This window comes from Mustelus asterias, unplaced genomic scaffold (genome assembly GCF_964213995.1).
Source record: "Mustelus asterias unplaced genomic scaffold, sMusAst1.hap1.1 HAP1_SCAFFOLD_971, whole genome shotgun sequence".
Taxonomy (NCBI): Eukaryota; Metazoa; Chordata; class Chondrichthyes; order Carcharhiniformes; family Triakidae; genus Mustelus; species Mustelus asterias.
The window spans coordinates 20,930-144,739 of record NW_027590917.1 but is presented as its reverse complement, the minus strand read 5'-3'; the positions used below and the strand labels follow the sequence as shown (position 1 = coordinate 144,739).

At 44.9% G+C, this 123,810-nt stretch overlaps 2 protein-coding genes across 2 annotated transcripts in view; one reads left to right on the top strand and one right to left on the bottom strand.

The window, feature by feature from the left end:
- Positions 1-5,064: 5,064 nt before the first annotated feature.
- On the bottom strand, positions 5,065-102,625 carry LOC144487676 (Na(+)/H(+) exchange regulatory cofactor NHE-RF1-like). The gene is made up of 6 exons (XM_078205757.1): positions 101,894-102,625; positions 35,832-36,011; positions 28,088-28,241; positions 18,792-18,835; positions 10,531-10,644; positions 5,065-6,930 (listed from the first exon to the last, which is right to left on the bottom strand). The coding sequence occupies exons 1-6, from the start codon at positions 102,326-102,328 to the stop codon at positions 6,778-6,780; spliced, it is 1,080 nt and encodes a 359-aa protein (XP_078061883.1). The 5' UTR covers positions 102,329-102,625; the 3' UTR covers positions 5,065-6,777.
- A 14,870-nt stretch (positions 102,626-117,495) lies between these two features.
- LOC144487677 (ADP-ribosylation factor-binding protein GGA3-like) overlaps positions 117,496-123,810 on the top strand; it is a gene marked incomplete at its 3' end in the record, with an annotated part of 27,132 nt that continues 20,817 nt past the window's right edge. The window contains 5 exon segments of the mRNA XM_078205759.1: positions 117,496-117,553; positions 120,342-120,426; positions 121,250-121,325; positions 121,834-121,932; positions 123,242-123,365. Coding sequence (XP_078061885.1) covers positions 117,520-117,553; positions 120,342-120,426; positions 121,250-121,325; positions 121,834-121,932; positions 123,242-123,365 — 418 coding nt within the window.

The window sequence follows — 123,810 nt, the reverse complement described above, 5'->3', positions numbered from 1 at the left end:
ATTCCCCTCCCCCCCCCCCCCCTCATCCCCTCCCATTCCCCTCCCCCCATCCCCCCCCCCATGGCTGTGGAAAGCATTGACAAAGGGTCATTGGACTCGAAACGTCAACTCTTTTCTCTCCTTACAGATGCTGCCAGACCTGCTGAGATTTTCCAACATTTTCTCTCTTAGTTTCAGATTCCAGCATCTGCAGTAATTTGCTTTTATCCATTATTTACCAGTTTTGCTGACTGGGTTGGCAAAGAATTTTGGTGCTGGAACCTGGGGCGGTGTTCCAAAGCCAGCTACATGTTGGCAAACAATGGAAATGGGGTTCTTTCCAAAGGAGAGTAATTTCCAGTGTGACCTGGAAGTGGATTTCTCTCTGGGCCGAGATTCCCCACTGCCGGCCAAGGAACTGAGTTTTGGGGTCTACTCAAGATTAGTTCATTCAATGGAGTCACTTTGTTCAGATGGCAACTTTTAAACTGAGTTCAAATTGGAAGACTGGGAGTTGGGACTCTTGATTACTTCGGAGTCCAGTAACATAAACACTCCACCACCCCCATTCACCGCTGATTCAGGCCGTGACCCTATTCCTGGATGGTTCCTCGGGGTGCAGTGATCCATATTCCTCTGGCACTAACACAGGTTTGATTTCTGGCCTGTGGGTTGAAGAGTGGCGAGAAAAGAACGAGAATTTTAAATTCAAGGTGTTGCTTAGCTGTGAGCCAAAGAGACAAATAACTTCTTCCTCAGAACTGAACAGCAGCAGATAATAAATCCACTTGTAGGGATTACTGAAGCAGTCTGCAAAGATTGACTGAGCGATAGGATGGCAGAGAGGGGAGGTAAGAACCTAAGTAATCCCCTTGAAAGAGGCACAGACACTTTTATGTTTGTCCAATCGTGTGAGGCACAGGATTGAGAGCAGGAAGATACTGAGGGGCCTGGACTTTAGGATAAAGATTAGCTGGGAAAATTAATTGCCGATTCTAATCCTGCAGGAAAAATGGACCTGTTGGGTGAAATTGTTCCAAAACGCAAAGCAGAATGGTAGCAGTAGTCCAGATGTCTTTGATATGATCGAAGTAGGGAACTCCCTAAAGGACTCCTCGAATGGGCCTCACCGGACTCCAGAATTATTCCTGGATCCTAATGCTGCATCCCTGGTGAATCTGGACTCATTGCTGTCTGCACCTTCTCACACCCTTAAGAGCAAGAATCCTTTCCACACTTCAGGTAACAGTCTGATGATGAAATGTATGTCTTTTGGTGAAACATCTTCAGGGCAAAGATTTGTAATGCCAGCATGACCAAAAGTGACTGACTGTAGTTAATGACTGACTGTACCTATTCGACTAAACTGAAGGGAGTGAGAGACTGAGCTGAACAAAGAGTCCCTGACTGATTGTGATCAAGTATTAACTCCTTTGAAAAACAAACTGGACCAATGTCAGGTGGGGAATAAAATTAGTGAGGAGGAGGATATATACAGACAAAGAATGAAATACTCCAAGAGGACAGGATGGATCAGATGGGGGTACAGTACAGCACTGAGCTGAACAGGGCTGTGAAAGGAGGTTAAATGGATGGTGTTTGGAGTGATAGGTGAGATGTCTCTGCCACCTTGGCGAGAGAGCAATAACAATGTTGCATTGTGATTCTGACAATGTCACAGCAGAGGGGAAATCGCTGTCGTTAGGATCATAACGTTTGCTTCTTTTAACATTGGGACCCAAAGCAAACCCAGTCCTTCTCTGTAAGAGTCCCATTGTGAGCTTTACTCTGTGTCTAGCCCCGTGCTGTACCTTTTCCTGGGAGTGTTTGATAGGGACAGTGTAGAGGGAGCTTTACCCTGTATCAAACCTCATGCTGTACCTGCCCTGGGAATGTTTGGGAGATTACAATCGAGCCTAGATGATAATTACCTTACCAGCACACGCTGCATTGTGACGAGATGTTGGGTCTGAAGGGGGTTGGACTTGATCTGCTGTCAAATTATGAACTTTCTTCTTTTCTTTGCAGGAGGTCTCAGTTCAATCTCGACATCCAACCCTTTTCAAGTCAGTGAGCAGAATAAACTGACATTGAAGCAGATTCAGGGCAATGCTGGCTTTGCCCAAGCCCCTGTTATGGGTAGTGGCACAGTAGGAATGGGCATGGCATCAATGCCCTTCATAGCACCTCTATCCATGACTGGCACCATGACTCATCCTTCGACATTCAGTGGTCTACCCCAGGGGGTAGGCATGATGCCAGCCACAAGAATGGCAGTAGACACAAGTCATCACTTTGGCCAGCCACTGGTACCAGTTTCTAAACCTACTGGAATGCCTCAGCCAACCACAAGCCTGAACCCTTTTCTCTGAGGTCAGTGACCTTTTAATTAGCCTATTGGAGCTGTGTTTATAGAGGGGCTCTATATCTTCTCTGGTCACCAGAAATGCCATCTCATTCTGCCTCAGTGGGATTAGCTGGAGTGACTTTGCACATATATATCAGAGCTGTGTAATACTTCAAAAAAATAAACATTTAATTTTATATCACTGGCTAATGTGTCATGAGTTCCATTTTCTAACCCTTAATACAAATGTTGGGGTTGTTGTCATGTCAGCCTGATTGGAGTCGCTGCACTTCCTGTGATGATGGTACAGGTCTAAAGGTCCTATTGAAAGCAAGAATCTCTCCCTGATCCAGGGTAATGGAATGTTGGCCTTTAACCAGAGATCCCCCTGCCCCCTTTGAGATAAACTCCATCTGGAAGACCCACCTTTGGTTTTGGGTATTGCACCTCAGAGGAAACAATGAAGGAGATTGCGAATGATTGAGATTAAAAGGGCTTCAGAGCCAGTTGTATTTCATTGCATATATTAGATCCGCCTTTGATCTTTAAGGTGACTAATTAAAAGAATGGAGAAACATCCAGAACAGAAGGACACATAGGGAAATCTCTTCCCCTGAGAAAGCGGAGGAGGTTCAGGTGAAAATTCTAAGACCACAATTGATTTTGTTAGGGTTCGGGGCAAAAAAACAATTACAGATGGAGCTGATCCAATCATTTATTAAAGCTGATTTGTAAGAGGCTTTATTCCTGTCTACTCCAGCAGGGGGAGTACAGGTCCACACATTCATTCACTCAGTTGAGAAGTAAGTAGTTAAGTTTTAAAACTACCCCAGTAAATCGAAGTTAACCTACCAAGGAAACACTATTTTTTAAAAATCAAGTGACACATTAGGAGTGGTACAGTGGTTAGCACTGCTGGCTCAGCACCAGGGTTCAATTCCAGCCTTGGGTGAGTGTGTGGAGTTTGCATGTTATCCCTGTGTCTGCATGGGTTTCCTCCCACAGTCCAAAGATGTGTAGGTTAGGTGGATTGGCCATGGTAAATGCGTGGGGTTATGGGGAGGTTAGGCAAGATGCTCTTACGGAGAGTCAGTGCAGACTCGATGAGCTGAATGGCCTCCTTCTGCACTGTAGAGATTCTATGGTTGACATAGACAATTGTAACATAATCTGGCAGACAAATTCAGCACAAGCTGAAAGACCCACCCACTCGATTTGATTTAATATTGTCACATGTATTAGCATAGTGAAAAGTATTGTTTCTTGCACACTATACAGACAAAGCATACCGTTCATAGAGAAAAGGAAAGAGTGCAGAATGTAGTGTTAGTCATAGCTAGGGTGTAGAGAAAGATTAACTTAATGTGAGGTAGGTCCATTCAAAAATCTGATGGCAGCAGGGAAAAAGCTGTTCTTGAATCAGTTGGTACGTGACCTCAGGCTTTTGTATGTTTTTCCCCCGACAGAAGATGATGGAAAAGAGAATGTCCGGGGTGCGTGGGGTCCTTAATTATGCTGGCTGCTTTGCCAAGACAGTGGGAAGTGTAGACAGAGTCACTGGATGGGAGACTGGTTTGTGTGATGGATTGGGTGACATGCATGATCTTTTGTAGTTTCTTGCGGTCTTGTGCCGAGCAGGAGCCATACCAAGCTGTGATACAACCAGAAAGAATACTTTCTATGATGCAACTGTGAAAGCTGTAGCAGGCATGTCAGCTCTGAGGTTCCCAGCCCTTGGTAATGATGCTGGATAATAAAACCCAAGCTCACTTTCCCCAAGCCTCTGATTCTCAGGATGATTCAGAGTGACTCTTTCCCCTCTGGTCTCAATGTTACTTGTGCAATGCATAGGAACAAACTCACCTCTTTGATTTTAACCTTTTATTGCTTAAAATTTACACACATTGATAAAAATATAGTTTCTAAAAATTACAATGTGTCTGGATTTGGGCAAACTTCCATTTTACAACTTGAAGCTACAGATTGAGAAACTTTGATCTCTGCTTATTATACACAGCAACAAACTCCTCTCTACAACTTGCAGTGTCTAATTCGGGACCTGTGCGAGCTAAATCAGACTACACTTTGCTCCTCTCCCATCAAACACTGACAAAATCAAAGCCAACAACAAACAGAAACATGTACACAGAGGATCAAACTCAGCTCAGGTTTCCTGGGGCTGTAAGTGGCATTTTACTTTCACAGAAACATTTCCACCTTACCATCAATCAGTCGAGATCATGTATTTTTTTTAAATATATAAGTTCTGATGAAAAAGCAACATCGCATTTGGACACAGACCATGACTGTACCCAGATTAACCCTCTGCACTGCCTGGGAACTGGGACTAAACCCAAAAATCAAAAGTTGGCGCAAAGGCACTGCTCCCCACGACAAAGCGTGAAACAAGATCATTGGAGAAATCATTTATGTTGGAAATCATACAGGACCTTGCCTTCACCGCAGCTCTCAGGCATCATCTCGACACGAGATCCTGAGGGTTAAACTACGAAAGCTGGGGTAATGCGATCTCTAATTTCATCCAATGTGTTAGAAGATCACAGTGCTACAATTAGAAATTCCAGTGACTCTATGTTCCTGATTGTCCCAGTAGAAGGAATGTTTCAACAGATCTACACAGATTACTGTGAACTCATTTGAGCCACTTTTTACAGAATTCCTTTTTTGATCTTGTCTGTGTGTGAAGGGCTCAGGACACCTGCCTGATCATTGTTACAACAACATTTCACTCTTCATTACTTTTACTTAACGAACTCGCTTTTGAACCACTGTCTCCATGGGAAGCAAATGAGCAGCCGGATAAATTTCCAGGTTCCAGAAGCATTTCAGGTCAGAACTCGCTTGTGGCAAAATAAAGCAGATTACAAACATTGTCGATGCTTATAAACTGCAGGAAAATGGCAACGATAGTTCAGAACTGATAAACCAGGAGTCCCTTTAATAACCCATCACCCACAGGATTGTCCTGAATAAAAAAAGGTGCAACCCAACAGCAGACATTAACTACTCTGCAAGATTCAGACATGGGGAAGAGGAAATCAAAGTATCAGTAACTAGACCAGCATTGACTAGACATTTTCCCAGCAGATTAATTGGGCTCAATGGCATTGATATACAGATCTGAGTGCTTTATATGCCACTGTCATCCAAATCAAAGTTTCATTCATGATCAGGGCAATAAGGAGGAGGAAGGTTGGTCTTTGAAAAGGAGACTCAAATCTTAAAAAAGAGCAGATTGCACATAAATGGGAGGGAGGACTGGCTGGGTTTGATGTTCTAGAATTATGCTCCAAATGATAACATCCTCGCACGGCAACACTTTCCAGTAACCAGAACTGTTTGGAGTGTTTGCAAACTGGTCCCACTCAAAAGAAATGCACATTCCCAGTCAGTTAGATAGAGCTCAGCTCGGCACCTTAACCATTGATAATGATGGACAGCTACCGGCCCAGGTCAACATAGGCCAATGATGGGGACAGCTCAGTCTATCAGCACTGACTGGTATTCTCACCAACTGGCTCAACATGTAAAACAGCCGTCATCTCTTACCAAAGCCTTGTCTAGTAATACAAACTAATTCAGTAATTTGCTGATGAATGTAGTCGATTGATTGCTGTTTGCAGATTTGACTCGATTTTAAAAAGAGAGAAACTAAAATTTAAAGAAAAAACACACCATAATTGCATAGGGCAGGTTAGAGAAAGTGTGATCCTAAATCTGATCCTGTTATTGGTAAAACTCTGGGGTTCTTCAGTGAAGTGTAATTGTGTCAGTGATTTCAAACCTTCGTCAGATTCACAACCCTCTTAATCAGGAGTGACAAACAATTTCTGCAAAAAGCTTTGTGAGTGAACAGTAAGTGGTTGACAGTGCGATACTCAGTATTTAAACAGAGATTTAAGATTTGTCCTGCTTTTAGTAATCAAAGGGTCAGGTTCAGGTAGTGACTGGACAGTGGGCAGAGGGGACAGTGACAGGGCAGCACAGACACTCCAAAAGTTCCCAAACCCTACAACACTGCCCCTGTCCATGTTACAACTGGGGTCAGTATCCAATGGTGACAGGCACCTCTCAGCTCCCCGCACTCCATCCAGAGCCACTAGGAGAGGGGCCCTAAACACAGAGCCTAGACTAAATCTCTGGTCAAAGTGGGGCAAGGGGAGGACATGTCACACTGCCACCCCCCCCTCCCCCCACCTTGCTCAAGGAGCATCAACCAGGCCAATGACAGCTACACACTGTGCTGGATCTGGTTTGGCACTGACCAGAGGGAAGAAAGGGTTTCATCAGCCAGTGAGGGAGGGAGGGACTCAACCCTCGGAATGCACCAGGTTAAGATTTGCTAGGTTCGAGAAAAAAATTACCAGAGAAATTACATTTTTCTGAGGTTATTAAAGCTGAAGCTGAGATTGCCGAAGGTTCCGTCTCCATTACAAATTGCTGAACAGTTCATTCTTCTTGCTCCAGTCCATCGGTGGGGCCCGCTTGCTTGAGCGTTTCGAATGAACCTTCTCCTTGGCCTCTGCTGCAGATGTACTGAGACTCAAACCCACCTCCACAGACTTGTTATCTTCCGACTGGAGCTGCCAAACAAGGAGAGAATGAGAGACACCGAGAGAGAGAGAGAGACCAAGAGTTAATTTTCTGTGACCATCACCCACCCACTTGAACTGGAGGATGACAGAATGGCTTGAATTTATAGAGCTACTTTAACCATCTCAAAACATCCCATAATTATACAACTAATGGTGACTGAAGCATAGTAACTGGTGTCAGAAACATGGCACCCAGTTTGTGCACAGCAAGATCCCACAGACATCTGCTGACCTGTTTTTCAATGTGGCTGAGGAAAATTTTGGCCAGGAGGCGAGGAAAAACTTTTTGCACGTTTCTCTGCTACACATTCTGTCCTGCTTTGCAATAGGATGGCACTACACAGCACCGACCTCCCCCTCCTCACCCCACCCCCTGGCAGTGTCGTGCTCCCTCAGCAATGACCCCGCCCCCACCACCAGCAGCACCACGCTCCCTCAGCACCGCATTGGGAATGTCAGCTTGGATTGTGAATGAGTCTCATTCTTGAACCCACGACCTTCTGACTCAGATAAGAATGCTCCGGAATGAGACAAGGCTGACAGAGCACTGGGCGAGGAGCGTAGGGGTGAGGCAACCCTTGTTCTCCATCAGGGTAACAATCCAAGAGAAATCACTCAGTGCTGCTGCTAAATTTAAAGATTCGTTCCGCAAGCCACCACCCCCACCCCAAACATTACTGGCCCATTCCTCTCCTTAAGACTCTGGTCCTTTCAAGTCACTAGAACCGCAATCATGTTGGTGGCCCTCATTGCCAGACAATGAACATCAATTGGCAAGTCGACTGAGGGACGTATTCAATTCAGCTATGCATTTTATTCATGCAATGTTCCCTTATATCACAATGAGCAGGAAAACAGGAAGGGTGGGAATTTCTTCAGCCCAGTGACCCTGAAGGTAAATCACAGCAGCTGTGCAGCAGACCTCAGCTAACACAGCACTGACCCGATTGAAGAAAATTAGGTTATCCCACTATGCACTTAAATGCAGACAATGGCATTATATAACAGACAGATTACACACAGGCCAGGAGAATGGTGCTTCTGCCCAAACCCGTACTGGGAAAGCTGATGCTTTGTGGGGCTGGAGAATCAGCTCAGTCATTGCAAAGAACAATACAGCACAGGAACAGGCCCTTCGGCTCTCCAAGCCTGCGCCGCTCATGTGCCCAACGAGACCATTCGTTTGTATCCCTCTATTCCCAGTCTGTTCATGTGGCTATCTAGATAAGTCTTAAACGATCCCAGCGTGTCCGCCTCAATCACCTTGCTTGGCAGTGCATTCCAGGCCCCACCACCCTGTGTAAAATACGTCTCCCTGACATGTGTGTTGAACCTTGCCCCCCTCACCTTGAACCCGTGACCCCTTGTGTTCGTCACCTCCGATCTGGGAAAAAGCTTCCCATTGTTCACCCTATCTATGCCCTTCATAATTTTATTCACCTCTATTAGGTCACCCCTCATCCTCCGTCTTTCCCAGGAGAACAAGGCCAGTTTACCCAATCTCTCCTCATAGCTAAGACCCTCCATACCAGCCAACATCCTGGTAAACCTTTTCTGTACTCTCTCCAAAGCCTCCACGTCCTTCTGGTAGTGCGGCGACCAGAACTGGACACAGTATTCCAAAAGTGGCCTGACCAACGTTCTATACAGGTGCAACATCACATGCCAACTTTTATATTCTATGCCACATCCAATAAAGGCAAGTATGCCATATGCCTTCTTGACCACCCTCTCCACCTGTGCTGCTACCTTTAAGGATCTGTGGGCTTGTACACCCAGGTCCCTGTGTGTGTCTATACTCCTGATGGTTGCGCCATTTATTGTATAGCTCCCCCTTACATTAGATCTACCGGAATGCATCACTTCGCATTTAACTGGATTAAATTCCATCTGCCATTTCTCTGCCCAATGTTCCAGCCTATCTATATCCTGCCGTATTCTCTGACAATGTTCATCACTATCCACAACTCCAGCAATCTTTGTGTCGTCCGCAAACTTACTGATCACACCAGCTACATCTTCCTCCAAATCACAAACAGCAGAGGTCCCAGTACAGAGCCCTGCGGAACACCACTAGTCACAGATCTCCAACCGGAAAAAGACCCCTCCACTGTTACCCTCTGTCTTCTATAGTTAAGCCAGATCTCTACCCATCTAGCTAGCTCACCTTTTATCCCGTGAGACTTAACCTTTTGCACCAGCCTGCCATGAGGGACCTTGTCAAACGCTTTACTAAAATCCATATAGACAACATCCATGGCCCTTCCCTCGTCAATCGTTTTTGTCGCCTCCTCAAAAAACTCAACCAAATTTGAGGCATGACCTCCCTCGTACAAAACCATGCTGTCTATCGCTAATGAGATTATTCAGTTCTAAATGCGCATATATCCTATCTCTAAGAATCTTCTCCAACAATTTCCCTACCACGGACGTCAAGCTCACCGGCCTGTAATTACCCAGGTTATCCTCGCTACCCTTCTTAAATAACGGGACCACATTTGCTATCCTCCAATCCTCTGGGACCTCACCTGTGTCCAGTGAAGAGACAAAGATTTCTGTTAGAGGCCCAGCAATTGCATCTCTTGCCTCCCTGAGGAGTCTAGGATAGATGCCATCCGGCCCTGGGGATTTGTCGGTCTTAATGTTTCCTAAAAAACCTAACACTTCCTCCCTTGTAATTGAGATTTTTTCTAATGGGTCAACACATCTCTCTGAGACACTCCCAGTCAACATGTCCCTTTCCTTTGTGAATACTGATGCAAAGTATTCGTTTAGGATCTCTCCTTCCTTTGGTTCTAAGCATAATTCCCCTCCTTTGTCCCTGGATTCTCAAGTTAGAAAACCCCCAGCTGGCAACCATCCCTGCTCCTCGCAGTGGTAACTAACCCTTAGCAAGGGTGCAGCATTTAGTGTGGGAAATATTAGGTTCACACTGACCCAGCCACATTTGCCAATGCTGCCAGGTTCATGGGAAAGATGGGGGCTCATCAGCACTCCCCACCTCAACACAAATCTCACATTACTTCACAGCCAATGAAGGACTTGTGAAGTTTAGTCACTGCTCTAACAGGAAATATGCAAGTCGTAAGCCCGTGCTCCCAGACTGTGGGTTGTGACCTCCACAGATCATGAGCTCTGAGGCAGCAATGGCAAAGTCTATTTATTAGTGTCACAAGTAGGCTTACATTAACACTGCAATGAAGTTACTGTAGAAATGGGAAATCCCTCCCCCATCCTACCCAATCCGGTTCAGCAATGGAGATGATTTTCACAGCCCTGATTGGCCATTCTCCTAGTGCCCTGGCTGACCACTCTGTTCATGCTCCAAATAGCTGGTCAGGGACCTCACTGGAAGCACCTGTAATGGAAGAGGAGTTGCTTTGAACATGTGCTGTGGTGAATGGCAGGAAAGCCCAGGGCTCCATTACACGTGTACCCCAGAGTCTTATTGTGACCATTTTCCCCCATTCCCCAACTACACCCCCACAACCCTGCTTTCACTCTGGGGTCACACTAATGTTCAAACACTAAACCGTGGTCACGGTGGGAACATGCTTGGGAAGCGACCTCATGGGCAATTGTAAATACCTCGACCATCTGGGCACTTTCAGCTCGTGCTGGAGTAGGAGTTGATGGGGACGATGAAGAATTTGAAGATGGTGCTGATGTGGAAGTCACCTCTGCCGATATGCTTCCGTTGGCCTGTGAATGGAGAGACGGTCAGTCATCACTAATTTAATAGAAAAGCAGCAAAAACACACACCCAGCCAGACAGAGGACTCTCCAAGACCACCAGAGCCCCTCTCCTCAACTCAGCTAGTTTCTGCTGACTCGAACTACAGGTTCAGGGATAAAGACGGGGGGAGATCTGGCTGGAGTGAGTATTTCATATTCAACATCCTCAATAACAAAAATCAAACTGCCAAAGTGGTGTGCACCAGGCCCAGCCTCCCTCTCCACCTCCTCCAGGCCTGGCCTCCCTTTGCCTCTCCATCTCCAGGCTCGGCCTCCCTCTCCACCTCCCCCAGCTCCAGCCTCCCTCCCCACCTCCTCTAGCTCATGCCCGTGAGCGGCTCACTGAGCTATATAACCCAGTGGGAGAATCTGCTGCAAGGTGCTGATTGATTGCAGTGAAACAGGCTCCTGGCTCGACTTGGGAGTGCTGGCTTCAACATCAATCACTGGCTGCGAGGGCAGATCAGATCAGCCTGATATCACACGACTGTCGGCACTACACAAATTCCTCAGGTCCAATATAGCATTGCTATATTCTTGGGGATAACTATACAACCTCCCCCCACCCCCTCTTCCCCCAAGACAAGGGGAGTGGGGAGGATTGAGGAGAGAAAGACAGATAAGAGAGAAGGGTCAAAGGGTGAAGAGAATTACATTGCAGGCAAGCCTGAGCTGGGAATAAATACTGAGAAAGTGTGTGGAGTTTCAGGATCATTCTGGGATATGGGAAAGGTCACATTTACTACCCATTCTGATGCCACATGGTGTGGGTCTGAAGCTCTGTCGGTCGATCCAGGTAAGAAGGGCAGATTTCCTTCTCTGAATCAACTGTGCTTTTAACACCAATCAACCTGCACTTCTGATATTAATCCACAAGGTTCACAACTTAACCTGGGGATGGGGAAAGAGGGGATCCAACTCTTAACCTCTGATGTCCTGTATGGAGGATGTGAGATACAAGTGGATCAGTAAATCCAATGGACTGCATCTGATGTGGGTGAGGATCAGACCTTCCCTGCTGAACTGTCTATATGTGGAGATGCCGGCGTTGGACTGGGGTAAACACAGTAAGAAGTTTAACAACACCAGGTTAAAGTCCAACAGGTTTATTTGGTAGCAAAAGCCACACAAGCTTTCGAGGCTCTAAGCCCCTTCTTCAGGTGAGTGGGAATTCTGTTCACACGTGAACAGAATTCCCACTCACCTGAAGAAGGGGCTTAGAGCCTCGAAAGCTTGTGTGGCTTTTGCTACCAAATAAACCTGTTGGACTTTAACCTGGTGTTGTTAAACTTCGAACTGTCTATAGCCAGCCTTCAATGAGCCAGTACCAACACGAGGGCCCAACATAGTGAGGGATTGAGAGATGATGCCCCTACAGCTACAGTTCAAGTTATCCAGGAAGGGTGGCACGGTGGCACAGTGGCTAGCACTGCTGCCTCAGCGCCAGGAACCCGGGTTCAATTCTGACCTTGGCTCACAGACACGGGGAGAGCATGCAAACTCCACCCAGACAGTGTGGGTTTCCTCCAGGTGCTCCAGTTTCCTCCCACAGTCCAAAGATCTGTGGGTTAGATTGATTGGCCATGCTAAATTGCCCCTCAGTGTCAGGGGGTTAGCAGGGTAAATGAGGGGTTACAGGGATAGGGCCTGGGTGGGATTGTGGTTGGTGCAGACTCAATGGGCTGAATGGCCTTGTTCTGCACTGTAGGGATTCTATGATTCCAAGAAACTGGAAGCTGATCCGGGGATTTAGTAACACACAAGAGGAAGCCAGCAACACATTCAAAAGAGCAGTCTAAGTTCCAAATAATTGCACAGCAGGAAGTGACTGTTTATTTTTTATTATAATGAGTTTGTATTTGGGATACATCAGCCACATCTCGGGTCACATTTCTGACACACCGTTTTTATAGACTCCCAAACAGAAGCGAGGATTAGCAGAATGAGCATGTACTCCACAGGTCACCTGACACTTGAGGGACTCTTGGTAAAACTAGATTAGTGAGGGATTGAGAATGACTGGGAGTGGGCCTACTGGACAGCCTTCTGCATCCATTGGCTTATTGAAGGTTGGATATAAACTGCTCAGCAGGGAGTGTCTGATACGCACCCACACACCAGGCACTGCCCACTGATGTATCACACATCCTCCCAAACAGGACAGGTCAAATCGGTAAATTCAGAGGTTGAGAGTTGGAACCCCCACACGCACCCCCCCCACCCCCAGGTTAATTTGTGAACCTTGTGGAATAGTATCAGAGGTGCAGGTTGGTTAGCGTTAAAAGCCTCCTCCTTTAGGATGTTACTCATCACATTGCCAGGCTTGTTACAAGCACAGCAACAATTATGAGGATTCAAATAGGAAGAGGGTCAGCCCCTTGAACCCACCATTCAATTCCATCAGACTGATCTGTATCTCAACTCCATTCACCAGTCTCAGTTCTGTAACTCTTAACTGTTGGTCTAAAAAAAATCCAGCAATCTAAGTTGAGGCTTTCCACTTGGCCTCACCAGTTTTTTTTGAGGGGGGACAGTTCCAGATCTCCACCCGCCTTTGTGTGAAGTGCTTTCTGACATCACCTCTGAACAGCCTAGCTCTAACATTAAGGTTCTGCTCCATTGCCCTGGTCTGCCACACCAGCTCCCCCCCCCCCTCCCCCCACAACACCAAGCAGAAAAAATAATTTCTCTATAGACCCATCAAATCCTTTAATCGTCTTGTAAACCTCAATTACATCACTCATTAATCTTCTACATTCAAGTCAGCAAGGGCCTTGCTCACGCAACCAGTCTTCATTCTGAAACTATCCAAACCCCAGTACCACCCAGGTGAATCTGTACCCCGAGACAGTACATCCTCACAGTGCCAGAACCCAACATGCAGGAACGGGAGGCCATTTAACCCCATGAGCCTGTTTGTTCTGCCAGTTAATGAGGTGGTAGCTGCTCTGTGACTAACTCCATAAAGCCACCTTTGCCCCATATATCCTCCAAAATCTCTGATTATAAATCTATTGATCTCAGGTTAAAATTTACTGTGGATTTAGCATCAATCGCCGTTTGCAAAAGAGAGTTGCAAGCTTCTGCCACACTTAAGAAATGTTTTCTCATTTCACTCCCGAAAAGGTCTGGTTCTAACTTCCCGGATTCCCCAGATAGCAGAAATAGTTTCTCCCTATCCACACTACCTGTTACCCAGAGCAACCTGAAAACCTTGATCAAGTCTTAACCTTATAAATTTCCAGGAATACAATCCCAGTTTGTGTATTCTGTCTTCATAATTTAGCCCTCAGTGTCTAGGTAAATTCTGCGCTCTACATGGGTCTAAAGCAGAGCTTTGTGTCACTGCAATACAGTTTCAATTATTGTAATAGTTATGGTTTCAGTTACTGTAAGTGCCAGAGTTACTGTAATAGTTATTTATTAATGTCACCAGTAGGCTTACATCACTGCAATGAAGTTACTGTGAAAATCCCCTAAAGTTTTCACCTCCAGCCATTTGTATTCGAGCCTTCCTGAGACAAAGACCAAGGTTCAATTTGTCTTTAAATTAGTTTCCTGACCTTTAGCTTTGAGTGATTTCCGTATTTGGATCCCCAAATCTGGGGCCCTGGTTAACTCAATTGACTAGACAGCTAGGATAGGGATCAAATTAATGCCAACAGCACAGGGTTCAATCTCAGTTCAGGCAGAGACTGAAGACCAATAAAGTTTAACTAAACAATGTTTATCCAAATACAAGATAATTTTTCAAAGGTCATTTGCAAAATGTATGAAAGGGTAGGTTAAAGTAATGTAGAAAGTAGGTACATATAATATACATCTCCTCTTCTCGAACATAAAAAAAATCACAGCACTTTGCTCTGGTTCAATGAATAATCATCAAGAGCTTGCCTTTGGGCAGAGAACTCTAGAAGAATTTCCTAAATCTCTCTGCTCCTTCATGTTTCTGCTTCCCAGCAGTCCGAAAACACTGAACGCCATCTCACATATTTGATAAAGGTGCCACCATACACGGCTAATGTATAAAGCAAGAGCTTATGGTGCTGGGGGTGATGTATTAAGCTGGACAGCGGATTCGCTAACTAACAGCAGAGTAGAGATAGATGGGTCATTTCAACTTGGGAAACTAATTAATGCAATACCACAGGGATCAATGCTGGAACCATTTATATTATGTCTCGGATGAGTGTATTGTTGCCAAATTTGCTGATAATACAAAGATAGGTAAGAAAATGAGTTGTGGGTGTCATAACGGGACTGTAAAAGGATTATAGATAACAGAAAATGGGCAAATGGTGTATAATGTGGGAAAACATGAGGTTGACAATTTTGGCAGGAAGAAAAACAGAAAATTTAAATGGAGGGAGATAGTAGAATGCTGCAGCACAGGAGGATCTGGATGTTCTTGTACATGAATCATAAAAGTTAGCATACAGGTATAGCAAGTAATTAGGAAAGCAACTAGGGTTATTGGTTTTTATGGGAAGTGCAATGGAATATAAAAACAGGGAAGTCTCGCTATATTTGTATAGTGCATCCGTCAGAGTGCACCCAGGAGTACTATGTATAGTTTTGGTCACCTTATACAAGGAAAGACATACTTGCATTGGAAACAATTCAGTGAATGTTCACTAGACTGAAGAGGTTGTCTTATCAGGAAAGGTTGAGCAGGTTGGGCCTATATGCATTGAAGTTCTGAAGAACAAGGAGTGATCTTAATGAAACAAGATTCTGAGCGGGCTTGATAGGGTAGATACTGAAAAGATGTTTCCCCTCATGGGAGAATCTAGAACCAGGGAACACAACTTAAAAATACAGGATCTTGAGACAGAGTTGAGGAGGAATTTCTTCTGAGGGACTTTGGGATTCTCTTCTACAGAGAGCAGTGGAGGCTGCATCATTGAAAATGATTAGAAAGGGAGTTACAGATTTTTAGTCGACAAGGGAGTCAAAGGTTATGGGGGACAGACAGGAGAGTGGAATTGAAGCCACAATGAGATCACTCATGATCTTACTGAATGGCAGAGCAGGCTTGATGGGCCAAGTGGCCTACTCCTGCTCCAATTTATGACCTTATGATCTTTCCCACAGTGAACTCCATCTGCCAAGTTTGCCCAATCGTTCACACAATGTAGGAATAACATTTAAAGAGATCAGGGTGGTGTTTAAACAGCTGTGATAAAGGTTGATTAAAATAGTTGTCTTATCAGTTTAACCTCTCCCACATCTTCACTGCATGGAATGAATGAATCAGAGACAAAGGTACTCCTGGTACAAATGATTGAATACATGTTCCTTTGCTGAAAGGAGGGAAAAGCTCTACCTAGACTTTGCTACAAAACTCTTAAATCCCACCTCCCACTGCCACTGTCTCTTGCCATGGCCAAACGAGAGTAAATATCTGATGGAATTAAACAGAAAAATCACCATTTCACAAATAACACATGGACCTAACAAGGTAGACCAATCCTCTAATTTATAAAATTCATAAATAGGATGCAAGTGATTGAGAATTTAATGAATTGAAATATATAATCTACAGAGGGTGCAGCAGACCTTTCATTTCTAATCTGTCAACCGAGACCGGCACTTTGCAACATACTGTAATTATTTGTGCGCTGAATGATTATCGTACAACTCTTTTTACAATTTTGCACAGTATTATTTCAATTATTGTCCATCTATTATGAATGATTACTTGTTTTATTTGTATCATCACCACAATTCAGCAGCTGTCTCCATGGGAATTAACCCAGGCCCCAAACAGCACAGAGAGTGCGAGTGATCTGTGGGAAGTGACTGAAACCCAAGTTCTCGTTTTGCAACTCCTGTAGCAGATTAAACATAACAATAACAGGAAGGAGTTGTACCAGCAGATCAAGGGAGCCCTATCATAGAAAGAGATCAAAAACACTTAACACAGAATTACATCAACTGTACAGCAGAGGGGGATTATTTAGCCCGAATCTGCCGTCACAGTCAGTCACACACTGCTGCTTATATTCCACCTCTATCAGGATATCTTTCTATTCCTTTCTCTCTCCCTTTGTTTATTTAGTTTCCCTCAAATACAACGCCGCTATTCACCTCAGCCGCTCTCTGTGGCAGCGAGTTCTATATTCTAATCACTTAGTCTAGGTAAAGACGTTTCTCCTGAACTCCTTCTAGAATATGCTCTCCCACAACCCGAAACATCTTCTCTACTCTGACCAGCAAGTTTCAACATCCATCTTTCAGACAGCTCTATCAGTTTCAGCTCAGGATATTAATCGGAATTGTAATGTTAATCTTCATTCTGCACACAGACCTATCTGATATTCACATCCTTCTGCATAGTTATTGATTAGAACCATAGGATCCCTACAGTGCCATATAGCCCATCGAGTCTTCACCGACTCTCCCAAAGAGCAGCATTCCCCCTTGCATCCACCACGGCCAATCCACCTAACCCGCACATCTTTGGAGTGTGGGGGGGAAACTGGAACACCCGGGAGGAAACCCACGCAGACACCGGGAGAACGTGCAAACTCCCCAGAGACAGTGACCCAAGGCCGGAATTGAACACGGGTCCCTGGCGCTGTGAGGCAGCAAAACAAGAGAGGTGATTTGATATTTATTATAAAGGAGGAATTAAAGTTATTGAGGATAGAACAGAGTGGATAGAAATATATTGTTTCCAATGAACAAAGATACAAAACTGAATGATTTAGAATAGCCAGCGGGAGAAGCTTCTTGCAGAGAGACTTTTCCGGCTGCGAAACTCTGTCAGAGTTAGTGTCAACATGTAAGAGTTAGTTCGATAGGTGTTGAAGAGACAAAAGGAGAAGGTATGGAATGAGGGTGTTGCCCCCGTGGAGGATAAACACCCACACGGGTCTGGACACGGTCGAATGCGCTGATTCTGTTATAATTTCTGTCAAAGTAACAGAATGCAAATGTCACACCTGGAACATTCCTTTTCAGCTTAATTTTAGTGATCATCTCAAAGAAATATATCTTTAGCACAAATATAACTGGGCTGAACAAAAAAAAAGTGGCAGAAGGAGCAGTTCTGAGAGCTGGAGGGTACATGGGACAGTTCAGTGTAGACCCAGCCAGCCCAACATTCGCGCCCAAAAGGCATATTCATAGAATCTACAGTGCAGAAAGAGACCATTCGGCCCATCGAGTCTGCAGCGACCACAATCCCATCCGGGCCCTATCCCCGTAACCCCATGTATTTACCCCATTAATCCCCTGCCACTAAAGGGGCAATTTAGCATGGCCAATCCACCCAACATCTTTGGACTATGGGAGGAAACCAGAGCACCCGGAGGAAACCCATGCACCACGGGGAGAACGTGCAAACTCCATACAGACAGTCGCCCGAGGCCGGAATTGAACCCAGGTCCCTGGTGTCATGACGCGGCAGTGCTAACCACTGTGCCACAGATTTCAGAGCCGGCGTGGATTGCACGTCAGGCACCAAAAAATAAAACAATTAGGAGAAAGTCTCCTGGAACAAAGCAAACCCGTCGAGTTCCGGTGGGAATAGGAACAGGACAAAAGTTGCCAGGTAGTTTGGAGCAAAATTGATCCACTCGACACCTCAGTATCCCATGTAGAGGAACGAGTGTATGGAAGAATGTACAGTGCCAATCAAGGGGCTGCCAACCTTCAAGGATTGCCCAGGAGTCTCCTGGAATTCTTTTGCGGACGTTGCAAAACCAGGAAGAAAAGTCACAGGCACTGTAAAAATATTTACTCTAATTTATTTTCTTTGGATACAATTTTCTAATTAGTTATAAAATCTGTGGGGATTGGAGGGGTTATTTGACTGAGCTGCTCGAGGCAGGAGCTCACGTGATTAAGATTCCAGCCAGATTTGGTATCTCTGGTGCCAAGGGAATTTAGGAATTGTGCCAGATGCCTTGGTCATTTGAAAAACAGACATCTTCATCGAGTGCGTAAACAGCACGATCATCAGGGAAAAGGAAATGGCCGGCAAAGGAACAGCCTCAAAAAACCATGGGGTGGAGGCACTTTGTTTAAATGATGATTTGCATTTGGACTCCGGAAAACAACATGTCACAGTCAAGTAAGACAGCAGTAAAATAAGAGGAGCTTTCTACCTTCTGTTCGAGATCCCCATTCACAAGCAAATGTGGGAGAGGTCCTGCAAAATAAAACAAAAGCATTGCTCATTAGTATGTAGGTCATTGTTCCCCGAGGCCGCCGGCCCCGTCAAAACAGACCCCGAGCGAAATACTCTTCCAACACCCCATAGTCGGAATTTGCTGTTTGGCTTCAACATTCTGTCCTGACCAGACATTACAGCAATTTCTCCGGCTTCTGTCAAGGAATGGTCCTGATCCCCGTCTCCTCTCCTGAATTCTCATTACACAGTAGCGGTACAGGAGCTATGACCTCAGCTGGAACACAATTAGAGCCTTACCCCAGAGAAATCCCATTGTCACACCGTACTGAAAGACATGGGCTGTTACATAGCAACCGCTGAAAGGAGCTCGTGCTCAAAAAAGACCACCCAATGTTTGAGATCTTTCTGAAGTCAGAATTTAATTATTTCAGGACTAGCAGCACATTGCTGGAACGGTGCAAGTTCCAAATCTACATTCATGCCAAGTTATTCGGGATTACTGTGGATACAGACACCAGGTTGAAAGGTTCTGGGAAAGTGTTCCCACTTATAAACCGTAAGACCGTCAAAATCTCAGGCAAGAAGCATCTGCTACGTTGTGAACAAGCGCGGTGGGACCAGTACATCAAATTGCCGGTGTAAAGTATTTCCGTCTCTATCTAAACCTGCACTGTACCTGCCCTGGGAGAGAGTTTAATAGATTAAATCCAGCCCTGATGCCAATTACCTTACCAAGCACGTGTCGCATTGTGAAGAGATGTTGGTCTGAAGGGAGCTGGGTTCAGTCTGTCAACAATTAATAATGAACTTCCTCGTCTGTTGAAGGGGTAGAAGAGGGCAGCGCCGAGGGAGCGCCTCACTGCCGGAGGGGCAGCGCTAACGCAGCTTTATCCCTTCACTCTTGTAGTTGCAGCCCAGAGAGCAATCTCCAGTTTTAGGAGAGACTGAGTGAAATGAATAAAACCACAACTCAATCACTTCATTATCATTTCACCAAAGCTGATCTCTGCCTGGCTTTCACCAGGTGAAACCTTAATGTGAGCAACTGCACTTCCGAATAATCTAATCAAAGGGTTGGGTTAGTCATGGTGAGGGCTCAGGACAAGTGGACATTAAAGCCAGCGAGATTGCATGGTGCAGATCGAACAGGACAATGCCAGCGGTCGGAGGCTGCTTTTGAGGAGAGATGGAAACACTGGAACCGTTTCCATGGCAGCAGGGATTTTATTACAGGTATTTACAACTGCAAAAGACTTTTGATCCAGTAAAGCAGCAAAAGAAAATGTCCTTTGATTTGGGAGATGGTAACTGAGGAATGTACAGAGTCCCTGAGTGAAGGGAGGGGTTCAGAGAAATCTCTGTCTGTAGGAAGGGGTGGTTGGGGGATGGTTTTATCACAAGGAGTGGCTCTGAGACCATGTCATCTTTTAAATCAAAAAATAAGGGATAGTTGTGTTATTCAGGGGCAGTCAAATTACACTAGTTTGTGATTGATGCAGGGCTAAAGGAGAGGTGGGGCAATGGGATTAGGTTTAGATTACACTAGCAAAGAGCCAACATACAGACTGAGGGTTGAATGACCTCCCGGCTGTTTAAAATTCTAAACTCACTAGTCTCAAAATAGTCCAACTGAATGCACTGAATAGGAGAGCGATGTACTGAACAGGTAATGTGAAAGCTCCACAGTTAACAGGAAAGGAGAGCTGCGGCTGTAAGTAAGCTGACATTACTGCTCTGCAAGGGGGTATTTCAATACAACTGTGACTGCAATAGGTCTTCAGACCCAAAACCACAACTGGCCTCACTGACAAATCAATGGTCAGAATGTAAACAGAGTGTGGGAACACTGCTGCCCTTCACTCACTCTTTAGCATTAGGGATTATTGGGAGATGCGGACTGTTAACTGGGTGGATGGTTTTGTGGGACATGGACCTCAGATCTCTCCGACAGCAGCCTGTTCTCAATCCAACATCTCTGACTCAGGGCAAGACAGATTCAGATGAAGCTCAGTTATCAGTTTCCATGTGTACGCTGGCGTTGAGCAGTATGCACTTAGTGCAGGAGGCCGCCATCTGGCCCCATCGAGTCTGCACTGACTCTCCAGAAGAGCATTTTACCTAGACCCACCTCCATCCTATCCCCTTAACACCATGCATTTACCGTAACTGATCCATCTAACCTACACATCTTTGGATAACGAGGGGCAGTTTACCATGACCAATTTACCTAATCTGCACATCTTTGGACTGTGGAAGGAAACGCACACAGTCACCCAAGGCTGGAATTGAACCCAGGTCCTTGGCGCTGAGGCAGCAGTGCTGACCACTGTGCCATCCACTTCTGTGGGGAACATGTCCCAGTTCAACTTGGACAGGAATGGAATACCTAGTGATCCTTGGACACAGCACCGTTACTGCAGGCAAAAAATGAATGACTGTAAATGACAACTGGATCTTACTCATCATCACATCCCATGACCCTGAACAGGAGAGACTGACTCCGCTTTTCAGAACGCCACAGGAATCAGAACAGGTTCAAAACCAGCCGGTCAGGAAGCTATGAGATATCAAATACCACATCAACATCCTCAACACAGACAGGTACAAGTATAACTCATGTCAAAACAGAGGAACTAACCAAAGCCTGTTCACTGCCCTCCCTATAAAGCCGATGAATCAGGATAGCCTTATAAAGAATCCTTTTGTTACAGAAACAGAGCCAGGACAAGTCTGCTCTAGATCCGTGAATACACATGAGCTGTAGAGACTTTGTCGTGAGGGTGGAGAAGCTCCCTTGTTAAATCCCTCACTCTGGCCAAACAGCAGTGGATGAAGTGAATTTCCTGGCTAAAAACAAGAGATTGCACAGACACAGCAGCCCGAATGGCCTCTTTCTGTGCTGTGTGGGTGTCCTGTTTGTTCCCCAGTCTTTGATAATTGTCTTTTTTGATGCAACTTCCCAATTTCCAGCTTGAAATTTTCATGGATTTGCGATTCACCAACAAGTCTTGACAAATGTTCTAACACCTCTTTGCGTTTAAAAATATTTTTCTTTCAATTCTCTTTGCAATTAGCTCCAAGTGTTTATTAATTCCCCCCAGTATTACAGACTCAGTTTACCAACAACTCGAGCAAGATTAATTGGCCAATTAGGGCCGTCTTGTCTTTATCTCCTTGGAGAAAGCACATTCACCTCCCTCCTACACAAGATTTTCAAATGTACAGTCATGTTCATTGCTATTTCATTCATCTTGTTTCTTAGGCTCCCGAGAGACAAGCCATCAGATCCTACAAACTGTTTACCTTAAATCAGACTAACACTTCAGTCAACTTCATACAATTACAAACAAATGTTGTAAGCAGAGCAAGAACCCAAAAATCCATGTCAGTGCTCATGCTGCACATGAGTACCTCACTGCCCCCTCTGCATCTCATTCTGTCTTCCTATCATTCCATTCATTCCTTCCTTCCTCAGGAGCGATTGTCCCATCCCAAAGCACGTGCATCTCCCAGTGATGGATATCCGGCCTGATCAGGGCCACAATGGAAACCAGCGGGACCAGCAGGGAAGTAATTTTAATCTTATTTGAATGTAATTTAAATGTGATCATCAGGCCCGGGACTGAATTCTCCAGGCTCAATAGCATCTCCCACCCTGCTAGTGCAATTTCACTCCGACAGGGTTTAGAGTAGCTCCCCCACTTTCAGGGAACTAGCGGGAGACCCTGCTGGAGCTTGGGGGGGGGGGGGGGGGGGGGGGTTTGCAATCGGGGCTCCCTGGGCAGTGTCAGCCTGTGCCCCCTGGCACTGCCCACCAGACATCAGGCAGTGACAAGGGGTGGGGCCTGCTGCCACTGGGATTGTTTGGGGCTGCAGGGAGGCCAGCGATCAGGGTGGTCCTAGACAATCATCACTGCCGGGGAGGGGGCCAGAGCTGGTCTGGGGATGCTTGTGGGGCAGCACTGAGGGTCCCAGGCTGGCCAGCAAACTGCAGGCTAACAATTTGGGGTCAGCATGCATGCGCAGAAGCCTGGAACTGTCAGACTCTAGTGTGAATAGGCCCCACCCCCCCGAGCTTTGAATGATATCCACAATTGTGAACTCTGCATTGGACAGAGTGTGGGAGATTAGAGTCTGAATGCCCACTGAAAAAAACAGCATGGTTTACACCAGTTTTCCTGCGAATTCAGCACTTGCAACTTTTTTTTTCCCCGGAGAATCACCCGCCCCCCCCCGCCCCCCCATGTTTCTCTCACTTCCTCTTCATTGCATCAGGACTATTTGCCTTAACCACTCACTGTTGTAATGAGTTCCACGTTCCAGCCTCTCTGGATGAAGAACCTTCTCCTGAACCCCTTATAGTGGCGGTCTTATATTTATGGCCCCCTAGTTCTCATTTCCACCGCAAATGGAAACATCTTCCCCGTGTCCAATCTTAGAGTCATAGAATGTCTACAGTGCAGGAGGAAGCCAATCAGCCCATCAACTCTGCACCAAATCTCTGATAGAGCATCTTACCCAGGCCTACCCCACATATTTACCCCGCTAATCCCCCTAACCTAGACCTCTTTGGATACAGAGGGGCAATTTCACATGGCTAATCCACCTAATCTACACACCTTTGGACATACAGAAATCCTGTCTTAATCTGAAAGACCTCTACAGGTCATCCTTCTATTTCTGGATATAATGAAGATTCCATAGCAACCTCCCTGTCATTCCTTCACTATTACACACCCTACTCCTCCATCTCTTACAGATTCTACTCCCACCCTAATGAACCTTTAAAGCAGCTTGATGGAGGGAGGGGGAGGACGGGGTGGGGGCGATGTGATGTGAGCACGGGAATGGCTGGAAAGGGAGAGATGGACTGGGTTTTGAGTATAGCTGAATATTAATCTAGTGCATGGAGGGACATTAAATATCAGCCAACATGCAAATCAACTAAAATTGCAGGCCTTAACATGCAACACAACAGGTGCAAAAACCACTGTGCAGGCTGCAGAGCATGGCCACTTCCTCTGAACTCACTGCTTTTATTTTCTGTCAGCTCTCCCACATTCTACACTCCAAAACTCAGCTGCCCACGTCTGAACATGTATTAAGTCTTGTTCCACTATCACCCGTGTTTGCTAAGCTACACTGGCTCCCAGTCAACCAATACCTCGATATTAAAATTCTCATTTGTGTTTTCAAATCCCTCCACGGTATGGGCCATCTCTTAACCAACATTACCAAAACAGGCAATCAGGCCATTATTACATCGGCTGCTTGTGGTTTGGCTGCTGTGTTTCCAAATCAATGACAACACCTCAAAATGGCTTTCATTGGCTGGAATCATAAAAGGCTCTAAATTCAAGACTTTCATTTCTTCCTTCTCCATCCTCTGTGCCCTCTTCAGTGTCTTGCATTTAATCTTTTCTTTCCACTGTCACAGGAGTACAGCGCACTGCAATCACGCAGCCAAGGTCCAGACCGAAGGTGCAGCCAAGGAGGCAGGATGTTTTGTCTCAGGGAGAGAAATCTTCAAGTCTAGGAAACCCACCACCTGCTACTTGATCTCCACCAGCTAGCTCCTGACCACTGAGTTCTCTGCTTGTGACAGCTGATATCATTGCTCATTATAATCACCCACACCGTATAAAGCCCACTCTCTCCTACTACTTTAGCATCTCAGGCTATCCTTATTTCATCAACATTTCTATGGGCAGCGCTAATTAAACCAGACTGAGTTGGTATTCCCGAGAATGGAAACTCAAATAATCTCAAGATGGTTCTTGAAGATTTTGAATGATGGAGCTGTGACTATTTCCTTTGATATCTTGTTCCATTGTGGCATTGTCCTTGTTGACACAGTCTCGGAAGCAAATAGCCTTTGTCGTTTGTGTGGATGGTGAGCTCACATTTCGTCATTGCCGGAGGACGCCAGGTACTTGTTTCTGTCAATATCCACCAGTCCACTCCATATTTTATAAAACATGGCCAGTCTATTTTTGTCCCTCCTTTGCTGTGGTGATTTCCATTGCAAATTTTTGATCCAGTGAGTGACACTGGTATATTTCCCATTCTGATTTGTGCAGCATGTTATTGGATCGCTTCAATTTTATTTGCATCTCTCACCACACACAACTTACATACTCAACCCCTTCGTCCTCTCAGGGCTACTCAAAAGGCAACACTGCCATCTATCCTGGGCCCATCTAATCCTTGTTCAAATCCCTTTCATTTGGTTTCTGTGCTACCCAAGAACAGAATACATTACTGAGCACTGTCACCTTTCATGTTCTCTCTGCAACTCTTCTACCCGACAACCACAACTCCATGCTACAATCCTCATCCAGCTACCACCCCCCACCACAACTATCCACCCTGAACTAGTCAGTCAATACCGTGGCTACCTGATGCTCCTCCCTAAACCCCTTATTCAATATACACTCTGCCTCTTGAGTGGCTCTTCAGCTGTTACTTAGGCAATGTCCCCAAACATTTTTCCAAACTCTGGCTCAATGTCCAAGTGTCCTCTGTGGGAAATGATATGTATTAAGAGACAATACCATTGAGTTCAGTGTGCAACCCTGGTGCGAACAAAACTGATCCATTCAATTTAAAAATCTGAACATCTTCAGCTCACTCTTGAATAAACAGGAAGAAATATTTGAAAAGTGAATGTGATGGGAATCTGAGTTGAGAATGTGAGAGTCATACAGGGGTGGAGGAGTGAGTGACTGTTGACAGAGCTGCTCCTTCGCATACTCAATTCCTGAACTGAGCCACTCACGAGAACTAACTTGTCCAAACTTTGAATAAAAATAATTTTAAAAGTGGAAGGGAATGCTACAACTTGACAACAGGAAAAAACCAAGAAATTCCCCAGCCCTCTCTCCCAAATGTTGAAGGCTGTTGCTGACGTGTTCAATGCACAGCAGTGAGCAGCCAGGATCAGTGTTCTACATAGTCTGTACAGACTGTACATGGCATTGCAGTGCTCGGAAAACTTGTTTGGAAAGTATTGAACAAGGAAACTAAAAAGCTTGCTTTATTTACCAACCTCCAATGTGTTATACAATTGTAAATTTACTGAACTTTGTGATGCAAGATCACCTCTGCCCAAAATATTGCCATTTCATTAGGGAGCTGGAAGAGGGACAATATAGGTCAAACATCCCAACTGTGCTGGCAATCTCGTTTGCGATGTTGGAGTGAGCGATTCCGAGTTTATGGAAAATAAAAGTGGGATCAGTATTTTATGTTTTAAACTGTTTTTCCGCGACACCTTCCTCGACAGGCTCTCCTAAAGATCAGGTAGAAATGCAACAGGTACTAAGCATCCTCTGGGGCACTTCAATTCATATGTCTAGACATCGTCCATTCACATTAAGGTAATGAAGGGATCATAGAATCCCTACAGTGCAGAAGGAGGCCATTCAGTCCATCAAGTCTGCACTGACTGACAGCATCCCACCCTATCCCCATAACCTCACATACTTAAGCTAACCTACACATCTTGGGACAATTTAGCATGGCCAATCCACCTAACCAACACATTTTTGGACTGTGGGAGGAATCCGGAGCACCCGGAGGAAACCCACAGACATGTGCAAACTCCAGTGACCCAAGGCTGGAATGAAACAGGCCTCAGGTACAGTCCGAGACAAGACGCCCTGGCCAGGCCAACCCTTAAACAAGAGCCACCAGATGCTCAGCAATTTCCAGTTCACGCAGTCATATTAAGCGCCAACATTTCACAGTAATGCTTTTGACACTCTGCATGCTAACTCCACTATCCCACCAATTCCTCCTCTGTGCCCCAAGGACTCACTGCATCGTGTTTACTCGGACAACCTCGAAAGAAACACATAAAACCATACAGGGCCCGAGCTGTTAACATAGAAGAGCTGGTGAAAGGCACAGGGCTAAAACCTCAAAACCACTTCAACAACGGAAGCAAGGGCCAAATGGGTCACATTTGAAAATTACCTCGTCCCTGGCCCTGGATCCTCCCTGTTCCCTAGATCCCTGACCAAGAGAGAACACCATCTCCTACATAGACTCCGATCCAGTCCATGCATTCATAAATTCTGAACAGTAACTTGGGAGGCACAAAGACCATCACAGTCTCTGGTAATTGCTGAGAATCCAGCTCAGGGTCTGGCAAAGTTAAGGCCACTCATTTAGATTGCCACCGCCTTTGGTTGCTATGGGATAGGATGAGGCAGCAGCTGGAAATGGAGATACATCACAAATCCAGGTCCAAGTCCCCTTATTCCCACTCCTCCAGAGGAAGAGAATACTGTTCAGGGGCAGTGATCTTGCCCACACTCCCACCAGAGAAAACAATCCGAACTAGCATGACCACTGGGCAATAGAGCATTCACCCTCCATCACATGGCCCTGATCTGAATACACCCAGAGACCAGGAACCAAGAGATTCAGCCCTCAAACTCAGCCAATCCCAGGACAACTCTATCCAAAAATCTTTATGTTCATCATTACCTCCCCCAGCATGCTATCAACCAAAACCGAGCTCAAAGCAAACTCTTAACATAAAAGCCACCAAAATGAAAAATAAGCAATTGTATTAAATTTCTAAACTAGCCCAGGAATTTGCAAAGCCTGGCACTGATACGTGTCCCAAGTACAGCAGGCAGTAAAGGCGGCAAATGGCAGATTGGCCTTCCTAGCGAGAGGATTGGAGTATAGGGATAGGGATGTTTTGCTGCAATTGTATAGGGCATTAGTGAGGCCACAAATGGAGTATTGTGTGCAGGTTTGCTGTCCTTATCCGAGGAAGGATGTCCTTGCTATAGAGGGAGTACAGCAAAGATTTACCAGGCTGATTTCTGGGATGGCAGGTCTGTCATATACAAAGAGACCAAGTCGGTTAGGATTATATCCATTGGAGTTTAGAAGAGTACGAGGGGATCTCATAGAAACTTATAAAATTCTAACAGGGTAGATTCAGAAAGAATGTTCCTAATGGTGGGGCTATCGAGAACTAGGGTGTCAGTTTGATAAGGGGTAAACCTTTTAGAACTGAGGGGAGGAGAAATTTCTTCACCCAGAGGATGGTGAATGTGTAGAATTCAGTACCACAGAATGTAGTTGAGGACAAAATGTTGTCAAATTTCAAGAAGAAATTAGATGTTGCTCTTGGGGCCAAAAGGATCAAGGGGTATGGTGGAGAGGGGCAGGGGGAAATCAGGATATTGAGTTTGATGATCAGCCATGATCAAAATGAGTGGCGGAGCAGGCTCTAGTTTCTATGTTTACCTGTAAGGTGGGCAACTGATGGCAAAACTTGGCATTTCTTGAAAAATTCGTCTGTTTCTGGATCAACGACCAATAGCGAGGTCTCCACACCGCCCGTCTTAATGATTGTCACCACATCAGAGTGCTGTTTCCCTTCAACATTCTCACCATTAACCTGTAACACACATACAGACAGTCTGTCAAACTTCAGGTAAGACACACGCACACAGTGGTACAGACAAAAAGAAAGAAACCAAGAGATAAGGGATAACTACAGCAGTACAACACTGGTGGGGAAAAGTCTGTTAAGGTGTAACAAGAAGTGTGATTTCTTTGACATCAAGGCAGCATTTGACTGAATGTGGAGTAAAAAAGCCTGAGCAAAACTGAAGTAAATGGGAATTAGGGAGAAAGCTCTCCACTGATTGGAGTCACACAAGTACAAAGGAAAATGGTTGTGGTTGTTAGAGATCAACTATCTCAGTCATGGGACATCACTGAAGGAGGTCCTCAGGGTAGTGTCCTAGGCCCAACCAACTTCAGTTGTTTTATCAATGACCTTCCATCTGTTATAAGGCCAGAAGTGGGGATGTTCACTGATGACTGCACAATGTTCAGCACCATGTGTTACTTCCCAGATACTAAAGCCGTCCATGTCCAAATGGAGCAAGACCTGGGTATTATCAAGGCTTGACAAGTGGTAAGTAACATTCGTGCCACACAAATGCCAGGAAATAACCATCTCCAACAGGAGAGAATCTAACCATAGTTCCTTGACATTCAATGGCATTATCACCACTGAATCCCCCATTAACAATGGCCTGGGGGTGTTACCAATAGCCAGAAACAGAACTGCAGGTCAAAGGCAAGGAATCCTACAGTGAGTAACACCTCCTGACTCCCGAAAGCCTGTCCACCATCAACAAGGCATAACTCAGGAGTGTGTTGGAATACTCTCCACTTGACTGGTTGACGGCAGCTCCACCAACACTTAACAGGCTTCACACACTGGGGTACAGTACTGGTGGGGTCAGGTCTGTCACTGGTAATAGGATCAATTTGAACTTAATAAAAAGCATCAGCCCAGGCTGACGTTGACAGACATTGATGCCCTAGTGGCCTCATCATTGCTCAGCACTCCCATGTGGCCGCTGATTGTTGCAACCTCAATCTGGGTGTTGCTGTATTGCAGTATCAGGGATGGACTTTGTTCTTGTGGGTGTTTCGCTTTATGCTGCCCTATAAAATATCAGGTGATGCAACCATGAGGAAAATGTGTCTCTCCCAGGACACAAATACCATCCGGCATTCTCACCCACAATGGAGTTCCAGATATTGTCCCCTCACTATTCACCAGAAAGCATTGCCTATTTCAGCAGCATTACACACCGCCAGAGTCACAAAGGTAAACATAATTTCTGACACAGAGCTCCAGGAAACTGAAATAAAAACAGAAACAGCTGCAAATACTCAAAAAAAAGACAACTCAGTGACAGATATTCCCAGATTGTACTTAGTTATTGGACAGGAGGTTGGAGTTTAAGTGGGGAACAGGACACAGTTGAAAAGGTAGAAGTGGCATATTGGTATGACAAGAAACCAGAAACATACAAGGGTCAGAGAGGTCAAAATTAGTGTCTTTCCTCCTGTAGATGTGACTGTTTAAATCTGCCAGCTCACAAACCATTCAGAAGCAGTAGCAGAATTATTCCCACAGAATTCATCCCTTTGAAAGCAGCATGAGATGCAGCTCTGTAAATACTCACTGTCTGAAAAGAATTTCTCACGTCCCATCCACGTTTTGTAAAATGTTACATTTTAAGGGAGACACTAACATTGTGAAAGGACATCGCACGGTTTGGCACCGGAGGGTCGTGGGATTTGAGACAACCAGACCACATAATTTAGACCAACACTCCGGTTCTGAGGCACTGCTCCCACCTTTTCCAACCCAGTGCAGAATTATCTAACATGTCTGATGGGGCACTAAAAAAAAAAAAAGCCCCAACAGCCTTCTCAGGGAGAGACCAGACCAGAACCAACCCCTCAACCCATTGGGCACAGGCTCAATATTGTTTCCTCAGCAAAGGACGAGCAACCAGTCAGTCATATCTCTACAATGTGTGGAATTTGGATGTGAAGATCGGTCAGAATTATCCACATAATAACCCAACATGCTCGATATAAACTGCTTTGAAAAATCCCCAATCCGGATGGGGTTTGATAAAGAAAAAAAAGCCAAGTTTCCCAAAATACCTCAGTGGACATGAAATTCTTCTAAACTGAAAATGCCCCAATAGTAAAGGCTCACAAAGGGTGGATTTTTATCTTTATTTGCACCATGCCAATAGCCACATTGTGTAGCAAGTGCTGAATCACATGCCAAGATTAAACTGCTTCAGTGGATATTGTTTATGTTTGACCAGCTTTATTCAATGAAATTAATACTTTTCCATCTTTCTTTTGCCTATTTGAATAAAGTGACAAAAGTTCCCTTAAAATATTTAAAGGATCAGTGAGCAGCAAGTTCAATGTGGGTGTTCTAGAGATTCATTATGAGGCACAGAGTAAGTTTCTTTGTCATTTATGGGATGTTGCTGACACTGGTTAGGCCAGCATTTATTGCCCACGTGAAGGTGGTAGTGAGCTGCCTTCTTGAATTGCTGCAGTTCATGGGGTGTAGGTACATCCAAAGTGCTGTGAGGAAGGAAATTCCAGGATCTAGACACAGCAACAGTGATATATTTCCAAGTCAAGCTGGTGAGTGACTTGGAGGGGAACTTGCAGATGGAGGTGTTTCCCATGCATCTGCTGCCCTTGTCCTTCGAGATGATAACGATCATGGGTTTGGATTCCAAACTTTGAAAAGGTACTGTGTAAGGTGCCTTGGTGAATTACTGCATGGTACACACTGCTGCCAGCGTGTCGGTGGTGGAGGGAGTGAACGTGATGCCAATCAAATGCACTGCTTTGTCCAGGATGATGTCAAGCTTCTTGAGTGTTGCTGGAACTGCAGCCATCCAGGCAAAGGAGGGGGCGGGGGGAGTATTCCATCGCACTCCTGACTTAAAAACATAACTAGGAGCAGGACTAGACCATCTGGCCCCTCGAGCCTTCTCCTCCATTCAATATCATGGCTGATCTTTTCGTGGGCTAAGCTCCACTTACCTGCCTGCTCACCATAATCCTTAATTCCTTGACTGTTCAAAAATCTATCTTTGCCTTAAAAATATTCAACGAGGTAGCCTTAACTGCTTCACTAGGCAGGGAATTCCACAGAATCACAACCCTTTGGGTGAAGAAGTTCCTCTTCAACTCTGTCCTAAATCTGCTCCCCCTTATTTTGAGTCTATGCCCCACTAGTGGAAACAACCTTCCTGCTCCTATCTTTTCTATTCCATCCATAATTTTATATGTTCCCCCCTCATTCTTCTGAATTCCAATGAGTATAGTCCCAGTCTACTCCATCTCTCCTCATAAGCCAACCCTCTCTCTCAACTCCAGAATCAACCTAGTGAATCTCCTCTGCACCCCCTGCAGTGCCAGTATATCCTTTCTCAAGTAAGGAGACCAAAACTGTACACAGTACTCCAGGTGTGGCCTCACCAGCACCTTATACAGCTGTAACATAACCTCCCTATTTTTAAACTCCATCCCTCTAGCAATGAAGGACAAAATTCCATTTGCCTTCTTAATTACCTGCTGCACCTGCAAACCAACTCCTTGAGATTCCTGCACAAGGACACCCAGGTCCCTCTGCACAGCAGCATGCTGCAATTTTTTTCCATTTAAATAATAGTCCATTTTGCTGTTTTTCCTACCAAAATGGATGACCTCACATTTACCAACATTGTACTCCATCTGCCAGACCCTCACCCACTCACTTAGACTATCTATATCCCTTTGCAGACTTTGTGTCCTCTGCACACTTTGCTCTTCCACCCATCTTAGTGTCATCTGCGAATTTTGATGCACTACACTTGGTCCCCAATTCCAAATCATCTACGTAAATTGTAACAACTGCAGTCCCAACACTGATCCTTGAGGCACGCCACTAGTCATTGATTAACCAGAAAGACACTCATTTACCCCCACTCTTTGCTCAGTTAACCAATCTTCTATCCATGCTACATTACTTGTAACGTCATGTACCTTTATCTTATGCAGCAGCCTTTTGTACGGCACCTTGTCAAATGCCTTCTGGAAATCTAGATACACCACATCCACTGGTTCCCTGTTGCCCACCAACAGGGAACCAGTGGTAATGTTTGTAATGTCCTCAAAGAATTCTAGTAAATTTGTTAAACATGACATGCCTTTCATGAACCCATGCTGCATCTTCCCAATTTTTATCTAGATATCTCACTATTTCTTCCTTGATGATAGATTCAAGCATTTTCCCCACTGCAGAAGTTACGCTAACCAGCCTATAATTACCCACTCATTGTCTTATTTTTTTAAAAAAAAACAGTGGCATCACATTTGCTGTTTTCCAATCTGCCAGAACCGCCCCAGTGTCTGGTGAATTTTGAAAAATTACCACGAGTGCATTTGCTATTTCCCCCGCCATCTCTTTTTAGTACCCTGGGATGCATTCCATCAGGGTCAGGAGACTTGTACCTTGTAGATAGTGGACAGGCTTTGGAGAGTCAGGAGATGAGTTACTCACCACACGGTTCCTCACCTGCTCTTGTAGCCACTGTAATTATGTGGCTAATCCACAATAGTTTCTGGTCAATGGCAACCCCCAGGACGTTGACAGTGGGGCAGTGATGGTAATACCATGGAATGTCAAAGGGCAATGGTTAAGATTCTATATTCTTGGACACGGTCATTGCCTGACACTCGTGTGGCACAAATGTTACTTGCCACTTGTCAGTCCAAGCCTAGATATTGTCCTGGTCTTGCTGCATTTGGACACAGACTGTTACAGTATCAGAGGAATCATGAATGGTACAGGACATTGTACAATCAGCAGCAAACATTCCCACTGCTGGTCTTATGATGGGAGGAAGGCTATTTATGAAGCAGTTGATGGTTGGGCCTAGGACACTACCCCGAGGACTCTGGCAGTGATGTCCTGGAACTGAGATAATTGACCTCCAACCGCCACAACCATCTTGCTTTGTGCCAGGTATAACTCCAATCAGCATAGAGTTTTCCCCTAATTCCCAGGCTCAGTCAAGGGCAGACACTCTCACCGCACCTCTGGGGTTCAGTTCTTTTGTCCATGCTTGAACCATGGCTGTAATGAGGGCAGGAGCAGAGTGGCCCTGGCAGAACCCAAACTGAGCAACAGCGAGTAGGTTATTGCTGAGTAAGTGCCGCTTGATAGGGTTATTGATAACCCTTCCATCACTTTACTGACAGGGAAATAACTGGCCGGGTTGGATTTGTCCTGTTTCTTGTGTATCGGACATACTCGGATAATTTTCCACTTTGCCAGGTAGATGCCAGTGTTGTAGCTGTACTGGAACACCTTGGCTAGGAGCGCAGCAAGTTCTGGAGAACAGGTCTTCAGTACTATTGGTGGAATATTGTCAGGGCCCATAGCCTTTGCAGTATCCAGTTCCTCAGCCTTTTCTTGATTATCTAATGGCGTGAATCGAATTGGCTGAAGACTGGCATCTGGGGCACTCAGCACTTCTGACTGTAGATTGTTGGGAATGCTCCAGCCTTATCTTTTGCACTGATGTGCTGGACTCCTCCATCATTGAGGATGGGGATATTTGTGAAGCCTCCTCCTCCAGTGAGTTGTTTAATTGTAAACCACCATTCACATGGCTGGATGTGGCAGGACTGCAGAGCTTAGGTCTGATCCTTGGGTTGTGGGATCGTTTAGCTCTGTCTATCATGTTTATGCTGTTTGGGATGCAGATAGTCCTGTGTTGTAGCTTCACCAGGTTGACACCTCATTTTTAGGTATGCCTGGCGTTGCACTTGACATGCCCTCCTGCACTGAACCTGGGCTGATCCCCTCGATTGGTGGTAATGATAGAGTTGGGGATATGCCAGGCCATGAGGATACAGATCGTGGTGGAGTATAATTTTGCTGCTACTAATGACGCACAGCGCTTCATGGATGCCCAATTTTGAGTTGCTAGATTTGTTCGAAGTCTCTTTCATTTAGCACAGTGGTAGTGCCACACAACACAATGGGGTATTCGCATTTGAAGACGGACTTTGTCTCAAGGACTGAGCTGTGGTCACTTCTCCCAATACGGTCACGGACGGATGCATCTGTGGCAAGCACTTCAGAGAGAATAAGGTCAAGTGTGTTTTTCCCCCTCACCACCTGCCACAGACCCAGCTATGTCCTTTAGAACTAGTCTTGCTTAGTCTGTGCTGCTGCTATCGAGTTGGACTTTGAAGTCCCTACCCAGAGTACATTGTGTGACCTTGCCACCTTCAGTGCTTCCTCCGAGTGATGTTCAACATGGAGCGGGGGGAAGCAACGTGGAAATCAGGAGGTTTCCAACCCCAGACTGTTCTTTTTGGAATCCATTTTCAAAAGACATTTTGTAAGCTTTCACACAAAAGATTACTGAGTAAAATGGAATCAGTGAAACTGAAAGAAATCTCTTGGCATAGGATGGGAAATTTGAGAGTTGGATTAAAAGGAACATTGTTGGATCATCAAGAGGAGATTGATGATCACCTGGTTCCTTTCCAGTTCCAACTTATAAAGAGTGACCATTTCTAATATTCCCGATCATTCTGACCTGTAAGGTGCAGCAAACCCTGCACTGGGCGGGTGGGTGGACTGACAACAGGCCATGATAGGAGGTCAGTACTGTAGTCCAGCCACAGGAATATGGAGGTCAGGGCTGAGGGTGGAATACTGGCTGAGACATAAGGAGCAGTCTTTGATTAATGGGGAAGGGGACCAAGCCCACTGAGAAAGTGGAATACACGGTCAGAAAACTGTGGATACCCTTTGACACTCCCATTATTTGATAATCGACAGATGGGAAGGAAGGAATAGAGAGGGGATATTGCATTGTGATTGATTGAGTGCGAGAGGGAGAGTGACAAATTTGAGACACTTCCCTTAGTCCAACATTTGTTTGGCAGTGCTGCTGACGACGAATAAGGTGCGAGGTGTAGCAGACTCCCAACCAATGAGATACAGGTTGGGTAAAGGGACACCAGTCACAAGGTTCTCATGTTTTCTGTTTCAAAGGAGCTGCAGAGTGAAGAGCAGATTCCAGCTCTACTGACTGCACACTCAGGAAAAGAGCCCCGTGCACAATCACACTAACCACCCTGTCTCAATCCAAAATATCAGTCAGCATATTGCTGTCTGTAGAGGGCCCTGACCTGGTCTGGCAGTTATCAGGTAAAATTCAGCCCGAGTTTGAAGGAGAAGGCTGTGGAGAGAGAGAGGGAGAGTGGAACTAATTGGTGAGCTCATTCAGAAAGTCCAACTGTGCTGGAAGGGTTCTACTCCTGATCATGATTTACTAACCCTTATTGGAAAAAGATCAGGACTGAGTCAAGCTCTGGTGTAAGGCTTCCCACTGACTGCCCCCACCCAGCATCCCACCCCAGGACATACAGATGGACAGAGAGACGGAGTGACACACACATGGACAGGAAGGGAGAGAGTGAGAATGAGAGCGCGAGACAGAAAGTGAAAGAGAGACCACACTAATATCAGAGATTACTGGGAGATGTGTCATCAATGCGCCTTTGAAATTACTGGAGTTGAATGATCCAGGACTCGAGATTCAAACTAGCTGAGCTTTCAAATTGAGTAAGGTACCTCAATGATGCGGTCCTGAGGCAGCAGTCCGGAATGTTCTGCGGGAGAATCCGGGTCCACGGCTCGGATATACTGGCCGACCTTTGACTTCTCACTGTGCAGGTTGAAGCCGTAACCATTGGAGCCTTTCTGCATGTGACAGAGACGAGGGCGCAGCTCCTTGGGGGCATCAGAAACTTCCTGAAATCACAAGAACAAATTTCATTACAGTCCATGTACCAGGAACAGAGGGCAAAGAACTCAGCAACAGCAGCAAAACACAGACAAACTGAAAAATCAAATGTTTTTAACGCCAGAATGGTGTATTCAGTAAGATTCCTGTTGCCAGCAAGGGGAGGATCAGCTGTGACCCAATCAAATGGCAGAAGCCTCCTCCTTCCTCTTCTGATGCCAAAAAGGAGAGTCTCAGTGGATGAGATTACAACTCTGTCATTATAACCTCCCACATTGGAGGGAGATTATATCATTCACATCAACAGGGACTGCATGAGATGTACAAGGGCTGGACTGATTTAATAGAATTAGCTGTGTAATATTAAAAAAAAACAAAATAGCATGATTGAGCAAAAGTCAACAAGAATGGAAGGATGTCAGTTATCTCAGGCACACAATCGTGATTTCCGACAGTACAGTACTCAGTACCAACCGGCTGACAGTGCTGCATTCCCTCAGTACTGATTTTCTAACAATGTTTGGTTTAGCTCAGTTGGCTGACAGCTGGTTTGTGATGCAGAGCAACGCCAACAGCGTGGGTTCAATTCTTGCACCAGCTGAGGTCATTCATGAAGGCCTCACCTTCTCAACCTTGCCACCTGTGGTGTTCCTCAGGTGGTCAGGTTAAGTCACAGCCTATCATCTGGAACTATGGTGACTTTACTTTTTATTGCCTTTGTACTGACCCTCCAACAATGCAGCCCTCAGTACTGCCTAGTGATTCAGATAGATAATGCACTTGAATTTCTGCATAGAACTCGACACATGGTTTTCAAACTCGTGGGTTTTCAGTGATTCCTAAGCCATGGCTGGCATAGTGCCTTTACTCATCTATCTGGCTACTGGGACATGTTCTTTGCACACCAGGCACAGACTACAGCTCATGGGATGCAATCTGTATGTCACCTCTCAGCGTGCAGCTCCCATCATTTCACCACGTTCCAGTACATTTCATTTCTATTCAATGACCCAAGCCCTGAATATTACTGAGAAGAGGAGGCTCAAGAGCTTCCAGCATCCCAAGAAATGTTCGTCACACAGCAACATGGAGGTTACAAATTAGTATCGGCCAATAAGAGTTTGATGGGGACAGAGTAAAGGGAACTTTACTCTGTATCTAACCCTGTGCTGTACCTGCATGCAAGTGTTTGATGGGGATAGTATAGAAGGACTTTTACTTTGTATCTAATAGCTTCTATATCACTGGCTAGCACCTAGATCCAGTTTGTAGCTACATTTAAAATAAAGCAAATGTCATTTGTTACATCCCTTGATACATCTGTGCTGCTGGAACCAATTGATCTCAAATCCACATTGACACATGCGCTGTTTAAGAAGCCAAACTCACCTGCATTCTATTTCTGATAGTGATAGACATTGACAGTCTAGTGAGCAAGAGCCGGAAATCCTACATTTAATCACATGATTAAATTCAAATCCTAGAATCATTGACAGGAAGTAGCTATTCAGCCAATACTGTCTCTTTAAAGAGCTACCCAATTTCTCTCACTCCCTACTGTTTCCTCAGTCCTTTATTCGTACAAAACTCATCTCCAAACTCCGTGCCCTGGGGCTTGGCTCCTCCTTCTGCGACTAGATCCTAGAACTTCCTAACCTACAGACCACCATCAGTAAGGATAGGCAATAACACCTCAACACCGGTGCCCCACACGGCTCTCCCCTCAGCCCTCTACTATACTCCTTATACACTTATGACTGTGGGGCCAAATTCCCTTCCAACTCAATTTTCAAGTTTGCTGATGATACTATCTTAGTGGGTCAAATCTCAAACAACGATGAGACGGAGTACAGGAAAGAGATAAGAACTGGTGCGATGACAATAATCTCTCCCTCAAATGTCAGTAAAATGAAGGAGATAGTCATCAACTTCAGGAAGCGTAGAGGAGGATATGCCGCTGTCTACATCAATGGGGACAAAGTAGAAATGGTTGAAGGTTCAAGTTTCTAGGTGTCCAGATCACCAACCTGTCCTGATCCCTCCATACCGACACTATAGTTAAGAAAGCCCAAAGTCTTCTGAGAAAGTAGAGGCAAAGGAAATTTGGCATGTCCATTACGGCTCTCACCAACCTTTACGGATGCACCATAGAAAGCATTCTTTCTGGTTGTATCACAGCTTGGTATGGCTCCTGCTCTGTCCAAGACTGCAAGAAACTACAAAGGGTCATGAACAAAGCCCAGTCCATCACACAACCAGCTTCCCATCCATTGACTCGGTCTATACTTCCCGCTGCCTCAGAAAAGCAGCCATCACAATCAAGAATCCCACACATCCCGGACATTCTCTCTTCCACCTTCTTCCATTGGGAAAAATATACAAGAGACTGAGGCCACGTACCAACCGACTCGAGAACAGCTTCTTCCCTGCTGCCATCAGACTTTTGAATGGACTTACCTAGCACTAAGTTGACCTTTCTCTACACCCTAGCTATGACTGTAGCACCCTCTCCTTTCCTTCTCTATAAATGGAAGCTTTGTCTGTATGGCACGCAAGAAACAATACTTTGCACTGTATACTAATACATGTGACAATAATAAATCAAACAGACCTTCAAATGTTTCCTTCCAAGTACTTATCCAATTCCCTTTGAAAGCTTTTATTGAATCCACCCCCACTGCCCTTTCAGGTAGGCATTTTCCCGATCACCGTTAGCAGAGAGTGACAAGTTACACCAGATTCAATGCCTCAAAGGGAGAAGGGTCAACCGGAGCTTCCAACTGAGCCATCAACTGACCACCACCCCCCACCTCACTTCCCCAGCAAACCCATCACCTACATACCCCATTGGAAAGAAAGAGTGGGTTCTTAGCCTACACAAAACAGGCCATGGCAAATGATCAATCAGCTGACTGGCTGAACTCCTATCAAAGCTAAGGAGCAAATGGAGACAAGTAGTGACAAGCCAGCAGCATTCGGTTTGTTTGACCATCATTAGCATTCAAACCATGTCACTCATTCCTCCCAACTCCACCTCACCTCCTCGCTCAGTGAACTCTTTTTTAAAGACGTTTTATGGCTTTAACAAAATTCCCTGTTGGAAAATAATATAGCTTCTGCTCTCAGTTGACATGTGCGCAGGAAGCAATTTTAAATGTTTAGGCTCCTTGATTTCAGAGGGAGGGACTGTGGCTGCCAAAGGATCAGATTGGCTCCATCTAGAGAAGAGTGCTTGGCCACATGGGAACTCTGCAGAAGCTGTTTTTGTGTCCTCCTCCCAGAATCCAGTCATAGATCATAGAAATCATAGAAACCCTACAGTGCAGAAGGAGGCCATTCGGCCCATCGAGTCTGCACCGACCACAATTCCACCCAGGCCCTACCCCCACACATTGTCCCCGCTAATCCCTCTAACCTACGCATCCCAGGACTCTAAGGGGCAATTTTTTTAACCTGGCCAATCAACCTAACCCGCACATCTTTCGATTGATTTCACACAATCAGGGGATTTAATCTACTTTGTGGAAACACATTACTTCAAAACCAGAACTCTTCCCTGTTAAAAAGATGGTTGTGGTATTGTGGTCCTGGCACATGCAGTACTCATATTACAGTGATTAAAAAAACTTAAATACAGAAAAGAGACAATGTTTTTCCTATACTCCAAGAGTTGGACTTGGGCTCAGTGACCATCCAATAACTATGTGACAACCTTTCACCTGGAAGCTGTACAGTAAATGTGTAATTTATTTGAAATGACTGAAATCTGTAATTGTTAAGAATTTTTTTTTAAAGATTCAAGTTTGTATGAATTGCAATTTTCATGGATAAGAATACTGGTCCATGTGACCCCTGGTGACCCTTGACCTAGAAGCAATAACAAAGTTAAGAATGAAGTCAGGTGTCTGTCTGAAACAAAGGAGAGCTATAAGCAGAGGAGCGGACGGGTGAAGGTGGTCAGCACACAGATACAGACACAAAGAGGAACAGAGATCTTAGAGAAGAAGCAAATCACTTCTCTTTTCCTCTTTGGCAGAAGAGGAGACAGAAGCTCTTGGAGGTGCCGTGTGAGCTGACTAAAAAGATCTAAAATTTGGACAGCAATGAGAGTAGTTCAGAGATGCTGAAGATCAAGGTGTTTTCTCATTAGTGGCTAAACTGGACCAGGACTGTTATGACTTGAGGGATTAGAACTGGAACAGACAGCAGGCCAAAAGGCCCCTTCTGTGAGTCGATGACTTAATGTACATTTACAAACATCTGTGAAGCAGAAAGCTGGTGTCAAATAGGATTCCCTGACCTACTCTGCGTGAATAAAGAACTCTATTATGGAACTGTAGTGCCACATGCCAATGGGGAGTGATGTGGGTGTTTGTGGCTGTGTGTGACACATCTTTGTTATCAACCATTTAAAGTGAAATTTACCTTTTTATTTGAAGCATCATTTGCCTGTCAATTCATGTTTAATGGGTGTTGGTTCTGATTCACGTTAAAGTTTAAAAACTACAATATGTAAAAAATTTTGTTGGTACTTTCTTCATTTGGAGGTCACTTTGATTTCCCCCACAGGGAATCGTAACAACTGTGACAGCATAGCTCATTAAAGCTGCTGATTGTCCTTGGTGACTGGACCACTCATTCACCAGCACAAAATCCTCCACAAATACACAAACCCCACAACCCAATGGCACGGCAGCAGTGGTTAACACTGCTGCCTCAGCGCCAGGGACCAAAGTTCGATTCCTGGCTTGGGTGACTGTGCGGAGTTTACATGTTCTCCCGTGTCTGCATGGGTTTCCTCCAGGTGCTCCAGTTTCCTCCTAGTGCTGGTTAGGTGCAATGGCCATGCTAAATTCTCCCTCAAGTGTACCCGAAGAGGCACCGAAGTGTGGTGACTAGCGGATTTTCACAGTAACTTCATTGCAGTGTTAATGTAAACCTACTTGTGACACGAATAAATAAACTTTAAACTATGATTGGCATCAGGTCGAATTTGAAATGATGATGATTCCAGCCCTTGCTGGTTTGAGCACCAAAATATAGGAGAACACAGAAGATGGACAATCACACCAATAACTTGGGGAGTGACTGAATTCAATGCAAGGCTCCTGACATAATCGGAACTGACAGGAATTGTGCAAGGTAATGCTGAGCCCCAGAGAGCGAGGGGGGTAGTTCTCCTTGGAGCAGGCATGAGGCGCTGAGTCTGTGCTTTTTTTCCCCCTTTGTGCTGTTGACACAGACTGAATTGTTAACCAAAGATCCAAAAATTCTCTGCATGTTAAACATGGGGCCAGTTCAAGGGTACCTCAGCAGGCGAGAGTTGGTGATGTTTCCGCAGACCACAGAGATACGCCCAGCAACAAATGTCAAGTACAGGCACTAGAGTTAGGACATAATCCAGGTTGTAGGCCTTTTTTGTTGTCCAATGAATTTAAGCTAAAGCACACACCTGGCTCTTTACAAAGGGAGAATCTTGGCTTTAGTTTAACAAGGATTAGGACAAAACATTCCAAAGGGCAGTCAGGCTTCGCAGCTCCGGAGGGACAACGGTCACTGTGACATTCTGGCACAAACTGCACACTTAAAACATGTGCCTCTGCCGGTCCCAATTAATCACCAGTCTGCTAAAGGGGCTAAGTTTGAAGCAGAATCTCAGATTGTTTACTTTAGGAAGCCCTGCTCAGCCACACCAGGGAAACTGACCCAGTTCACAACATCACAGAATCTTATAGCACAAAAGGCGGCCATTCAGTCCACTTGTCTGTACTAGCTCTTTCAAAGAGCTAGCCAGTAAATCCCACTGTCCTGCTCTCTCCCTGAAAATTTTGCCTTTTCAAGTATAGTTCCAGTTGCTACGGAATCTGCTTTCACCAATCTTTCAACCAGTACATTCCAGATCATAGCTCAAATAATGGCAATTAACCTTACACAACGATGGCCTGAGGGGGGGGGGGGGGGGGGTCCCAATCCAGCCACGTTATCACAGTTAGCAGTCTAGTGGTGAAACATCCACAACTATTCACAAGCTGATACAAACAAGGAATCAACTTTATAAAGATGGCAATAGTGTGGAATGTGACTGTTGAGCCAGAGTTAGCGTTTTATCAAGAGCTTAGCCCAGGAATCAGCAAACTGTGGCTCCGGAACCACAATTAGTTCATTAAGGACTCGTGTAGCTTCCAACTTTGATCAATCTCCATTTTCCCCTCATTACCAATTTTTGAAAATACAAAATGATCTAAAATGGTGTTTCTAATTTTGAAAGACAGCAAGATTTAATTTAACAAGATAGCAAGATCCCACAAACAAAATAATAATGACCAGACCATTTGTTTCAGTGATGCTGGGGAAGGGATAAAGATTAGTCCAGGACAATGCCCCTGCCCTTCTTCCAAAAGTCTCCTTGGCGATGAACATTCTTACAGATAAAACTAGAACTTGGTAAAGCACAAAAAGGTACAAAATTCTCAATACCTTGCTTGAATCAAAAGTCATTAGTTATGTTGCCAAGCAAAACGACACCACATGCTATCGCATTAATGGCTCACATATTTCCCACTTGCTGATTGCAGACGCCAATGGTAATTAAATGGCTTGTTTCATTTTTTCAACAACTTTAATCAACATTGTACCTGTGGGAAAATATCAATTAACACTCCTGTGTAAAAACCTTTAAAACAATGATATTATCAGTGAAAAATGGGATTTGATTACTAGATAGATTGGAGAAGTTGGGGCTGTTCTCCTTGGAGAAGGTCAAGAATAAGTTTGACCGAGGTATTCAAAATGATGTGGGCTCTGGACAGAGTAGGTGGGGAGAAACTGTTCCCATTGGTAGATGGATTGAGAATGAGAAGACACAGATTTAAGGTAATTGGACAAAGCAGCAATGGAAACAGGAGGAAAGGCTTCTTTATGTAGGAAGTGTTTAGGATCCAGAATGTTCTTCCGAAGCCTGTGGTGGAGGCAGATTCAATTGCGGCTTAAGAGAAATGGATCATTGTCTGAAGTGAACAAATTTGGAGGGCTATAAAGAAGGGGCAGATGAGTGCACTGTTGCAGAGAATTGAAACAGACAAAAATGGGCTGAATGGCCTCCTTTATGAGCACCTATACAAAGGTATTGCATACTAATCAAAAATGGTGTCTCCATCTAAGTTTTTCATGATTATTGGTATTTGAGTAACAGCACTGTGGCTCAAATTACGTTTTTGACCAAATTTTTAAAAAATGTTTCCTCTTGTTTTAAGGTTGCAGAACCCTGGTCTAGCCCACGTCAAAAACCTGAGCTGGAACTTTAGGTTGCCACCTCTTGGTTAACGTATTGCTAGAGGTTTCATTACATGATCTCTCGACTCCAAGCACCTTGACTACACAATCTCGCCGCCCATCCCACTTCCAGTAGTTTTCTAACAAAGAATGTTTGTTTTTTAAATACCCCAATGATTTTTCTTGCTCATATTGATCACAGTGATGTCCAGGAGGTCCATCTGCAGACAAGAGTACTGGCAAAGTCTAACAGAGTAAGAAGTCTCACAACACCAGGTTAAAGTCCAATAGGTTTATTTGGTAGCAAAATCCACCAGCTTTCGGAGCGCTGCTCCTTCGTCAGGTAAGTGGGAGTTCTGTTCACAAACAGGGCATATAAAGACAAACTCAATTTACAAAATAATGGTTGGAATGCGAATCTTTATAGGTAATCAAGTCTGAAGGGTACAGACAATATGAGTGGAGAGAGGGTTAAGCACAGGTTAAAGAGATGTGTATCGTCTCCAGACAGGACAGTTAGTGAGATTTTGCAAGCCCTGGCCAGTCACAGCTCACCCCTGGTCTTGCATAATCTCGATGTGGAGATGCCGGCGTTGGACTGGGGTAAACACACTTGCATAATCTCACCAGCTGTTCTGTCTGGAGACAATACACATAACGTTTACCTGTGTTTAATGTTCCCTCCAACCACATTATCTGTACCTTTTAAGACCTGGCTGGCTGTAGAGATTTGCATTCTAATTAGTATTCTGTAACTTGATTTCTGTGTCTGTGCACTGTTGGAGAACAGAGACCACTCCATCTGACGAAGGAGCAGCAAGCTCCGAAAGCTTATGGTATTTGCTACCAAATAAACCTGTTGGACTTTAACCTGGTGTTGTGAGACTTCTTACTGTGCTTACCCCAGTCCAACGCTGGCATCTCCACATCAGTCACGGGGGTTACAGATAGTGTGACATGAACCTAAGATCCCGGTTGAGGCCGTCCTCATGTGGAGGAACTTGGCTGTCAGTCCCTGCTCAGCGACGCTGCGCTGTCGTGTTTCGTGAAGGCCGGCTTGGAGAACGCTTACACGAAGATCAGAGCCCGAATGCACGTGACCGCTGAAATGTTCCCCAACAGGAAGAGAACACTCTTGTCGTAGCGTCTGCATGGTCTCCCCAATGTACCATGCCTCGGGACATCCTTTCTTGCAGCGTATCAGGTAGACAACGTTGGCCAAGTTGCAAGAGTAGGTACCATGTAACTGGTGGATGGTGTTCTCATGAGATGATGGCATCCGTGTCAATGATCTGACACGTCTTGCAGAGGTTGCTGTGGCAGGGTTGTGTGGTGTCATGGTCATTGTTCTCCTGTAGGCTGGGTAGTTTGCTGCGGACAATGGTCCGTTTGAGGTTGTGCGCTTGTTTGAAGGCAAGAAGTGGCGAGATGTTAGTCTTCAATGACATGTTGAAGGCTCCGGAGAAGAGTTCTCCGCTCCGGGGAAGTACTGGACGACGAAGGGTACTCTGTCCGCTGTGTCCCATATTCATCTTCTGAGGTCGCTGCAGTTTTTCGCTGGTGTGTCGGAGCGGTCGATGAGTCGAGCGCCATATCCTGTTCTTATGAGGGCATCTTTCAGCGTCTGGGAGGTGTCGGTTGCGATCCTCCTCATCCGAGCAGATCCTGTGTATACAGAGGGCTTGTCCATAGGGGGGCTTCTTTAACATGTTTAGGGTGGAAGCTGGAGAAGTGGAGCATCGTGAGGTTATCGTGGGCTTGCAGTAGTGAAGTGCTGAGGTGACCATCCTTAATGAAGATGCATGTGCCCAAGAATGCAACCGATTCCGGGGAGTAGTCCATGGTGAGTCTGATGGTGGGATGGAACTTGTTGATGTCATCATAGAGTTGTTTCAGTGATTGTTCACCATGAGTCCAAAAGGAAGAAAATGTCAATCGATGTATCTAGCATATAGCATCAGTTGAAGGTCCTGTGCAGTGAAGAGGTCTTGTTTGAACCTGTGCATGAAGATGTTGGCATATGGAGGTGAGAATTTGGTCCCCATGGCTGTTCAACCAGTTCTTCATCCAGATACACTGTTGAAGGTGAAGACAGTGTGGTCCAGGATGAAACGGATGAGTTGTAAAATTGCATCTGGAGACTGGCAGTTGTTAGCGTTGAATACTGAGGCAGTTGCAGCAATGCCATCGTCGTGGGGGATGCTGGTGTAGAGTGCCGAGACATCCATTGTGACAAGGAGTGCTCCTGGTTCAACTGCTCTATGTGTGTGCTGAGTTTCTGTGGGAAGTCCGTAGTGTCACAACAAAAGCTGGGGGTTCTTTGTACAACGGGTTTCAGGATGCCCTCGACATAGCCGGAGAGATTCTTGCACAGTATCCCATTGCCCGATACGATGGGATGGCTGGGTGTTTGCACCTTGTGTATCTTCGGGAGGCAGTAGACATCTCCAACACGGGGAGTACGTGGGATGAGAGCACGGAGGGTGCTCTGAAGGTCTGGATCAAAGGTCTTGATCTGTCTGTTGAGTTGACGGGTGTGTTCTTTGGTCAGATCTGCAGGTAACTGTAGTGTTCCTCATTGTTCAGTTGTCGGTACACTTCTTTGCAGTAATCCATTCTGTTCAGTATGACAATGGCCCCTCCTTTGTCTGTTGGTTTGATGACAATGTTGCAGTTGGTCTGGAGAGCGCGGATGGTGCTGCGTTGTGCTTGGGTGATGTTCGAGGCTGTCTTGTGAGTGCAGCTGATGAATCTGGTGTTGACACACCTTCTGACGGCTTGGGCATATGTGTCAAGTCGAGGGCAGCGGCCTTCCGGAGGAGTCCAATTCGACTCTTTCCTCTTCGGTTGCTGCACTGCAGGTCTCTGTTGGCTGTTCTGGTTCATTGGCTGTCTCACTGTGTTCGCTGTTGGCTTCTTGGGGTTTGTGGAAGAACTCCCGCAGCTTCATTCGCCTGATGACACACGACAACGCAGAGTCGCTGAGCAGAGACTGATAGCCAAGTTGTGCACACATGAGGACGGCCTCAACTGGGGTCTTGGGTTCATGTCACATTATCTGTAACCCTCGACTTGCCTGGACTTGCAAAATCTCTGTCCTGGCTGGAGACAATACACATCTCTTTAACCTGCACTTGACCCTCTCTCCACTCACACTGTCAGTACCTTTAAGACTGGATTACCTATAAAGATTTGCATTCCAACCATTATTCTGTAAATTGGGTTTGTCTCTTTATATACCCTGTTTGTGAACAGAACTCATTCACCTGACGAAGGAGCAGTGCTCCGAAAGCTAGTGGATTTTGCTACCAAATAAACCTATTGGACTTTAACCTGGTGTTGTGAGACTTCTTACTGTGTTTACCCCAGTCCAACGCCGGCATCTCCACATAAAGTTTAAAAGGACAGTGCATTTCTTGCTCAGTGTTCAATTCTTAAACGCAACGCAAAAAAGCAAGCAGTTACTCAATTTCTGCTGGACTGGCACAAGTGGCATCAAAGGTTAATATTTGAGTAACCGGTTAATATGCTGAAAGGTAAATGATTTTAAGTGGTGTGACCGAGTTAGGGATTTCTGGAATTCACACAGGAAGATGCTGCCAATTGTCTCAGAGAAGCTGAGAGAGGAATCTGCTCACATACAGCCATACAATGGAGCAGGAAATGGATTGGGATTGAATGGTGGAAATGGGGTGTTGCTCTTGGCTGGACCGAGCTCTCCTCAGTGCCTTTCCTTGTCATTGTTTGACTGGCCTTTATCTAGCCTGGAGGATAAACGGAGCTCAGCTCATATCCACATTGGTGGCTGCAGCCTTGCAAAAACTAACCTGTTGTAACATTAACCAGTTACCACTCATGTTGCCGACACTACAACTAATTTCAACAACTTATTTCTAAAGCAGCTTTTTAATGTTACGAAATGTCCCAAGGTGCTTCACAAGAGCGATATGGAACAATGACACCGAGACACACAACGAGATTTAAGGTCAGATGACCAAAAGCTTGGTCAAAGGAGTGCCTTGAAGGAGAAAAGTCAGGTAAAGTAGAGAAGGCTAGGGAGGGAATTCCAGAGCCTGGGGCCTCAGTAAGACACGCCCACCATGGGTGGAGCAACAGGAAATGCACAAGAGGCCAGGGTGAAATTCACTAGATTGAAAGTCATGGCTGTTGGAAGCAGAGCAGAATTGTGCTGGTTGTATTCTTACAGCATGTTCTAGTGCCTGTTGATAAATGTGGCCACAGATTCTATTATTAACCTCACACTAGTACCAGCATGGCTAAACACTTCCCCTCTCCCCTGGTGCCTTCAGCCAAAAAAGTAAATGACCTTGGCTGGTCTGTGTGCACTGGGCTTCCTGCAGGTATACACTCCGGAAAGAAATTTGCAATTATATAGCACTTTTACAACAAACGGACATTTAAAGTTTATTCATAAGTTTCGCAAATAGGCTTAACACTGCAATGAAGTTGCTGTGAAAAATCCCCTAGTCGCTACACTCTGGCGCCTGTTCGGGTACACGAAGGGAAAATTTAGCATGGCCAATGCACCCAACCAGCACATCTTTCAGGCTGTGGGAGGAAACCGGAGCACTGGGAGGAAACCCACACAGACACAAGGAAAACGTGCAGACTCTAGACAGACAGTGATGCAAGCTGAGAACCGAACCCAGGGCTCTGGCGCTGTGAGGCAGCAGTGCTAACCACTGAAGGACAGGTAGCATTGAAGAAACAGGGGGGCTGCAGAAGGACTTGGACAGGTTCCGAGAGTGGGCAAAGTGGCAGATGGAATACAATGTGGAAAAGTGTGAGGTTATGCACTTTGGAAGGAGGAATGGAGGCATAGACTATTTTCTAAATGGGGAAATGCTTAGGAAATCAGAAACACAAAAGGACTTGGGAGTCTTTGTTCAAGATTCTCTTAAGGTTAACGTTCAGGTTCAGTCGGCAGTAAGGAAGGGAAATGCAATGTTAGCATTCATGTTGAGAGGGCTATAATACAAGAGCAGGGATGTACTTCGGAGGCTGTATAAGGCTCTGGTCAGACCCCATTTGGAGTATTGAGAGCAGTTTTGGGCCCCATATCCAAGGAAAGCTGTGCTGGCCTTGGAAAGGATCCAGAGGAGGTTCACAAGAATGATCCCTGGAATGAAGAGCTTGTTGTATGAGGAACAGTTGAGGACTCGGTCTGTATTCGTCAGAGTTTAGAAGGATGAGGGGGGATCTTATTGAAACTTATAGGATACTGCGAGGCCTGGATAGAGTGGACGTGGAGAGGATGTTTCCACTAGTAGGAAAAACTAGAACCAGCGGGCACAACCCCAGGCTAAAGGGATGATCCTTGAAAACCGAGATGAGGAGGAATTTCTTTAGCCAGAGAGTGGTGAATCTGTGGAACTCTGCCGCAGAAGGCTGTGCAGGCCAGGTCATTGAGTGTCTTTAAGACAGAGATAGATAGGTTCTTGATTAATAATGGGATCAGGGGTTATGGAGAAAAGGCAGGAGAAAAAAAAAAATCAGCCACGATTGAATGGCGGAGCAGACTCGATGGGCTGAGTGGCCTAATTCTGCTCCTGTGTCTTATGATCTTATGTGCTGCAGTGCACTTCACAGCCAACCAAGCACTTCTGAAATGTGGTCACTGATGTGACATTGCTATGCAAATTGATTGCTAGATCCCACAAACAGTAATAATGACCAGGTAATCTGTTTTAGTGGTGCTGGGTGAAGGATAAGCCAGAGAACCAGAGAGAACTCCCCCTGCTCTTCTTCCAAAAGCCATGTGATCTGTGACAGACATCACCTGATAGAGTGGGGTGGTAATGTAACCAAACCTGGGCTTGGCTGCTCACTCCTCCCTCACTGCCTTTATTGTCGAGACCATGCAGTCAGAGGTGCTTTGTGAAGAAAAATAATAATTTTTCAGGGGGCAAACCTTTATACACGCTGCAGGATAGCTACAGCCCAAAACCAGAACTGCCTCTCCAATGTACCCTTAACGCAGGCACATTATTCCACCACACTAGGTAGCACAGCAGAACTGGGTCTCATCCTACTGTCCCACAAGAGCACTTTCCACAGCAAGGATGGTTGGGTGGTGATGCAGTCAGGATCACTCACTTTCAACCTATGCAGCACTGACACCTTACTAATCACCTAACCATGTGGATGGCCCAGAAATTGGGTTCATATCAATGGAAAGTTAATAAACAATCTAAGGAATGCTGACAATGCAGGACTAATTGCAGATATAAAAAAAAGATTGCAGCAGAGATTGAGACACAGGGTGATCAGGCTTGATGGTGTTACCTGTAGCAGAATGAGCCTGTGGTTCAGTGTTCACGCTGGCTGCACAGTATAGTGGCCGATTCAGAAAATACCAGCTGTCCTTGACAATAGTGACTGCGTGAGGTGTATATTCCAAACAATCCATAAATTCACATAGAAGAGCCATTCGGCCCATCATCCCTCTGCTGGCACTTTGAAAGAGCTATCCAGGCAAGTCCTTTTAGTCCCTGCAATTCTTCTTTTCAAGTATGCTTCCAATTCCCTTTGGAAAATTATTATTAAATCTGCTTCCACTGCCTTTCCCAGCAGCACCTTCACAACAACTCACGATTAACATCTCTCCACTATTACTAATTACCCCAAATTTATTTCCTCCAGTTCAAATCCTCCTCTCTCCTCATTTACCCATTTACAGGATGTGGGGTCACCGGCTGGGCCCAGCATTTATTGCCCGTTCCTAACTGCTCTCATTTCGGAGGGCAGTTGAGAGTCAACCACATTGTGGCTCTGGAGTCACATGTAGGCCAGACCGGGTAAGTATGACAGATTTCCTTCCCTAAAAAGGACATTCGTGAACCAGATGGGTTTTTATGACAATTGACAATGGTTTCATGGTCATTAGACTTTTAATTCCAGTTTTTTAAAATCTGCTTTGGTGGTATTTGAATCCAGGTCCCCAGATCTTGCTCTGGCAGGTCTATGGATTACTAATCCAGTGACAATACCACTACCTCCCCATTTATTTGACCAGAATCCCAAATTACACCTGGACTGAATCTCCTTCCAGCCCTCACTGCAAAGTAAACAGTAAAGTTGCCATGGTCCCAGAGGACAATAGGCTGCTCTTCTGAGGGGAGAGCTGATGGTCGTGACTTAACCTGAAGATCACCACATCTCAGGCAAGGGGCAAGGTTGAGAAGATGGCCCTCACAGCACTAAAGGGGAACAATCCCAGCTTCTCCAGCTAACGGAGGTCCTTCACTCCTGGTAAATCTCCTCCGCACCATCTCTATACTCTTGACATCCTTCCTTATGTATGATTCCCGAATTAAACAAAACCTGAAGCAGTAATTTATAAAGATTTAGTATCACTTCCTCACTTTTGTACTCTATTCTTATATCAATAAGGTAAAGATTTTTTTTTTGAACAGCATTCTCGGCAACATCTCTTCTTAACCACTCACCATCCTGACTTGGGAATATATCGTTGTTCCTTTACTGTCGCTGAATCAAAATCCTGGAATCCCTCCCTAACAGCACTGTGAGTGTACCTACACACAAGGACTGCAGCGGTTCAAGAATGCAGCTCATCCCCACTTTCTCAAGGGCCATTAAGGATGGGCAATAAATGCTGGCCTAGCCACATCCTGCAAATGAATAAAAATCAACTTGTACTGTCATCTTCAAAGATACACATACAGATACCCTGCATCTGCAGCCCCTTTAAAATTCTACCTTTTATTTTGCATTGCATCACCCTAATTGAGGGGTAGGATTAATAAGTTTGCAGATGACAAAGATTGGCCAGGTGATTAACAGTGAAGCTAAGTGTTTTGGGCTACAAGATGTAGACGGAATGGTCAAGTGGACAGATGGAACAGAACCCTGAAAAGTGAGAGGTGATACAATTTGGAAGGAGTAATTTGACAAGGAAGTACTCAATGAATGGTAGGACAGTAGGAAGGTCTGTGAAACAAAGAGACCATGGTGTGTTTGTCCACAGATCTCTGAAGGCTGAAGGGCATGTTAGTAGGATGGTAAAAAAGGCATATGGGACACTTGGCTTTATCAAGACATGGATTACTTGTTCTGATGTGGAGATGCCGGCGTTGGACTGGGGTAAACACAGTAACATTGGACTTTAACCTGGTGTTGTTAAACTTCTTACTGTGTTTACTTGTTCTGGACAGGGTGAAATAGCTCGTCATAAGTTCATAAGATTTAGGAGCAGAATTAGGCCATTTCAGCCCATTGCGTCCGCTCTGCCATTCGATCATGGCTGACATGCTTTCATCCCCATTTTCCAGCCTTCTCCCCATAACCAATTAAAAATCTAACTCCTCCTTAAATTTGCTCACTGTCCCAACATCCACTGCACTTTGGGGTAGCGAATTCCACAGATTCACAACCCTTTGGGAGAAATAGTTTCTCCTCAATTCTGTTTTCAATTTGCTACCCCTTATCCTAAGACTATGACCTCTTGTCCTAGAATGCCCCACAAGAGGAAGCATCTGCTCCATGTCTACTTTATCCATACCTTTTATACCTCAATTTGATCTCCCCTCATTCTTCTCAATTCCAGAGAGTATAGGGGCTGTACTATCTAGTTCTTCTAGAATGCTAAAGTGATAATCCTCAGGATTTGCATGGGGAAATCATTGATTGACCTCCCTGTAGCACTTGTAGAATACAAGCTCCCCAAGGATTGATAATTAACCAACCAGGTGGAGCTCATGTTCCGAGCCGTGTGTAAAGCAGGCCCGAGTGGGTCCATGTTGCATTGTCCCGGTTGGGACCCTGTTTGTGTTCACCACAGGCTTGTGGTTTTGCTTTATTTCATTTTGTGTAATAAAGCACTGTTCCTTCACAGCTGACTCCTGGAGTTATTTATTATACCTAAATCAGTTATCTTATCATGACTAATCCTCCTTACCCATTCTTTTTTTAGCCCATCTTGACACACACACGCACTAAAAGCAGATAAGTCATGTTGGAATTATATTGAACTTTGGTGACACCACAGCTGGAGTACTGTGTGCAGTTCTGGTCACCACATTATAGGAAGGATGTGATTGCACTGATAGGAGTGCAGAGGAGATTCACCAGAATGCTGCCTGGGATGGAACATTTAAGTTGAGAGGTTGGGTAGGCTTGGGTTGTTTTCATTGGAGCAGAGAAGACTGAGGGGGTGACCTGACCAAGGCGTACAAGATTATGAGGGGTATGGACAGAGTGGATAAGGAGCAGCTGTTCCCCTTAGTTGAAGTGTCAGTCATGTGGGGACAGGTTCTAGGTGAGGAGCAGGAGGTTTGGGGGGCGGGGGGGGCAGAGAGAGAAGATGTGAGGGAAAATGTTTTTACCCAGAGGGTGGTGACAGTCTGGAATGCGCAGCCTGGGTGGGTCATGTGGCGGGTTGCCTCACATCCTTTAAAAAGTATCTGGATGAGCACTTGACACATCCATAACATTCAGGGCTTTGGGTCAAGTACTGGCAGATGGGATTCAGTGGAGTTCAGGTGTTTCTAATGTGGGCCTCTTCTGCACTGTGTTGCTATGATTGTATGATAATTTTCTTACCAAAAGGGAACACTTCTCTGTTAAATTTCATCTTCCATGTGTCTACACATCTCAGTTTGTCTATGTATTGGTGAAGTCTGTTATCATCCTGCGAACTAACATTCCCAAGTTTTGCACTCTATAAATTTTGAAATTATGCCCCATACACCAAATTGCAGGTCATTAATCTATTGGTTCTTATACCAACCCCAGGAGAAGACCACTATATCCTGCCCTCCAGCATAAAAAATACTCACCATCACTGTTTCCACATAACCACTGTCCCTTTAATCCCAGGAGCTTCAATTTTGCTAAAGTCAATTATCTGCTACTTAATACATACTCTTCAAACGTCCATTAACCACACTGCCTTCATCCACTTTCTTCATTGATACATCAAACTGGAATGTGTGTACATATTGTGTGCTTTAACTGTTTAATAAAATTAGATGCGATGAATAAAAGATCAATAAATGAGATGAGACATGTTAACAGTCATTTTCACCATCAAGAGGTGAGGGGATCACCTGTACTCTGGTCAGCAAAACTCTGCAACAAATTTATTTTTGATACAAATTGCATTATTGTGATGAATGCTGACAAAAAGCATCAAAGCTTCATCTGGCAAGTTTTCAGAATATTGCAGCTCCACGAACTGATAATTTTTTTCCCCCAATTTGACAATGGTGGCATGAGAGATTAGACTGGGAGAGATATTGAAGGGTTGGGAGTGAGATGGTGTGAGAGATTAGACTGGGTGGTATATTGAAGACTGGGGATGAGAAGTGGAAAAGAGGATTAGACTGAGTGCAATATTCAAGGATAAGGGGTGCAAGGTGGTGAGCAGGATTAGGCTGGATAGAATGCTCAAGGGTGGAGGGAAGGAAGGTGGTGAGTGGGGTTACACTGATTTGGTTAAGTGGGGGATTATAATTTCATTATACAATATAATTGTATCACGTCAGAACTGAAAACTATATAGACCTGAAACATTAACTCGGTTTCTCCCTTCACAAATGCTGCCAAACCTGCACAATAGTGTGTTTTTGTTTCAGATTTCCATCGTTTGCAGTGTTCTGCTCTTAAAATTTTATCTAAACCTTTTCAGTAAATACCAAGTTTTTTTTTTAAACTTCAAAAGGCCAAGGAGGACCTAATTTTAAATCCTCCCCGAGTACTGATAATCTGACCTAAAGACAAAAGAGACATCTCAGTTTATAAATACTTCATTCAAGGCCATGATTCAGTCAGAGATTATTTCCTTCCCCTCACCCCAAGCACTGCCTTTGGAATCAAAGCAACAGTGTGACAATCCATCCTTTCTTTGCTGTTCCCATTTGTTAATGAGCATCATGAGCTTGTATCGCAATCCCAGATGCTCAGATTCTCATAACTGGACTGGATTCAGGATTTCACATTGGTTTCATGAACTGCAGATTCACAGGACAATCTGTAACGTGACTCTGTTATTCTCAACACTGGATTCATTTTGTTCTTTTTAATCATTTAGAGTAAACAAAATCCTGTGACGCTTACCAACTCACTCCGGCCCCCAATAAAGCATCTCACCCATTAACGGTCTTCAACAGAAGATGATTATTTTGCTGCCTCACACCTGGATTTTCCCCATCTTGCTGTTGTCAGAATCCTTTCCATAATCAGAGCAATTTCCAACTGCTCCCACTACAGGATTCTATCCCAATGGCCCCATATCAATCCCAGGCTAATCCCACTGTTATTCCTAAATATTTATCAAACTCTCCCATAAAGTTAGGCAGGGATTTTTTTCCCCCTTCTTTAGGATTATTTCCTCTACAGCCACAAGTTTCTCCATCGATCTCAGCCGTGGCCTCATTATACCAAGTCTCAAAGGACACGTTACACACTGGGTATTTCAAATTGCTCCAATCCCAGCCCCTCCTGCAATGCAAAAGTGCAACTTCCAGGACACCAAACAAGGTGTTAGGCTGACTCAGCTGGTTCAGGCCCCAAGCCAGGACATGAGTTTATGGTCTAGGTTGCTTCTTCAGGTGGTTATTGAGGGGCCGCTGCACTGTCTGAATGTGTCAATAAACCAAGAATCTGTCTGCCTGTTCAGGTTGAAGATTAGTTAGGGCGTCCTGGTACCATGGCCAACATTCTTCCTTTAACCAAATAGATTAACCAGTCAGTTATCTCATCACCATTCTTGGAAACTTTCTATTCACTGGCTAATTTGCATACAAATTAGTGACTACATATTCTGATGTTGTGAAGGCCTTTGGACTGTTGGGAGATACGAGAGGAAATAAATGTTTGTTCTTTCACCCCTCCGACCTGCATTAATTAGTGCAATCCTTACCCCATCCCATGACCAACCAAGTTAATTTGTGCTCCGAGATTAACAGAGTTGATCCCATTCCAATCTGGAATACAAATCCATTGATGGATTAGAAAGACTGATTCAGATTCTCATTTCTCCATGACCTGCCGACACTCGAAGGATCAATCAGAAAACATTGATCATAGGTGCAGTAATGCAGAGTTAGTAACAGTCACACACAAAGGCTTGGAGCCGAGTGCGTGTCAGACTTCCCAAGCTTTACTCCCTTTGGCAATGAGAGAACTGGAACAAGGGAAACTGTCCTACTTCACATTCCGGCTAAACTTGGAATCACATCAAAGCCATGAAGAGCCACTCATTAAACGCTTAGTCTTTAGTCTCCTGAACAAGCTGCAATTCCCACCAAGATAGTACCCACTCATTAAGTCACATGTAAAAGTGGGCTTGACCAAGACTGTCAGCTCAGCCAAGGTCAGTGTACAGAAAGAGGAAGTCGCAGCTTTGATTTCTAGTCAGCACAGAGCTCATGGAATGTTATCCAGGGGAGGAGAACTCCCCTGGGGTGGCACAGTGGTTAACACTGCTGCCTCACAGCGCCAGGGACCCAGTTTCAATTCCTGGCTTGGGTCACTGTCTGTGTGGAGTTTGCACATTCTCCCCATGTCTGCGTGGGTTTCCTCCAGGTGCTCTGGTTTCCTCCCACAGTCCGATGTGCAGGTTAGGTGGATTTTTCATGCTAAATTGCCCCTTAGTGTCAGGGGACTAGCTAGGGTAAATGCACGGGGTTCTGGGGAAAGGGCCCGAGTGGGATTGTGGTCAGTGTAGACTCGATGGGCCAAATGGCCTCCTTCTGCACTGTAGGATTCTATGTGCTATAACTAGCCTCAGTGACGTTTCCCACTTCCAACAATACAGCACATGTAGCTACCGGTGAATATCACATATCTACTGTAGTCTAACAGCTTGGAAAACTTTTCCCCATCCAGGCCCATGCATCTTCATACAATAACAGAAGTAGGTGACTGATACATGTAGTCTTTCCAGAATAGGAATCCATATCTCCTGAGTGGACAAGGGAAGGTTGATATAAAGATCCCCGTTAACAAACTCCCATCGAGGTACTAAGGAATAATAGGAGGCTATTCAGTCCCCAGGGCCTGTCCTGTCATTCAACTAGACCATGACAACTCTAATCTCAATTAGTTCCATATCCCCTAACTCCCTGATGAAGGGTCATCTAGACTCAAAACGTTGGCTCTACTCTCTCCACAGATGCTGTCAGACCTGCTGAGATTTTCCAGCATTTTTCTGTTTGTCCCCTAAACCCCTCTCCTCCTCCTCCTCTCCTCCTCCTACCCCTCCCGTTGCTGAACATCCATCAATCTCAGGCAGAATATTTTCAACTGATGCCCCCCAAAATCCATAGTTCACTGGGAGAGTGTGTTCCAGATTTTCTTGGCCCTTTGTGTGACATGTTTCCTGACATTACCCCTGAATGGACTGGCTCTCATTTTAAGGTTTTGCCCACTATCTACAACAGAGAGTCAACACGTAGCCACTGTCTGATTGCATGCATTTGGATTTTTATAGATGTATTGACCTTGTACCCATTGTTTAAATTCATCTCTTGGTGGGGATTGGGATGGATTCCAGCTCAAAGTTTTAAGTTGAAGGCCAAAGGCAGTGACTCAATCAAATGTCCCAGAAAAATAACATGTTAAAGATTTGACAGTGATTGGAATCTAATGGATTCCAATCACAATCAAATCTTAAACATGTTATTGCATGCAAGCAGGCCCAGCAAAGCAGGAGCCTAAAGCAGCACAATACAAACTCAGCATTTCTTGGTTCAATTATGAACCAATAATATGCTTACCAATTTTTGAATGGAGGTTAACAATTTAATTGTAGAATTCAGGACAGGAAAGGGGGAACGAAGATAAGGAATGGTGGACAATAATCACAGGATAGAAAAAAAAAGTACTGCTGGTGAGATGAAATGACACGAGTTAATCAGTCCCAGAAAAGGTATTCATATTAATCCCCCAACATGCTACATAACACATCACACACCTCATTCAATTATAGTTAGCAACTTGTACTTGGAATTAGTGTCTGTTAATTTTCTGGGAGGGGATTAGCTTTGTAGTATGGACCTCCAACATCCTGGCTTCAGCTCAGGAGATGCGGTGGTCCAAATGCAGCAAACCCCAATATTCAACCCAACCTCAAAACGACACACTGACCTAAAACATCAAAAAAATCGGCTTCAGAATGAACTCAACCAGTCACATCACTGGGCCAAGGAAACTGGCCAAATGGGCCACCTAAGATGGCAATTTACAAAGCACGCTGGGATTATTGGCAGAAACAGACAGGTTGCAGCTCCTGACTACAGAATACAAAAGGACTTAGGCCATCTCAAGGACACTGGACTCTTTCTGGTCAAACAGACTTGTTTACCAGACAAAGGGGAGCCTTAACCCCTTATTTGGGAGGGAGGTATGTGACCTACGTGTCTCCAGCACCTACAGGCATGGCCGTTGGGTACACACCAAGATCAGTGTGGCAATATCTGATTGGACTCTATCAGGGTGATCAAGCCCCAATCAATTGATTGGCAATAATCAAGAGACCGCCCAAAAGGACACGAAACCAATGAGGGATACAAGGTGCTGCACAACAGAAAAGTCTCTCTCATGAACGACACGACCACAAGGATGAAGAGACGACAGGAACAACAGTGACCACCACCACCACGAGGAGAGCAACCATACCAATGACAGAAGGAAGACCAGAGCATATCACACCAGACCAAAGGACCATACTACACCGAGGATTACAGAGACCAACACGCAGATAAAGGCCAATATCTGCCTGGGTGCTTGCCAGTTACACAAAAGTCAAGTCAAGGTCTAGTATTGGACTTGAACTCGAGTATTCTGTAAATAACTTATATTGATTGTGTGGGTGATTAATATTAATTGAGAATAAATATTACTGTATTAACAAGTCACCGACTCGCAGTTCTTTATCCACCGTATAAAGGTTAAAACAGACTGTGCGGCAGGCACAACAAAACCAAGCCTTTAAATTGAAGGCAGCAATCTGAACAGCTACAGGATGCACAAAGTTCATTTCAACTGATAAAGCTCAAGGTCTTGGCTGAGATCTTGTTGATACATGTAGACCCCAAGAGGCCCTTGCCAATTTCATGGATGGAAACAAAGCAAAGAATGTGACCTATAACCTCTCGTTGAGCCAAGCTCAGACCCTTCGATGGGATTGACACCATTGACAGTAACTCAGACCGAGTGCCCAGACACAGGCTTCAACATTCAGCAAGGAAGTGGGTGCTGATTTACTGCCAAAATGTTCACAAGATAAGGACACAATAGCTATTCTACCCGAATCCTCCAGTTATTTCACTTTGTGAACCATAGAAAATTACAGCTCAGAAACAGGCCTTTTGGCCCTTCTTGTCTGTGCCGAACCATTTTTTGCCTAGTCCCACTGACCTGCACTTGGACCATATCCCTCCACACCCCTCTCATCCATGAACCCGTCCAAGTTTTTCTTAAATGTTAAGTGACCCCGCATTTACCACTTTATCCGGCAGCTCATTCCACACTCCCACCACTTTCTGCGTGAAGAAGCCCCCCCTAATATTCCCTTTAAACGTTTCTCCTTTCACCCTTAACCCATGCCCTCTGGTTTTTTTCTCCCCTAGCCTCAGTGGAAAAAGCCTGCTTGCATTCACTCTATCGATACCCATCATAATTTTATACACCTCATCAAATCTCCCCTCATTCTTCTACGCTCCAGGGAATAAAGTCCCAACCTATTCAATCTCTCTCTGTAACTCAGCTTCTCAAGTCCCGGCAACATCCTTGTGAACCTTCTCTGCACTCTTTCAACCTTATTTACATCCTTCCTGTAACTAGGTGACCAATGCTAATAGCATTTATAATGATTTAAAGGCAGCCAATATAAAGTCGTCAAGCTTCATTCCTGATAACCCCGTGCACCTGATCCAACCTCAATAAATATTTCCTGAACTCTTCAGAAAACTGTTTGGTCCCTCACAAACATCCAAAGCTGATGCTCCATATTAACTTGTGTTAGCTGGTTAAGGGCCTTGGATACCTCTACGTCTGCCCCAATCTGATGGATCCAGCAAGCTAATCATCAACCAAAGATCACACATGTTGCTCTCCTCTGCACCATCTCCAGGGCCTGACACCTTCTATATATCACCACAACTGGAGATGTAAATGGATTCAGCAATCTGGTTTGACCCCAGCTCTCAGCACTTTCCTGTGACTTCTGGTTCTTGTTATCTTGTAGTATTCAGATACAGTAACAGAGTCTCAGTCTAGGCCTGACTTGACTTTCTCGGCCAGGGAGTACATGCAGCTGGTATATTTACAACCAATATAAGCAATACTTTGTGGTTATGGATATTGAGCACTGAGCTAGCCATATAACGGCATTCACAAATCCCCCTTTTCAACTGTGGATCAGAGAGATTACAATCCAGGTCACTGGTTTACACAAGGATCAAGGAGAAATCTCAACAGACCAAGTGCAATTCTAACAATATGCCCTCTTAATTTAACGACCTTCCCTTAACAACCTTTGCTCTCGGCTTTTAAAAAGAAAACTTAAGGGATGAGTGTGTTGCTGGCTAGGCCAACATTCAATGCCTACCCCCAACTTTAGGTGGTGGTGAGTTTCCTTAATTGCTGCAGTCCGTGTGGTGTATGTACACCCACAGTGCTGTTAGGGAGGGAGTTCCGGGATTTTGATTCAGTGACAGTGAAGGAATGTGATACATTTCCAGTTCAGGATGGGGAGTGGTTTGGAGGGGACCTTGCAGGTAATCATAGAATCATAGAAACCCTACAGTGCAGAAGGAGGCCATTCGGCCCATCAAGTCTGCACCGACCACAATCCCACCCAGGCCCTACCCCTACATGTTTACCCACTAATCCCTCTAACCTACGCATCCCAGGACTCTAAGGGGCAATTTTTAACCTGGCCAAACAACCTAACCCGCACATCTTTGGACTGTGGGAGGAAACCGGAGCACCCGGAGGAAACCCACGCAGACACGAGGAGAATGTGCAAACTCCACGCAGACAGTGACCCGAGCCGGGAATCGAACCCAGGACCCTGGAGCTGTGAAGCAGCAGTGCTAACCACTGTGCTACCGTGCCGCCCCAAATTGTTCCCACATAACTGCTCCCATTGTCCTTCTAGGCAATAAGAGGTCACAAGTTTTGAAGGTGATGTCGAAGGAGGTTTGGTTAGTTGCTGTAGTGCATCTTGTAGATGGTACACACAGCCGCCACTATGCATCAGTGGTGGAGGGAATTGATGTTTAAGGTGGTGGATGGGATGCGAATTAAGTGGCTGCTTTGCCCTGGGTGGTGTTGAGCTTCTTGAATGTTGGAGTTGTATTTATCCAGGCAAGTGGAGGGGATTCCATCACATTCCTGACATCTGCATTGTAGATGGTGAGTAGGCCTTGGGGACTCAGGAGGAGAGTTATTTGCTCCAGAATTCCAAGTCTATGGCCTACATTTGTAGCCACAGTATTCATACGACTGGTCCAGTTCAGTTTCTGGTCAACGATAAGCCCCAAGATGTTGACAGTGGGGAATTCAGCAATGGTAATGCCAAGAAATGTCAAAGGGAGATGGTCAGTTTCTCTGTTGTTGGAGATGGTCATTGCCTGGCACTTTGCGTGGCATGAATGTTACTTGCCACTTGTCAGTCCAAGTGTGAATATTGTGCAAGTCTTGTCACATGTGGGCGCAGACTACTTCAGTGCGAGGCATCACAAGTGGTGCAGAACATTGTACTATCAGCAAGTATCCCTACTTTTAACCTTATAACAGAGGGAAGATCATTGGTGAAGTAGCTGAAATGGTTGGTCCCAAGGAATTCCTGCAGTGATGTCCTGGAGCTGTGATGATTGCCCTCCAACAACCATTACACTAGATATGATTACAACCAGCAGAGAGTTTACCCCCGCTGCCGATTACTATTGACTTCATTTTGGCAGTAATCCTTGATGCTACATAGTCAAATTTTGGCTTGATGTCAAGGGTAGTCATTCTCACATGTCCCAGCTCGTACTATGCTCACCCGAAAAAGGGCACACAATGTAACTGGAGAGAGCAGCCTGTGAATCATTGCAGTAAACACCACACCCAGTCTGATCCAATCAGTGCTGAATCAATAACTGACAATGCAGCAATTGTGAGTGTGCTCAATGCTCATTATCAAGTACAAGAACAAACCAATTGGTCAGAAATTAAAGTTGGCAACTGGGTTCAGAGCATAAAGATCTTCAATTTCTATTGGCCACAGACCTCCCACTGGCTTTTGCCAAATCACTGCTACAATTCAGCAACTGGTTAGTGGCAGGGGGAGCAGTTTAACCCAAGCCTCATGTCTCCTGGCATTATTTCCACATTTTCAAACTAACACCAACTAACCAGCCACAACTGTTGTTGGGATATAGGGCCCAAGGGCTCCTCCAGCTCAGCCAAGGAGATACCCCTGGCATTGACAAGAGCAACTTGACATGAGTGTTGGCCTCATACAAGGCAGATCTGATCCCCAAAGTTCACCCACATAGGATCTAGCTGCCACCTCCATGAAAATCAGGTTAAAACATGGACCTTGCAGATTGCATGACTTGGTCACAAGGTTCCTTTACATAAGAAGCCTCACAACACCAGATTAAAATCCAACAGGTTTATTTGGAATCACGAGCTTTTGGAGCACTGCTCCTTCATCAGGTGAATGGTCCCTTTACGACTGAGCTGGGACTGTAAACCAGTGCCACTCTTTGAACACCAACAACTTTAACACTTATCCTATTCCCACTCAATAGTTTTAAAATCAAACCGAACAAAGATGCTCAACATTTGCATTCATCAGATTGTCGTCCGACAGTAAATTAAAATCGGTTGTGACAAGTTGGATGTTTTTATCCAAGTTGATTTTTTTTTAAAGCCACTGGAAACAGCATGAAAGGGTTAACGACCGGTATCCAAGTACCTCATCAGATGTTAACAATTCAAAGTTTATTTATTATTGCCACAAGTGGACTTGCTTCATTAATACTGCAATGAAGTTATTGTGAAAATCACTACACTCCGATGCCTGTTCAGGCACAGAGGGAGAATTCAACATGGCCAATGCACCTAACCAGCATGTCTTTCGGACAGTGGGAGGAAACGGGAGTACCCGGAGGAAACCCACGCAGACATGGGGAGAACGTGAAAACGGCACACAATCACCCAAGCCAGGAATTGAACTCTGGTCCCTGGTGCTGTGAAGCAGCGGTGCCAACCACTGTGCCACCAGACCAGAGTCTCAGGGAATGAGCTACACAGGTTGCAAGTTTGTCCTTGCCCACTCAATGGCAAATTGACATATTAGCCAGTTAATCAACCCAGGTGGTCTCGATTTTCAGTTCCAAACTTCCTAAGCTGCTCTGAAAGCGAGTACACATTGTTCCGCACAAGAACCAGCAGGACACCTTGTTGCTCAAGGAGCTGTTTGGTTCAATTTGTCCAGTGTGCTGCATCACCAGACAGACGATGAGGCCCCCCCCCCGCCACATCAAAGGGGGTTGGGTCAACCTGGCACAGGGACTGACCAAAGAGAAAAGGGCAGACTGGCTGGAGCCATGACTGATAACGGGCCAGGAGAAAATCTCAGCTCAGTCGCAACATTCCAAACACAATGACTAGACGTGAGAAGTGTTTGAAAATCGTGTGCCAAAGCTGCATGTTAGAGCAAAGGAATTCAAGGGCAATTTGATAGAGGTGCTCAAGATGAAGGAATGGAAGAGAATGGTCAGAAGTAGACTTTTCTGCTGGATAATAGAACATACAAAGTTTTAGAACAGGTGAAAGTTTATTTCAGCACAGAGGTTTGTGAAACTGTGTTATACAATATTTGAGGTGGTGACTGAAGCAGATATCATATCAACATTTAAGAGTTGGTTGGCTAAATGGTTGAAAAATTGGATATGGAAACTCAGAATATCACCATTCCTTCATCACCAATGGGTCAAAACCCTTAAACTCCCTGCTACGCAACACTGGGAATATCTTCACTACTTTATTACAGTAAATAAACTGCATCCAGGGAGAGATCTTGTTTTTTCTCAACGAAGATCAAGGATTAAAGGCAAAATCTCTCAAGCCTGTCCAGCTGTGGACTGACCACTAAACAAAACCATGTCTCAGGAGTTCGAATGAAAGGTCATCCTGAAACTTTAACTGTTTTTCTCTGCCCATTTGCTGCTTAGTATTTCCGCACTTTGTTTTCATTAATTAAAACCACATATTGGCTCAAGCTGGTGCCTAGATTCAACAAGATTGTGTAGAAAGGAATATTCTGATGCAGCTCATAGCACTTTTCAGGAGTTGGTTACAAGGAGGGCACTCAGTAACGATCCCGAGTGTTTTTGACCCTGCCTTTTACCTCAAAGATCCGGGTTTAAATGTCAGCCGCACACATGGGATCAAAGTCTCAGTCTGTTTTACAACAAGGCTCCAGTATAAAAGGATCATGGCATCAGCTGAGATTTTTACACCAACAGCAGAAAGCTGCCAATCGGCAATAAATTACGTCAGTAACATGGGAGGTGGCACAAAACTGGTACTTTGGGGCTGTGCCTAAAACACATTCGAGTGTTATAGTGTAACCAATGGTAACATGCAGTGATGGTCAGCTGACTAGCTGACCCAGTATAAATAGAAAGCAGATGGGGATTGTGGCCTTTGTGGCCTAGGGCGTGGCCCAAGCGATTGTGCAATGAAGTCTCCTTATTAAACCTTGACTTCGTGAAATTAGTTATTTTATCACTTGCTATTGGAGTATCTTTACTGCCGGGTGAACATTGGGTTATGTACACATTTTACTATACATCTATCTAACCATTCCTGAAACCCAAACTGATGTTGACATTTAATACCTGAAATGAGACAAGCCTCCATGAGGGTAAAATGCAAACACAACATTCTTGATGTCACGGATTGGGGTGTCAATTTAAACTGTCCTGATTTCCCCACTCTCTACCTGCCCATAAATAGAAAGGTTAGGGTTATTCTGATTTGCCCCTTTATAAATGGAGGCCTAATTTCCCTAACTCTAAAATTTGAAGTGTCCGAATACTCTATTAATAAGTTGCACAGCAAACCCAAGGTAAAATTGAGGGGGTATATTTATTTTTATGCACACGAGGGGTTTCACAATGTCCACCCCTTCAGCACTTCTATCCCATTTATTGTGCAAGGAAAAAGAAAGAGGGTACAGGACATGACCATAATAAACTACAAGTTGGGGTTTTACATGTGTCCAGAGTCCAGTATCAGAAGACAACTGGAATGTCCTTCCGAAGAGTGTTGTCGGATTGTAGAATGCTCCGTCTTTCCAGAGTGAGACTTCCATGATGGGAGAAGGCACGTGAAGCAAGTTAGTCTGCAGGCATGAGTGCTATGGTTCCAGCAGTTGGCAGGTTTGATGAGGCCCAAGGTTCTTTCATTCTTCTGCCATTGGCTTGGTGGTAGACAGCACAGGCAGTTGCCTAGAGTTCTGTTCACCTTGGGGCTAAAGCAAAATCTGCTGGAGTTCAGTTCCGTAAGAAGTTTCACAACACCAGGTTAAAGTCCAACAGACTTATTTGGCAGCACAAGCTTTCGGAGCACTGCCCCTTCATCAGGTGAGCACTCACCTGATGAAAGGGCAGTGCTCCAAAAGCTGGTGCTGGCAAATAAGTCTGTTGGACTTTAACCTGGTGTTGTGAAACTTCTTACTGTGCTTACCCCAGTCCAATGCAGGCATTTCCACATCAGGAGTTCAGTTCCACCAGACAGCATTACAATGCAGTTTGGGAGAGATCATGTGACATACCTCCTTGACAAAGATGACTGGAATCTGGAGGTGTTTAATTGGAATCAGGAGGGAGAATTTAACATGGCCAATTCACCTAACCAGCATATCTTTTGGACTGTGGAAGGAAACTGGAGCACCAGGAGGAAACCCACGCAGACATGGGGAGAATGTGCAGACTCCATACAGAGTGACCCAAGCCAGGAATCGAACCCAGGTCCCTGGCATTGAGGCAGCAGTGCTAACCACTGTGCTGCCCACTGAACTCAGATGTCCTTCCATTTGTCAAGTCAAGTGTGATGGAATGCGCTCCACTTGCCTGAATGAGTGCAGCTTCAACATTCAAGAAACTCAACACCATCCATGACAAAGGAGCCCACTTGATTGGCATCCCATTCACCATCTCAAACATTCAGCCCCTCCACCACCTACACATATTGGGAGCAATGTGTACCATCTACAAAGTCCAATGCAGCAACTCAATGCAGCCACACACCATCCTGATTTGGAACTATAACGCATTTCTTTAATGTCACTGGGTCAAAATCCTGGAACTCCCTTCCTAATAGCACAAACGCACGAATGTGGTGGTGGCTATTTGGCCCCTCAGGCCTACTCCACCATTCAATAAGATCATGGCCGATCTCATTGTGACCTCAACTCCACATTCCACCTATCCCCAATAACCTTTGACTCCCTCGTTTGTCAAGAATCCATCTACCTCTACCTTAAAAATAGTCAATGACCCTGCCACCACCTGGGAAGAGAGTTCCAAAGACTCATGACCCTCAGGGAAAAACACTCATCTCGGTCTTAATTGGGAGACCCTTATTTTTAAGCTGCGTCCTTTAGTTTTATTCACAGTGGGAAACAACCTTTCAGCATCCACCCTGTCAAGTGCCCTCAGGACCGTATATGTTTGATTGAGATCACACCTCATTCTTCTCAACTCGTGGTTACAGGCCCAACCTTTCTTCATACAATGACCCTCCTCAACCCAGGTATTCAGTCAAGCGAACCTTCTGAACTGCTTTTAACACATTTATATTGTTTCTTAAATGAAGAGACTGAAACTATGCACAGTATTCTAGATGTGGTCTCACCAACAACCAGTATAACTGCAACAAAACATGCTGACTTTTACATTCCATTCCCCTTGCAATAAACAACAACATTCCATTTGCCTTCCTAATCCCTTGCTGCACCTGCATACTAACCTGCACTGTGGGTGCACCTACATCACATTGACTACTGCAGTTTAAGGCGGCAGCCGGAGTGACCAACCATCCCAGACTGTCCTTCCTTTCTGGCGTTTTGCCCCATGTCAGATCAGGATCTCCACCCTCACCCCCAAGGTTTGGTAGCATGCCCACACGGTGAAGTACCCTCATTCTCTTCAACCAGTGCTGGTCACCGTGGAGGCTCACCACCACCTTCTCAAAGGCAATCAGGGATGGATAACAAATGCAGGCCTAGCCCAATGATGCCCACATTCTGCAAAAAAAAACTTTTAGAATGTTGAGGTGAAGAGTGCCGGATCTTCATTCAGATTCTTATGCAGTCAGTAAATAAACTATGGGTTCCCACCCTCTGTGCAATCATAGCAAAGAAACAAACCTCTGGAGTCAAGTTGCCAGGAACGGATTAATAATCACCAGGCCACTGGTCCAAACATTCAATAGAGGCATCCTAGGCAAATTAAAACCATGCATTTGTCCTAAATTGTCTTTGAACATTTTTGTTTTAAGTGATAAAATTATTGCAGAAACTCTGTTTGCATTGTTCTTCACTGTCAGTCAGACAACAAAGAGATTGCTTACTTGGCATTAATGTGAGGAGGTCACACATCATGAGGATTGACATGGTCTTTTTCAACTTTTAGTGTCACAAGTAGGCTAACATTAACACTGCAACGAAGTTGCTGTGAAAGTCCCCTAGTTGCCACACTCCAATGCCTGTTCAGGTACACAGAGGAAGAATTTAGCATGAACAATGCACCTAACATCTTTCAGACTGTGGGAGGAAATCGGAGCACCCAGAGAAAACCCACGCAGCCACAGGGAGAACGTGCAGACTCCGCACAGGTAGTGACCCAAGCTGGGAATGGAACTCGGGTCCCCGGCGCTGTGAGGCAGCAGTGCTAACCACTGTGCCATCATACTGCCCATACAACTAATGGCTGTCGTGTGGGGGTATGACATTGGGGAGACCGTGTGGTGAAGCCTCCCAGTGTTCCTCCATTTGGAGTTAGCAATACAAATCTGCAGTTTGAAGGAGACAACAATTCACCCTCCTCAAAAGTAAGTAAGATGTGGGGAAGAATGTTAGCACCTCCTCTCATCTTGGAAATTAGAAACTTGTGGCAGTCCAGCAACAAGGAAACATCCTGCAGACCACCAGGAACCCACATCTCTCTCCTTTCCCTTCCCCCCGCCGACTGCCATAACACTTCTGCCTATAGAGAGAATCCCTCAGTAATTGGGTCATTAACTGCAAGATTCAAAGCAAGCGACACACAACAGAAGAGTGAGATGTTGATGGAACCTCCCAATGAATGAAACAAACCAGTACTCTTCTGGACCAGTCAGCTGGATATGGCCAACACACGTTGGGTGAAAATTGGCACTGAGTTGTTTAATTCATCACCAAATTATCCATAACCAGTAACACATTAACCAGGTCCCTTCAACTACAGACCAACTCCCACTGCCCCTGCCCTGCCTCCAGACAGATGAGAGATCCGCCATCAAGCGGAACAAGGTTTATATTTTAAATCCTAGGAATTTTCAGACTGCAAAATGTGACTGAAGAACAGGAGGGCATCACCACTCTCTACCTTTCTGTTTTCATTCATTCTTCCACACTTAGGAGAATTTCCAAAACATTAACCCTTTAATGGGAGTAGGCGTTCCAAACCTTTCAACATGTACTCATCCAAGTTGATATCCCGCCAAATTCCCATTCACCCTGCACTCCCTGACACTGGCCTCTGAACCAATAACACCTCTTTCTTCTCCTTGGTTCTCAAATCCAACCAAGCCTCATCCCTCCCTGGCTCTGTAATCCCTTCCTGACCCACAATCCTCTGGAAAATCTGCACTTCTGACCCATTGAGCATTCCTGATTTCCATTGCTCCAACATTGGCAGTTGTCTAGATCCTAAGCTCCAGAAATCCCTCCCCGCACCTCTTTGTCCTCCACTTTGCTTGCCTCCATGAAGATACTCCTCAAAAACTACCTCTCTGATCAAACTTAGTCACCTGCTCCAATATCCCCTCGTCTGGCAACATTCCTGAGAAGCACAGTAGGATTTTTAACTTGCCGAAGACTGAATAAATATGGATTACTATTGTACTTGATGCGCACACATCATTGATGCAGCTATTTCCCCCACAGGTGGGACCAAGCAAGCCTAGGTAACAAGCTATTTATCCAAGCAAGGTATCACACCAGAGCCCAACTCTGTCCCTTACCCAACACCTCCTCAGTACATGGCACTATTAAACGCAGCACACACAGCATTGTTAAATACAACACACCCACACACTACTCTAGAAAAAGGGTTCCAGGATCTAACAAGTAGAAGCATGTTCACTACATCACCATGGTGCACAACAAGTTACAGCACTTCAATACAGATCTACAAATTAAACAGAAAGCATAAAACAGGGCTTCAATATTTGATGGATGTTGCTTATCGCCATCTGTGTACCTGCATTACCTATAGATTAACACTCCAAACAAAGCTGCAATTTAAATTCTCTATGCGTGAGTCGCTGCCTACATAGTCTGCCGGGCTTTTATATTCAATTCAGCAGCCCTCAATAGCTGTTGTTGTTAGCATGTCTTTACACTCACTGTTTCTTTTATCCTTTGGGGAATAGTGGAGAAAGTCGCAGAAGGACTTCGGAGCTGATTATCAGCCTGTTGAACCATGTTGAACACTTCTTCCATGATCAACAAGTCCTGGCATTCAATTTGAACCAGGAGCTTCTGGTCCAGTAGTACAGGTGCTACAAGGGGGCAACAAGCCCTCTGCATACAAACTTTCCCAACATGACTACTCCTGATCCAAGCCCGAATGTCCTCCCATCTCTCCCTCCACACACCATTCTACAGTGAGCTGGGCTAACTGAACAACCTTGAGGGATTCCTGTATTCAACCCAGAGGTATTGATGCCAACATGCCCCTGTAGAGCACAATGCAAAGAAAAGACATTCATTTCTACTGCACCTTTCACAATGTCTGAACATTTTAAAGCCAATGAAGTACTTCTGAAGTGTTGTTAAAAATATAGGTGACCAGAGCAACATAGCACATAAGATCTCTCAAACAAAAATGAGATAAGTGGTCAGATAATTTGTTTTTAATGATAACGTTCTAAGCATAATTATCACCAGAATACCAGGTAGAATTTGCCTCTGAAAAGTGCCACGGAATCTTTTACATCCATCAGAAAGAGAAGCAAGACTTTGATTGACCATCAACCAAAAGGTGGCATCTCCAACAGTGTAGCACTACCTCAGTACTGCACTGGGATTGTCAGCCTGAATTTTGTGCTTAAGTCCTCGAATTGGATCCAGATAAGAGAGAGAATGGGAAATTGATCCATCACGAAATTGTCCTTCAACTTACTGATAAACAAAGCTCAACATGGAAATGTGAAGTGACACATTTTGGTACGAAGAATAGAGAGGTCACTTCTTATTTGGAAGGTGCAAGTCTGGGTGGGTAGAGGAACAAAGGGATCTCAGAGTACAAACGTATCAATCATTGAAAGTTACACCACAGGTTAGCAAGGCAATAAAAAGCAAACCAAGCACTCGGCTTTACTTCGAGGGGGATAGAACTGAAAAGCAAGGAAGTTATACTAAACATGTGTCAAACTTTAGTTAGACCATGCAGCATGTAGCTCTGGTCACCATATAAAAAAAGATTCTGTTCCTCGTCAGTAGGATGGTGGTGTTCCCATGTATCTGCTGCCCTTGTCCTTTTAGGTGGTAGATGTCACGGATTTGGAAGGTGCTGTCTCAGGAACCTTGGTGAGTTGCTGCAGGGCATCTTACAGACACTACACACTGTTGCTAATATACATTGGTGGTGGAGGGAGTGAATGTTGAAGGTGGTGATGGGGTGCCAATTAAGTGAGCTGCTTGGCCCTGGATGGAGTTGAGATTCTAGTGTTGATGGAACTGCACACATCTACAAACTCCTGACTCATGCCTTGTAGATGGTGGACAGGCTTTGGGGAATCAAGAGGGGCGTTACACTCCCCAGGATTCCTAGTCTCAGACCTGCTCTTGTAGCCAAAGTAGCTATATGTCTGGTCCCGTTCAGTTTCTCAATGGTAACCCCCAGGATGTTGATAGTGGGGGATTCAAAAATAGTAATGCCATTGAATGTCAAGGGACAATGCTTAGATTCTCTCGTTCGAGATGGTCATTGCTTGGCACTTGATAAAGCAGCTGAAGATGGTTGCGCCCAAGACACTACCCTGAAGAACTCATGCAGTGGTGTCCTAGTAAGAAGTCTCTCAACACCAGGTTAAAGTCCAATAGGTTTATTTGGTAGCAAAAGCCACTAGCTTTTGGAGCACTGCCCCTTCGTCAGGTGAGTGGGAGTTGTATTCGCATAGAACTCCCACTCACCTGACTAGAATAGAACTCCCACTCACCTAACGAAGGGGCAGCATTCCAAAAGCTAGTGGCTTTTGCTACCAAATCAACCGGTTGGACTTTAACCTGGTGTTATCAGACTTCTTACTGTGTTCACCCCAGTCCAATGTCAGCATCTCCACATTGTGATGTCCTAGAACAGAGACAATTAACCTGCGACCACTAGAACCATCTTCCTTTGTGCCAGGCATGACTCCGGTCAGCAATGGGCATTCTGCCCCCCCCCATTCCATTTGACTCCAATTTTGTTCGATGCCACATTGGTGTCAAATGCAGTCACTAGTTTTATCTCTAGAGTTTGTCTCTTTTCTCCATAGAATCCCTACAGTGCAGAAAGAGGCAATTTGGCCCAGTGAGCCTGCACCGACTCTCCGAAAGAGCACGTTACCTAGGCCCACTCCATCCCCATAACCTTGTGCATTTAGCATGGCTAATCCAACCAACCTACACATCTTGGGATATTAAGGGGCAATTTAGGCATGACCAATCCACCTAACCTGCACATCTTGGGAACGACTGTGGGATAAAACTGGAGCAGCCAGAGGAAACACACCAACACAAGAACGTGCAAACCCCACGCAGTCACCCAAGGCAGCAATTAAACCCAGGTCCCCGATGTTCTGCAGCAGCAGTGCTAACTAACCATTGTGCCACCCTTAACCAAAGCTGCAATATGGTCAGGCGTTGAGTGATCCTAGATAGACAGATCACTCTACGCAGCATAGCCACAGTCACAATCACAAGTCATTACTGGAGAATAAATTCATCGAGCTCACATTCCCACAGTGAATTACTGGCGAAGTGTGGAGTGGGAATACCAGCAATGCATGAACAAATGCTCCATAAAACCTGCGGCGAACAGAGAGGCTCGCCTTTACAATGACCGACATACAAATCCTGCTTGAAAATCACACCAATATAAATCCTATTTCACTAAACATGGCTTGCTAACAATTTATCATCATCAACTAAAGCTAGTATCTTATTCTCTGCTGCAGAATCATAAAAGAGCATATTGCAGTAGAACATGATCTTGTCCATCATTCCTCTGTGAATTCTTTGAAAGAACTACTCAATTCAGAAAAAGATTAAAAAGCAGAAGTTATGTCAAGAACTTTGGTTAGACCACATTTGGAGTACCGAGAATAGTTTGAGTGTCTATATTGTTAAACGTATATACAGACGCAGGAGAAGGTACAAAAAAAGAATCAGTTGAATGATACTAGAATGGAGGGGTTATACACATCAGGATAGCTTAAACAGGCTGGGACATTTCGTAATGAGAAGGCTGATGGGTAACTGGTGAGGGTCTTTAAGATTACAAATGGACTTGATACGGTCAACATGGAGAACATGTTTCCACTTGTGGGTAGTTTGATACTCAAAAAAGAAGAGAATTATGGAAAACCCAACAGATCTGGAATGCATCTGTAGGGAGAGAAAACAGTCACGGTTTTGATTCCATTTGGCTCTTCAGCAGAACTGGAATCATAAAAGATAAGTCACCAATAAATCCAACAGAAACTTGGAGGAAGTTCAACAAGTGGTTAGAATGTAGAACTCATGACCACTATGAGTGGTTGAAGTAAATAGCACAGCTACATTTAAGGGGAAGCCTGAGATTTGTGTGGAGCATGAAAGTCTAGCATGGACACACTGGGCTGAAAGGAGAGAGTCACTGATTACAATTCTTGGAAACTGTGCTTCTGGCCAGAATCTCCACACTGGACCCCCTCCATAGGTAATGACTACTTTCCAGCATCTCACTGTCCCTCAGTCAAACTTAAATGGCAAGTACCAACCACAGGAAGCAGCATAATTCTGTCTTCCTCACACTCCCATAAACATCCTTTCCAGCAGACAATGAAAGTACCGTAGCTGACACTGCCAAACCAGCTCAGTCAAGGATTTGCGGGGTGACATGGTACAGCTGTACTTTGAATTTACCAACTGACCCACTGAGGAAAGCAATTTTCATTGAATCTGGCCAGTAAGCAGAAAAATACTCCAGGAGTCATAATCCGCAAATGCTTCAATATATTGCAGCAACAGCATTGTTATCTGTAGAGATAAAGGTGAAATGACACCGCCTTCCGACAACTTGGGGATCAGCAAGTTCACTGATTAGGGACGTAGGCACAGTGAGAAAACGAAGACAGAAACTGCACAAAGATAAGCAGCCCTCTCACAGCTTGGTATGTGCAAATTGGCTGCCATGCTTCCAACATTACAACAGCAACTGCTCTTCTAAAGTGCTTTTGTTGCCTGTAAAATGATTTGCAATTCACCAAGGTGCCAAGATATAATTCCAAGTCATCTTTTTCTTCCAGAAGGAAAACATTTCAGATTTGACGATCGATCCCCCTGCTTCATCTGGTGCCAATGCTACATTCCACAAGCACTGACCAGTAGCAGCAGGCAAAGGAAATGGCCCTGGAAAGAGAAATATTGGTTCACACTCCTCCAGCTGGATTGTGGAACTGGCACACACTGTTTGAGGCTATTGGAGGGCCCAGCTGATAAATTACAAGGCATTAGCTCACAGCAGCCATTCCACAATCAAACCAAAATCTTGGGCTTGCCTCTCAAAACATATCCTGACATTTCATAATGAAAGCCATTTGATCAAGTTTTGATTTTACTTGACAGATTATGAAGGGCTTGATGCAATTCTCAACCTGGTTTTCCATAAATAATAGCAAAATGGAAAGAACATTTCAGCCAATTACTATAACCCTAATCCATCATGTCAAAATTCCATCCATGAACCCCAATGTCATACAGTGAAAGACCTGTATCCACCAGAACTGCACCGCAGTGTTACAGTGAATAAAGGAAGTATATTCTCAGTGTAAAGCACCCCGAGACGTCAAAAGGCACTATACAAATGAAATTTCTTTCTCTTTACATTTGATCAAGTGGTCGACTGTACACCTGCAGCATTACACTGAAGCATTATTGCACTGCACCAGAGCACTGCAGTGAGGAGGTCATTCCCAAACAGTGGGAAAACAGAATCCCAGGTATGTCACAGCTTCCAGTTACTTATTTCCCTTGTCGTGTTCCAGTTTTTGCAACCTTCATCCACAGGGCTATTGTTCTACATATAAATTTAAATCTCCAGCGTTTTGAAGGGGATATTTACTGTTAGAGATGATTGTGCTCCAGCAGCCACAGGAAGCATCACACCCTGTGCATGACTCCCCATGAGGGATTAGAGCAAGTTCAGTTTTCTCTGTACAATGGTTAATGACTGAGGGGCCCGTCAGCACAGCGAGTAGTAAACCAGGATTCTGTGTCATGGGTCAGTGTGTGCTGCTCCCAAAAAACCTTTTCCTGTCTTTCCTGTATTTATGCTACAAAGAGCTTCTTTTCCAAGGGAAAAGAATGGGATTAACCCCAAACGCTGGAAGACATGCAATATGGCCAGGAGAAAACTTCCCAAATGGACTCACGTCCCCTTCTCCATCTCAGATTTTATTTGCTCCACCAGTAATGACTGTGCCTTCAGTTCTCAAGATCCTAAACTCTGGAATTCTCTCTTGAAACCTCTCCAACTTCTAAAGTTTCTCACGTCAAATATCACCCATTAGAATCCATATCTTTGACATGGTTCTAATCACTGATCTCAATGTGACTCAGTGCCAAAGGTTTTGTTATAATATTGCTCTTGTGAATCTCCACAGGATGTTTTATTAAGTTAAAGGCACTATATAAATATAACCAGTTGTTTAACCATCCCCCAAATGTGAGTAAATATTTAAGTGTCCATTCAGGCAGCTTATCATCTCTTTCAAAGCACTTCATGTACAATGAATTACTTGCAGTAACTGTTCTGTAGGCAAGTATGATAAAATAATGTAAAATTTAACTATTAGAATGCCTTTCATGATATCTCAAAAGTACTTTATAGCTATGGAAGTACTGTTGCAATTTAGAAAACGTGCCAAATCAGTACGCACAAAGCAAGATTCCACAAACAACAATGTAGTAAATGCCCAGATAACTCCGTTAGTGACAGTGTTTGTTTGGGGTTGAGGGGGAATGTTCACAGCAGAATTCCCAGCTGGTTTTTCAATATTATCTTGAGCTGCTGTTTGACCAGACACCCTTCCAACATTGGAGCACTCACTCAGGGCTGCATGTGTCAGCCCATAAGACTAAAGTTAATTGTTAACTCAAGTAGATTATTAAGTCACAAGTAGGCATACATTAACACTGCAATGAAGTTACTGTGAAATTTCCCTTGTCGCCACAGTCTGGTGCCTGTTTGGGTCAATGCGCCTAACCAACACGTTTTTCAAACCGAGGGGAAACCCATGCAGACACAGGGAGAATGTGCCAAACTCCACACAGACAGTGACCCAAGCCAGGAATCGAACCTGGGTCCCTGGCGTTATGAGGCAGCAATGCTAACCACTGTGCCACCCTATGGGGTGTGCCTAGCCTGCACACCCAAGTATCAGAATGGGATGGAGACAAGTGAGCCAAGCTGCCACCCTCTCTGCTGATGTGTGGTTACTTTCCAGCTGATGGTGACCGAGTCACTAGTGAGCAATGCTAACTTTTTCCCAGCACAGGGCTTGTGCATCAACAGAAAACCAGGTTGTTGCAATCTGAGCTTGTAAAACAGGGAAGGATGTGTGTGTTCTAAAGATTCTGCACCAGTGATTACATTGTGAACCAGTACAGGTTTATGACAAATTGTTCAAGTGACTTTTCCAGAAATCAGTATGGCAACTGAGTAATAATGAAACTCAGACTCAGAGGTTGGAGTCCAATCCTCTGTAGCCTCTGACTCAATCTGATCTCTGGGTCTGAAGCAGGCTGGAACTTCTCAAACTGCTTCCTGCAAAGATCTGCGTCCCTGAGATTGAAGCCTTTATACGGGAAGCCCAAATCAACCATCCTTTGCATTCCCAAACTGGAAACCTTTTGACCTGCCCAAAGGATCTGGAAGCTGGGTCTCAGCCTTCCTTGCCCTGTGTCCAATTAACTTATGACACACGCCAGACGGCAAGCTGGAGTCACTTCACTGGGAAACAGATTCCACAAGTAGTAAAGGGCCAGCAGGCATCGTCAAACAGGTGAATCTACCATTAGGCACATTGGTAGGAAATAAAGAGCAATGCTAACACTCTGGTACATGGTCTGCACTCATCCTGTAGCAGTCCAACAAACCGGGTGGGAAGAGAGAGAGAGAGAAGAGAGAGAGAGGAAAGAGAAGCGGGAGAAAGGAGGCAACCAGCTTTCAACCCACACTTTCATATGAATTCCTCCAAAGCCAGCTCAGTCTGCACCAAAGATGAACCAGAGGTCAGTATTAGTTTAACCCAACTCCTTAGCTCAGTCCTGGTCCCCTCCCTCTTACATGGTTAACAGAACTTGGAATCTAGTCCATCTTTCTCCAGTTGTGCATCTTGAACTAAAAGGCTTTTAATAGTTAGCTCTGCTGCTTGGCACTTTTTAGTGATAGTCTTTATTATTTTGTTTTTAATTATTAATTTTTTGCTTTGACAGTTTTTTTGGCTCAGGAAGTTGCTTATGTTTGCTTCATCCCTCAACTTTGCTCTTGAAATTAGTGTTTCACGTTGTGCCAAATTTCATCTTTCTGAAATTTGCTCATTGGTCCTTGGATTGAGAAAAATTGAAATGTGACCTCTCACTCCAAAAAGGTTAGACACCACAGTTTAGAAGAATGAAGGGTGATCTCATTGAAGTTTACAATAGTCTTGCAGGGCTCGACAAGGCTAGATGCAGATGGGATATTTCTTCTGGCTGGGGGTGGTCTAGAATCAGGGAACAGCGTCAGAATAAGAGATAGGCCATTTAAGACTGAGATGAAGAGGAATTTCTTCACTCAAAAAAAGGTGATGAACCTTTAGAATTCTCTATCCCAGAAAACTGTGGAGGATCAGTCGTTGAGTACATTCAAACATACAAATAGATTTCTAGATATTAAAGAAAAAAGGGATAGTGTGGGAAAATGGTGTTGAGGTAAATTAGCCATGTTCCATTTGAAAGGCAGAGTAGGTTTGAGGGGTTAAATACCTACTAGTATTTCACATATCCCAGTGTACATTATACAGTGACAGACTTGTACTCCGTGAAATAGAGCCACAATATGTTCCTGAAATGAATTATTTTTATTATTAGTGTCACAAGTAGGGTTACATTAACAGTGCAGTAAAGTTAGTGAAAATCCCCTAGTTGCCACACTCCGGCGCCTGTTCGGGTACACCAAGGGAGAATTTAACATGGCCAGTGCACCTAACCGGCACGTCTTTCAGACTGTGGGAGGAAATCGGAGCATCCAAAAGAAACCCACACAGACACAGGAAGAACATGCAAACTCCACACAGACAGTGACCCAAGCTAGGAATCGTACCCAGGTTCCTGGCACTGTGAGGCAACAGTGCTAACCACTGTGCCAACCTGCCATCCTATGGACTAAGTGTATTGTTCCGCACTTTGTTTTGCAATTCCTCCCTTGTGGCACTGATATCAATAATTACAATATAACCCAACAATTGTTTATTATATTAAAAAAGACCTCAATATTTTGAAAATGACACTGGAACCAGAAACCAAGCAGTGGAATCTCTCAGATCACCTCCATTCATAAGTCTCACTCCAAACAGAGTCTGTTTTACTCCCAAGTCTTAAAAATCAAAGCCAAAGTTTAAACTACTCAGACTCGAGCAAGTTTAGAAAGTGTAAAAGATCTCACTCGGGTAATTCAGGAAGTGGCAGGCAAGTTTTAGTTTTTAAAACTTGCCAACAGCACAATAGGAAGCTTGAGGTTTCTGTTCTGTGAAGAATTGGTTTGGGCAGGAGGTGGAGAGGTTCCCAGAAGGCAATGCTAGACAGTCCTTCACTTCAACCTTCAATGTGGAGCACCAACTCATTGTCAAGAAGCCTGATGCTCTGCAGAAATATAATCGCCATTACAACACTAAGAGGGCATTTGGCCCATTGGTTCATCATAGCATTTACCCAGCATGTCAGTAAATGCTCCAACTGTATTTATGATGTGGAGATGCCGGCGTTGGACTGGGGTAAACACAATAAGAGTTTAACACCACCAGGTTAAAGTCCAACAGGTTTATTTGGTAGCAAATGCCATTAGCTTTCGGAGCGCTGCTCCTTCGTCAAATGGAGTGATCCACTCCATCTGATGAAGGAGCAGCGCTCCAAAAGCTAATGACATTTGCTACCAAATAAACCTGTTGGACTTTAACCTGGTGTTGTTAAAACTCTTACCAACTGTATTTACCCATTCCGTCTTCCTGTTCCTTTAACCAAATGTTCATCATCCACCTATCTGAGCTATTCCTCAATGTTGACTTAGATGCAATGCTTCACCATAATACTAAATTCCATAAATTCACAACTCCAAAGGTTCTCCTATCCTCTTCAAAATCTCTGACCCCTGATCCTAGACACTCAAATTGTAAAAGGTTTGCTTCCATATCTCCTCGCTCCACTGTTGGAAAGAAAATCTGCATTGTTCAAATGAAATCAGAGCCAGTTTTTCAAGTCTTTCTTCCTATTTCTTCTTCCTCATACCAAGCAACAAACAGGACACTATGAATGCTGCAAGTCAAAAATAAACACAGAAAATACAGGAAATGCTCAGCCGGTCAGTCCAGGAGAGAGAAAAACAGGAGGTAATAGTTCATGTTGAACCAGAAAGATTTCTCTCCATAGATACTGCCTGACCTACTGAGCATTTACACCATTTTCTGGCTTTCAGAATACCTCCGAATCATCTCTCCCCAATGTCCTGACCAATATGTATTCCTCACTATGGCTCGCACTGCTGCCTCACTAAATGTCCTTTAGGGAAGGAAATCTGCAGTCCTTACCTGGTCTGACCTACATGTGACTCCAGAACCACAGCAATGTGGTTGACTCTCAACTGCCCTCCAAAATGGCCTAACAAGCCACTCAGTTCAAGGACATAGGGCAGCATGGTGGCACAGTGGTTAGCACTGCTGTCTCACAGCACCAGGGACCCATGTTCGATTCCTGACTTGGGTCATTGTCTGTGCGGAGTCTGCATGTTCTCCGTGTCTGCGTGGGTTTCCTCCGGGTGCTCTGGTTTCCTCCCACATCCAGAAAGGCGTGCTGGCTAGGTGCATTGGCCATGCTAAATTCTCCAGTGTACCCAAACAGGCGCTGGAATGTGGCAACTAGGGGACTTTCACAGTAACTTCATTGCAGTGTTAATGTAAGCCTACTTGTGACACTAATAAACAAACTTTAAAAATAAATGCTGGCCCACAAATGAATAAAAAAACCTGCCATCTTACAATGACTTTGAAAGGGATACTTTAAAATTCGTAGCATAGTTAGTTAAAAGAGCAACGAGTGATTACCAGCACCAAACTCCAGACTCTGCTCACACCTTGCAAACCATACACTGCACCTCCAGCTTAAAAAAAAGTCAATGCTCACTCCACAGAGTTGCATACAGGTCTGTGAAATTATAGAAATGATGTGGAGATGCCAGCGTTGGACTGGGGTAAACACATTAACCTGGTGTTAAACTTCCTAAAGTCCAACAGGTTTATTCGGTAGCAAATGCCACTAGCTTTCGGAGTGCTGCCCCTTCGTCAGGTGGAGTGGAGGTCTGCTCACAAATAGGGCATACAGAGACACAAACTCAATTTACAGAATAATGATTGGAATGCAGTCTTTACAGATAATCAAGACTTCAAGGTATAGACAGAGTGTAGAGAGCATTAAGCACAGGCTAAAGAGATGTGTATTGTCTCCAGACAGGACAGAGAGTGAGATTCTGCAAGTCCAGGCAAGCTGTGGGGGTTACAGGTAGTGTGTACTTCTGTAAGAAGCCCTCACAGCTTGGTATGTGCAAATTGGCTGCCATGCTTCCAACATTACAACAGCGACTGCTCTTCTAAAGTGCTTTTGTTGTCTGTAAAATGATTTGCAATTCACCAAGGTGCCAAGATATAATTCCAAGTCATCCTTTTCTTCCAGAAGGAAAACATTTCAGATTTGACGATCGATCCCCCTGCTCCATCTGGTGCCAATGCTACATTCCACAAGCACTGACCAGTAGCAGCAGGCAAAGGAAATGGCCCTGGAAAGAGAAATATTGGTTCACACTCCTCCAGCTGGATTGTGTACTATCTGTAACCCCCACAGCTTGCCTGGACTTGCAGAATCTCACTGACTGTCCTGTCTGGAGACAATACACATCTCTTTAACCTATGCTTAATGCTCCCTCCATTCACATTGTTTGTACCTTGAAGACTTGATTATCTGTAAAGACTGCATTCCAATCATTATTCTGGAAATTGAGTTTGTGTCTCTGTGTGCCCCGTTTGGGAGCAGATCTCCACTCAACCTGACGAAGGGCAGCACTCCAAAAGCTAGTGGCATTTGCTACCAAATAAACCTGTTGGACTTTAACCTGGTGTTGTTAAACTTCTTACCAAATTATAGAAATCCAGTTAATGGAAACTGATTACGTGAAAACAAGCAGATACGCACTTATAAATATAACAACTGGAACCCAAACTTTCTTGAAACCATCTTGAGATGACTTGGCATTTGGAATTATTGTTGTTGTTCCATTCCAATTATCACAAATGTGACAAATGCAACTAATATTTCAAATCTAGATTACAAAAACAATATTTGGCTGGAAGTTCTGAACGGAATCCTGAGAAACGCAAAGCAGTTTTCTATAAATTACAGATATTTTAATAAACAATATTTTAATATGCCACAGGATGCAGGTTTATCTGGACTCTTTTGTTCTGGTATTTTATCCTTATCTTGATTACAAGAAAATATCTGCTAATTCTGCAGAGGCACAGGAATGAGTCCCAAACAATTAGCAAACCTTAAAACTCATTTGTATTCCATTTTCAACTTTTTCTTTTATAAAGGTCAGTCATGGATCATTCCTATTTTGCCAAGCTTGCAGCCTGAGAAGTGGAAATATTGACTGGTTTTAAAGTGGCAAATTAAATGTAAAATTTGTTCAAGAGAAAATACATGAGTGATAGATGCTTATTATCAAGTTGAAAATGTTAAAACCAACTTGGTTTTAATATGAGTTTTGAAGCATTTCTGTATACTTCTGTTACTACAAGTTAAATTGACATGGACTAAAGAATGATGAATGGGAATGCCGTCTTTAAATACACAATGAAGATGGAGGGTTGAAATAACAGATATGCAAAGCTCCTGGATCAAGGAGAGAAAGCACCAGCTGTGATTGTGAGCCGCGCCATTTTTGATCCTGGCTGCTGCTGACTCTGTCATTTGCTATGACGCAACGAGCAACAGGATTGACTGTGCATCCCTGGCATTGGCACCAAACGTAGTCTTTGGAGATGGTACACACTGGTGTCACTGTGTATTGGTGGTGGAGGGAGTGAATATTTCAAGGTGGCGGATGGGTCCCTGCGATTCAATCAGCTGCCCAGAATCATCACCTCAACTCAGACACGAAGAACTGCTGCCCATGTAACCATGGCACAGAGTCAAGAGAATTGGATGGGAAGAATCAGCAACAAGGAGAGGATTCATTTAAAAACAAACTGGCCCCATTGATTCAATTCAATAGCTCTGCCAAGTTGGCCAAGCTGTTCTAGAGCAGCAGTCACCCAACCTAACATTAAGTATCAGCTGTGGGTAGCACTCTCAACCCAGTCACAGGGTTCAACGGCTTCAGCACATAATCTTGGCTAACATTCCAATCCAGTACTAACAGTGTTGCACTGTCGGACATTCCATCTTACAGGTAAGCTATCAAACCAAAGTCCTGCCTGCCACCTCAGGTGGGCATAAAAGATTCCATGGCACCATAGAGTCAGAGGTTTACAGCATGGAAACAGGCCCTTCAGCCCAATTTGTCCATGCTGCCCTCTTTTTTTTTTTAAAAAACCCCTAAGCTAATCCCAATTGCCTGCATTTGGCCCATATCCCTCCATACCCATCTTACCCATGTAACTGTCTAAATGCTTTTTAAAAGACAAAATTGTACTCGACTCTACTACCTCTGGCAGCTTGTTCCAGACATTCACCACCCTGTGGGTGAAAAGATTGCCCCTCTGTACACTTTTGTATCTCTCCCCCCTCACCTTAAACCTATGCCCTCTAGTTTTAGACTCCCCTACCTTTGGGAAAAGATATTGACCATCTAGCTGATCTGTGCCCCTCATTATTTTATAGACCTCCATAAGATCACCCCACAGCCTCCTATGCTCCAGAGAAAAAAGTCCCAGTCTATCCAGTCTCTCCTTATAACTCAAACGACTATGTTGAAGAAAAGCAGGGGAGTTCTCCCTTGTATATTTATCCCTCACCCAACACAAATCATATCAATTGGTGCTTATAGATGGGGGCTTACCTGCATTCACATGTACAAATATGTAATACATGTATTATGTACAGCAACTGGCCGAAAAGAGGGGTTGTTGGCTGGAAGTGCATGATACACAATATGCAAGTTAAAGTTTCAAATTCTAAAGACTCAGCTCGAGTATTTTAACCTTCAAAGCCGAGTAATCGCGTGAACAATCCAGTAAAATGTATTTTGTTACCATCTCTGGAACTTTGTTACTCACAAATTGTTGTAGGAAATATGCCAGACAGTGACCACACTTCAAATTAAGATACGACAAGGTGTCCTGACATGGTGAAAAATGCTTATAAAATTAGAATAATTTCTCTTTATTTTCTTTTGAACTTCGATACACAGCTAAGGAGTGAGAATCAGCCTCACGCAGAATCCCAACTCTGACTGCCCACGTACAACTATCAGAGTCAGACAGAGTTATGATGGGCATATAGACATATAGCACAGCAACGAGCATTGGTTTGGTTTATAGAAAGCAGTGAGCTGACCAAGATACACCAGCAAGACATTAGTGCCTTTAATGTAGCACTAAAGGCCAAGGTGTTTTGCAAAAACATGGAGACAAACTTTTGGCACTAAACCACACAAGGACACTAAGATAGGTGACCAAAGCTTAGTCAGAGAGGTTGGTTTTAAGGAGCTTCTTAAGAGGAAGGAGAGAGGCAGAGGGGTTCAGGGAGAGTGTTGCAGAGCTAAGGGCCCAGGCAGCCGAAGGTGCGGCTGACAATGGGGAAGCAATGAAAAGCAGAAACCCTTACTATACTCCCTGTTCACCTATGACTATGGGGCCAAATTCCCCTCCAACCCTTTTTTCAAGTTTGTGGATGACACCGCCATAGTGGGTTGGATCTCAAACAATGATGAGACAGTACAGGAAAGAGAGAGAGAGAATCTGGTCAACTGGTGCAACAACAATAATCTCTCCCTCGATGTCAATAAAATAAAGAAGATAGTCATCAATTTCAAGGAGCCTAGTGGAGGACGTACTGTCGACATCAATGGGGATGAAGTGGAAATGGTGGAGAGCTTCAAGTTTTTAAGGTGTCCAGATCACCAACAACCTGTCCTGGTCCTTCTCTGCTGACACTACAGTTAAGAAAGCCCACAACACCTCTACTTTCTCAGGAGGTTAAGGAGACTTGGCATGACAGCTACAACTCTCACCAATTTTTACAGATGTACCATATAAAGCATCCTCTCTCGTTGTATCACAGCTTGGTATGGCTCCTGGTCTGTCCAAGATTGCAAAAAACTACAAAGGATTGTGAAAGAAGCCCAGTCCATCATGCAAACCAGCCTCCCATCTATTAACTCTATCCACACTTCCCACTGCCTTGTTAAAGCAGCCAGCATAATCAAGAACCCCACGCACCCTGAACACACTCTTCCACCTTCTTCTGTCAGGATAAAGATAGAAGTCTGAGGTCACACACCAACCAACTCAACAACTTCTTCCCTGCCATCAGACTTTTGAATGGACCTACCTTATATTAAGTTGATTTTCTCTATACCCTAGCTATGACTGCAACACTACATTCTGCACCCTCTGCTTTCCTTCTCTATGTACGGTATGCTTTGTCTGCACAAGCAACAATATTTTACTGTATTCTAATATGTGACAATAATAAAACAAAATCAAAGGACAGTCATGAGGCTAGAATTAGAGGAGTGCAGAGATAGAGTGTTGTCAGGAGGCTACAGAGATAGAGAGGGCATCGATGAAGGTTTAATAATAAAATACTACATCGCCCACACCACCCCCCTGCACCACCTCCCCAGATTGCCCTCCTCTGAACACAGGAACCATTGCATCCTGTGATTTGAATGAAGTTTAAACTGCTTATCGCAAAAGGATTTCCTAATCACTTTCTGCACAAGAACCCTGGTCAAACAAATCAACCAAGGAACATCAAACAAAATCAAATCAAATCTTTTTTTAATTTATAAGCACGGCAACTGAAAAAACTGGATCGGAGTTTCTAATATCTCATGTGAAGGCGTTTCCCACCCGAGTCCCGTGTACAGCCATTGAGTACAGAATGCCCAAATCATACAGACCCAAGATGAAAATACTTCATCCTCTGACAGCAGGGACAGACGCTCGAGCACAGCCAGCCCCAGCACACCAAGACAGCACAGCCTGGAGCAATGAACATCAGGGTACAGCTCCAGGAACAGTCACCCTTGGGTATTTAACCAAATGACAAGGTCTGGTAGCTACCTTAACATAGTGTCCTGACAACTGGAAGGGCCTATGGGAATCCTCAGACTCTGTCGGAATCCTGGCCCTTGTACCTCAAAGACTGCAGACTTAATGAGCCAAATGGCCTCCTTCTGCACTGTGTATTCTAGTCATACAATCCTCAAAGAGGTGAAATTGATGAATCACCTATTCAAAACCCTGGTTAGACCTCTTCTAGAGAACTAGAAGTAGTTCTGGACAGCACACCTTAGCCTAGGAGGAAATGCAGCATTGATTTACTGGAATGAAACCTGCACTGCAAAGGGTTAAATTACAGGGAAATATTGCACAAACTATGGTGGTATTCCAGGGAATTTAGACGGTTAAAAGGGTGATCTGATAAAAGTTTGAGAACTGAAGGGGAACAGAAAGGAGAGAGAGAGAGAGAGAGAGAGAAATGATTTATGTTAGCTAGGCAGTTTGGGGCTAGGTGGCAAAGTCTAAATGTTAGACCCAAAACTTAAATGAAATTAGGAAACATTTGTTCACACTAATTGGTGGAAGATATTTGGAACTCTTTTCTGCAAACAGCAATTGACGCTAGATTAACTGTTCATTTTAAATCTGCAGTTGATCGATTTGTTATCCAGTGGTGTTAGCTGAGTTAAGTTGAAACAGGTCCAAGAGTCTGAATGGTCCCCTGTTTCTATCTTCCAGCAACGTGAATTCTGAAAATAAAGCCATGGGAGGATTTGGATTCGAGGCACAATAGCAAACAGGCTTGGCACATGTCCATCTGCAGCTTAACGAGATCAGACCACCTTTAGAACGGGCAGATCTGTCAAAGTGAGCAGACAGGGGCTCACTCACAGACATGCTCTCTCTCTCAGCCTCAACTTTTCAGAGATTTTCAAACCAAGCAACATACGATTAGGAGGAAATATGAAGACAAAGAGAAACTGGACTTCATTAGAATGAAGGGAATTTTAGCTGCAATATAATTGTTTAAAGTTAAGAAAGGAGACTGTTTTCAGTAGCTGAGGGTTTACAAGGGGACACTGACGAGATTAAAAATATCAGATTCAAAACCAAACAGGAGAATCTTTTTCATAGTGAATGGAGGTGCTGTGGAACTCGTTACCAAGGTTCAATGAATGAAGGAGAATAGGTAGAACAGATATGAGAACAAGATGTGACTGGAATAATTGGTCACGTGCAAGGTTAATGCCCCTTCAGTGTATCTCACTAAGGCAGGAGCCTTACTGAGATCACAGCAAGCTCATTGTAGTCAAATTCTACAAATAAGTTGATTGATCACAATACTCGACCATAGTAACACGCTTCCTCAATTTGGTGGGATGGCATGGTGGCACAGTGGTAGCACTGCTGCCTCACCACCAAGGACCTGGATTCAATTCCGGCCTCAGGTGACTGTGGAGTTTGCAGAATTCCCCCGCAACTGGAGAGTTTCCTCTGGGTGCTGCGGTTTACTCCCACAGTCCAAAGCTATGCAGGTTAGGTTGATTAACCATGGTAAATATGCAGAGTTACAAGGATAGGGTAGAGGCATGGGCCTAGGTAGAGTGCTCTTTCAATGGGCCGAATGGCCTCCTTCTGCACTGTAGGGATTCTATCAATTTTAAGGTGGCAACTCCACCACATCCAACACTGACATGGGCCACAGTCTCCAGAGGAATTGTCACAATCCAGGCCTCTTATTAAAACTTGGTACCACAATAAATCTGGTGTGCTACACCAAATACACCACAAGCATGTACTACTCCCACAAACTAATTTCAAACAACCACACCCTCAAATTCTCTCCACACAGATCCTACCTCTGGCACATTCACATAAAACAATGACCTTTAAATAGAAATAGAGTAAGACAAACAGGCGCACATTGAACTATATTCAACCACTGTACTGGGTCCTTTGAGTGAACAAAGTGCCAGCCTTGGAGAGAGCCTGACCCGGGCCCCACCCAACAGATTTCAGCATGAGGCCAGCAGGGGCTATGTACTGGGGGAGTGCTGCACTGCTGGTTTAAGTTTTTTTTTAAATTGGTGTCACAAGCACATCAACACAGCAATGAAATTACTGTGAAAATCCCCTAGTTGCCACACTCTGGTGCCTGTTTGGGTACACGGAGGGAGAATTTAGCACATCCAATGCACCTAACTAGCATGTCTTTCAGATTGTGGGAGGAAACCCACGCAGACACAGGGAGAACATGCAGACTCCGCACAGACAGTGACCCAAGCTGGGAATCGAACCCAGACCCTCGCACTGTGAGACAGCAGCAATAACCGCTGTGCCGCCGTAGTGATGCTATCTTTCAGGAGAAATATCATACAGAGGCACTGTCTACCCCCTGATATGGGTGCAAAAGATCCCAAGGCACTATTTCAAAGAGAAGCAAAGGGATTTCCCACTTGGCCAATATTCACCTCTCGACTAACGTCACAAAAACAAATGATCTAGTCATTATCACAGTGCTCTCTGTGGGACATTAGTGTATAAACTGGCTGCCCCATTTCTTACATTATAACAGTTGATACACTTTTAAAAGTATTTCATTGGCTGTAAAATGTTTTTGGGAGATGTCCTGAGGTTCTGAAAGGCACTGGATATATGCAAGTCCTTCTTTATTGTTAAACCCCTGCTGAATGTTTAGATTAATTTTGACAGAAGCGCCATGAAAGGCTTTTCTTTAATCTGCACCAAAGCTGATTTCCATCACATGCAGTGATGTGTGAAGTAAACAGTGGAGGAAGATTGGAAGGTGCAGATGTTGAGTAATTCGGCTGCTTGGGGTGTTGGAATTAAAACTGTTAAAAGTGAGGGTTTTCGAGCACGTTCTCTCGGTGGCCCTGCTAATGTCCTGTGCAGTCGCTCAGGAAGTCTCTTGTGGTTTCAGTTTAATTCTTCATGATCCTTGGCCGGCTAAACAGCAATTCTGGGGTCAGCTGACTTGCTTCATTAAACTTCGTGTCTCAGCCGTTTTATCGGAAACCACAAAGGGTTGCATAAACTCTTAACTGAGAAGTTCAAGAGTTTGCCACAGAATGCTGCAGGAAGTTGATCAAATAGACAGAATAGGAATAAACCACAGGTGAACATACAATGCATTAAAAGCTCAGCACTCAATTAACAGGTCTGTTAACTCAGTAGTCACTGACAGTTGGATAAAAATTCTGTTGATTCACAATGATATCAGCTAGGGAACAGATGCCTGATCACTAGTATTCTAGCACCCACTAAACTCATGTGCTGGGTGGGGTGTCACTTTTTAGTTGTGACCAACTCCCCTCTCCCAATCTATATAAATGATCTGCAAGCATGGACAGTGTAACATAACAAAATTTGCAGAGGATACCAAAATAGGTGGGAAACCAGGCAGTGAATATAAAAATTTTACAGATGGATATAGATATGCTCGGAGAATGGGCCAAAATTTGGCCGATGGAGTTTAATGTGGATAAGTGAGAGGTTATCCATTATGGCAGATAAAATAGAAAGGCAAATTATTTAAATGGAAAGCAGATTCAAAATGTATCTGGACATCAGGATCTGGGGGTCTATGTTCATGAATCGCAGAAAGTTGGTATGCAGGTACAGCATGTAATAAAGGCAAATGGAATTTCAACATTCATTGCAAAGGAACTGGAATATAAAAGTAGAGAAGTGTTGTCAGAATTGTATAAGATGTTGATAAGACCACATCTGGAGTATTGTGTCCAGTTTTGGTCTCCTTATTTGAGGAAGGATGTGGTGGCATTGGAGGCAGTTCAGAGGGGGGGGGGGTTCACTAGATTGATTCCAGGGATGAAGGGGTCAACATATGAGGAGAGATTAAACAGTTTGGGCTTGTACAGGCTGGATGAGAGGGGATCTTATCGAGATCTATAAAATTCTAAAAAGGGATTGGTAAGAGTAAACATAGACCAAATGTTTTGTCTTGTGGGGCAATCTAGAACAAGAGGTCACAGGTATGGATTAAGAGGTGGTAGACTTAAAACGGAGATGCGGAGGCACTATTTCCCGCAGAGGGCAGTGAATTTGTGGAACTCGCAGACCCATAGCACGGTGGAATCTGAATCATTAAATGGTTTCAAGGAGGAGATAGATATATTTTTGATTTTAAAAAAACAAGTTAAAAGGATATGGGGAACAGGTAGGAAGGTGGATTTGAGACCAGGGAGAGATCAGCAATCAATGCTGTGATGGAGGGTCATCCAGACTCGAAACATTGGCTCTATTCTCTCTCCACAGATACGGTCAGACCTGCTGAGATCGTCCAGCCGTTTCTGTTTCAGAAATCAGCCATGATATGATTGAATGGTGGAGCTGATGCGAAGGGCTGAATTTGTCTACTTCTGCTCCTGTGTTCCTAAATCTAACCCCCCCGTCCGTCCGTCCCCCCCCCCCCGCGTCCCCCACACACTAAAGTAGTAACTTCAGGTAAAGAGATGGCATCAGTAAATGGGATCTCATAACCAATAGGGTAAAAGAGCAAGAAATTCAGCATTTCCATCAATTAAGATGTATAAAATACTAACCATCAATAGCTGGGCTCAGGCAGGAATGGACATCACCTTGTTCACAGACATTAGACTGGACTAACTTGGTTTCAACTATACCTTACCTCAAACTCATATCTGGAAACTCCACAAACATTTCAGGTGAGATTCTCCCTCAGTGAGGGCACAATGTCCACTACCCTTCATCATGCCCCCTCAGCAAGAGCACAGTGTCCACTACCCCTCACCACACCCCTTCAGCAAGGTACAGTGTCCACTATCCCTCACAATGCCCCTTCAGCAAGGGTACAGACCATGTTTGATATTTGGAATACACAAACAGACAGACAGCAGAAACTCTCATTTCAGGCAAAACTATTTGAAACACAAGGACAAGGGGTTATCTGTGGTTTATTGAGTAAGACTCCATTCAAAGTCAGGTGATCATGGGCTCAAGTATCACCGTAGAGACTTGAACCCATAATCTAAGCTGACACTCCATTATTGAAAGAGTGCAGCACTGTCAGAGGCACCTCCCCTTGAATGAGACAGTGAGCGGAGAGTCCAATCTATCCTCTCAGGTATGGTCATGCCAAAGGACAATTAGAACCAAACAATCCCGACAGTATCGAAAGAGGCCATTCAACCTATCGAGTCCAAAGATGTGCAGGTTAGGTGGATTGGCCATGCTAAATTGCCCCTTAGCATCCGGAGACTAGCTAGGGTAAATGCATGGGGATAGAGCCTGGGTGGGATTGTGGTCGATGCAGACTTGATGGGTTGAATGGCCTCCTTCTGCACTGTAGGGATTCTATGATTCTGCACTGACTCTGAAAAAGCATTCCACCCAGGCCTCCCCCTACCCTAGTCCCGTAACCCCGCACATTTTACCATGGCTAACCTACACATCTTTGGACACTAGGGAGCAAGTTAGCATGGCCAATCCACCTAACCTGCACATCTGTAGACAGTGGGAGCACACCAGAGCACCTGGAGGAAACCCACGTAGACACGGGGAAAACGTGCAAACTCCACAGACAGACAGTCACCCATGGCCGGAATTGAACACGGGTCCCTGGTGCTGAGGCAGCAGTGCTAACCACTCAGTCACCGTGCTGCCCATTCACAGGTTTTATAATCTCGTAGCACATCAGTGCAAAGTTGGGGTATTTCAGACACTCATTAACTACTATAAAGCACGGCACTAACTGTTCAATGTTCAACACCATCATAGATTTACATTCCGTCAGCACATACTAGCTAACCTCGTGCTGTACCTGCCCTGGGAGTGTTTGATAGGGATAGTGTTTGTTGGGAGTATGCAGAGGGAACTTTACTCTGTATCTTACCCCATGCTGTACCTGCCCTGGGTGCATTAGATGAGTAAGAAGTTTAACAACACCAGGTTAAAGTCCATTAGAGGAGGACAGTTTAGATGGAGCTTTACTCAGGATCATACCCCGTGCTGCACATATCCTGGAAGTGTTTGATGGGAACAGTGTAGAGGGAGTTTTACTCTGAATGTTACCCTGTGCTATAACTGCCCTGGGAGAATTTGATGGGGACAGCATAGAGGAAACTCTATCCGATATCTGACCCCATGCTGTACCTGCTCTGGGAATATCTGATGGGGGCAGAGAGTTCTACTCTATTTCTAACCTGTGCCATATGTGTCCCAGGGGTGTTCAATGGGGATAGTGTAGAGGAAGCTTTACTCTGTATATTACCCTGTGCTGTAACCACCCTGGGAGTGTTTGATGAAATGCTAGAAGCACAAAATGCATAGGGATTTGTTTTCCAGTATGACAGATTGTGAAGCTAAAAATATGAAAAATAACAAGAGCCCAGGTTTCCCCACACCCATCCACCTTTCAAAACAAGTGTTTCTCACAAACAGTGTCAAAGTACACTGGAGTCTGTTAATATTAAACAGCCGCAGAGACTGTCATGGGACAAGTTTAGCATTTGCGGACCAATTAACCAAAATTCTCTCAAATATACAAACCTTAACATCTCTAAATAACATTAACCAAGGACATTGATCGTTACAAAGCAGAGGATGCAGGTGTAACAGTGCAATCAAGCATAAAGACAGACCAAATTGTGCATTGACAGAGTTCTCAGGTCAGATCTGCACTCTCTTGAATGGCAACAGCTCTGAGATGTGCCCGTGTAGAGTGTAGGCCAAGGATACACAGCCCAGCCACAGATCCAGAGTGAGGACTGGACCAGCTTCTGGTTCCACAATGGAAAGCATCATGACCGAGTACCCTGCTGACATTTGGTGTACAGGTTAGTACAAATGGATACAGGGTGCCCGTGACACTCAAGACAGTAACTTCACCACAAGATACTGTCATTAAAGGGGAAAACAGAACAATAATTTTACATTTTACCAACAAACAACAACAACTTGCATTTACATAAAACCTGTAACGACCCAAGAGTTTCAACAGGTGTGCCAAACAAAAGTCAACATCAAAGCAAATGAGGAAATATTGGAATGGTGATTTAAAGCTTAATTAAAGAGGTAAACTCGGAAGATAGTCTGAAAGGTGGGAGAAAATTCCAGAATACGGAACATAAACTGCGTTAGTTGGGAATAGGAAAATGAACAAGAGGTCAGAATTGGAGGTTGTGACATTGGAAGGGATTACAGAGATAGGGAGAGGGGTGAGACCATGGATGGATTTGACAGCGAGGATGAGAATTTTAAAATTGAGACAGTGTCAGAGCGTCAATCAGTGCAAGTCAATGGGAATCAGGGTAATAGGCAGTCAGGACATGGTAAAAGTGAGATGGGCAACAGAATTTTGGAAAAGTCAAAGTTTGCAGAGGGTGAATGTTGGAGGGCAGCCAGAGTGCTTGAATAGATGAGTCGGAAGGTAAGAAAACACTTCACAAAGCACATGAAGCAACATTTCCTATATGGGCTAAAAACCAGAATGTGCTGTGCTGTGCAGCAAGTTATACAAAAACTGTGACTGCCAATGGATCCCACTTAGCATTGTACTTTTAATGAAAAGAATGGGAGCTCCCTTACTGATTAATTCAGTAGCCATAGGACCCAGTATGAGTCCAAGGCCCACAAACCAGGTTCCATTTCAATACCCTGTCAGCTCACCTTGGACAGAACATTAAAAATGGTGGGAATCACCAAGGGTCTTCGTAGTCAACCCCTCGTCAGAGGGGAAGTATGTGGTGAGAGCCAAAAACAGGTCAGGGAGCATCAGCATTGCCCCTTCTGGTGAAATAGTCAGACTCACCAGCTGAGCAGCAAAGCACTAGCCACCCATGCCCCCTCGCATGTAATGCTCCCACACATAGCATTCTACATAAATATTAACACAGTAAAGAAACAAAAGATATATTTAAAATCAATATTTTCTCTGTATTAATGCTGAGAAAACAAACTGTGAAATTTGCTTAGTTTGACCTTTTGAAATATAACCTCATGCAAACTCCTGGACTTTGAGTCATGCGTCAGTTTGGGTAAACAACCTTCCAGCTTCATTTAATAGTTTAGCACATTGTACTGTCTCCAACAGGGGCCAAAGTGCTGAAACAGAGGAAACAGTTTCACATATAAAACCAACTCCTCCTCATGTATACTTGGTCACAGCAACGCTTTCTATGAACACAAACTGTACAAAGTTACAGCTCAGGACACCATTCAGTCCACTGCTGCTGCTTTGAGAGTTCTCCAGTTAGCCCCACGTCCACTGCTCTTTCCCCATAGCCATGTAAACCCAAGTGGTTACTGACCCTTCTGCCACTTCAAACAATTTCATTTTATTTCCTGTTAAAACCTCTCATCATTTTGAACACCATCTATTATTTGCTTAAATTTCTCAGCTCCAAGGAGAATAATCCCAGCTTCTCCGGTCTTTCCATAGAAGTGACATTCCTCATCCATGATACCATCCCAGTCAATCTCCTCGATGGCCTCTCAAAGGCCTTAATATTCTACCTCAAGTGTAAGATCCAGAATTAAACACAGTTTCCCAGACTAAGACCAAAACAGTGAGTTAGAAAGTGTGAACATATCTACTTTGCTTTTTTTTTTTCACTCTAAGCATCCATTAATAAAGTCAATGGTCCGATAGACTTTTTAAAAAACTGCCCAACTGGTCCTTCAAAGCTTTGTGCATGTGAACTTCCAGAAGTTTCTATGCCTGTAGCATTTTAAAAAGCAATAAGAAACATGGCAGCAAATTAACATAAAGCCGCAACAATCAAATTCATTTTTGCTCAATCCAGTTATGGGATGTGGGCGTCGCTGGTAAGAACAGCATTTATTGTGCATCTCTAACTGCCCTTGAAAAGATAGCAAATTGCCTTCTGCTGAACTGCGACAGTCCATGTGATGTAGACACTGCCAGCGCTGTTAGCGAGGGTGTTCCAGGATTCTGACCCAGTGATAGTGAAGGAATGGCATTATAATTCAAGGTCAGGCTGGTGTGATACTTGGAGAACTTGCAGGTGGCAGTGTTCCTGTGCATCTGCTGCCCTTGTCCTTCTAGGTGATATGGGGGTGGGGGGAGGTCGCAGGTTTGGAAGATACTGTCAAAGGAGCCTTGGTGAGGTGCTGCAGATGGTAAACACTGCTGCCTCTGTGCATTGGTGGTGGAGGGAGTCAATACTGAAGGTGGTGGATGGGGTACCAATCAAATGGGCTGCTTTGTCCTGGATGGTGTTCAGCTTCCCAAGTGTTGTTGGATCTGCACTTAACCAGGTAATATCATAGATACTATGTGTTCTAGGCATTGGTTGAGTATTAATGTTGACTAGGCCAGAGAACTCCTTAAAATAGCTCTGTGGGATCTTTTATTGTCTGCTGTTAGTCCATTTGGATTCATAGACCTAGGCCCTCAAATAGAAACACAAGGTGCTCAGCGCATTTTATTGAAGCCCTGCTCTATTGGAAGGGGCCACAGAACAAACACAAACTGTCTATGTCATTACATTCCTTCCAGTCAGGGTCCACTGCAGTCAGAGTCATGCACCTGCCTTCCTTTCACAATCACACACTGATGCACATGGTGCATTCTTTTCCAAACACCCAGTGAAAGGAGGAAAAACAAGTGGGGCGGCACGATGCTTAGCACTGCTGCCTCACAGCATCACGGACCTGGATTCAATTCCAGCTTTGGGCAACGACACATTCTCCCCATGTCTGCGTGGGTTTCCTCCAGGGCTCCGGTTTCCTCCCCCTCTCCAAAGATGTGCAGGTTAGGTTGATGGGACACTACGAGGTAATTGATCATGGCCATAGGTGTGTGGATTAGATGGATGAGCCATGATAAATGTGGGGTTATGAGGATAAGCCCTGGGTAATGTACTCTGTCAGAGAGAGTCGATGCAGACTCGGTGGGCAAAATGGCCTCCTTCAGCACTGTAGGAATTCTATGATTTCTTGTAAACCAGGCCATCCACAATTTGGCTACGCAGAACTTGGTAAATTTAAAATAACTGCTAGCTCTAATTATATTCTCAGGTTACATTTTCTTCACTTGATGTAGAAGAAGCCAGCACCAGGAATCGGGCTGATCGCATTGTGAAGTGAAAGCTTTCTGAAAGAAATCAGCTGTTGTCAGGAGCTGAATCCTGTCCTCTTTTTAGGTCAAACCAAACCAAGTAAACAAACTCGGATTAAATCAGGACAAAGTAAAAGGGGCAGCTCCCCAAAAAGGAGGGGGAACAGCCCGAACAGAAATCAAAGTACAAAGGAAACTTAAAAACATCAAATTAAAATGTGATTATTAGGGTCAATAATGCACCCCAACCCCTGCGGTGCCCAACGGGCGCGGAAAGCGTCAACCGTGCCCGTGGACACCACATGCTCCCTCTCCAGGGACACCTGGCCGTGAACGTAGCCGCGGTAGAGGGGAAGACAGTCAGGATGGACGGCCCCCTCGATCGCCCGCAGCCTGGACCGGTAAATGGCGCGTTTCGCCAGGCCCAGGAGCAGGTTCACGAGGAGGTCGCCATCCCGACCCTCCCCTCTCCGCACCGGGTGTCCGTAGATCAGGAGCGTGGGACTGAAGTGCAGACAAAACATCAACAAAAGGTTCTTTAGGAAAACATAAAGGGAGTGCAGCCTAAGACACACAACATAGACATGGTCCACGGACTCCACAAGGCCGCAGAAAGGGCAGTCTTCGGAGCCCGTGAACCAGTGAATCCTACGGTTGTGCGGAACTGCTGCATGCATCACCCTCCACCCCAGGTCCCCAACGTAATTGGGGGAGATCCCTCCGTAGAGGGACCTCCAGCGGGGACCTCCGCCGCCCGGCAGCAACAAGGCCCGCCAAGGTGTATCCGGGCGACAGGCGAGGAGGCGGTAGTGGAAGGTGTGCAGCAGCAGCCCGCACAGGAAACGCCTCCGCGCGGTAGAAAAAGGCACGGAGGGCATTTCCGCGAGGCGGCTCAGGCTGTGGGGCACCTCACCCAGGGAGGGGGGCTGAGGCTTTGGGCCAATGTGGAATTCCGCCCGAACAGGGGAACGCTCGAGCGGGATCCCACCGCACGCCTGCGCCGTCTCAAGTTTGCGTGCAGTTTCGGGGCCAAGCACGACCGTCCTAAGGTCTAGGATGGCTTTGGTCGCGTGCCGGACGGACGTCCCCACGCGCTCAGCCAGCACGCGGGGTTTTATTGGAGTCTGCAAGTTCTCCCCGGGTTTCCTCCAGCTGCTCTGGTTTCCTCCCACAGTCCAAAGATGTGCGGGTTAGGTTGATTGGCCATGCTAAATTGCCCCTTAGTGTCAGGGAGATTAGAAGGGCAAATGTGGGGTTACAGGGATAGAGCCTGGGTGGGATTGCGGTCAGTACAGACTTGATGGACCGAATGGTCTCCTTCTGCACTGTAGGGATTCTATCATACTTAAACAAATCAGTGCAAAACAACACAGCTGGACAATGCTGAGACGAAAACCAGTCTCTGGAACTTGGCTCAGGCTTCCCTGGACTCAAACACCAAGTCCAGGTAGACACTCAGCCAAAACTACAAGTCAGCCTTTCTGATGAAAGCCTTGTCTGCTTCTCTCGGCTGGACACAAAAGTCACCACTTTAAAAGATAGCGGAGATATTCTCCCCCGTGTCCTGGCCAACATTCATCCCTCAACCAACTATAACAGATGATCCGGTCATTGACAACTTTATCACACAGCCATTATCACCATAAGTAGCATTAGTGCAGGTGCCACACTAACAGCAGCCTGTGGAGCATTAATTAAAAACCACAACGACACACCAGGAAGTGAACAGCACCTTTACATTTACATTTCTGTTCAGCTAACCTCCCTACCCAGGCCATAGTTACGAGCAAGTCTGTCAAGGAGCTTTGAGCAAACTGGTAGCAATGTTCCCCAGGAGACAAATAGCAAACTTTCCATCAGGTCTCTCTCCAGTCTTCAGAAGCATAATATTTTACAGGCAAACAATTAATTTAATTCAATCAATCAAAAATAAACAAGCTCATGAGGAATAGGCATATAATCTAACTCGATTGTCACAACTGACATCATTCCAATAATGGAAGAAAAAAAATCAAAATATCAAAGAAACACATTCATTTGGTTTTTCTTTTCTGAGAATTGCTGATCAAACTCGTCATTGTTGTTCAGGAATTTGTGCTCCGAATGTTTCAGGGGCTTGCTGATTTCCGATATTCCAACACTCACATCAGTCATGTAGAAACAGAACCATTCACAACATTGTTTAATTTTGAATTAAAGCCTCTAATCGACACTGAAACTTGTGTCAACACTGAACGTGGTAATTAGAGCTACAGTCAGTTTCTAAAAACAGCTCATGTACAGTAAATGGAATTTTAAAGGGACGGCTACAAAAAGCTAATGGGTCCCAATGATTCCACATTGCCAGATCCAGCTCCCCACTCAGCACAATACAACAATTACCAAAACCCTTAACAACCTAACAGTTAATTCAGCAGAATAGTTTGCTTCACACTGGTTGTAATTGTGCTGTGATTAAAGGAAGCATTATCATACCATTCACCAGAACGTGATATGGACAATGACCATCCATGGAGATCAAACCTGTACTTCATGCCTTTTATTTGATCTTTCATAAATTAATTTCTGAAGTTAAAATGTCCTCGCACATGAAGGAATACGATAGACAGTTTAAAGGAAAAACTAAGTTCTAGTTACTTTGATGGTTGGAATGTGGGATGTTATTCTCTGCAGGCTGACAGGGTGGTGACAATGCAGCAACCAAGTATAATAAAAAAGGGGTTGGGGCGAGGTCAGCATTAATTAAGCAAATTGCCCATTCACTATCAGGTGGAACGGTAGCAGTGGTTAGCACTGCTGCTTCAGAACGCCAGGGACCCAGGTTCGATTCCCGGTTTGGGTCACTGTCAGTGTGGAGTTTGCACATTCACCCTGTGGGTTTCCTCCCACATTCTGAAAGACGTGCTGGTTAGGTGCATTGACCCAAACAGGCACCAGACTGTGGCAACTAGGGGAATTTCACAGTAACTTCAGTAAGCCTTACTTGTGACCAATAAATAAACTTTATCACCTCCCCAATGAAGTCATATTGGTTTAATGGGACTCATTTCACCCCCACTACCAAAACATGTCAGGCAGAGCACAGGTCCATATGAAGAGATCTGAACCAGCCTGTATTTGCCAATCTGATTAGCAGGGCTCAGATATTCTCCAATTCAGAAATGCACCCAAACACGGAACTGAAGAGGTCCTCAGTTGGAGGCAGTAACAACCACCAATTGGAGGGCATTTCTATCTGCCATTAAGTACATCACCCAGAACTAAATTACTGAGTTTTAAGAATTTCAGCTTCAGTATGTCACTTCATCTGGAGATAAATCTGATTCAGTAGTTTAGCCTGCACATAGCCCTAGTGGCTATTTTCAGCCTTTGAAGGAGGTGGAGAGGATGGCTGGCATCATATGTATTCACCAGTTAAATGGGTTAGTTGCTAAATCTGGGCACACTAACCATAGGCTGTGTTGAATAGAAATGCAGGCTTCAATTCATGAAAATGGATTGCTGTCTTGCTAGGAACATGAAACCAAGCATTGGTAAAAAGCTTGCAATTGTCTCAGACCGCTGGCCAGAATTCAAGCTGACTGGCTTCACTCCAGAATGGCATTTACACAATTTGTCAACCTACTGTGTAACTTCAGAATCCATCACCACTGGCCTCCCAGTAACAACTGACACAAAGGGTTGTGGGATCATGCCGAACCAGACATTAGGGAGGGTCACAATGTTGGAAGCACAATCTTCCACAGAGATTTGAAACCAAGGTCACATTGCAGTGGGTCAAATGAACATTGAAAATCCCAAATGGCAAAACACAGATCAGTTGACTGATGTCATTGGGAGTTAAGTGAAAGCTTAAAAAAAAATCCAAATCGCACAATGGCCACAGTGCAATCAGTCCACGAGGCACCCGACTCTTTCAAGTTACCTCATAACTAGAGATGTTCATCTCTAATCTTTGCCGTCCTCCTGCCCACCCCATTTAAAATTAGTCTATGCTAGAAAGCATTTTGATCAACACCAGTTATGTCGGTCTGTCGCCATGCAAGACTGGGGCACAGTACTGGTGGGGACAGGTCTGTCGCCATGCAAGACTGGGGCACAGTACTGGTGGGGACAGGTCTGTCACTTGAGGTGAAAGTAATTTGAGAGAAATTAATAGCATCTCAAATGTGATGATTCTTGATTTTGATCTAAAATGGGTTGATATTAATACATCGATTACATTAATTGTGACAGGAGTGAGTTACAAATTTCAGGAAAACAATGATCTCCTCAGCAAACTCAATGTTGAAGTTGATACTTAACCTCCACCCAGGAGGAGAAATCGTGAGGCCTTGTACAGGGTATTCCGAATTCAAGTCTGACAAGTGAATGAAGTGGGCCATTTACAAGAACACAAACTCATGAATTTTCAATGCAAGTTTGAATGTCAATGCAGCATTTTTCCATGTGATTCATTCAAAGCATCAGCTGAGCTCCTCCTTTCAAAAGCAAAAGTGGCCGGATTCAACCCTCATCACTCGCCTGTCAATGTGAGCAGCCTTGGCACCCGAGGCAGGGGGAGGGGAAGAAACGTACAAAACAGAAGCAAATGTACAGTACAGGAGGCCATTCATTCAGACCTATTTAATAGAAACCAGTTATCAAGTCTGATCCCAATGTTCAGCTCTTGGACCACAACCGCAATACATATCTGACTAATTTTTCAATGTAATGAGAGGCAGGGAGTTCCAGATCCCCACCACCATTTGGGTGAAAATGTTATTCCTCAAATCCTTCCACCAGTTACTTAAAATGTATCCCCCTTGTAATTGACCCCTCTGCGAAGGAAAACTCCATCCAGGCCCCTTAATTTTATACCCGTCAATTAAATCTCCCCTCAGCTTCCCGTCTTCTAGAGGGAAAAAAAAACAACAACAAACCCAGCCTACCCAATCTATACCATTGCTAAAACTCTTTGTACCCAGCAACATCCTTATAAATGTTCTCGGCACCTCTCGAGATCACATCCTTCCTGTCATGTGGTGACTAGAACTGCATTCAGGACTTTGGTGTACTGAGTGTTTTATTTTGCTCTAGTAGAGCCTCCTGCTCTTAATATCCAGGTCTCAGTCAATAAAAGGAAAATATTCCCATGTGTCTTTGAAGGAAATCTTTAAAAAACTGCTCACTGCTTTTATTGGTTTGATCAGGAAACCTACTGCACCACCCCCCTCTTCTCTCTCCCTCCCTCCCCCCCAACCAGGCTCAGGATCCCCACTAGGTGAGGAGTGAGACCCCTCTATGACTGCCAGTCAGGGTCAATGTGATGAACAGCACTGACTTGTTGGGTGAAGACAGTAAAAGAAACAAAGTGTGCTCTACTCCACCCCAGTAATGGGATCTCACTCCTAACTTACTGCCTCAGTGTGGGGCAGCACAGTGGTTAGCACTGCTGCCTCACAGCGTCGGGAACCTGGGCTCAACTCTGCCCTTGGGTGACTGTGTGGAGTTTGTACAATTTCCCCCGTGTCTGCGTGGGTTTCCTCCTGCAGTCCAAAGATGTGCGGATTAGGTGGACCGGCCATGCCAAACCGCCCCACAGCGTCAGGGAGATTAGCAAGGTAAAGACATGGGGTTTCAGGGATAAGGCCTGGGTGGGATTGTTGTCAGTGCAGGCTCGATGGGCTGAATGGCTTCATCAGCACTGTAGGGATTCTATTCTAATGTGATGCTTTCCCCATTTCCCATCAGGAATCAATCCAGTAAACAATGAGTGCACAGTAAACACAGTTTGTGCTGTGAATCCAATGTGCTGGGAATACCCAGGTATCCGTTACTGATAAAATGTGACAGCTACTTGGCTCACAGTCAGCTCCACAAACTAGAACATAGTAACAAGCAGATAACCTGTCGTAACTTTTTTGTTTGAGGGATGAATATCAGCCAGGCCACCAGGAGAATTCCCTTACTCGTCTTTGAAGCATGCTATGCTGTAGGATTTTCACATCCACCCCAGAGAGACATTGCTTCAGTTTTATATCAGTTTATTTATTAATGTCACAAGTAGGCGAGTATTAACACTGCAATGAAGTTACTGTGAAAATCCCTTAGTTGCCACACTCCGGCACCTGTTCAGGTACACGGAGGGAGAATTTAGCATGACCAATGCACCTAGCACATTAAGACAGCAGTTCAGCACTCCCCCAGCACTGTACTGGAATGCCAGCTTGGATATTATGCTCAAGGCTCCAGAGTAATCATTTTCAAGTGACTGGTGCTTAAAATGCAAATCTTTTGCCTCTCAACTTAGACAAAGTGCTGCAAGATATGGATCTTAATCATCAATAAGCAAGGTCCAGTGTGGGTCACCTACTGACACACTTTCAGTCAAGCAGCAGCTCTAATCAGACCTGTGATCCCACACCGTAAGCCTACAGCTAGCTGTTTCACCACCCCACGTATTTATCTTGTCTTACCCTAACTGACACTAAGGGGCAATCCAGCATGGTCAATCCACCCAACCCACACATCCCTGCACTGAGAGGGGAAACTGGTGCACCCAGTGGAAACCCATGCAGACATAAGGAGAATGTCTGGGTCAAGTTTGCACAGTCACTCAAGGCCCGAATTGTCTATCTACTTGGTGGTTTTAGCGTTTGCTGCACACACACTAATCTCAATGCCTGGAGAAATGGTTATCCAATACATACCTGTACAAATACACAGCTACTGACTAATCTTATGCATGTGTAAGCATGAAAAAAATGACTCACTTGCGTCCATACCAGCTCTGCTGATATGTAGCCCCTTCTACACTTGGCCAGAGAGGAGGGGAAACCAGCAAAGAGCAGCAGCACCACACCCCCCCCCCCCCCTATCCAGACTCCTGTGGTACCACATGGAAACGCTCAGCAATGCTTGTCTCAAGTTTGCTCCACTACCAAGTGAAGTAGGACAGGATCTCCTGTGCCAGTCTGTCCTGTGGCTTTCACCGAAATCCCTCTCCCTTATCCCCAGGTCGCAAAGAGTTGATGCTGCCTGCTCTCACCCTGCTATCGGCAGAGCCAGAAGATGCAGCCTTGTCCTCTTTTTAGGTCAAACCAAACCCAGTAAACAAATTCAGATTAAATCAGGATCTTAGCTAACACAGAAGTTCTGCTGTCTCAACACAAGCTACTCGAGCACTTTGTTCAGCAGCAGACTTACAGCCTGGACCGAGTATCAGAGAAGCGAAGTGAGTCCAGAGTCAACAATAAGCAGGGCCCAGTGACCCGCTGGCGCCGTCCACTGCCCCCACCGTGTTCCCAATAAAGCCTTTCACCTCAGCTCCCGGCTCAACTACTGAACAGCTCCAGATCAGAGCTGGAAGAACATCCTCAAAGAACGGCGACAATTCCAACCAACCTATCCACTGGGTGCATGCCCATCCCTTGAGAACCCCTATCCCGGGCACTGCCCACCTCCTGAGGACGCTCCTGCCCTAGGGCAGTGCCCACCCCCTTTCCTCCTCACCTTCTCGCTGCTGCTCTGGGACACAGTATCGGCCGCCTGGGACTCGGTCGCCGGGGCTTTCTCCTCTGCTTCGCCCTGCTGCCCCTCGCCCTGCTCCGTGTCGGGGATGCCGTCGATGTATTCCTCCTTGCACTCCAGCCCCCGGGCCCGCAGCAACTCGTCCGTCTCCCTGTCCACCACCAGCAGCCGGGTCTGCTCGGCCACCGCCTTGATCTTCTGCACCACTTGCTGGTGGTTGTCCTGCTCCACGTTGTCGCCGTTCACCTGGACCACTTTGTCGCCGGGCCGCAGCCCGGCTCGCTCGGCCGGGGAGGCCGCTTCCACCAGGCGGATGAACTGGCCGCTCTTCCCCTTCTCCCCGTGCAGGTGGAAGCCGTATCCACTCGAGCCTTTCTCGATGACACAGAGCCGGGGCCGGAGTTGCTCCTTGGTCATGGTGCTGTTTTCTCCCCTGCCCAGGGCTCGCCCCTCACTCAGTTACTAAGGGATACTCTGGAACTGGGAGCCGGGGATACTTTGTATCGAGTCCCCGGGATACTTTGTACCGAGTCCTGGGGAAGCTTTGTCTCGTGGAGTTGGGGATACAATGTATCGAGTGTCCTGGATACTTTGTATCTTAGAGCCGAGGATACACTGTATCGAGTCCCGGGGCTGAGACTGAACAAACTCTCCTCACAGCCCAAGGAGCCGCCTCCCCTTGACTGACACCTCAACCGCCCAATCACTGACAGCACCCCTCAGTCTCCAGCCAATACCCCTTGTCGCTGACTGGCCCCGCCCCCCACATTTAATATTTATTCCACGTTGTCCGCGGGATTCTGCTGCTTCTCTGACGTGTGAAAAGCCAGAGATTTTTTTATATATGTATGCCCATCGATTAATTAAATGCAAAGGGGGGAAAAAAAGGTGCAACGAGGTGACCAATTCCACGTTACACACACACACTTTCCGAAGTGCCAAGAGCTTAAACTTGCAAAAAAAGGCTCTGCCTTGCAAACTTGAGGGATCTTTGCAAAGCTCCCAGCCGCGGTCGCACGGCAACCTGTTGATTGACAGGTCGAGGAGAGTGAACTCGGCAAGTTTGGGGAAAGTTTAGAAAAACACTATCAGTGCTGTACATTCTAATTCATACTGTGTGCATAATTATAAAACAATGCCGCAAAGATACAGGCAAGAACAAAACTTAATGATATATATATATATAAAGTCAGATATTGTTCTCTCCCCTTTTCCGTGCTGGTTAGAGAATGTACTTGACAGAATTTGCAAGATTCATTTTCAGGACGCGGTATAGTCTCGGGAGAGTTTTGATTTTTAACATAATTTTAAAAAACCTTTGACATATTCGGGCAAATTTGTACATAAATGTACTTCCTGTGGAAAAACAGGGCAAATAAGGAACTTTTGGAATTGGAGGAGCTTAAAACAATCACTGTCACTCAAGAAAAAATGCAAGGAAAACTAATATGACTAAAGGTTGACAAGTCGTAGAATCATAGAATCCCTACAGTGCAGAAAGATGCCATTCGGCCCATCGCGTCTGCACTGACAACAATCCCACCAGGCCCTATCCCCGATCCCTACATATTTACCCGCTCCCTGGACCTGACTGATTCTTAAAAGAAGTGGCTGAGAGATAATTGATGCACTGCTTCTAATCTTCTAAAGTTCCCTCTTTCTCTATCTTCAGGTACCGTGCCCTAAGAGGGTGTTGGCAGGATGACCAATTGTCACCTATTTTAAGGGATTGTCCCTTACAGATGGGTGGCATAGTGGTTAGCACTGCTGCCTAGTGCTGCCTCACTAGGGACCTGAGTTTGATTCCTGGCTTGGGTCACCGTCTGTGCAGAGTCTGCACGGTCTCCCCGTGTCTGCTTGGGTTTCCTCCGGGTGCTCCAGTTTCCTCCCACAGTCCGAAAGATATGCTTGTTAGGTGCATTGGCCATACTAAATTCTCCTTCAGCGTACCCAAACAGGCGCCAAAGTGTGGCGACTGGGGGATTTTCACAGTAACTTCATTGCTGTGTTAATGTAAGCCTTATTTGTGACACTAATAAATAAACTTTACTTTGATTTTTTTTGTCCCATGTCCCTTTCTACGACAGTATATATGGGAGACTGAGCCTGGGAGTGAGTCTCCATTGAGCAATTTGAGCGGGACTGCAAGTCTCTGAGTTGGCCAGCAGAGTCCACAAGATAAAAGTTTTGGTTACTTTAAACGGCCGCCACCCCCTACAGTCAAAATGTCTCTTATTTTCACCGAATTATTATGGAGGTGAAGGAGTTAAATAAGGAAAATATTCCCACGTGTCTTCCGAAGGAAATTTTTTTAATTGCCCACTGTCTTCATCAGTTCCATCAGGAAACTTCTCAACCTCATTCTCAATCCTTTCATGAATGGGAACAGCTTCTCCCTAACTGCTCATGATTTTGAACACCTCTAACACATCTCCTCTCAGCCTTCTTTTCTCCAAGGAAACTAGTTCCAACTTCTCCAGTCTATCCTCATAACTGAAGTTCCTCAACCCTGGAAGCATTCTGGTAAACCTTTGCTACATTCTTTCCAATGCTTTCACATCCCTCCTAAATTGTGACGTCCAGAACCGGACGCAATACCCCAGCTGAGGCCGAACTAGTCACTTACATAAGTTAAACATAACCTCTTTGCTCTTGCTCTCTATGTCCCTATTAATAAAGCCTGGGATGCTGTATGCTTTACTAACCGCTTTCTCAACCTGTCCTGGCACCTTCAATTATCTCAATACATATACACCCAGGCCCCTCTGCTCCTGTACACTCTCTAGAGTATCGCAGAATCATACATTGCAGAAATGGCTCTTTGGCCCACCAAGCAGTACCTTTTATTTTATATTGACTTGATTAATAAGGGGGATCAGGGGTTATGGGGAAAAGGCAGGAGAATGGAGATGAGAAAAATATCAGCCATGATTGAATGGCGGAGCAGACCCGATGGGCCGAGTGGCCTAATTCTGCTCCAATGTCTTATGGTCTCTCCCTGTTCTTCCTAACAAAATGAATTATCTCACATTTCTCCATGGTGAACTTTGTCTGCCACCTGTCCGCCCATTCCACCAACTTGCCTCTGTCCCTTTGAAGTTCTACACTATCTTCCTCAGTTTACAATGTATAATCCACAAATGTTGAATATGTGACACTACACTGAGGTGCAGGCATCAACATATCAGGAAGAGCAAGGGTCCAACACTGATGCCAAGAGAACAGACGATAAACCTCCCTCAGCCTGAAAAACATCCATTAACCCCTACTCTCCTGTCACTCAGCCAATTTCTTTTCCATGCTGTTACGGACGCAATACCGCTTATTCCATGAGCTATAACTTTGCTCACAAGTCAGTTGTGAGGCACTGTATCAAATGCCTTTTGGAAGTCCATGTACACCACATCAACAGCATTGCCCTCATCAACCCTCTGTTTAAAGTTTAAGCTTTAAAGTTTAATTATTAGTGTCACAAATAGGCTTACATTAACACTGCAATAAGATTACTGTGAAAATCCCCTAGTCACCACACTCCGGCACCTGTTCGAGTGCACTGAGGGAGAATTTAACATGGCCAATGCACCGAACCAGTATGTCTTTTGGACTGATGTGGAGTTGCTGGCCTCACCTGATGAAGGGGCAGCGCTCCGAAAGCTCGTGCTACCAAATAAACCTGTTGGACTTTAACCTGGTGTTGTGAGACTACTTACTGGATCTTTCGGACTGTGCGACGAAACCAGAGCACCCGGAGGAAAGCCATCCAGACACGGGGAAAACATGCAGACTCCGCACAGACAGTGAGCCAAGCCAGGAATCAAACCCAGGTCCCTGGCGGCACTGTGAGGCATCAGTTCTAACCACTGTGCCCACCGTGCCACTCTGTTACCTCTTCAGAAATCTCTAGCAAGTTAGTTAAACAATTTTCCCTGAAGAAATCCATGCTCTCAACGTTTCCCCATCACCAAAGTTAAAGCTACTGGCTTGTAGCTGCTGAGCTTCCCTTTACATCCCTTTTTTAAACAAAAGTGTAACATTTGAATTCTCTAGTCTTCTGGCACCACCCCCCCCGAGTCTAAAGAAGACCGAAAAATTATGGCTAATGCCTCCACAATTTCCACTTTGAGTATCTTTGGATGTATCTTATCTGGTCCTGTTGCCTCATCAACTGTAAGTACAGACAGCCTATTCAATGCCTCCTCCTTATCAATGTTAAGCCCTCTAGTATTTGAAATACCTTCTTTTTCACCATGGTCCAGGTGGCACCTTCTTCCTTGGTTAAAAACAGATGCAAAATATTCAGTTAATACCTCAGCTATGCCTCCTTCCTCCATGTGTAAATCCCCTTTTTGGAGCCGAATAGACACTGCGCCTCATCCTTTTACCATTTTATGTCTATGGAAGACTTTGGAATTCCCTTTTATGTTAGCTGTCATTTACTTTTCACAATCCCTCTTTGCTTCTCTTATTTGCTATTTCTCCTCCCCTCTAAACCTTCTATATCCAGCGTGGTTCTCAGTTATATTTTCTCCCGGACACCTGTCATAAGCACACTTTTCCTTCTTCATCTTAATTTCTGTCTTTTGGTCATCCATGGAGCTCTGGATTTGTTTGCCTTACCTTTCCCTTTCGAGGGAACATACCCTTCTTGACTGGGCCTGAACTATTTCTTCTTTGAAGGTAGCTCATTGTTCAGTTCCCATTTCTCTTGTTAACCTTTGATTCCAATTTCTTCAGCCCAGATCTATTCTTACCTCATTAAATCATAGAATCACAGAATCCCGACAGTGCAGAAGGAGGCCAGTTCAACCCAGCGAGGCTGCACCGACAACAATCCCACCCGGGCCCTATCCCCGTTATCCCACATATTTACCCTGACACTAAGGGGCAATTTAACATGGCCAATCCACCTAACCCGCACATCTTTGGACTGTGGGAGGAACACAGTAAGAGTTTTAACAACACCAGGTTAAAGTCTAACAGGTTTATTTGCTACCAAATAAACCTGTTGGACTTTAACCTGGTGTTGTTAAAACTCTTGCTGTGTTTACCCCAGTCCAACGCCGGCATCTCCACACTGTGGGAGGAAACCAGAGCACACGGAGGAAACCCACGCAGAAATGGGGAGAACATGCAAACTCCACCCAAGGCCAGAATTGAACTCGGGTCCCTGATGCTGTGAGGCAGCAGTGCTAACCACTGTGCCACCATGCCACCCACAATGAAGTTGGCTTTTCCCCACTTAATTATTCATAATCTGGGTTGTTCTTTGTCCTTTTCCTTTTTCATAGTCAGCCTAAACCTTGTGATGCAATGATTCCTAAATGTTTTCCCACTGACATTTGATCCAGTTGCTCACCTCATTTCTAAGAACCAAGTCTAGCAATGCATCTTTTCTCATTTCACTGGAAACCTTATGCTGTAGAAACTTTTCCTAAACACATTCTAGGAATCTTGGCCCTCTCTGCGCTTTACAGTACTCCTGTCCCAGCCTATACTCAGATAATTAACGTCCTCCATTATAATTACTCCATAATTGTTGCACCTCTCTGTATTTTCCTTGCAAATTTGTTCCTCTACATCCTTCCCACTAGTTGGAGGCCTATAGATTACATTGAGCAATGTAATCGCACCGTAGCAGATTAATTGAACGGGTGTAATTTGAGAGATGTGGATACGCAGCCAGACCTTGGCATCCTTGCGCAGAAGTCACTGGAAGTAAGTGCGCAGGTACAGCAGGCAGTAAAGAAGGCAAATGGTATGTTGGCCTTCATAGTATAGATTTGAGTATAGGAATTGGGATGTTTTACTGCAATTGTACAGGGCATTAGTGAGGCAGTTTAGTGCAGTTTTGGTCCTTATTTGAGGAAGGATGTCCTTGCTATATAAAGGGAGTGCAGTGAAGGTTTACCAGGCTGATTCCTGGGATGGCAGGTCATATGAGGAGAGACTAAGTCAGTTAGGATTATATTCACTGGTGTTTAACAGAGTGAGAGGGGATCTCAAGGAAAGTTATAAAATTCTAACAGGGTTAGACAGGGTAGATTCAGAAAGAATGTTCCTGATGGTGGGGGAGTCCAGAACAAGGGCTTATAGTTTGAAGATCGGGGGTAAACCTTTTAGAACTGAGGTGAGGAAAAATTTCTTCACCCAGAGAGTGGTGAATCTGTGGAATTCACTACCACAGAATGTAGTTGAGGCCAAAAATGTGTGATTTCAAGACAAAATTCGATATAGCTCTTGGGGCTTGTTTTAGTCGCCCTTGTCCAGAGGTCAGTTGAGAGTCAACCACATTGCTGCGGCTCTGGAGTCACATGTAAGCCAGACCAGGTAAAGATGGCAGATTTCCTTCCCTAAAGGACATTAGTGAACAAGATGGGTTTTTTCGACAATTGACAATGGTTTCATGGTCATCAATAGATTCATAATTCAATTTTTTTTTTACTGAATTCAAATTCTGCCAAGGATTTGAACCCAGGATCCCAGAACATTGGTTGAGTTTCTGAAAAAAAAGGTGAGGGGAAAAGAAAGAGAAAAAAGTGAGAAACAAAAAAAAGGAAGTGAAAAAAAAGGAAAGTAAAAGGGTGAGAAAACAAAAGAACAAAAAAAAAATCTGCAAAGGGATACAAATAGAGGGCTGAAGGGGTATAATGTGGAAATTGTGAAGTTGTCCACTTTGGGAGAACATAGAACATAGAAAAACTACAGCACAAACAGGCCCTTTGGCCCACAAGTTGCGCCGGTCATGTCCCTACCTACCTAGGTCTATATATAGGCTTACTGATAACCCTCAATCCTATTAAGTCCCATGTACTCATCCAGAAGTCTCTTAAAAGACCTTATCGAGTTTGCCTCCACCACCATTGACGGCAGCCGATTCCACTCACCCACCACCCTCTGAGTGAAAAACTTATCCCTGACATCTCCTCTGTACCTACTCCCCAGCACCTTAAACCTCTGTCCTCTCGTAGCAGCCATTTCAGCCCTGGGAAAAAGCCTCTGAGAATCCACCCGATCTATACCTTTCAACATCTTGTACACCTCTATCAGGTCACCTCTCATCCTTCGTCTCTCCAAGGAGAAAAGACCGAACTCCCTCAACCTATTCTCATAAGGCATGCCACCCAATCCAGGCAACATCCTTGTAAATCTTCTCTGCACCCTTTCAATAATTTCTACATCCTTCCTGTAATGAGGCGACCAGAACTGAGCGCAGTACTCTAAGTGGGGTCTGACGAGGGTCTTATAAAGCTGCATCATTATCTCCCGACTCCTAAACTCAATCCCTTGATTGATGAAGGCCAGCACACCATATGCCTTCTTAATCACCTCCTCTACCTGCAAGGCCGATTTAAGAGTCCTATGGACCTGGACCCCAAGGTCCTTCTGATCCTCTACACTGCTGAGAGTCTTACCCTTGATATTATACTCCTTCATCCCATTTGACCTGCCAAAATGGACCACTACACATTTATCCGGGTTGAAGTCCATCTGCCACTTCTCTGCCCAGTCTTGCATCCTATCTATGTCACTCTGCAGCTTCTGACATCCCTCCAAACCATCCACAACACCACCAACCTTCGTGTCATCGGCAAACTTACCAACCCATCCCTCCACTTCCTCATCCAGGTCATTTATGAAGATGACAAACAGCAAGGGTCCCAGAACAGATCCCTGGGGCACTCCACTGGTGACCGACCTCCATTCAGAAAAAGACCCATCTACAACCACTCTCTGCCTTCTGCAGGCAAGCCAGTTCTGGATCCACAAGGCAACAGCCCCTTGGATCCCATGCCCTCTCACTTTCTCGAGAAGTCTTGCATGGGGGACCTTATCGAACGCCTCGCTGAAGTCCACGTAAACCACATCTACCGCTTTTCCTTCGTCAACGTGTTTAGTCACATTTTCAAAGAACTCCACCAGGCTTGTAAGGCACGATTTGCCTTTGACAAAGCCGTGCTGACGACTTTTGAGCATACTAAACTTCTCTAAATGTTCATAAATCCTGTCCCTCAGGATCTTCTCCATCAACTTACCAACCACTGAGGTTAGACTCACCGGTCGGTAATTTCCTGGGCTATCCCTATTCCCTTTCTTGAATATAGGAACCACATCCACAATCCTCCAATCCTCCGGAACCTCTCCCGTCTCCATCAACAACGCAAAGATCATTGCCAGAGGCTCTGCAATCTCTTCCCTCGCCTCCCACAGTAACCTGGGGTACATCCCATCCGGTCCCGGCGACTTATCTATCTTGATGCTATTCAAAATTTCCAACACATCCTCTTTCTTAATGTCAACAAACTCAATCTTCTCAGTCCGCCGCAATCCTGTAGTACAACCACCCAGGTCTTTTTCCACCGTGAATACCGAGGTAAAGTATTCATTAAGCACCTCTGCTATTTCTTCCGGTTCCGTAGGAAGAATAGAAAAGCAGAAATTTATTTAAATGGAGAGAGAATACAGAAATGCTGTGACAGAGAGATCTGAGTGTCCTTGTACATGAATTACACAAGGTCAGTGTGGAGGTACAGAAAGTAATTAGTGAGGCTAATAGAATAGAATAGAATAGGGGGCGGCACGATAGCACAGTAGTTAGTACTGCTGCTTCACAGCGCCAGGGACCCGGGTTCAATTCCCAGCTTGGGTCTATGTCTGTGTGGAGTCTGCATGTTCTCCCCGTGTCTGCGTGGGTTTCCTCCGGGTACTCTGGTTTCCTCCAACATTCTGAAAGACGTGCTGGTTAGGCGCAATGAACTGTACAAGCGTCAGACTGTGGCGACTAGGGGAATTTCACAGTAACTTCATTGTAAGTCTTACCTGTGGCTAATAAATAAACCTTAACTTTTAATGTTGGCTCTTATTGCAATGGAGTACAAGAGTAAGGAAGTCTTACTACAACTGTACAGGGCATTGGTGAGATTGCACCTAGAATACTCTCACTTTATGCAAGTCTGAGCAGCTGTGCAGGTTGAGGCTGTGGTTAAGAAGGCGTATGGTGTACTGGCCTTCATCAATCGACGAATTGAGCTTAGGAGTCGTGAGATAACGTTGCAGCTATATAAGACCCTGGTCAGACCACACTTGGAGTACTGTGCTCAGTTCTGGTCGCCTCATTACAGGAAGGATGTGGAAGCCATAGAAAGGGTGCAGAGGAGATTTACAAGGATGTTGCCTGGGTTGGGGAGCATGCCTTATGAGGATAGGTTGAGTGAGCTCGGCCTTTTCTCTTTGGAGAGACGAAGGATGAGGGGTGACCTGATAGAGATGTATAAGATGTTGAGAGGTATTGATCGAGTGGACAGTCAGAGGCTTTTTCCCAGGGCTGAAATGGTTGCCACAAGATCACACAGGTTTAAGGTGCTGGGGAGTAGGTACAGAGGAGATGTCAGGGGTAAGTTTTTCACTCAGAGGGTGGTGGATGCGTGGAATGGGCTGCCAGCAATGGTGGTGGAGGTGGATTCGATAGGGTCTTTTAAGAGACTTTTAGATAAGTACATGGAACTTAATAAGATAGAGGGTTATAGGTAAGCCTAGTAATCGCTAAGGTAGGGACATGTTTGGCACAACTTTATGGGCTGAAGGGTCTGTATTGTGCTGTAGCTTTTCTAATACTGCATACAATTTTGGTTCCTTACTTAAGAAGGGATTCACTTGCATTGGAGGCAGTTCAGACAAGGTTAATTCCAGGCATAAGGGGTTGCCTTATGAGGAAAGGTTAATCTGGTTGGGCCTACAGTCATTGCAGTTTAGAAGAATCAGAGGTGATCTTATTGAAACATGAAAAATCCTGAGGGGGCTTGACACCGAGTGCATGCTGACAGGATGTTTCCCCTCATGGGGAAATCTAAAACTAGGGGCACAGTTTCAGAATAAGGAGTCTCCCATTTAAAATAGAGATGAGGGGGAATTTTGTGTCTCAGAGGGTCATTAATCTTTGGAATTGTCTACCCCAGAGAGCAGTGGATTATATTCAAGTCTGAGATGCACAGATTTTTGATCTACAAAGTCAGGGGAGAGGGGGGTGGAGGGGGGGGGATCGAGGTGAGTTCAGGCCCCAACCTAAAATAAACCATTATCTTATTGAATGGTGGAGTAGGCTCAAGGGACCCTATGGACTACTCCTGTTCCTATTTCTTATGCCTGTCCACTCTCCCCCAACCTTATCCTCTTGTAAATTCACATGTCCACATTTATAATCACATTGAGAATTCCATCCTAAATTTGCATCTGGGAATTTTATGAATAAAAATAGTTTCCAATTTAAATATATAAGGACCAAAAGTATTACTTTAAATGCACAACATCACAGCATATTGACTCTTATTAAACACAACAGTAATTCAGCTACACAAACTGGGAAAACCCCATCCCAAGATCCTGACCTGTGCTGAGATGGCTGATCTCAGGCAGAGGCAATAAGGCTGCTAAAATTGGCTACAGAAGCGTTGGGTAAAGGGAAGAGAAGGAAGTAGTGTTTTAATGTTTAATTCAGATGCCTGCCAATACCTTCGCTGTTGAGAGCTGAAATATGTCATGTGAATGATTTGCAAAAGGACTCACCAAGAGACCCCCTCACACAGTTTCTGTGTGCCTAAAGCACTTCCCCACAGGGTGAATTTACAGCGCCTTATGGCCTGTACTCTGACTGACCTCTGCAAGCTCACAAACAAGTTGCATTTATATAACACTTTTACTTCCTGTAAGACACCCATTGTCTTTTTTATTTTTTAATTCATTCATGGGATGTGGGCCTCGCTGGCTGGACCAGCATTTATTGCCCATCCCTGAGAGCATTTAAGAGTCAACCACATTGCTGTGGGTCTGGAATCATGTGTAGGCCAGACCAGGTAATGATGACGGATATTTCCTTCCCTAAAGGACATTAGTGAATCAGATGGGTTTTTACGACAAATAGTTTCATGTTCATCATTAGACATTGAATTCCAGATTTTTTTATTGAATTCAAATTTCACCATCTGCCATGGTGGGATTCGAACCCTGGTCCCCAGAGCATTACTCTGGGTCTCTGTATTACTAATCCAGTGACAATACCACTATACCACCACCTCCTCCCATTTATGATACAGGATGACTGACACCGTTGTTGTAAGCAAACTTTATTAATATCAATAATTTATTAATTTTCGGAACGTGAACACACAACTGCAAGGCACCTGCAACCTTGTTCCAACTTACTCAAACGTGCTATTTGACTTCTGACCAACAGGTCAGTTGACCCCCACATAATAGAGTGTGCTGCACTGTATCTAACACTGGAGTCTACAACCATAATTACCCTATTATCATGATATCTGGGACACCACAGAAGCACATTTAACAAAAAATGGACAAAGCTGGGCAAATTCAGGGAGGATGACCAATAGCTTGGTTGAACAGAAGGTTTTAAGGACAATTTTGAAGGATCTCTTGTACATCTCCAACTATAATTGCTCCACCATTGGTGTCTGTGCCTTCAGCTGCTAGTTCAGGAATTACTTCCTTAAACCATTCTACCTGTTTTGACACATTCTCTGACCAAGCGTTTGGTCATTTGACCTAACATCGCCTCCCTTGGTGCCATACTTTTGTTCTGTAATTCTCCTGGGAAGCGCTTTGGGACACTTCGTTATGTTAAAGTTGCTATATAATAGTGAATTATTGTTGAAGAAAGGGAGGGGTTTAAGAACATCTATTCTAGAACATGAGACCTAGACAGCTGAGGGCAATGTTAGGGTGAAGAGAAGGGAAATGCACAAAAGGCACATGTGAACGAAATGGAGAGTTCAAGACAGCCTGGAAAGCTGCAGGATCTTAAAATGGGAGGTGGTGGGATAGTGGTCATTGCACTGGACTGATAATCTGGAAGCCCGGGTTATGCTCTGGGGACATTGGTTCAAAGCCCACCAGGGCAGTTAGTGGAATTTAAATTCAATTATTTGAATTAAATTAATTAATTCAACTAGTCTCAGTCATGGTGACCATGACAACTATCATCAATTGTTACAAAATCCCATGTAGTTCATTAATGTCCTCTGGGAAGAAACATCCCAGGCACAGGACCAGAGTCTGGAGGAGGCCCATTGACTGGCTGCTCCCCTCCCTCTGCGCTGGGTGGCTAAAGAGCAGGAGGCCTGGATCGAAGTGCAACCAGAAGTAGAGGAGCAGGCCCTTCAAATAGTGGCAGAAACCTCTTACTTTCCATGTTAAAATGGAGCACAGGCGTTCTGAAGTGCGTGAAGTAACTAAAGAAGCGATTAGTCGGGACTCCTCTGAGCAACTCTCCACCCCAGATCTGCTACGGAACAGGGGAGGACACCCACATGGACAGCCCTTGACTGAGAACCTCCCCCGACTGAATGCAAAGGTAGCCCATGCAGAAGTTGAGGGCTAGGATGGAGAGAGGAACTAGGGACGGGCAATAAATGCTGGCCAGCCAGTGACGCCCATGTCCCACGAATGAATTTTAAAAAAAGAATGGCCATTTCTATGGGTAACATGGTAGCAAGAAGTTTAACAACACCAGTTTAAAGTCCAACAGGTTTATTTGGTCGCAAATGCCACTAGCTTTCGGAGCGCTGCCCCTTCGTCAGGTGGAGTGGAGAAATGCTCACAAACAGGGCATACAGAGACACAAACTCAATTTACAGAATAATGATTGGAATGCAGTCTTTACAGATAATCAAGTCTTCAAGGTACAAACAATGTGAGTGGAGAGAGCGTTAAGGATAGGTTAAAGAGATGTGTATTGTCTCCAGACAGGACAGCCAGTGAGATTCTGCAAGTCCAGACAAGCTGTGGGGGTTACAGATAGTGTGACATGAACCCAAGATCCCAGTTGAGGCCGTCCTCGTATGTGGAACTTGGCTATCAGTTTCTGCTCAGCGACTCTGCGCTGTCGTGTGTTGTGAAGGCCGCCTTGGAGAACGCTTACGCAAAGATCAGAGGTCAAATGCCCGTGATCGCTGAAGTGCTCCCCAACAGGAAGAGAACAGTCTTGCCTGGTGACTGTCGAGCGGTGTTCATTCATCCATTGTCGTAGCGTCTGCATGGTTTCCCCAATGTACCATGCCTTGGGACATCCTTTCCTGCAGCGTATCAGGTAGACAACGTTGGCCGAGTTGCAAGAGTATGCACCGTGTACCTGGTAGATGGTGTTCTCACGTGAGATGATGGCATCTGTGTCGATGATCTGGCATGTCTTGCAGAGGCAAGACCCTGCTGTGGCAGGGTTGTGTGGTGTCGTGGTCACTGTATTCCTGAAGGCTGGGTAGTTTGCTGCGGACAATGGTCTGTTTGAGGTTGTGCAGTTGTTTGAAGGCAAGAAGTGGGGGTGTGGGGATGGCCTTGGTGAGATGATCGTCTTCATCAATGACATGTTGAAGGCTCCGGAGGAGATGCTGTAGCTTCTCCGCTCCAGGGAAGTACTGGACAACGAAGGGTACTCTGTCCACCGTGTCCCGTGTTTGTCTTCTGAGGAGGTAAGTGCGGTTTTTCACTGTGGCGCGTCGGAACTGTTGATCGATGAGTCAAGCGCCGTATCCTGTTCTTATGAGAGCATCTTTCAGCGTCTAGAGGTGTCTGTTGCGATCCTCCTCATCCGAGCAGATCCTGTGTATACGGAGGGCTTGTCCATAGGGGATGGCTTTTAACGTGATTAGGGTGGAAGCTGGAGAAGTGGAGCATTGTGAGGTTATCCGTGGGCTTGCGCTATAGTGAGGTGCTGAGGTGACCGTCCTTAATGGAGATGCGTGTAAATTCCAATCGTTATTCTGTAAATTGAGTTTGTGTCTGTGTATGCCCTGTTTGTGAGCATTTCTCCACTCCACCTGACGAAGGGGCAGCGCTCCGAAAGCTTGTGGCTTTTGCTACCAAATAAACCTGTTGGACTTTAACCTGGTGTTGCTAAACTTCTTACTGTGTTTACCCCAGTCCAACACCGGCATCTCCACATCATAACATGGTAGCACCATAGATTCCCACTGTGACTGGCACCATGACCACCTATACACCTCTGTCCATTATTTTGCTTTTACTATTTCCCAAAGTTGGTGTAGGAAATATATTTTAAAATGTATTTTATTCAAAATTAGACTCAATTCCTTTCGTTCCCATCATTTATCTCACATTTAAGCCAGTCACAGCCGTGATTTATTTTTAGTTTACAGGCAGCTCTGTCTGCCCCTACCCCGCCCAACAAGACATCAGCCCTGCTGAGTCCTGGACCATTTAAAGGTCCCACTCCCTGAACTAAATTCCACTTCAGATGTCACACAGCAGTAATATCACTCTGCTCAGCTTACTGCCCTGCCACCTTGGACAGGATTTGTTCACACTCTGGCCTTGCTACAGTGAGACTGCATACCTATGCCACCACCTCCAAGCCTATTGCTATCAAGATCCCATTGCTGCTCTCTAATAGTCAACACCTGACCCTGAATTTCTATTAATCACATTAGCAGTGCTGGTCTATTATTTCTCACAATTCAGAGCTTCAATCATAGAATCTTCCAGCACAGAAGGAAGGAGGGTGATCAATGCTCAGTCAACCAAAAAGGGAAACTTTAACATGGTGCCGTTGCTGTACTAGTGGGCAGGGATGGGGAGGTGCTGCCAGTATTGTGGGAGGGGAGGGTTGTGCCCCCATGCGTCATGGCCTACGTGTAAGGTGCAATGCATGCACAGATACAAGTTTAAGTAGAAATCTGGGACAAAACATGTCCCGGGAAGGCCTGACCCGAGACATGGTGAGAAAGCCTGGATGGTGGACCAATCCCCTTGGTTATATTGGAAGGAGGATAGCTGGCCATGCATGCCTGCTGGCTCTCTGCAGGCGAAATATACCTGTAATCTTTCACTCTGTGAATAAATCTATAATTGTAAAGGCTGTTTTTTTTATTCTTTCTTCACCAAGTGACTGTTAGGAGTATACAACACTGCAGACAGGCTCTACAATGAGAAGCAAGTACACCCATCTGATTCCTGTAAATAAAGTAATAAGTTTAACAACACCAGGTTAAAGTCCAACAGGTTTATTTGGTAGCAAAAGCCACACAAGCTTTCGGAGCCTTAAGCCCCTTCTTCAGGTGAGTGAGAAGGGGCTTAAGGCTCCGAAAGCTTGTGTGGCTTTTGCTACCAAATAAACCTGTTGGACTTTAACCTGGTGTTAAACTTCTGACTGTGTTTACCCCAGTCCAACACTGGCATCCCCACATCCTGTAAACAAAGACATGTTTCATCAAAGCATTCTTCAAACACGCTCTACAGGCAACACATATTTTCTGACTATTATAGAGGATTATAATTTAGGTGGAGGAGGAGAGCTTGGCATTGGAAATACATTTGAAGAAGGATCCTGAAACCAGCTTTGTGAACTGACAGCACTGTCATGCTGCAATTCCTCCCTCCATCCCCCAAACACTCTAACTCCAGACACCCCCATCTCTTGTCTCCCTCATCCCTAGACCCTCCCCTCTAAGCACTGACATTGCCTCAGTGTTAACCCTCTGACACCTGACCCCCACACCAGCCCCGCCCCCTCTCCTCAGTAAAGTCTCGCGATATCTCTCAAACACCCGGCAACCGCGAGATTCCCCGAGATTTGGGACAACATGGCGGAGGGGGAGAGCCTGGAGTCCTGGCTGAGTGAGTGCGGAGGGAGAGGGGAGTGTGCACAGAGCAGCGAGGACAGGGCTGTCAGTGATTAACACTGGGGTACAGTGCTCCTGGGGACAGGTCTGTCACTGCCATAGCACTGGGGCAGGCAGCTCTCACTGTATAATACTGGCATACAGTACTGATGGAGACAGGTCTGTTAATGTATAAACACTGGGATACAGTAGTGATGGTTATTGGCCTGTCACTGTGTGACATTGGGGTACAGTACTGGTACGGACGGATATTTCACTGTGTTACACTGGCATACAGCAGTGAGGGAACTGATCTCTCACTGTATAACATTGGGTTGCAGCACTGGTGGTGACAGGTCTGTCTGTTACTATATAACACTGGTGTATAGTAACAGTGGATAGATATGTCACTGTGTAACATGGGGTACAGTACTGGGGGCGACAGATCTGTCACTTTAACACTGGGGTACTGTAGCGGAGGGGAAAGATCTGTCACTTTAACACTGGGGTACAGTACTGGAGGGTAGATATGTCACTTTAACACTGGGGTACAGCATTGGTGGAGACAGATCTGTCACTTTAACACTGGATTACAGTATTGGAGGGCAGATATGTCACGATATAAACCCAGGGCACTATTCCTTTTTATTGTTCTTTCTATTGGATTTGGATGTTGCTTGTTTGGCCATAATTTATTGCCCACCCCTATTGCTCTTGATAAGGTGCCGGTGAGTTATCTCCTTGAACTGCTGTAGTCGATGTTGTATAGGTTGACTCACAGTGTTGTTAGGGAAGGAATTCCAGGTTTTTGACCCACTGACAGTGGAGGAACGTGATATAGTTCCAAGACAGATGGTGTGTGGCTCAGAGAGGAACTTGCAGGTGATTATGTTGACCGTACATTGATGTGGTGCGTATGTCACTTGCCACTTGTCAGGCCAAACCTGGATATAGTCAAGGTATGTTGCATTTGGACTATTCGCTGTTTGCTGCCTTTATCCTTCTAGGTGGTAGAAGTCACAGGTTTGGAAGGTGCTGTCATAGAAGCCTTGATAAGAACAGGTCTGTTGCTATACAGCACTGGGGTGCAAAGCTGGTGGGACAGGCCTGTCACGGTGTAACAATGCATAACAGTGCATCTTGTGATGGTACACCTTGTTGCCGTGGTGTTTCGGTGGTGGAGGGAGTGAATGGAAATCAAACAGGCTGCATTGTCCTGGATTGTGTCAGGTTTATTGAGTATTGTTGGAGCTGCAATCTTCCAGGCAAGGGGAGAGTATTCCAAAGCAGTCCTGACTAATGCCTTGTAGATGGTGGACAAGCTTTGGGAGTCAGGAGGTGAGTTTTATACTCTGTAAAAATTCCTATACTCTGATCTGCTCTTGTAGCCACAGTATTTATATGGTATGTTTTGTTCAGTTGTGGGTTAATGGTAATCCCCAGGATTTTGGCAATTGGGGATTCAGCTATAGTGGTGCCATTGAATCTCAAGGAGAGCTGATTAGATTTTCTCTTGCTGGAGGTGGTCATTACCTGGCAGTTGTGTGACATGAGTTTTACTTATCAGCCCAAGTCTGGCTGTTATCCAGATCTTGCTGCATTTGGACACAGCCTACTCAGTAGCTGAGGAGTCATGAGTGGTGTGATCAGCAAATATCCCCACTTCTGACCTTATGATGGAAGGAAAGTCATTGTTGAAACAGCTGAAGGTGGTTGAGCCTCGGACACTATCCTGAAGAATTTTTTCAGTGATGCCCTGAAACTGAGATGATTGATCTCCAACAACCATCTTTCTTTGTGCTAGTTATGATTCCAACCAGTGGAGAGTTCCCATTGACTTAAATTTGCGAGGGCTCCTTGATGCCATACTCGGTCAATTGCTGCCTTGATGTCTCTTCTCACTTCTGGAGTTCGGCTATTTGTTCATGTTTGGACCTAGGCTGTAATGAGGTCAGTGAGCAAAGTGACTCTAATGGAACCCAAACTGAGCATCAGTGAGCAGGCTATTGCTGAGTATGTTAGTTGATTGCACTGTTGACAACCCCTTCCACCACCTTGCTGATGATCGAGAGTAGACTATTGGCGGTAATTGACTGTGTTGGATCTGTCCTGCTTTCAGTGAACAGAATATAGCTGGACAATTTTCCACGTTGTTGGTTAGATGCTAGTGTTGTGGTTGTGCTGGAATGTCTTGGCTAGGGGCCTGGCAAACTCTGGAGCACAAGCCTTCAGTTCAATTGCCAAAATATTGTCAGGGCCCATAACCTTTTGTGTCCAGTACCTTCAGCTGTTTTTTGATATCACATGGAGTGAATCAAATTGACTGAAGACTGGCATCTGTGATGCTGAGGACCTCATGAGGAAGCCATCGTAGATTATCCACTCGGCACTTCTGGCTGAAGGTGGCTGCAAATGTACTAATCTTGGAGTTTGTGTCCTCTGGGTTTCTTACCCAGAACAAGCATCACTACATTATTGTGGAAATGTAGATATTAATTACACCATATCTGACGCACAGGATTGAAGCCTGAGAGTGAATTGTGGTTTATTTTTCTGTACTGAAGCAGTGTGAATAACATGTCTGGTACAAAAACCGAAAATGTTGCAAACATTCAGTGTCCGTGGAGGAAGTGCATGATAATGTTTCTAATATTGAACCTCAAACTGGAATGTTTTGAGTTTGTTCACACACAAAAATGATTATTTGTGGTCAATTACCCAGTGCTGGGTGGTTAAAGTACTCTCCAGTACCTGTCGGGTAACTCGGAGTACGATAATTGTTCACACCTCTTCTGTCCCTACAGATAAAGCCACTAATCCTGCAAATCGACAGGAAGATTGGGAGTACATCATCGGCTTCTGTGACCAAGTCAACAAGGAGCTAGAAGGGTGTGTACACAAATGTTTCAGTGTTGTACAATATTTTTATCCAACGGTTTTATTTATTGCAGATAAAAAAAGTGATTTGCCACCCTTTAGAGTTTAGGAGTGATTTAAACTGTGTAACAACAAAGGAGTTTAATGATTTGCAGACTTTTCTTACCATGGCAAGATTCAGCTGCAGGAATCTATGCGCAGGAACATGTTGCTGCCCAGTTTCTGGAAGAAACATTTGCCTTTACTGTCTCACTGTGCAGTGTAGTTGCTGATCAATGATGGTGATGGGGAACACAATGCATCAGGTTTACCCAAATACAGACACTTACAATAAACACATCAGCACCTCCCTACTGTTAATGTGCATTGGGTAGTTGTTGGAAGGAGTGAGAAACATGGCCTCCTCCACTTGACCTGTTAACACCAGCAGTATGCAGGTACTGAGCAATGTTTATCCATAGCACTGTCTTGGGATCCTGGCATCAATTTAAATTTACTATTAAAATCACTAATGCAGGAGACTGAACCGGCTCCCTGTCCGCCCCTGGGCCACACAGATTCCCTGCCCGCCCCCGGACCACACGAGCTCCCTGCACACCTCAGGCGGTGGGGGAGGAATCTCACTGTATGTTGCAGGCTGAGAAGGGTCTCTGTCTGTTCCGGGAGACCCCACTGTCTTTGATTCTGATTGGACATGTTCCTCACGTTTGGGATAGATATGCAGAATCCACTCTAGGATGGACCCTCCTTGGCTTTGGGAAAGAGTCATGCCTACATTCTGCTAGTGAAAAGGTAATCGTTTTGTGTTATTTCAGCCTTTCATTTCTCTTACCAGGCCACAGATTGCTGTCAGGCTGCTGGCTCATAAAATCCAGTCTCCTCAGGAGTGGGAGGCAGTGCAAACCCTTACAGTGAGTATTGGATTCTACATCCAGTCTGCACTTCAGTGTTTTGTAATGTATCCGCATTGTGTGAGAGTGGAGGAACAGGGTACTCACTGCTGGGAGCACACTCTTTGTACATTGCAGACTCCACATCACAGCACAGTTCAGACCCTCTCTTACGGGAGTGAAAATGTCAGGGCTTAGTTTCACTGGGCCTGCAGCAGGCCCAATTGCATTGTCGTGCCAGTGGTGAATTGAGAAAACCGCCTCAGCACTTTCCTGGGGCTGGATGTCAATATAAGACTATCCCTATACAGCTAATTGTGAGCCTGCACTTCAGTAACAGCTGTTGTAAAGCCAGTCTCTTGCTTGGGGACCTGAGAGAGGTTCCATAGAAAGTCAGGAAGTGTTACATTCTCCATGTCCACACCTGTAAACATTAGCACCTTTTGTTGTTGTGATGTTGAATGCTGTGCAGCAGCTGATGTGCAACCGGCATCCTGTGCAGTGATGCTACCATTTTTGTTGAATCTAGGTGTTAGAAGCTTGTATGAAGAATTGTGGACGGAGATTTCACAATGAAGTTGGAAAGTTCCGATTCCTGAATGAACTAATCAAAGTGGTTTCCCCGAAGGTGAGTTTCCCAGCACCTGTGTGCAACATATTGACACTCAGAGAGGCAGTGAGCAACAGAGTGTGTCACAGCTTCAGACAAATGACTGGCACACACTCATCAATGAGGCGGCACAGTGGTTAACACTGCTGCCTCACAGCACCAGGGACCTGGGTTTGATTCCTTGCTTGGGTCACTGTCTGTGTGGAGTTTGCACATTTTCCCTGTGTTTGCGTGGGTTTCCTCCGGCTGCTCCAGTTTCCTCCTGCAGTCCAAAGATGTGTGGGTTAGGTGGATTGGCCATGCTAAATTGCCCCTTAGTTTCAGGTGGACTAGCTAGCGTAAATGCATGGGGTTCGGTAGGTGGGACTATGGTCAGTCCAGACTCGATGGGCTGAATGGCCTCCTTCTGCACAGTAGGGTTCTATGTCTAATACTTGTAACAAGTGGTAATGCTCTCTGCAAAGATTTGTATTAATTGAATGTAAGTTGAAGATTTCAGTAACTTTGAGCCAGAAAGAGCATTCTGGAGATTAAATGCATCACTGTCAGGAAAGGGAGAAACGGGGAAGAGGTGGTAGTGTTAATAAAGGAGAACACTGCAGTGCTGGAGAAAGAGGATGTCCCAGAGGGGTCAACACAGCATCAATTTGCCTTCGAGCTAAGGAACAAAAGAAAGGTACAGTTACATTGCTTGGTGCAGACTATAGGCCGTCAACTAGTGGGAAGGATCAAATCCACAAGCAAATTACAAAGATGTGTGAAATTTATAGAATAGAAAAAATGGGGAAATTATTTGAATATGGACTGGGATAGTGTAAAGGACAAGAGTTCTTAAGATTGTGTTCAGGAGAATTTTCTACAGCAGCATGTGTTCTTTTCTAAGAATGCTGATATCCTCATGACATCTTCCATTCCTTACCACTTGAATATAGGAGATTGAGGGCTGATCTGATTGAGGTATTTAAAATGTTAACTGGATTCAGTTGGATAGATATGGAAGAACAATTTCCTCTGGCTGGGGAAATCAAAACCAAGGGGGCACCATCTTAAAATTAGTGCTGGATCATTTAGGGGTGAATTTGGGAAGCACATCTTCGTACAAAGGGTAGTGGGCATGTGGAACTCTGTCCCGCAGTGGATTCTGGGGCTCAGTTGGAGCTTCCAAGATGGACATTGAGTAAGAGTATTGAGGGTTATGGAGCAAAGGCAGGTGAATGGGATTAAGGTACAGATCAATCATGATCTCACCAAATGACAGACCAGGCCTGAATGGCGGCCTCCTGTTCCTGTGTTCATTTTATTTCATTTTAATTTCTTTCTTTTTCAGTATTTAGGAGACAGAGTATCTGAAAAGGTCAAAACAAAAGTGATTGAATTGCTGTACAGCTGGACAGTCGCTCTCCCAGAGGAAATCAAAATCAAAGATGCTTACCAGATGTTAAAGAAACAAGGTGTGAAGAGTTTGTCCTGAAACCGGTGTCATTCTCCATGTTAAAGAAATGAAATTGTATTAATTGAATATAAGTTGAAGATTTCCGTAATTAAGAGCCAGAAAGAGCATTCTGGAGATTAAATGCTTTGCTGTCAGGAAAGGGAGAAACGGGGAAGGGGTGGTAGTGTTAATAAAGGAGAACACTGCAGTGCTGGAGAAAGAGGATGTCCCAGAGGGGTCAACACAGCATCAATTTGCCTAAAGCTAAGGAACAAAAGAAAGGTACAGTTACATTGCTCGGTGCAGACTATAGGCCGTCAACTAGTGGGAAGGATCAAATCCACAAGCAAATTACAAAGATGTGTGAAATTTATAGAATAGAAAAAATGGGTATATGGATAGGGTACTTGGTAAAAGATTTGGCTGAGGTTTGCTGTACCAGTCTGTAGGTATGAAGCCAGGGA

Excerpts from the sequence above, each read along its gene's own strand:
- LOC144487676 (XM_078205757.1), bottom strand. The coding sequence starts at position 102,328 with ATGACCAAGGAGCAACTCCGGCCCCGGCTCTGTGTCATCGAGAAAGGC. Across the intron at positions 36,012-101,893 it reads CCCAGAGCAGCAGCGAGAAG|GAAGTTTCTGATGCCCCCAA; the intron begins GTGAGGAGGAAA and ends TTGTGATTTCAG. Across the intron at positions 6,931-10,530 it reads AAAGTGCCCAGATGGTCGAG|CTCCAGTCGGAAGATAACAA; the intron begins GTATTTACAATT and ends CTTGTTTGGCAG.